Raw genomic sequence first — 127,306 nt, 5'->3', positions numbered from 1 at the left:
TCCAGGGCAAGGCCTGCTTCCCAAGGGCTCCCAGGGCCTCGTGCAACCCTAAGGCCATTCCGGGGGAGTTCCCCTCCTCCCTGGACTGCCTCCAGCCAGCCAGTTCCCCACTTCATCCAGGAAGTGAATGGAGCAGTGAGGTCACCTCCCATCCTCCACCCCTCCCCGCCCCCAGAGCCAGTCCTGCGTGGAGCCAGCCTCTGTCCCTGGCACCTGCCTAGAGGGTGGGGTGGAAACTCCATCCCCAACCAGGACGGGCTCATCTCTGCTGGTTCCCCTCTAAGCCCATGGCGCTGAACGTGACAGGGCTCCAGCTCCCCTGACCCCAGAGTTTCCTCTTTCCCTGTAGGGGCTGCACTGGGTGAGGCTGGGAGAACTCCTCATTGACGCTAGTTCTGCCCCTGATTGCTGTGGGCCGGGGCCAGCCACTTGCCCACCGTGTGCCTCTTAGGATGGCAGCAGGATTGGGTGTGGCAGTTTGTAGAGAGGGCTCGGATGCCGGCCACCATCTCTGGCACTGCCCCTCATCGAGGGCCATTGCTCCAGGCTCTTGCCAGGCCCACTCCAGAGCTTCTGTCTAGTTCCCACCTCAGGGATGGGCAGTGACCCAGCCAAAGGGCTGGCCTCTGCCCTCCTAGACTGTGGCTGGTTGTGCCAAGAGCCCCTGCTTGCCCTGGCACCCTCAGCCCCGTGCCTGGCCAGGTAGGCAGTGAACAGGACTCCAGACAGGTGTCCCGAGACGCCTGGCCTTGCTGGACATGCACCTCACTGCTGTCTGTGGGTGAGGAGGCCGGGCCCTGGAGGACAGTGACCTGCCTGGGCCAGCAGCAGGGCAGGTCTGGAATGGGGGTGTTAACCATGGCACAGCCGGGGTCCCACTGCCCTCCATGGAGCAGCCTCAACCATGGGCACAAGGCCAGGTTCACTGATGTCAGGGTCCTCAGCTTGGCTCCAGCTCTCCATGCGTGCTGGCTCTGGGACTTCTCCTTGCCTAGGTGCAGCCTTGAGGCACGGGGAGCTGGGCAGGCCTGCTGGGATTCACGGGGAGGGATGAGTGCATCGAGGGAAGGCACGGGTGGGGCACGGGTGAGGGGTGAATGCAGATACACAGGTCTCTGTGAGAGTCCCAAGGCCATGGTGAGCACTGGTCCCTAATGCCAGGGAAAGGTCACTGCAGGTAGGCTTACCTTTGGCCTGTGGAAGTCAGGGACAAAGTCACTGTCACTGCAAAGGTGTCCTGGTGCCTGACCAGATGGAACCTCCTGGCCCTGGGCTCCGCTAGAGGGTGGAAACCTGTGTGTGGTCAGAGTGCCTGCCTTGCCGGGGGAGTGTGACCTGATCTGGGAGGGGAGTGGCCTTGCTCCTTAGGCTGGGGTCTGGCTTAAGTTCTGATTGAATTCACCTTTTATTTTCAACAGCAAACAGCCGGCCAGCCTCCCTCCCCCAGCCCAGAAAGCGCAGGGCCAGGAAGGGAGGGGCAAGGCTGGCTAAGGCAGTTCTGCGGTAGGAATCCCCACGAGCTTCCTGCAGGCTGAGTGGAGAGGAAGGGCTGCCCAGTGAGGTGCTTTCCACTCCTGACCACCAGGCAGAGTCCTGCGGGAAGTCCCCTGGTTTCAGAGCCAGGCTTGACCTCACCCAGGATTCTGAGGGACTAACCTGGGACTCCCTCTCCAGCCTGCACCCATACCATGTGAGGAGCAGCCAGGCCCCTTTCTCTCCCAGGACAAGGACATCACCATTGCTGGGGGCCGTGGTTTTCACAAGTGATGCAGTTCCCCGTGGGAAAACGGGAGAGACAAGCAGAGAGGGAATAGCAGATGGCCTCCTGGAGCAGACCACAGTCAGCAGATCTGTCTGTCTCCTCTTCCGTCATTTTTAGGTGCATATAGAATAAATAAATGTATGGGCTGGGTGCAGTGGCTCATGCCTGTAGTCCTAGCGCTTTGGGAGGCAGAGGCGGGAGGATCACTTGAGGCCAGGAGTTCAAGACCAGCCTGGGCAACACAGCAAGACCTCATCTCTGAAAACAAAACAAAACAGAACAAAACAAAACAAAACAAAAAAACCATCTATAACAAACGTATAGATATTTATGCCTGACTGACCCTACTCTTTCTCTTGAACAATAATAACCATTACTAGATTGGTCGCAGGCAGAGCACAAATAGACATCAGTTCCTACAGTTTTCACAACATCTCTGCAGGAACAGAGAGGTGGAAATTGTTCCTAGGGAAAGGTCGAGGTGGCTCTCAGGTGTGAGGGACTCTGGGATACTGGGGGGCTCTCTGGGGAGCTGGTGGGTCCAGACCCGGCCAGCACTGACACTCCCCGTCCTCAACCCACAGACGCCAAGGCGCCCCGGGAGGCACTTCGCTTCCATGCCGAGACCAAGGGCACGCAGGTGCGTCTGGACACGCGTGGCTGCACCGCGCACAGGCGCGCCACGTTCCACGACGGCATCGTGTTCAGCCAGCGGCCCGTGCGCCTGGGCGAGCCCGTGGCGCTGCGCCTTCTGCGGGAGGAGAGCGGCTGGTGCGGCGGCCTCCGCGTGGGCTTCACGCGCCTGGACCCCGCGTGCGTGTCCGTGCCCAGCCTGCCGCCCTTCGTGTGCCCCGACCTGGAGGAGCAGAGCCCGACGTGGGCGGCCGTACTGCCTGAGGGCTGCGCGCTCGTGGGGGACGTGGTCCGCTTCTGGGTGGACCGCCGCGGCCGCCTCTTCGCCAAGGTCAACGCCGGCCGCAGGTTCCTGCTGCGCAAGGGTGTGCCCGTGGGCGCCCCGCTCTGGGCCGTGATGGACGTGTACGGGACCACCAAGGCCATCGAGCTGCTGGGTGAGGCGACCGTGGGGACCCCGCAGGGGAGGTGGGGCGATGGGGGCTCCAGGGGCACCCCACACCGATCCAGAGCCACAGGAAGAACGTTCACATTCAGTTATTCCGTGAGGCCCTGCCCAGTGTTAGCTGTGAAGATGGGCACTGGAGACACCAGATAGACAAGGCCCAGTGGTAGGGAGGGCAGTGTTGTCCCTAAAGAATGACAAGCAGATAGGCCCAGCATTCCCGCCATCCGTTAACCAAAACACCTGTTAGAGTGCCCACCTCCTTTGGCAAAGGAGGAAACATTTGGGCTGGGCTTCTCAGCCTAAATAGGAGTTCACTAGAGACAAAGGTGGCAAGCAAAGGGAACACACAGGTGAGGCTAGAGGTGTGCATGGAGAGTGCCCGCAGGGAGAAAGCTGAGTCTCTCAGTCAGTGGGTGGGGAAAGGAGAGCCATCCCTCTAGCCACCCAAGAAGAAAGTGGATTTCAGGGGAGCACAGAGAGGCAGTAATACCCATAACAAGAAACGTTGGCATTCCTGGGCTGGGCGGTGGTCCAATCCCCACTTCGCACCAGCAAATTTGTTAAAACCATTTGTCACAGCTGCCAGCGCCTCACACCTGAAGCGCGTGATTTGCTGGGTCTGGGGTGGAGCCCTGAACCCGTGTTTGTCCAGGCTCTTGGGAGATGTTGACGCCCATCTGGGTTGGGAATGTGGCTAGGCCAAGGGGCTCCACTCAGGTAGTGGCTGGAGGGCAAAGAAGAGGGGCCTGAAGGAAAGTGGCTCAGGAGGAAGAATCTCCAGCCCCAAGGATTCTCGGATTCTCAGCTGGGTTAAGCTGGGGAAGGGATGGCCAGGACAGGGTCTTAAACTTTGGGGATGGGGGCTCAGCATTGTAACCCAGGGAAGAAAGGAGACTGGACACTTTGCTGCGGGGCCAGGAGCAGGGATGGGGGCACCTGGGCTTGCCGTCCTGGGCCTGAGTTTCTCTCTCTCCCTCAGATCCCACAGCCAGCCGGCTCCCAACAGCCATGCCGTGGGACCTCAGCAACAAGGCTGTGGCTGAGCCCAAAGGTGAGTGCCTTCCCAAGCAGCAGGGACTCCCCAGGAATCCAGCACCTGGGAGAGGAGGGAGAAGGCCCATGTCCTGGTTGTTCATTCAAGTCTCTCTCAGGCTTTGGGCCAAAAGATTTGGCTCTGCCTACTGGAAACCTAAAAGCAACCTGGCATCTCTGCCTTTGAGAGCGTTGGCCTACTCTGTGAGCTAGAAGAGCACTTTTATGAACAGACAGCGTTATTCTTGCTTTAAAAAGTCATCCACATTCATTGTAAATACTTTGCCGATGGAAATAAAGATGAAAGGATAGGTGGGGTGCAGTGGCTCACACCTGTAATCCCTATACTTTGGGAGGCCGAGGCAGGAGGATCGCTTGAGCCCAGGAGTTTGAGACCAGCCTGGGCAACATGGCGAAACCCTGTCTCTACAAAAAGTACAAAAATTAGCCGAATGTGGTGGGGCATGCCTGTGGTCCCAGCTACTCGGGAGGCTGAGGTGGAAGGATCGCTTGAGCCCAGCTGACTGAGGCTGCAGCGAGCTGTGATCACACCACTGCACTCCAGCCTGAGTGACAGTCTCCTGTCTCTAAAAAGTAAAAAAGATTAAAGGATAAAGAGGAAAGTTAAAAAAAAAATCACCCATTACCTCTTGGGTGGATTTTCTTCCAGTATTTTCGGTCATCGATATAGACGTGTATATACAGGGACTTGTCTGTGCTTTGTTTTCCTTCTCTAAATTGGAATTTGATTATGTATGTGTGTGTGTGTGTGTGTATATATATATATATATATGTTTTTTTTCTTCCCCCTTTTTTTCACTTCATCACACTGTACGCATTTCCTCACGAGGTAACATTCTTCAAAATACAGCTACATGTTTCTCTGTCATTCTCTGTGGTCACATTGTGAGTGGGTTGCCCGCCCCTTCCCCCATGTGCCCTGACCTGTGTTGTTCCCTCTTCCAGCCACACCAGGAGAAGAGTGTGCCATCTGCTTCTATCACGCTGCCAACACCTGCCTTGTGCCCTGCGGCCACACATACTTCTGCAGATGCTGTGCCTGGCGAGTCTTCAGGGATACGGCCAAGTGCCCTGTGTGCCGCTGGCAGATCGAGGCGGTAGCCCCCGCGCAGGGCCCTCCTGCTCTGAGGACTGAGGAAGGCTCATGAGAGGAGGCTTCCCAGTATGAGTGGCAGCCCAGGCCTAGATCTGAGTCCGGTTCCTGCAGAGGAAGGAGGCGCAGCCCTACCTTCTTTCTAGGGAAGAGTCAGAAGGGCTGATTAGCAAGAGGTGTGGCAGAGAGAGGAAGTCAGGGAGGTGCTGTCTGCTCCCTCCACCTGTTTCACAACAGGGGAGCAAGGAAAAACCCCTTTCTGTCCATGCCAGAGCTATCCTTCTGATGGGTTGCTTTGTTTAGAGACAGGGTGGCGCAATCCCGTGTTTTATAGCTGAGGGAGTTCAGGTATCTGTCGTGTCTGGTGAAGCCCTGTACCTCCTGGGTACTGAAGAACCTGGACTTGAAGCAGGAGGTATCTACATGGAATGCGTCAAGTTCCACGTGGAAGCTGGGTTGCCTCCCACAAGTCCCCGGTAGAGTGGATCTGTAGTTACCTGCCCTGCCTCCCTTTGAGGGTGGGCGCGAGGTCCCAGCGAGACCAGGCATCTGAAGATGATTTATAACGTGAACGTGTATTGTTGTCACTGTGGTAATTTCCTTGCCAGTTTCTGAGATATCAAAATAAAGTTTGTGTTTCCTGAATGATTTTGTAGTGCCTGTGTCCTCTTGCTTGCAGTCTGGGAGTGGGGTGGGAGCTGAGGGCTGTTCAGGATGATGCGGCATTTGGGGACATGCCATTCTGTCTTCCCCACAATCTGGGCTTGTGGGTGGCCTGGGTGGGCCTCTGGGCACTCGGGCCCATGGACTGAGCACATGAAGGGGGTAATCTTGTAATTCCAGTCCTCAAGTCCCAACCAGACTTTTTGCCCTTGCCACCCTTGATTTTGGGGCACTGCCTTGAGGCTCTGGCCCCTGACTGCAGGCAGGAGTTGGCCTGGGAGCCCACCTCAGCAGGTATCTGGCAGGGGCAAGCTGTGCCTGTGACTTTACTGTTGTTCCCTGCTCTGTGGCTGCTGGGGAGGCCACTCCAGGGGGAGAGGGCTACATGAAGGGAATCTGAACCTGTTGTGCCCAAAATGGAAAGTAGAGGCGCCTCCACACACTGCCTTTCTGCCCACCGCATAGCCAAACAGAGGGTCAGGACGCTGGGTTTGATGACACCTGAGTACCTTTCACTCTGGAGTGGGATCCCCTCACTGCCACCCATGAGTTATCTGACCTGGGGCATGTGAGTTGACCTCCATGAGCCTCAGTTTCATCATCTGTAAAATGGAAATAGGATAATTTTCTCGTTAGTAAGTTGTGAGGAGTGTGAATATGCAACTTCTAACTGAGAAGAAGGACTCAAAAATGGCAGCTCCCTTTCCCTGGAAAAGGCATCTCCCAGGGGAAGGTCCCAAGAGTGCACTGGAATGGTTATCAGGGGCCCTGTGTGAGTCCCAGTAGCCCACGGACTTTCACCAAGGGCCTCCAGTCATCCCAATACTTTGGAATGATTTCTATGGATCCTAAAGCAAGTATTTTCATGCTTTTAAGTGTCTTATTTTCCCCTTCTCTGCCCAGAGAGCTTCAGGGTGAAGGCAGTACTTTAATTCTAATTCCAGTGAACACTACCTTATTAGGTAACATCTAGAAAGCCTGATTTTAGAAAAGATCTCTAACCAGAGGTGACCCTTCTGGAATGGTGGAGTGAGGACCTCTGTAAACCCATTCTTCCAGAAAAACAGTAAAAATACTGGCAAAATTACCAAAATCAACCTTTTCAGAACTCTAGAAATTAACCAGAGGCTAACAATAATCTGAAGAATGAGATAAACTGCTATACTTTGCTAAGAGCAGTGGGGGTGTGTGGTGTTAACTCCTCCCACCCCTCTGCCTCTAGCTCCACAGTAGTCTTGAAAACCAGCAGCCTTGAAGCCACTCAGGGTGGAGGGACAGACTCAGCTGGGAGCTCCTCGGGAAACTCCATCCCTAGACTATTGTCACTATCTGACCTACATCTTCATTCTCTGGAAAAGCTTCATTCACAGGGCGTTGTCATTCTTTAACCCTACTTGGGGCCCTCTCCATGGGAAACCCCTATCCCTGGGATATTTGCCAAACATAATCAGCTTCAATTGTTTAACATTACAGCTGCCTAAGTCTGTGATACTAGCTGAGGCAAACAAGAGCCTGGCCAGAGATTTAAAAGGAAGATCTGTGAAATGAGATGTCCGTAGAGAACTTTGAAAAGTTACGATAAATGCCTGGGGATCTACAAGGCTGTATACACACTCAGGAAAGACTTAGAGGGCCCCAGTCTCTCACTTTGGCTGACCTTGAGGCCTTGTGAAAGTAGGAAGCGAAGGGTAAGACAGAGTTAGAAACTACCTGAGCATTGAAGGTGTGCCCCAACCCACACACGGAGCTCCTTGCCAAAAGGTGGAAGATATACTAGCTCAAGGCATTTAAGGAAATCTCTGTCTGATCATTAGCTGACCACTAATCTAACTGAGCAGAGACTTCAGTTGGCTACACATTACAAGGAATGTAGACTTTACAGAATTAGTCCAGGAAAGTGAACAAAAAACAACAGAAAAACAACAACAACAAAAGCCCCACAGAAACAGCAGCAACAGACTGGCTACGACAACAAACCCTGGAAGGGTGAGTGTCTGATTTTCAGGACTTCCAAATTATATTACCTAAAAAGCTCTAGTTTTTTAAGAAAAATTATGAGATCTGCAAAGAAATATGAAAGTATGAAAGTATGGCCTATGCACAGGAAAAAATCAGTCACTAAAAACTGCCCCTGAGAGAGTCTCGATGTTAGATTTACTAGACAAAACCTTTAAATCAGCTATTATGAATATGTTCTGTGAACTACAGAAAGCCATGTCTAAAAAATTTTTTTAAAGTGTGTCAATGATGTATCACCAAATACATAATATCAATCTATCAGAAAGATAAAAATTATTAAAAAAAACAACCAAATAGAAATTCTGGAGTTGGAAAGTACAATACTTGAAGAAAAATTCACTAATACTAGTGGGGTCCAATAGCATATTTAGGCTGGCAGGAGAAAGGATCAATGAACTTGAAGATAGGTTAACAGAGATGATTATGATTTAGTCTGAGGTATAGAAGGAAAAAAGAAGAATGAACAAAGCCCCAGAGACCTATGAGACACTGTCAAATACATGCACCAACATACATGTAAAGGGAGTACCAGAAGGAGAACAGGAAGATAAGGGGGAAGAAAGAAATTATAGAAGTAAAGTCCAGCCGGGCATGGTGGCTCAAGCCTGTAATCCCAGCACTTTGGGAGGCCGAGACGGGCGGATCACGAGGTCAGGAGATCGAGACCATGCTGGTTAACACGGTGAAACCCCGTCTCTACTAAAAAATACAAAAAACTAGCCGGCCGAGGTGGCGGACGCCTGTAGTCCCAGCTACTCGGGAGGCGGAGGCAGGAGAATGGCGTGAACCCAGGAGGCGGAGCTTGCAGTGAGCTGAGATCCGGCCACTGCACTCCAGCCTGGGTGACAGTGCGAGACTCCGTCTCAAAAAAAAAAAAAAAAAAAAAAAAGAAGTAAAGTCCAAAGAGTTTTCAAATTTTCTAGAAAAAAAAGAAAAATATATATATATATATTTGAGACAGAATCTCACTCTGTCACCCAAGTGGGAGTGCAGTGGTAAGAGCTCAGCTTATTGCATCCTCTGCCTCCTGGGTTCAAGCAATTCTCCTGCCTCAGCCTCCTAAGTAGCTGGGATTATAGTGTGCACCACAAGGCTCAGCTAATTTTTGTATTTTTAGTAGAGACGGCATTTCACCATGTTGGCCCAGCTGGTCTTGAACTCCTGACCTTAGGTAATTCACCAACCTCAGCCTCCCAAAGTGTTGGAATTGCAGGCGTGAGCCACTGTTCCTGGCCAATTTTCTGAAAATATTAATCTATATATCCAAGAAGCTCAATGAATTGCAAGTTGGATTACTTAAAGGCTGGTCCTCACTCTATGTGCTCCTCTACCTCCACCCTCAGAAGGATAAACTGAAAGAGATCCACACCGAGGTATATCGTAGTCAAATTGTCAAAAACCAAAGACAATGGGATCTTTAAAGTAGCAAACAAAAACAAAAACAAACAAACAAACAAAACCACTTAAGTGCATACAACTTATCCTCAATAATAACTAACTTCTCATCAGAAATCATGGGGACCAGAAGATAGTGGAATGATATAAGTACTGGAGGAAAAGGACTGTGAATCAAAAATTCTGTATCCAGCAAAACTGTCTTCAAAAGTGAAGAAGAAATTAAGATATTCCCAGATAAACAAAAACATAGAATTCATTACCAGCACATGTGCTCTACAAGAAATATGGGATTCCTTAAGACTGAAATGAAAGCAATGATCTCTAACATTTCTTTAATTTTATAGATAGGAAGACTGACGGGCAGGTAGAAGGAATTATCTTATAAATGATGGGATAAGAATTAGATCCTCGTTATAACCACACTGATGCAATCATTCCTTCATTCATCAAATTAATTCCAAGAACAATGAAACGTCTGACTCTAGAAGGCATCTTAGCATGAGCACAGACTTGCCTATGTCCTTGGGAGCAACATTGGGGAATAAATAATTATATTCAATGTGGTAAGGGTTAGAATAGCCTATATAATCCCAGCAGTTTGGGAAGCTGAGGTGGGCAGATCACAAGGTCAGGAGTGTGAAACCAGCCTGGCCAATACGGTGAAACGCCATCCCTACTAAAAATACAAAAATTAGCCAGGCGTGGTGGCATGCGCCTGTAGTCCCAGCTACTCAGGAAGCTGAGGCAGACGACTCGTTTGAACCTGGGAGGCAGAGGTTGCAGTGAACCGAGATCATGTCACTGCACTCCAGCCTGGGCGACAGAGCGAGACTCTGTCAAAAAAAAAAAAAAAAAAAAGAATAGCCTGTACTAAGAGCTTTTCAACTTCCATTTCAAGATGATAGACTGAGCACATGTAGTTGTCTCCTTTTATTCCAAGTCTCTATAAATTGCTCAGAATCATTTAAACAAATATATTTCTTCCCTATAAAACAACATAGGGAAAACCTGGTGAATCAAAACCACAATAAAAGGTGGAAAACAGGCCGGGCGCGGTGGCTCAAGCCTGTAATCCCAGCACTTTGGGAGGCCGAGGCGGGCGGATCACAAGGTCAGGAGATCGAGACCACAGTGAAACCCCGTCTCTACTAAAAATACAAAAAATTAGCCGGGCGCGGTGGCGGGCGCCTGTAGTCCCAGCTACTCAGGAGGCTGAGGCAGGAGAATGGCGGGAACCCGGGAGGCGGAGCTTGCAGTGAGCCGAGATCGCGCCACTGCACTCCAGCCTGGGCAACAGCGTGAGACTCCGTCTCAAAAAAAAAAAAAAAAAAAAAAAAAACAAAAGGTGGAAAACAGGTGGGATCAGAATAAATATGGAAACCGAGCCAGAGGAGAGGACGGCCGCCAAAGGTGAGAGCAGCTCTAGGAATGCTTCAAACTCAGAACTTGTGAGCTGGGAACAGGAGGCGGTCCATGATTGCTGACCATGACCCGTAGAGGCTCACAGAGTGGACAGCCAGGGATGTTCACCGGAGGCCACACTGTGAGTCACAGAGGTGTCTTCCCGTGGGCGGGAGCAGTGAGAGGTGAACACCTGGGTGTGAGGCAAGACAAAGCCCCAGAGATTAACAACTCCCATGGATGACAGGAAGCTTCCACATCAGAAGGTTCACCATTGGCTCATCCTGCCCAGCAGCACATCCCGTCCCTTCATTCCACTTTACACAGGTGCACCGAGACATGGCTGCGTGTCCCACCCCTTTCTGCAAGCAGGCCACTTAGGCTAATAAGGAATTTCAGAGCCAAAGGTGAACTCACAGCCAAGAAAAGCCAAATATTTGAAAACAGTGAGTATCATGAGGGAAATGACTGACAAAAAAAAGACTTCATACCTGAAAAAACAGAGTTAATAAAGCACGCAAACGGGGCTTTAGGATAACTATAATCAGATGTGAAAGGATATTGCATTGAAAAATCTAGATACCTTTGGAATTAGAAGCTTGACTATTAAAATTAAAAAAAAATATTAGATAGAGTGAGTAGCAGAAAGTATGTAGCTGAAAAATGTATTAATGATCTGGAATCAACCGGAATGCATTCCAAAATTAACAAGAGATGAAATATATAAAACGAGAATAAACAGAATAGATGAAGTTCAAATAACCATTCGATACGAATTCCAGAAGAAGAAAACAGAGAAAATGGACAAAAGAGAATACTCAAGGAAAGATTAGAGCTGGGCATGGTGGCTCATGCCTATAATCCCAGCACTTTGGGAGGCCAAGGTGGGAGGATTGCTTGTGGCCAGGAGTTCAAGACCAGCCTGGCCAAGATAGAAGACTCCCATCTCTACCAAAAATAAAAATAAGAGAACAATTTCTCAGAATTGAAGAAAGACACAGGTTTTCAGGTTGAAAAAGCCCACCAGTTGCCAAACAGAGTAAGTGAAAAAGAAGACTTTCATTTTGACACATACTGGTGACATTTCAGAGTACCAGGGATAAACAGAAAACCCAAAAAGAAAAAAAAACACCCCAAAACAGATCACACACAAAAGAATTAGAATCATGTTATCGGTAGGCTGTTTCTCAGCAATACTTGGTACAGAATGACATTAGAACAATACCTTCAAAGTTCAGGGGGATTTTCTTTAATTGAAGCATATTTACTACAATAATACGCACATATCTTTTTTTGTTTGTTTTTTTCTTTTTGAGACAGGGTCTCACTCTGTCATCCAGGCTGGAGTGCAGTGGCGCGATCATGGCTCACTGCAGCCTCCGCCTTCCTGGCCTCAGGTGATCCTCTCACCTCAGCCTTCAGAGTAAGCTGGGACTACAGGCACATGCTGTCACACCTGACTAATTTTTCAATATTTAGTACAGATGAGATCTTGCAATCTTGCCCAGGCTGGTCTTGAACTCCTGGGTCCAAGTGATACACTTGTGTTGGCTTCCTAAAGTACTGAGATTATAGGCATGAGCCACTGTGCCTGGCCTATGCACAGGTCTTAAGTCTCCATTTTGACAAGGAAATAATTTTGAAATCTAAAATTCTACAGGCAGCGACTCCCTCATTCAAATCTGAGAGTAAAATGAAGAAATGTTCAGATATAAAAAGACTCAAAGTTTATCATTTAGCAGATACTTTATAAACAAATGATTAGAAGAATCACTTCAGAAAAAAGAGAAAAACAAGAAAAATTAGTATGATTGTAACCATTAAAAGCAAAAAAAGTTGAATCTAAGTAAACGTTAATTGTAAAAAATTAATAATAATTTGAAATGAAAACCACAGATGGTATCAACATGGGTGGAGTGGCAAAAAATAAAAAGCATGCTAAGGTTCTTTTCTCATCAGGGAGAGTGTTTTTAAAATTTTTGAAATTTTTTTGAGACAGAGTCTTGCTCTTGCTGCCAAGGTTGGAGTGTAATGTTACGATCTTGGCTCACTGCAACCTCTGCCTCCCGGGTTCAAGCGATTCTCCTGCCTCAGCCTCCCTAGTAGCTAGGATTACAGGTGCCTGCCACCATGCCTGGCTAATTTTTGTATTTTTAGTAGACAAGGTTTCACCATGTTGGCCAGGCTGTCTTGAACTCCTGACCTCAGATGATTTGCCTACCTCGGCCTCCCAAAGTACTAGGATTACAGGTGTGAGCTACCACGCCCAGCCAGGAAGAAGTTATTTTTAACAATAGAAATGAAAAAAAAAAAAGTTTAATTTGTATGGTAAAGAACATACAAACAAAATATAGAGCTACAAACAAAATATATAAATTCCAAATCATGCGAAAAATAATAGAACTTCAACTCCTGCAGCCCAATAAAAGTCAGGAAAGAGGGTAAAAGGATTTTTAAAAATGTATATAGTCTAGCCCTGTCCTCCAGGCTGGCACAATCATAGCTCATTGCAACCTCAAATTCCTGGGCTTGAGCTATCCTCTTGCTTCAGTCTCCCAAGTAGCTGGTACTCCAGGCATGTGCTACCATGCTTGGCTTTTTTTTTTTTTTGAGACGGAGTCTTGCTCTGTCGCCGGGGCTGGAGTACAGTGGCCGGATCTCAGCTCACTGCAAGCTCCGCCTCCCGGGTTTACGCCATTCTCCTGCCTCAGCCTCCCAAGTAGCTGGGACTACAGGCGCCCGTCACCTCGCCCGGCTAGTTTTTTGTATTTTTTTAGTAGAGACGGGGTTTCACCGTGTTAGCCAGGATGGTCTCGATCTCCTGACCTCATGATCCGCCCGTCTCGGCCTCCCAAAGTGCTGGGATTACAGGCTTGAGCCACCGCGCCTGGCCCATGCTTGGCTTTCTATTTTATTTTATTTTATTTTTTTATTTGTAGAGACTGAGTCTCAGTATGTTGCCTAGGCTGGTCTCAAACTCTTAACCTCAAGTGATTCTCTGACTTCAGCCTCCCAAATAGCTGGGATTACAGGTGTAAGCCACTGCACCTGCTGAGGGAACACACTTTCTGATTTTGAATTATACTACAAAGCTATAGTAATCAATACAGTATGGTACTGGCATAAAAACAGAAAAATAGATCCATAAAACAGAATTAGGATCCCAGAAATAAACCCATGCATATATGATCAACTTATCTTCAACATAGCACCAAGAATACACAATAGGGAAATGGCAGTCTCTTCAATCAATGGTATGGAGAAAACTGGATATCCACATGAAAAAGAAAAAAATTGGACCCTATCTTACACTATGCACAAAAGTCAACTGAAAATGGATTAGACTTAAATGTAAGACCTGAAACTGTAAAACTCCTAGAAGAATGATTTTTTGGATATAACATCCAAAGCATGGGTAACAAAAGCAAAAACAAGTGGGACTGCATCAAACTAAAAAGCTTCTGCATAGCAAAGGAAATAATCAACAAAATGAAAAAGCAACAGTAGAAAATATTTGCAAACCATATATTCAATAAGGGTAAGTTAATATCCAAAATATATAAAGGACTCATACAACTCAATATTAGAAAAACAAATAACCTGATTTAAAACTGGGCAAAAGACCTGAATAGACATTTCTCCAAAGAAGACATAACAATGGCCAATGCATATATTAAAAGGTGCTCAATATCACTAATCATCAGGAAAACTGCAAATAAAAACCATAACGAGATATCACCTCACACCTGTTAGAATGTCTAATGTCAGAAAGTCAAAAGGTAACAAGTGGTTGTGAGGATATGAAGAAACAGGAACCCTTATATACTGCTGGTGGGCATACAGACTGGTACAGTCATTACGAAAAACAGTGCGTTTCCAATTGCAGGGCTTAAAAAAATAGGAAAACAATATGCAGGTTCCTCAAAAAATTAAGAATAGAACTATCATATGATCTAACAGTCTCACTTCTGAGTATGTATCTAAAGGAAATAGAAGCAGGATCTTGAAGAGATGGCTGCCCTGCTATGTTCACTCCAGCATTATTCACAATAGTCGAGATATGGAAACAACATAAGTGTCCACTGATAGATGAATGGATAAAGAAAATGTCATATGTGGCCGGGCGCGGTGGCTCAAGCCTGTAATCCCAGCACTTTGGGAGGCCGAGACGGGCAGATCACGAGTTCAGGAGATCGAGACCATCCTGGCTAACACAGTGAAACCCCGTCTCTACTAAAATACAAAAAAAATTAGCCGGGCGAGGTGGCGGGCGCCTGTAGTCCCAGCTACTCGGGAGGCTGAGGCAGGAGAATGGCGTGAACCTGGGAGGCGGGGCTTGCAGTGAGCTGAGATCCGGCCACTGCACTCCAGCCTGGGCAACAGAGCTAGACTCCGTCTCAAAAAAAAAAAAAAAAAAAAAAAAAGAAAATGTCATATGTATGTATTTATTTTTCAGCCTTAAAAAAAGAAAATCCCATCATTTACAACAACATGGTTGAACCCGGAGGACATTATGCTAAGTGAAATAAGCCAGACACAGAAAAAGCTGAACTCATAGAAACAGAGTAGAAAGGTGGTTAAGAGGAGATGGGGGTGGGGAAAATGGGGAGATGGCTGGTCAAAGGGCACAAACTTTCAGTTATAAGATGAATAAGTTCTGAAGACCTAAATGTATAACATGGCCACCATAGTTAACAATGATAAGGTATTGTATACTTGAAATTTGCTAGGATAGTGGACTTAAATGTTCTCACCAGACTCCCAAAATGGCAACTATATGACATGATGGATATGTTAATTAGCTTGATTATGGTAATCACATCACAATATATACATATATCATGTATGCATATATCAAAACATTATATTGTATACCTTAAGTATATATAATTTTATCTGTCAATCACAGCTCAATAGAGTAGAATGAAGTAAAGACACACACATATATATACACACACATATATACACATATATATACACACACATATGCACATATACATACACATATACACACACACACACACATATATATATATATATTTTTTTGAGTCAGAGTCTTGCTCTGTTGCCTAGGCTGGAGTGCAGTGGCATGATCTCGGCTCACTGCAACCTCTGTCTCCTGGTTCAAGCGATTCTCCTGCCTCAGTCTCCTGAGTAGCTGGGATTACAGGTGCCCACCACCACATCCGGCTAACTTTTGCATTTTTAGTAGAGACAAGGTTTCATCATGTTGGCCAGGCTGGTCTCGAACTCCTGACCTCAGGTGATCCTCCTGCCTCGGCCTCCTGAAGTCCTAGAATTACAGGTGTGAGCCACCGCACCTGGCCACATGTATTTTTTAAAGCCATAAAGGAGAGATTGATAAATTTGATTACTCAGAATTTTTTAAAAAGCTTCTGTGTGACAAAAGATACCATGAATAGAACTAAGAAGCAAGATAATAGAGGGCAAGTAGAGACTTTCACCACATATAACAGAATGGAGTGATGTTGAAACTTACAAAACACTTACTCCTACAATCAATAAGAAAAGCACAGATAGCTGGCAGTGAGTGTTCAAGATCACATATGGAGAAATCAATCCAATCACTTATGGGGTCAATAAACATGAGAATAAACTTTGCAAGAGCCCAGGAAGTGCAAATTAGGACAGCGACAAGATACCAACACAATAGAACTTGCTTGTATGGTGAAATGGTGAAAGGGTACAACATTTCAGTTAGAAAACTTTTCCACTGCCAGGCAAGGTGGCACAGGCCTGTAATCCCAGCACTTTGGGAGGCTGAGAGAGGAGGATCACTTAAGCCCAGGAGTTCAAGTCCAGTCTGGGCAACACAGGGAGACTTTGTCTCTACAAAAAAATTTAAAAATTGGCCAGGTGTGGTGGCCTGTGCCTGCTGTCCCAGCTCCTTGGGAGGCTGAGGTGGGAGGATCGCCTGAGCCCAGGAGATTGAGGCTGCAGAGAGCTATGATCATGCCGCTGTATTCCAGCCTGGATGGCAGACTGAGACCCTGTCCAAAACAAAACCAAAAACAAACAAAAAAGAAATCGATTACACAAAACATTGGAGGCATTATCTACTAAAATTTAAACTATTCATACGCTATTGCCCACCAGTGTCTACTCCAGAAAGTCGCTCACTGCTTGCAAGAATGACCTGGCAGCGATTCTTGTGACAGGAAAACACTTGGAAACAAACTTTATGTATTTACCAGTAGGAAAGTGGTTATATCAACCATGGTTTATCCATATTATAGAACATTGTGATGTGGTTCCAAGGAATAAGTTTTTATTTTTTGATTTTTTTACTTTATTTTGTTTGGAACTAGGGTCTCACTCTGTCATCCAGACTGGAGTGCAGTGGCGTGATTATAGTTCACTACAGCCTCCACCTCCTGGGCTCATGCAATCCTCCCACCTCAGCCTCCCGAGTAGCTGGGACCACAGGTGGGCACCACCACACCCGGCTAATTTTTAAAATTATTTTGTAGAGACAGAGTCTTGCTGTGTTGCCCAGGCTGGTTCTGAACTCCTTGGGCTCAAGCACTCCTAATTCAGCCTCCCAAAGTGCTGGGATGACAGGTGTGAGCCACTGCATGCAGCCCAAGGAATATGTTATCACTATGTTTCTGACATACAGAATGTAGCATAGAGTAAACGCCATGAATATAAAAGTGCATAAAATAATGCGTGTGTGTGTTGGTATATGAAGAGCAAAGGGTCCAGGAGGGTAAGAGAAGTGACCCTGGGAAAGGACTGGGATGGGGGTGTGATTGAGAGGACTTACACATTTCACTGGCATGTGGGGATTTTTTGTTTGCTTGTTTGTTTTTTGACAATGAGAATGAGTTTATATATTGGTTAAAAAGCCAAAAACAGTTGCTTTGGAAAACAGTGGTGACTCCTCAAAAACTTAAACACAGAAGGACTATATGAGCCAGCAATTCCACTCCTACGTATATACCCAAGGGAACTGAAAACACTTCCACACACAATTTGCACACAAATGTTGATAGGAGAAGTATTCATAATGGCCCCAAGGTGGAAATTAATATTATTTAGTCCTTAAAAAGGAATGAAATACTGATTCAGGCTACATCATGATGAGCCTTGAAAACATTATGCTAAGAGAAGGAAAGCAGTCACCAAAGGCCATATACGCATGATTCCATCCATACGAAGTGTCCACAATAGGCAAATCCAGAAACAGAAAGTAGATTAGTGGCTTCCAGGGGCCGGGGAGAGGCAGAAATGGGGAGTGACAACTAAGGGATAAGGAGTTTCTTTTTAGGGTGAGGAAAATATCCTAAAATTAATTGCGCTGTCGGTTGCACAACTTTGTGAATAGAGTACAAGAAACTATTGAACTGTGCATTTTAAAAAGATGAATATTACGATAACGTGAGTTACATCTCAATTAAAAAGTTATCCAAAACAAAACCTCTCCAAAACAGACAAAGAAGCGCTAGTGGGGGAGAAAGAGGAAGACGATATTAGTGATATTAGTCCCGGGAGCAGGAACAGCTGAAGAAGAGATGCCTTTTGAGCTGGTCCTACAGGGAAAGTTTGGAAAGCAGAGGGGGATGGATGCGGGTCTTGCAGATAGCAGGCGCCGCACATGCAGAGATGGCAAAGGCAGGGTGCGCTGGGGGGCCTATGGGGAGGTCAGACTGGTCCAAGCACAAGGAGAGGGGAGAGGCGAGGCGAAGCGAGGTGGGCCTGCCCCAGGAGCACTCTGCGGGCCGGGTGGGAGGCGGTGCCCGTAAGGCTGGGAGGGAGGCGGGCTGCAACTAAGTTTCGCTTTCCTAGAAGCCTGAGACTCATGGGTTCCCTTGACGCGAGGTCACTGGAGTGAAACAGTGGAGGAAGCGTGTCATGCATCATTATCACAAGGGCACAATACGCGCAGTAAAAGGAAAGTAAAACTGCAACCAGAGATCTTCAGCCTCTGTAAGCGGAGGCCTGCCCGGGCTGGCTCCAGGCACCTGCCCCGGCCCCTTCCTGGAGATATGGGAAAATTCCCTCTTCCAGACTTTCACATCAGGCTTCCTGTTAGAGCAGCTGGAGGGGGAGGGAGAGACCGGGTCCACCACGTCACCTGCCCCCGGCCCGCAGCGCACACAGGGCCCCAGCGTGCTGTGCTCAGGAGGCCTCGGCGTTACTCCCTGATGGCACTGCGCTCGCAGCCCCCACCCCTGCGCCTGCACTGCACGCCCTGATCCTGTCTGCTGATGGGCTGTTGAAGAAATTCCACTTGAAAGACGTCTACAGTGGGGCCTGCGGGTCCCCCGCGTTGGGGATGACTCCTAAGCCTGGAGGCAGAGGGAAGAGAACCGCGCACGGTCCCTTCCTCCGTCCGACCTGCACAGGGGATTAGCTGCCAGCTGCCCTGCTCCCCAGTCCCTTCCTTTGAAGGAATGGGTGGCAGGGTCCCCACGTGAATCTGGAGCTGGTGCCTCTGGTTTGCTGGCACAGCCAGCCTGTTTCTCTCAGATCTGCCTGAAGTGGGAGGGGCACAGTCGGGGGTGACATTCTCATTTTATAGCCAGGAAACTGGTGCAGAGACTTTGTGAGACTTGCCCGCAGCTGCACAGCAGCCCATGGTATGGTCGGGACCAGATCTGGAATCGCTGAGTCCCAGCCAAGACTCCCTTCCGCCTCAAGCAGAGCCATTTACGGCTTGACATGGAGGCAGATCACCTGAATGGTCCCCATTCCCCACAAAGTTCCCAACAAAAAAAGGGCCAACTTGGACCCAAACAGTGATTGAGATGGAGACTGACCACGAGAGGAGGGCACTTCCTAATCCTCGTTTCTGGCCCTAAACATCTTCCTGGCTTTCTGTTCAGGACCGCTCTGACTCCCCCAGATGCCCTTGGATTCCACTGACTTAAAGGATCAAATACATTTTGGCTCCTTCCCTGTCTCCCCCACAGGAGCATGTGCAGTCCTGGGGCTGACAGGGACTTGGAAGGAGGAGCCCAAGGGTCTTACTCGTTTTTTTTTTTTTTTTTTTTTTTCTTTTTTGCTGTTAGAACACCACAGACTGGGCAATTTATAAAGAAAAGGGTTTCAGCCGGGCACGGTGGCTCAAGCCTGTAATCCCAGCACTTTGGGAGGCTGAGACGGGTGGATCACAAGGTCAGGAGATCGAGACCATCCTGGCTAACACGGTGAAACCCCGTCTCTACTAAAAAATACAAAAAACTAGCCGGGCGAGGTGGCGGGCGCCTGTGGTCCCAGCTACTCCGGAGGCTGAGGCAGGAGAATGGCGTAAACCCGGGAGGCAGAGCTTGCAGTGAGCTGAGATCCGGCCACTGCACTACAGCCTGGGCAACAGAGCCAGACTCAGTCTCAAAAAAAAAAAAAAAAAAAAAAAAAAAAAGGGTTTCTTTGGTTCACAGTTCTGTGAAGTCCAAGGGCATGGCACCTGCGTCTAGCGAGGGCCTTCATATTGAGTTATCCCAAGGTGGAAGGCAGAGGGTAGGAGGGAAGATGGGGACTGAACTTCACCCTTTTATCAGGAACCCACTCCCTCAGTGGCTAGTCCACTCCTGCAATAATAATAGTATTTCACTCATGAGGGCAGAGCCTTCATGGCCTCATCACCCACCTCTTAAGGTCTTCACAATGGTAATAAAACTTCAACACAAATTTTGGAGGGGACATTCAACCATAACACTAAGTGTTATATTGGAGGAAACAGACTGCCCGTCCTTTCCCTAAATGGAGACTAAGAGGATATGACCATTGGCTAAAACGGGGGGAGGCAGGCCCTTGGGTTACCCTAAGGTAGAACCCTTTTAAAATATTTGTGAGGACGGAGGGTCCCATACCCGTGTAGGAAATGTGTGTTCTCCCAGCCACAAGGAGATGTCAGGAAGTGTGTATCCTCTTAGGGGGATGGGCTGTGGGCTGGCCTCTGAGAGGCCCGAGGCTGGTTTTTTCAGCCACAGTGAACGTATGAGGCCCAGAAATTCGATTTCTGTCAGCACGCAGTGAGAGCAGCTGTCACCCCTACTTCTTGGGGTAAAGCTGAGAGAAGTGTGAAATAGCCCACACGCCCATGGCAGCTGTAGAAAGGCCCTGCTCAGACTCCTGTTGTGCGGAGCGCAGTTGACAGACCCAGCCCGTCACGAGCTTCCCTCCGCCTCATCCTTCCTGACGCCATGCTTCCCAGCGCTGCTTCCAGTCTTTGACGTGGGAGCACCAGGCAGAAGTAGCAAGTACAGGGCGGCAGTATCTGGGCATCCCCTTTCCTGGGGGATGTGGGATGCCCGTTATGGTGACATTGTCTAGAGGACTCCTTATCAGCCTGGCCCAACAATTCCCAGAATAGCCCCGCAGCCCTAGACTCTTCCTGTCCACCCTCTTTCCTTTCCCCCTCCTTTCCCAGGCATCTGAGTGCAGCATTTGCCAGCTCACCCCCCTGTATCCTTCACAGGCATTTCCCCCAGTCACTGTCTCATATGTTCAACTTTGTCTTGGTATCTGCTTCTGGGAAGACCCAACTTCTACAGTGTACAACAAGAGAATGGGTGAACTGCCGTGTGGTCACACAGCGAATGAGCTAGCGCTATGCGTGTCACGTAGACGAATCTCAAAAATACCATGTTAACTGGAAAAACCACATTGCAGAACGGTGCTTCAGATAGATCCCTGCTCCCAGCCCACCAGCTGCTCTAGGCACTTTACACGTAGTTATGCATTTGATGCTCACACCAACACTCAGCATCATCCCCACTTTGCAGATGAGGTAAATTGCCTCACTGCGCCTTGATTTCCTCATCTGTAAGATGGGGATGACAATAATGCCTCCTTCATCAGATGACACTGAGAGTATTAAACAAGTGCAAAACATTGAGTGTCACTCCTGCTGTGTCGCTAGCTTCTTTCATGGCCATTATTTGTATCTCCTGATTGATTCTATTTTCCTGTCTGGAAGGCCACGTCTTCCTTAGATATTTAATTGCTACTGTTGTAGCGTCTGTGTCTTGCTCATGGTCTTCTCTGGCTTTAAGGTCCTTCATACCAACAAAAGCTGGGAAAGGGTTATGGGAGGAGATGGAGTGTCTGGGAGGGGGATGACCTGGTCACGAATTCTTTAGCTGAATTACATCAGAGGCACCAGGCCTCACAGTGGCCAGGTGGGCTTGTTCGTGTGCTTTCTGGGTGGGGAAAGAAGGGGCTGCCCAGGGCCAGGAAGCGAGGCTGCCAGGTGGGCTGAGGCCACCCGTGCCTGTCCCCGAGGCTGGTAGCCAACAGGAAGGAAGAAATAGCAACACAGCACCTAACCATATGCTGGACCCTGTCCATTCGAGCGCTGGTTTCATCCACACAACTGTCCCCTTTTCTGGTGGAAAACGGAGGTTACTGGAAGAGAAGGAGCCACCACGGAACTCAGGTCCACCTGGCTCTAGGTGAAAAGCTTTTTTTTTTTTGAGATGGAGTCTGGCTCTGTCACCCAGGCTGGAGTGCAGTGGCCGGATCTGGGCTCACTGCAAGCTCCGCCTCCCGGGTTCATGCCATTCTCCTGCCTCAGCCTCCCGAGTAGCTGGGACTACAGGCGCCCGCCACCACGCCTGGCTCATTTTTTTTTAGTATTTTTAGTAGAGACAGGGTTTCACCATGTTCGCGAGGATGGTCTCGATCTCCTGACCTCGTGATCCGCCCGTCTTGGCCTCCCAAAGTGCTGGGATTACAGGCTTGAGCCACCGCGCCTGGCCAGTTTTTTTTTTTTTTTCCTTTGAGACTGAATCTCACTCTGTCACTCAGGCTGGAGTGCAGTGGTGCAATCTCGGCTCACTGCAACCTCTGCCTCCCAGGTTCAAGCGATTCTTGTGCCTCAGCCACCTGCTGAGTAGGTGGGACTACAGTTGCAAGCCACCACGACTGGCTAATTTTTGTATTTTTAGTAGAGGTGGGTTTCTTTTTTTATTTCGAGACCAAATCTCACTGTGTTGCCCAGACTGGAGTACAGTGGTGTGATCTCGGCTCACTGCAGCCTCTGCCTTTTGGGTTCAAGCAATTCTCCTGCCTCAGCCTCCCGAGTAGCTGGAATTACAGGCATGCACCGTCATGCCCAGCTAATTTTTGTATCTTTTGTAGAGTCAGAGTTTCACCATGTTAACCAGGCTGGTTTCAAACTCCTGACCTCAAGTGATCCACCCGCCTCGGCCTCCAGAAGTGCTGGGATTACAGGTGTGAGCCACGGCACCTGGCCTAGAGACGGGGTTTCACCGTGTTGGCCAGGCTGGTCTCGAACTCCTGGCCTCTCATCTTGGCCTCCCAAAGTGCTGGGATCACAGGTGGGAGCCAGTGGGCCCAGCCTTCCAGATGAAATTTTGATTCCTGTCTGGTAACTAGAAACCAGCCCATCTGTCTTTGGGGCACTCCCTGGGGATGTTCACGACAGTCCTTCATGATCAAACCCACTGCACTGACCGGAAGGACCAAGAAGAAGGCTATCTTCTGGAAATCAGCAGGGCCACTTCCGTAAGGCTTCCTGGGTCTGTTTGTTCACTCTGGAATAGCAGAAATTTAGCATGTTACTTTAGAGCAAAAATGTTATTTGCTTTATGTCCTTATCTCTTTTTTTTTTTTTTTTTTTGAGACGGAGTCTCGCTCTGTCGCCCAGGCTGGAGTGCAGTGGCGCCATCTCAGCTCACTGCAAGCTCCGCCTCCCAGGTTCACGCCATTTTCCTGCCTCAGCCTCCCGAGTAGCTGGGACTACAGGCGCCCACCACCGCACCCGGCTCATTTTTTTGTATTTTTAGTAGAGACGGGGTTTCACCGTGTTAGCCAGGATGGTCTTGATCTCCTGACCTTGTGATCCGCCCATCTCGGCCTCCCAAAGTGCTGGGATTACAGGCGTGAGCCACCGCGCCCGGCTATGTCCTTATCTCTAGGAATTCCCAGAGCCAAACTTACCCAAGTTCTGATAAAATATAAACAAAGCCCAGGTGGAAGCTCAGCGTGGAGGCAGGTGAGACGCTTTCTCCTGAGTGGCCACACACATCTGTATTGGGTGCTGTTTCACTTAAAACACTTGTGAGGAAGGAGAGTCCCATACCTGTGAAACAAGTGGGTGTCCCTCAGGTAACCTCTGTTTTTATGCCACGTCTACTGTGAAGCAGGATTCATCACTTTTTCTTATTCTTCCAGAAGAAAATCTGTCCCCAGAGCATTGGTGAGAGGAGCACATGTGATTGGAGAGGCCGGTGCCTGTGGAGTGCTCTGCACGCCCTCCACTTCACCCCACGGCGCTGCCATGTCCCTCTGCTTGGCTGTGCCGCCCTCTAGGGGATCTATTCCTTCCCTTTTCCCCTGGCATCCATCACTGTTGCTGGCTCCAGGCTGCGGCACCATGGTTTTCCCTCCACAACCTCAGTATCCCTTCTTTCTCATGCACAGTTTTGTCACCACATCCATCTCCCTACCAAACAAACAAGGATGTCCGGTTACCTAGAGCAACACTTTCATAAGCAGCAGTGGTCATCTCAATACATGCACAAAACATGCTTCACAAATTTCAATACACGTTCGTAATTTTTTATTTTTATTTTTTGGAGACAGAATCTCGCTCTGTCGCCCAGACTGGAGTGCAGTGGCATGATCTCAGCTCACTGCAACCTCTGCTTCCTAGGTTCAAGAGATTCTCCTGCCTCAGCCTCCCAAGTAGCTGGGATTACAGGCACATGCCACCAAGCCCGGCTAATTTTTGTATTTTTAGTAGAGACAGGGTTTCACCATGTTGGCTACTCTAATCTTGAACTCCTGACCTCAAGCGATCTGCCCTCCTCAGCCTCCCAAAGTGCTAGGATTACAGGCATGACCCACCGTGCCCAGCCACGTACAAAATTAAAAAAAAAACCTCTCAGAATATTAGAAAGAGAAACTTCAATTGGATAACGATATCTCTGAAAAAAATCTATAGCTAACATCACAGTGAATAAAGATTAAAAGATCACTTCCATTCAACATTGTGCTGGGAGAGTCCTAACTTATGCAAGAAGGCCCACCAGAAAAGGAAAAAGAGAAAAAGAAAAAAGAAAGAGAAAACAAAGGAAAAGCAGAGATACTGGAAAGAAATAACAAAACTGTCTTTTTTCCTCAGAAAACCTGATTATGTATAAAATCCTAAGGAATCTACCAAAAAAAGCTCTTTTTTTTTTTTTTTTTTTTTTTTTTTTTTTTGAGACGGAGTCTCGCTCTGTCGCCCAGGCTGGAGTGCAGTGGCGCTATCTCGGCTCACCGCAAGCTCCGCCTCCCGGGTTTACGCCATTCTCCTGCCTCAGCCTCCCGAGTAGCTGGGACTACAGGCGCCCGCCACCTCGCCCGGCTAATTTTTTTGTATTTTTAGTAGAGACGGGGTTTCATTGTGTTAGCCAGGATGGTCTCGATCTCCTGACCTCGTGATCCGCCCGTCTCGGCCTCCCAAAGTGCTGGGATTACAGGCTTGAGCCACCGCGCCCGGCCCAAAAAAAGCTCTTAAAAACTAATATGGGAATTCAGCAAAGTCACAAGATACAAGTTCAATATAAAAAATTGGTTGTAATAAAAATCATTTGTATTTATATACACTAGCAGTGAACTATCTGAAAATGATATTAAATAATTCAATTTATAATAGCATCAAAAGAATAAAATATTTAGAAATAAATTTAACAAAAAAAGTGCAATAATTGTACTCTTTTTTTTTTTTTTTTTTTTCGAGACGGAGTCTCACTCTGTCGCCCAGGCTGGAGTGCAGTGGCCGGATCTCAGCTCACTGCAAGCTCCACCTCCCGGGTTCACGCCATTCTCCTGCCTCAGCCTCCCAGGTAGCTGGGACTACAGGTGTCCGCCACCTCGCCCGGCTAGTTTTTTGTATTTTTTAGTAGAGACGGGGTTTCACCATGTTAGCCAGGATGGTCTCGATCTCCTGACCTCGTGATCCACCCGTCTCGGCCTCCCAAAGTGCTGGGATTACAGGCTTGAGCCACTGCGCCCGGCCGCAATAATTGTACTCTAAAAACTACCCCAAAAAATCACTAAAATAAATTAAAGAAAAGCTAAATAAGTGGAGAGACATCTGTGTTTATGAACTGGAAAGCCTAATATTGCTATGATGGCAATATTCCCCAAAATTGATTTACAGATTCATCAAATTTCCCACCTATTTTGCAGAAATCAAGAAGTTGATTCTAAAATTCAAATAGAAATTCAAGTGACCCAAAATAGCTGAAATAATCTTGAGAAAAAAAAACTAAGTTACAGTACTCACACTTCTTGATTTCAAAACTTATTTTAAAGCTACAGTAATCAAAACTGAGTGGTAATGGCACAAGGATGGTCATATCGTTTAATGGAATAAAATTGAGAATCCAGAAATAAGCTGTTACATTTATGATCAATTAATTTTTGGCAAGGCTGCCAAAACAATTCAACAGAGAAAAGAATGGTCTCTTCAAATGGTGCTGGGACAACTGGATAGCCACATACAAAAGAATGAAGTCGGAGCCCTACATATGCAAAAACATACAAAAATTACCTCAAAATAAATCAAAGACTTCAATGTAAGAGCTAAAACTATGAAACTCTTAGAAAAAGCATGGGGGTAAATCTTCATGACTTGGATTAGGGAATGGTTTCTTAGATATGACACAAAATTAGCTGGGTGTGGTGGCCCGTGCCTGTAGTCCCAGCTACTTGGGAGGCTGAGGCAGGAGAACGGTTTGAACGCAGGAAGCGGAGGTTGCAGCGAGCCTGAGATTGCACCACTGCACTCCAGCCTGGGGTGACAGAGCGAGACCTTGTCTCAGGATTAAAAAAATATATATATATATATGTGTGTGTGTGTGTGTCTATATATATGACAACAAAAGCACAAACAACAGAAAAAAAAAAGACAAGATAAACTGGATTCCATCAAAATTAAACATTTTTGTTTACGAAAAGACACTACCCATATAGTAAAGAGATAAACCCACAAAATGAGGGAAAGTATTTGCAAATTATATATCTGATAAGGGTCTAGTGTCAATAATATATTAAGAACTCCTACAACTCAATTAAAAAAAAAAGAAGCCAAACAGCCCAGTTTTAAAATGGGCAAAGGAAGCTGGTCTTGATGGTGTGTCCCTGCAGTTCTAGCTACTCACAAGACTGTGGGGGACGATTGCTTGAGCTCAGGAGTTCTAGGCCACAGTGAGCTATGATGACATTACTGTACACCAGCCTGGGCGACAGAGCAAGACTCCGTCTCAAAAAAAAAAAAAAAAAAAAAAAATGGGTGCAGGGCGTGGTGGCTCATGCCTGTAATCCCAGCGCTTTGGGAGGCTGAGGTGGGCAGATCACCTGAGGTCAGGAGTTCGAGATCAGCCTGGCCAACATGGTGAAACTCTGTCTCTACTAAAAATACAAAAATTAGCTGGGCGTGTTGGCAGGCGCCTATAATCCCAGCTACTTGGGAGGCTGAGACAGGAGAATCACTTGAATCTGGGAGGCAGAGGTTGCAGTGAGCCGAGATTGTGCCACTGCACTCCAGCCTGGGCAACAAAGAGCGAAATTCCATCTCAAAAAAAAAAAAAAAAAAGGCAAAGGACATGAAAAGATGCTCAACATCATTAGTCATTAGAGAAAATCAAAGCCACAATGAGATATCATTTTATATACACTAGCTTGGCCATAACAAAACAAAACAAAAATGAAATAACAAGTGTTGATGAGGATGTGGAGAAACTGGAGCCCTTGTGCATTACTGGTGGAAATGTAAAATGTCACAGCCATTATGGAAAATAGTATGATGGTTCCTCAAAAATTAACAATTACCCAACGACCCGGCAATTCTACTCCTAGATGTGTACCTCAAGGAACTGGAAACAGAAATTGGAAACAGATACTCAAACTAATACTTGTAGATGGATGTTCATAGCAGCACCACCCACAGCAGCCAAAAGATGGACACAACACAAATGTCCGTCAACTGATGAATGGATCAAGAAGATGTGGTATAGACAGACAATGGAATACAATTCATCCAGAAAAAGGAATGATGAACTATAAACAACACAATTAAAACAAAAAGACATGAAAATTTGGAAGTAAAATGGTAGAAAAACATACACCAGATAAGTAAGAAGCTGAGGTAGCCATCTTAATATATAATAAAATAGAATTTGAGGCAAATAAGGAAGTTATATCATCGTAGAAAATAAAAGCAATAGAACAAGAAGCTAAACTGTTATAAACCTAAATACACCTAAGAACATACTTTTAAAATATACCAAGCAGCAACAAGTGAAAGAACCATAGGAAGGAGATCAGAATCTATGATTAGAGATTTTAACACATCCCTCTTAAAAACGGACAGAGCAAATGAACAAAAATCAAAGAACACAAGATTGAAACAATTTTACTATTAAGCTCACACTATCATGTGTAGGTAACCCTTACTATTCAACAGCCACTAAGAAAATTTACATTCTTTCAAGCATTTGTAGAACATTTACAAGAATAGACTGTGTTAAGCCATAAATGAAGGTTCAATAAATTCCAAAAGATCAATACCCTTCAGAACTGTGCCATCCACTAGAGTAGCCACTAGCTGCATGGTGTTGTCTAAATTAAATTAAAATGAATTAAAAATCACAATCCAGTTCCTGGGTGACACTAGTTGAATTTTACGTGCTCAATAACTATTTGTGCCTACCAGCTACCATATTAGGTAGTGAAGAGCATTTTCATCATTGCAGACATTTCCATCAGATAGAAGGATACCTGATTTAGAGGATAGCACACAGCTAGTCTGCAATGTAATCGGGGAGAAAGGTTAGCTTTAAACATTCCTAAATGAATATCCTTATTCTTAGGAGATTCATGCCAGTATATTTTGGGGTGAAATGTCATCATGTCTGCAATGAACCTTTAAAGGCTCACTAACAAACGAAGGATAGAAAGTGGGAGGGAGATAACATAAGAGATGAAGGAAAGGGAAGGGAAATGAAGAGAGAGAGAGGAATAGCGATAAAGTAAAAGTGGGAAAATACGGACAATTTTTAAAATGAAGTGTAAGCTCTATAAGCATTCATTGCCCTATTGTTTCAACTTTTCTGCATGTTTGAAAATTTTCAAAATAGTTATGGTGGGATCTCTCTATTTAGAAACTAAACAACGTATTTCTAAGTAACCTTTAGGTTAGAAAGGAAATTACAAAAGAAGTATTAGAACTGAATGAAAAGAATGGAAAGAAATCATACGCTGTGTTTCAAAGTTTATGGGACACAGCTAAAGTGGTGCACAGAAGGAAATTGTAACTTTAAAATATGTTCATTAGGAAGCAGGAAAGGTTTCAAAAAGTGAGCTATATGTTCAATTCAATAAATTGGAAAAGAACTTCAAAGCATACCAAAGAAAGAAAAATGATGCAAATAATGAGAATAGGAGCTGAAAACAATGAAATACAGAAGGTTAATACAAATTTAAAACTGATTCTTTGGAAAGACTAATAATGTTTTTGGCAAGACTAATCAAGAAAAACAGAAGATATAAATAAAATATAGGAAGAAAGGTAGAAATAACAAGACATAGACTAGAGATGTAAAAATAATAAAAGGATGATACAAATTACTATATACTAATACACTAGGTGAAAGTGGATATATTTTAGAAAAAAATAAAACTACAAAATGACACAAAAAGAAATAGAGAGCTTGAATAGAACACTAAGTCTTTTAAAAATAGAAGTAGTAGGCAAAAATCCCCGCTTCTAAAAAGGCCCAGTTGATTTTATTGTTGAGTGCTTCCAAAATTTCAAGAGACATTAAAATTTTCTTATTAAGTAGCTCCAGAAAACAGAAAAAGAGCCAAACCTTACCAGTTAATTTTATCATAATATAACCCTGTTTCTAAAACTAAATAAGGACAACACAAGAAAACTATGTAATTATTTCTCTTAAAAATGTAAATGTAAAAATATAAAATAAAATATTGGCCCAGGCGTGGTGGCTCACGTCTGTAATTCCAGCACTTTGGGAGGCCGAGGCAGGTGGATCACAAGGTCAAGAGTTTGAGACAAGCCTGACCAACATGGTGAAAGTCCGTCTCTACTAAAAATACAAAAATTAGCCGGGCGGGGTGGTGTGCGCCTGTAATCCCAGCTACTAATCCTAGCTACTCAGGAGGCTGAGGCAGGAGAATCGCTTGAACGCAGGAGGTGGAAGTTGCAGTGAGCTGAGACCATGCCATTGCACTCCAGCCTGGGCAACAGAGCGAGACTCCATCTAAAATAAATAAATAAATAAATATAAATATAAATATAAATAAATAAATAAATAAATAAATAAATAAAATATTATTTAACTGAATCTCCCAGTGCATTTTTAACAAGGTGCATGATTGACCCAGTAGCGTTTACCCAGAAATGCAAGGATGGTTCAACATCAGAAAATACACCAGTGTATTTCACCATATTAATAAACTACAGTAGAGAGGCCGGGTACAGTGATTTATACCTGTAATCCCAGCACTTTAGGAGGTCCTGAGGAGGTGGATCACTTGAGGTCAAGAGTTCAAGATCAGACTGGTGAACATGGCAAAACCCCATCTCCACTAAAAATACAAAAATTAGCTGGGTGTGGTGGCAGATGTCTGTGATTCCAGCTACTGGGGTTGCTGAGGCAGGAGAATCACTTGAATCTGGGAGGTGGAGGTTACAGTGAGCCAAGTTTGCACCACTGACAGAGTGAGACTCTATCTCAAAATATATAAAATAAAATAAAATAAAATAAAGTAGAAAGTGATAATATTATCTCAGTGTAGAAAAATCATTTAATAAAGTTCAACACAATTTATTATTAAAAACTGAGCAAACTAGGAATAAAAAAAGAACTACCTAAACTTTACAAAAGTTACAATGTCAAAACCTACAGCACATAATATACTTAGTAGAGAAATTTTACATGGATTTTCATAAAGATCAGAAAAAATTTTGACCAACAGCATTAATAAGAAAAGTAAAATATTGAAATTGATAAGAATTGAAAGGAAAGAGAATAAACTATCGTTATTTGTAAATGATATGACATCTCCCTAGGGGAGACTTTAACACCCCACTCTCAATATTAGACAGATCAACAAGACAGAAAATTAACAAAGATATTCAGAACTTGAACTCAGCTCTAGACCAAGCAGACCTAATAGATATCTACAGAGCTCTCCACCCCAAATCAACAGAATATACATTCTTCTCAGCACCACATCACACTTATTCTAAAATTGACCACATAATTGGAAATGCAAATTGGAAATGCAAAAGAATGGAAATCATAACAAGCAACCTCTCACACCACAGTGCAATCAAATTAGAACTCATGATTAAGAAATTCACTCAAAACCTCACAACTACATGGAAACTGAACAACCTGCTCCTGAATGACTACTGGGTAAATAACAAAATCAAGGCAGAAATAAACAAGTTCTTTGAAACCAAGGAGAGCAAAAAGACAACATACCAGAATCTCTGGGACACATCTAAAGAAGTGTTTAGAGGGAAATGTATAGCACTAACTGCCCACAGCAGAAAGTAGGAAAGATCTAAAATTGACACCCTAAAATCACAATTAAAAGAACTAGAGAAGCAAGAGCAAACAAATTCAAAAGCTAGCAGAGGACAAGAAATAACTAAGATCAGAGCAAAACTGAGAGAGATATAGAAATGAAAAACCCTTCAAAAAAATCAATGAATCCAGGAGGTTGTTTTTTGAAAAGATTAACAAAATAGATAGACCACCAGCCAGACTAATAAAGAAGAAAAGAGAAGAATCAAATAGACACAAGAAAAAATGATAAAGGGGAGATCACTACTGACCCCACAAAAATGCAAACTACCATCAGAGAATACTTATGAACACCTCTACAAAAATAAGCTAGAAAATCTAGAAGAAATGGATGAATCCCTGGACATACATACCCTCTAAGACTAAACCAGAAAGAAGTCGAATCCCTGAATAGACCAATAACAAGTTCTGAAATTGAGACAGTAATTAATGCTTACCAACCAAAAAAAAAGCCCGGGAGTAGATGGATTCACAGCCAGATCCTACCAGAGGTACAAAGGGAAGCTGGTACCATTCCATCTGAAACTACTCCAAACAACAGAAAAAAAGGGGACTCCTCCCTAAGTCATTTTAGGAAGTCAGCATCATCCTGATTCCAAAACCTGGCAGAGAAACAACTAAAAAGGAAAATTTCAGGCCAATATCCCTGAGGAACATTGATGTGAAAATCCTCAATAAAATACTGGCAAACTGAATCCACCAGCACATCAAAATGCTTATCCACCACGATCAAGTTGGCTTCATCCCTGGGATGCAAGACTGGTTCAACACGTGAAAATCAATTAGCGTAATCCATCACATAAACAGAACCAATGACAAAAACCACATAATTATCTCAATAGATGCAGAGAAGGCCTTTGATGAAATTCAGCATGCTAAAAACTCTCAATAAACTCGGCATTATTGGAACATATCTCAAAAAAATAAGAACTATTTATGACAAATCCATAGCCAACATCATACCGAAAGGGCAAAACTGGAAGCATTCCCTCTGAAAACTGGCAGAAGACAAGGATGCCCTCTCTCACCACTCCTATTCAACATAGTATTGGAAGTTCTGGCCAGGGCAATCAGGCAAGAGAAAGAAGTAAAGGGTATTTAAATAGGAAGAGAGGAAGTCAAATTGTCTCTGTTTGCAGATGACATAATTGTATATTTAGAAAACCCCATTGTCTCAACCCCAAAACTCCTTAAGCTGATAAATAACTTCAGCAAATTCTCAGAATACAAAATCAATGTGCAAAAATCACAAGCATTTCTATACACCAGTAATCGACAGGCAGAGAGCCAAATCATGCATGAACTCCCATTCACAACTGCTGCAAAGGAAATAAAACACCTAGGAATACAACTTACAAGGGATGTGAAGGAACTCTTCAAGGAGAACTACAAATCACTGCTCAAGGAAATAAGAGAACATACAAACAAATGGAAAAAATTCCATGCTCATGAATAGGAAGAATCAATATCGTGAAAAATGGCTATACTTTCCAAAGTAATTTATAGATTCAATGCTATTCCCATCAAGCTACCATTGACTTTCTTCACAGAACTAGAAAAATTACTTTAAATTGCATATGGAACCAAAACAGAGCCTGTGTAGCCAAGACAATACTAAGCAAAAACAACAAAACTGGAGGCATCATGCTACTTGGCCTCAAACTATATTAGAAGGTTACAGTAATCAAAACAGCATGACACTGGTACCAAAACAGATATATAGACCAATGGAGCAGAACAGAGGCCTCAGAAATAACACCACACATCTACAACCACCTCATCTTCGACAAACCTGACAAAAACGAGCAATCGGGAAAGGATTCCCTATTTAATAAATGGTGCTGGGAAAACTGGATAGCCATATACAGAAAACAGAAACTGGACTCCTTCCTTACATGTTATACAAGATTGTATACACTTTATACAATCTTTCTTATACTCCTTCCTTACACCTTATATAAGATTGTATACACCTTATACAAAAATTAACTCAAGATGGATTAAAAACTTAAATGTAAAACCTAAAACCATAAAAACCCTAGAAGAAAACCTAGGCCATGATATGCAGGGCATAGTCATGGGCAAAGATGACGTGAATAAAACACCAAAAGCAACTGCAACAAAAGCCAAAATTGACAAATGGGATCTAATTAAACTAAAGAGCTTCCGCTCAGCAAAAGAAACTATCATCAGAGTGAACAGGTAACCTACAGAATGGGAGAAAATTTTTGCAATCTTTCCATCTGACAAAGGTGTAATAACCAGAATCTACAAGGAGCTTAAACAAATTTACAAGAAAAAAACAAACAACCCTATCAAAAAGTAGCCGAAGTATATGAACAGACACTTCTCAAAAGAAGACATTCATGCGGCCAACAAACATGAAAAAAGCTCATCATCACTGGTCATTAGAGAAATGCAAATCAAAATCACAATGAGATACCATCTCATACCAGTTAGAATGGCAGTTATTAAGTTTGGAAACAACAGATGCTGGTAAGGATGCAGAGAAATAGGAACACTTTTACATTGTTGATGGGAGTGTAAATTAGTTCAACCACTGTGGAAGACAGTGTGGCAATTCCTCAAGGATCTAGAACCAGAAATACTATTTGACTCAGCAATCCCACTACTGGATATATACCCAAAGGATTATAAATCATTCTACTATAAAGACACATGCACACATATGTTTATTGCAGCACTATTTACAATAGCAAAGGCTTGGAACCAACCCAAATGTCCATCAATAATAGATAGACTGGATAAAGAAAATGTGGCACATACACACCATGGAATACTATGCAGCCATAAAAAAGAATGAGTTCATGTCCTTTGCAGGGACGTGGATGAAGCTGGAAATCATCATCCTCAGCAAACTAACACAGCAACAGAAAACCAAACACTGCATATTCTCACTCATAAGTGGGAACTGAACAATGAGAGCACGTGGACACAGGGAGGGGAACACCACACACCGGGGCCTGTTGTGGGGTGGGGGACATGGGGAGGGAGAGCATTAGGACAAATACCTAATGCATGCAGGGCTTAAAATCTAGATGATGGGTTGATGGGTGCAGCAAACCACCATGGCACATGTATACCTATGTAACAAACCTGCATGTTCAGCACATGTATCCCAGAACTTAAAGAAGAAAAAAAAAAGAAATGATTAAAAAATAAAAGAAAAAAAAAGGAATCTGTGCTCACCAACTTCGACAGTCAGTTGACTGGAGCAATGGTTCAGGAGTCTGACTCACCAGTGGATCCCAAATCAGTCAGGAGTGAAGACTAAAGGCTTCAGTGATGCACACTTAGGATGCTGGATGGGAAGCCCGGGAGTCCAACGATGAATCTGATTGATACGGGTTGGCTGTGTCCCCACCCAAATCTCATCTTCAGCTGTAGTTCCTGTAATCCCCTAGTGTGATGGGAGGGACCCGGTGGGAGGTAATTGAATCATGGGGGTGGTTACTTCTGTGCTGCTGTTCTGATGATAGTGAGTGAGTCCTCATGAGATCTGATGGTTTTATAAGGGGCTTTCCCCCAACTTTGCTCTGCGCTTCTCCTTGCTGCTGTCATGTGAAGAAGGACGTGTGTTTGCTTACCCTTCCATCATGACCGTAAATTTCCTGAGACCTCCCTGTGGAACTGCGAATCAATTAAACCATTTTCCTTTATAAATTACCCAATCTTGGGCAGTTCTTTATCACAGTGTGAGAACGGACTTATACACTGATCCTATCTGAGTCACAGCACCTTAATTGTTAAAGAAAAATTAATAAATGGTACCTGTTCAAGGCAGGAAGGCAGACTTTATTCAAGACTTGTTTATTTTACTCAGGCTATAGGTTTAGGCTCTACTGCAACGGGCCTCTGCAGCAGGGATGACAGAGTGGGCCTGATTCCAAATGTAACAAGGAAAAGGGAAATGCATAGCTACCCGGGGCAGATGGGGTTCAGTGGCTGGAAAACTACTAAGAGGAAGCCTCAGGAGTCAGAGGGCTTCTGTCTAAACCCACCTCACAGGCCAGGGTGTTGGGACATCGCCTTGGGGGTGGGGAAGATGAGGAACCTGATCTGATATCAAGGGTGATCAGATAATGAGGGTGGTGGTTCTGGCTAAACCAACTTAGCAGGGTTCTTGCTAAAATTGGACAATGCAGAGATGAACACAGAAACCTAAAAGGCAAGGCCTAGTTGAGAAGATGGTTCTGAAGAAAATAAATTTCTGTTTTTGTTCGTTTGTTTGTTTGTTTGAGACAGAGTCTCACTCTGTCGCTCAGGCTAGGGTGCAGTGTTGCTATCTCAGCTCGCTGCAACTTCCACCTCCGGGTTCAAGCAATTCTCTTGTCTCAGCCTCCCGAGTAGCTGGGACTACAGGCGTCCACCACTACACCTGGCTAATTTTTGTAGTTTTAGTAGAGAAGGGGTTTCACCATATTGGTCAGGCTGGTCTCAAACTCCTGACCTCAGGTGATCCACCCTCCTCGGCCTCCCAAAGTGCTGGGATTACAGGCGTGAGCCGCTGCGCCCAGCCAATTTCTTTTGTTTAAGCCACCCAATCTGTGATGTTTATTATGGCAGCCTGAGAAGATTAACACATTTTCCTAGACTCAGGCACTAGCTCGATTCTAACTTCTCTTTACAAAGAGTACCTTTCTGAAAAGAATTCTTTCCCTTTGTGTTATTTCCCCGAGTATATTTGTGGTGATGACATTTTCTCAGACTCTAGAATAGTAACTACTGGGGAGAAGACAATTTTCCTCCTACTCTTTGAAGATTTGATATTTGAGTCTCTGAGAAAAATAAAAACACCTGACAGTACACAGTTTAACGGGAGGAAAAGCATACAAATGTATTACATGCATACACACGGGAGTCTCACAAAATGTTAAGACTCAAAGAAAGGCCAGAAGATTGAAGTTTTTGTTTGTTTTTTTGAGATGGAGTTTCGCTCTTATTGCCCAGCTGGAGTGCAATGGCATGATCTCGGCTCACTGCAACCTCCGCCTCCCGGGTTCAAGCGATTCTCCCGTCTCAGCCTCCCGAGTAGCTAGGATTACAGGCATCCACCACCACGCCCGGCTAATTTTTGTATTTTTAGTAAAGATGGTGTTTCACCATGTTGGCCAGGCTGGTCTCGAACTGCTGACCTCAGGTGATCCACCCGCCTCGGCCTCCCAAAGTGTTGGGATTACAGGCGTGAGCCACTGCACCCGGCCTGAAGTTTTTATAGCATTGGAATAGGGTTTTGAACTTCTGGCTGCAGTGAGTTATGACACCAGATGGTGGCAGATGGTGAAGGTAGTGACAAGCTGTGAGAGGGTGGGGGAAGCAATGCATAGTGAATAAAATATCGTATGGGCGCGGTGGCTCACGCCTGTAGTCCCAGCACTTTGGGAGGCCAAGGCAGGAGGATCGCTTGAGTCTAGGTGTTCAAGACCAGCCTGGGCAACATGGTGAGACCCCCATCTCTAAAATTTTTTTTTAGTTAGCAGGCATGATGGTGCATGCTGCTAGTTCCGGCTACTCAGGAGGCTGAGGTAGGAGGATCGATTACCTGAATCCAGGAGTTCAGGAGTTCAAGGCTGCAGTGAGCTATGAGCTATGATCATGCCTCTGCACTCCAGCCTAGGTGACAGAGCAAGATCCTGTCTCAAAAAAAAAAAAAAAAAAAAGTCTTATTATGCAGCTAAAGTCTCAGGTAATCTCGAACTGCCTGCGGAGTAGTGATGGCTTGTGACAGTCTCTGTCTGGGCAGGTGCCTAGTCTCTTTCTGTGACATGATCCTTCCTAGCTCCGACTTTCGACACCTAAGGGGTCCTAGAGAAAGCTTCTGCTTGCATCCACTGTTGATTAATGTAGATTTCCTTTATGGATGTAAATTTCTTTTACGAAAGGACAGCTTTTCAGGGCTACCCCTGTGCCTGCGGGCTCTCTGAATAGCCATCTTGAAATACGTCAAAGAAGTCTATTTTGGGATGGCGTACCTTAGTCTCTAATCCAATACACGTGTTATAACCACTCTACAAGTTCTTATGGGGCCACAGGAAGAGAATGCTAAGATGGGGCTGCTCTGACCAGTCCCAGGGGAACAATCAACAGGCCTACAGTTGCAGCAGTGGAATGCCACGCCTGGTCCCCAGCCCTGGACATTGCCCCATTCTCCTGACCCCTCGCTTCTCTAAACCTCCCTGTAACTCTGTCTTCTGGACCCATGTGTCTGCTGGGTGTACAGCACCCAGCACTTGGAACCAGTGAGTATCATATGTTAAGGAAAAATTGTCGGGCTTGGACCAACCACCCACCCCGTTCCAGCCAGAGCCTGTCTCTTGTTTGTTCACCGACTACACGCCCTATCCAAACCAAGCTTCTGGCTCTTGTCCTCTAAGTGGCACTGTTACAGCGGAAACACAACAAGGAATAAAGGAGCTTTTTCTTTTTTCCTTCTTACTTATTTATTTAGAGACAGGGTCTTGCTCCATCACCCAGGCTTGAGTATGGTTGTTACAGGAAAGGGGTCCCAATCCAGACCCCAAAAGAAGGTTCTTGGATCTCCTGCAAGAAAGAATTCAGGGTGAGTCTTCAGTGCAAAGTGAAAGCAAGTTTATTAAGAAAGTAATGGAATAGGCCGGGCACCTGTAATCCCAGCACTTTGGGAGGCCGAGGCCGGCGGATCACAAGGTCAGGAGATCGAGACCATCCTGACTAACACGGTGAAACCCCGTCTCTACCAAAAATACAAAAAATTAGCCAGGCGTGGTGGCGGCGCCTGTAGTCCCAGCTACTCGGGAGGCTGAGGCAGGAGAATGGTGTGAACCCGGGAGGCGGAGCTTGCAGTGAGCCGAGATGGCGCCACTGCACTCCAGCCTGGGTGACAGCGAGACTCCAAGACTCTGTCTCCAAAAAATAAAAAAAAAAAGAAAGTACAGGAATAAAAGAATGGCTACTCCATAGACAGAGCAGCCCCGAGGGCTGCTGGTTGCCTATTTTTATGGTTATTTCTTGATGATACGCTAAACAAAGGGTGGATTATTCATGCCCGTCTTTATTAGATCATATAGGGTAACTTCCTGATGTTGCCATGGCATCTGTAAACTGTCATGGCGCTGGTGGGAGTGTAGCAGTGAGGAAGACCATCACTTTTGTGGCCATCTTCGTTTTGGTAGGATTCGGCCAGCTTCTTTACTGCAACCTATTTTATTGGCAAGGTCTTTATGACCTGTATCTTGTGAGGACCTCCTGTCTCATCCTGTGACTTGGAATATGCCTTAACTGCCTGGGAAAGCAGCCTAGTAGGGTTCCACCTCATCTTACCCAGCTCTTAGTCAAGATGGAGTTGCTCCGGTTAACACACCTCGGACACAGTGATGCGATCTCAGCTCACTGCAGTCTCTGCCTCCCGGGTTCAAGCGATACTCACGCCTCAGACTCCCGAGTGGCTGGGGTTACAGGTGCGTGCCACCACACCCAGCTAATTTGTGTACTTTTTTGTAGAGATGGCGTTTCAGCATGTTGCCCAGGCTTGTCTCAAACTCCTGGACTCAAGCAATCATCCTCCCTTGGCCTCCCCAAGTGTTGGAATAAAGGCGTGAGCCACCGTGCCCAGCCGTGGTGTCTCTTCTTACAAGGTCACTCAGCCTGCAAAGCACGGTCCCACCCTCATGACTTCACCTCGTTTAACCCTGATTGCTTCCTTATAGGCCCTGTCTACCAATATAGCCACACTGGTGGTAAGGACATCAACATAGGAATTTGCATGTGAAGGGGAGAAAAAAATGTATAATTTATTTTCTCAACCCTCATAAGTTCCTAGCTGGGACAACTCTGTAACAAAAGACAGATCAATAGGAAAAAAGGGTCGGGTGTGGTGGCTCCCACCTGTAATCCCAACACTTTGGGAGGCCGAGGAGGGCAGATCACTTGAGGTCGGGAGTTCAAGACCAGTCTGGCCAACATGGTGAAACCCCATCTTTACTATAAATACAAAAATTGGCCGGGCGCGGTGGCTCAAGCCTGTAATCCCAGCACTTTGGGAGGCCAAGATGGGCGGATCACGAGGTCAGGAGATCGAGACCATCCTGGCTAACACAGTGAAACCCCGTCTCTACTAAAAATACAAAAACTTAGCCGGGCGAGGTGGCAGGCGCCTGTAGTCCCAGCTACTCGGGAGGCTGAGGCAGGAGAATGGCGTAAACCCGGGAGGCGGAGCTTGCAGTGAGCTGAGATCCGGCCACTGCACTCCAGCCTGGGTGACAGAGCCAGACTCCGTCTCAAAAAAAAAAAAAAAAAAAAAAAAAAATACAAAAATTAGCTGGGTGTGTAATCCTAGCTACTAGGGAGGTTGAGGTAGGAGAAAAAAAAAAAACAGGAAAAAGAAATATAATTTTTTTTGGTGTGGATGTACAAATTTATTGACATGAATATGAACACAAGAGACATACAAAATATAAGACTCAAAGGAGGAGTCAAGCCACTGAAGTTTTTACATCATCTTGAGGTTACAGAGGTGGAGACACAGGTTACGGGAAAGTGTGCCTAACAAAAGCTGTCTTGTGGTTCAGATGAACATATCCCTCAGCCGGACATTGTGGCTAATGCCTGTAATCCCAGCACTTTGGGAGGCCGAGGCAGGAGAATCGCTTGAGCCCAGGAGTTTGAGACCAGCCCTGGCAACATAGCGAGATTCCATCTCTGAAAATAATTTTTAAAAATTAGCTGGGCATGGTGGTGCGCACCTGTAGTTCCAGCTACTCGGGAGGCTAAGGTGGGAAGATCCTTAGAGCCTGGCAGTTTGAGGCTGCAGTGAGCTTTCATTGCACTACTGCCCTCCAGCCTGGGCAACAGAGCAAGACCCTGTCTCAAAAAAGAAAAATAAAAAAAATAAAGAAAGTATCCCAGGTAATCTTAGAACTGCCCTCAGAAAGAATAGATGGGCCGGGCGCGGTGGCTCACGCCTGTAATCCCAGCACTTTGGGAGGCCGAGGCGGGTGGATCACCTGAGGTTAGGAGTTCAAGACCAGCCTGACCAACATGAAGAAACCCCGTCTGTACTGAAAAAAAAAAAAAAAATAGATGGCGGCCTTTGGTAAAAAGATTCTCTCTGAGACCTTTAAAAACGTCAGACTTTAGTGTTTTTTTTCCTGAGTTAATCTTTCCTAGATTCAGATAAGGGAGGCATTACCCCCAAAACCAGGTTTGTTTGCCTGGCGAGTAACAAACGACGCTCCATGAGGATGGAGGTTTTGATCAATAAAAGTTTTTTTTTTTTTAATTTTTTAATTTTTTTGAGATGGAGTCTGGCTCTGTCGCCCAGGCTGGAGTGCGGTGGCCGGATCTCAGCTCACTGCAAGCTCCGCCTCCCGGGTTTACGCCATTCTCCTGCCTCAGCCTCCCGAGTAGCTGGGACTACAGGCGCCCGTCACCTCGCCCGGCTAGTTTTTTGTATTTTTTAGTAGAGACGGGGTTTCACCGTGTTAGCCAGGATGGCCTCGATCTCCTGACCTCGTGATCCGCCCGTCTCGGCCTCCCAAAGTGCTGGGATTACAGGTTTGAGCCACCGCGCCCGGCCATTGATCAATGAAAGTTTTATTACCTGGTCCAAGTAGGGAGGACCCTGGGCGTTTTCTCCAACGCAGTGTCCCCCGAGGGAGAGTGACAGGAGGGTTTCACAGGGCGATGGAGGGGAGAGGATGCGTCCTCACGTGTGGAGGAGGGATCCCAGAGGTCCAGGCGCAGTAACAAGAAAGGTCACTTGGGTTCATCTGTAAGTTGCTAGGGTCTGTTGGGAGCTGGTTTGAACCAAGTGGGTGACTGCATTCTAAACAGGGCTTGGAAGAAACAGGCTGCAGGGCAGGAGGCTGTAAAACAGGCTGATAGTCTGGGCGTGGTGGTTCATGCCTGTAATCCAGCACTTTGGGAGGCCAAGGTGGGTGGATCACCTGAGGTCAGGAGTTGAAGACCAGCCTGGTCAACATGGTGAAGCCCTGTCTCTACTAAAAATGCAAAAATTAGCCGGGCGTGGTGGCGGGAGCCTGTAGTCCCAGCTACTCCGGACGCTGAGGCAGGAGAATTCCTTGAACCCAGGAGGTGGAGGTTTCAGCGAGCCGAGATCACACCCGGCTCCAGCCTCGCACTCCAGCCTGGGTGAAAGAGTGAGACTCTGTCTCAAAAAAACAAAAAACAAAACAAAACAAAAACCCCCAAAACAGGCTGATTGCTTCAGTTGATTAAATTCCTATAATCCTTGGGATGCCCCAATCCCCATACCCCACTTGCTTACAGAGACCTCAGAGAAAGCCTGGGTGTTGATTTCACTAATGTAGATTTGCTCTCCAGGTGCACCTCTCCCTCACAGAAGGCAGCTTTTCAAAGCCCTTCTTGTGTTTGCGGCCTCTCTGAAGAGCCATCTCAAAATAAGCCAAAGAGGTATATTTTGGGGTGAACTATTCTCGTTTCCTTTAGGGGGAACACAGCCATTCAACCCGTAACAGAGACAGTCCCTGTCAATGTCGTGTGTGAACAATTGGGAACAAGCGGGCGGTGGGAGGCAGCCCAGCGGGGAGCGGCAGGCTGGAGACCCAGGATTGCTGGGCTGAGATCCAGCTGGGGCATCCCTGGGAGCAGAAGGCGGCTGGACCGCAGGAGGTCAGTGCCTGCCTGGCGGGGAGCCCCAAGGACACCTGTCCGGGCTAGCTGAGTGGAGAGCATACGCCCCGGGAGGAGTGCAGGCAGGACTCCCGCTGACAGGGCCTGCTTGGTAGGTGCTGGGCAAATAATTAGAGAAGGAATGATTACCCACCACAGGTTGTTGGGCTCTCCATGCAAGAGAAATTGACATGAGGCCAAAACAGTTTTCCCAGACGAGGCTTCATTAGAGCTCACACCCGGACATAAGGGAGGCAGCACTAGAGAGGAGAGAGAGAGAGAGAGAGTGACAGAGAGACAGAGAGAGCAAGAGACAGAGAGACAGAGAAAGAGACAGAGATAGAGAGAGAGAGACAGAGACAGAGAGAGACAAAGAGAGAGAAAGAGACAGAAGAACAGAGACAGACAGTGACAGAAAGGCAGAGAGAGCGATAAAAAGAGAGAGAGACAGAGAGAGAGAGAGAGAGAGAGAGAGAGAGAGAATTTCCTGACTGACTCTCCAAAAAGAGCCAGTAGAGATGTTCTTATTAGACAAAGCGTAGGAATTGACATCAGGGGTAGGGCGAGCAGGCTGAGCCGGGCGGACCTCATGAGGGGTAGGGTGTTCAGGTCAGCATATTTGATTGCCATGGTTATCATGGTCAGGATAACTGTGACCCCTTAATAATAATGGGCCACCTGGTGGTCTGGCTGGCAGCAACAAAGCTTTAAATCAATTGTTCAGAATTCCTTCCTGGGATGGGGACACTGTGCAACCTTGGTTATCTCCTAAGGCCAGTTCCTGGATTTTTTTTTTTTTTTTTTTTGAGATAAGGTCTTGCTCTATTGCCCAGGCTGGAGTGCAGCGGCACCATCATGACTCACTGCAGACTTGACCTCCCTGGGCTCAAGTGATCCTCCCACCTCGGACTCCTGCGTAGCTGGGACTACACGTGTTTGTCACTATGCTCAGCTAATTTTTGTATTTTTTTGGAGAGACAGGGTTTTGTTATGTTGCCCAAGCTGGTCTAAAACTTACGGACTCAAGCGATCTGCCTGCCTCGGCCTCCCAAAATGCTAGCATTACACATGTGAGCCACTGCGCCTGGCCAGAGTTCTTTAAGTAAACGGCATGGTTAAACATGATGGCATGCGTGGAGTAGTGGTGTGGGTTCTGCGATCCGTGGGAATGCTGCAGTGGGGTTGAGTTGAAGCCAAGTCTTATCTTTGTCTCAGTACTCTCACTCCAGCTATTACCGAGCAAATGGGCTTGTTGCCTGACCGCACAGAAGCCAACATTCCCGCTCCAGCTTTGACAAAAGAAAAGCTTCATTGTGAGGCGGACCAGCAAGGAGACAGGAAGCACAGCTCAAATCTCTCTCTCCAATTTGGGGTGTGGGGCGCTTTTTAAGGGGTCAGAGGGCAAAGGGAAGTATTTAGGAATGTTGGCTTGGCAGGGTCTGATCGGAGGGCTTCAAATTTAACCATTTATGGTAAGGTATGTTGAGGCAGATTTTAGCCCCAGATCTTCCAGGCCCGCGGACCCCTTGCTTTTGAAAGGGTTTCAGCGTTCAGGTTCTGGTCACGTCCCAGTCCTGTTATCTCTGCAGGAAGAAATCATTGATTCCAGTGCTGTTAGAGGTCAAAGCTTTTTCTATTGTGCCCAGACTACATGACTTGCAGTTTTGGCTCGGTTATACCTACCAGATAACTTGACATTCTCTTATCAACAGAGTAGGCTCAGTTTGGTCTGGTTCTGTGATTACGCCACTTCTCGTATCCTTTCAAATAACCATTTCAGGCCGGGCACAGTGGCTCACACCTGTAACCCCAGCACTTTGGGAGGCCGAGGCAGGAGGATCACTTGAGGTCAGGAGATCAAGACCAGCCTGGCTAACATGGTGAAACCCCGTCTCTATTAAAAATACAAAAACTAGCCAGTCAAGGTTGCAGGAGCCTGTAATCCCAGTTACTCAGGAGGGTCAGGCAAGAGAATCATTTGAGCCCGGAAGGCAGAGATTGCAGTGAGCTGAGATTGCGCCATTGCACTCCAGCCTGGACAGTGGAGCAAGACTCTGTCTCAAACAAACAAACAAACAAACAAACAAACAAAAACAAAACAAAAAACCTCCAGCCATTTCGTTACAGTTTGAGAGAGTCTGAGAGGCTGAAAGGACTGGGTCCTTTCTGTGTGGGTGTTGATTCAGAGTTGACTTCATTGTCCTGGGCCACTCTGGGGGAGCTGGCCCCTGCAGTCCCTGAGGCTGAGTCTGGGCGTGAAAGGCTTGCTCTTGGCTGGCACACTGGGACCATTGTTCTCAGCCAACAGATGAAACCCAGCCAGTTGGAAGAGGCCCGTTCAACCCCAGTGTTTACACATGAGGAGCTGGGGGCCAGGGCGACAGGAAGTGACTTGCCCATGTCACCGGAACTGGTGGCAGAGCCAGTGCTTGGCGGGGGATGGCAGCCCACAGCCCCAGGCGATGGAGGCACCCCATTTCCAGTGTGCCTGCTGTTGACTTGCCGTTTGGAACCTTCATTCTCAGGACAGAAGCTAAATCTGCGCCATCTGCCGTCCTCTCCGAGGAAGTGCCTGTATTTGGTGAGAACTGGGGTGAGAGAGGCTCCAAGATGCTCCTTGGCAAGTTTCCAGTAATTGGCTGGGAGGAGGCTCACTCCACCTGAGCAGAAGCAGGCGGGGGTAGGGAACACAGCGTGAACGAAATAGCAAATGCAAACTGATTACTGAGAAGAAAGGAGGGGGGTGGATTTGGTGAGCTGGAGGTGGTCTCCTCGCATATCTGTTAGGATGTCTGCAGCCACGAGCAACAGGAAACCTAATTCCAGTGACCTAACCAAGGAGGCTTTGTCAACCCACATCGCAGGCAGCCCCGAGGCAGGGCAACTCCGGGTCGGCTAGTTTAGTAGCTCAATTTGGTACCATCAAGAATCATAAATCATGGATGGGCACGGAGGCTCATGCCTGTAATCCCGGCACTTTGTGGGGCTGAAGCGGGAAGTTCACTTGCAGCCAGAAGTTGGAGACCAGCCTGGGCAACATGCAAGACCCTATCTCTAAAAAAAAAAAAAAGTATAAAAAATTAGCCAGGTGTGGTGGCACATGCCTATACTCCCAGCTACTTGAGAGGCTGAGGCAAGAAGTTCGCTTAAGGCCAGGAGTTTGAGGCTGCAGTGAGCTATGATCATGGCACTGAAATCCAGCCTGGGTAACCGAGCAAGACCCCCACACTCTAAAAAAAGAATCATAAGTCATACCATCACTTTGTACTCCAACAATTTATACAACTATAAATTATCGATGTACAATTTAAAAAAAACAGGAGGGAAAAGAGCGTCCTTACCCCTCGGCCATTCTCAGGAAGCAGCCTGGCCCCATCTCCCATGCCTGCCAGGTGGCAGCTGCAGGCCCAGCAGACAGCCAGCTCTGCGGGGAAGATTCGCTGTGAGTTTCTTTAAGAAACTATCCCCCATCGACCGGGTGCCGTGGCTCACACCTCTAATCCCAGCACTTTGGGAGGCCGAGGCGGGCAGATCACGAGGTCAGGAGATGGAGACCATCCTGGTCAACATGGTGAAACCCCGTCTCTACTAAAAATACAAACAATTAGCCGGGTGAGGTGGCGGGCACCTGTAGTCCCAGCTACTCGGGAGGCTGAGGCAGGAGAATGGCGTGAACCCGGGAGGCGGAGCTTGCAGCGAACCGAGATCGCACCACTGCACTCCAGCCTGGGTGACAGAGCGAGACTCCGTTTCAAAAAAAAAAAAATAGCTTCATGGACCCATGGCTCAGTTTATACCAATGATTATAATTATTTTCCATGCATTGTCTGCAATTCACTCTAGCAATGGGAGTCTTCTATTTGTGGCTTCTTCGCATCCCTTTCCAACATTACCTGAGACAAGGAGATAGCTCCCCTTCTTTCTAACACCAGCAGCATGTTCCAGGCTTACCTTACTTCTTGGGTGTCCTGACATCTTGTGTTGACACCTTCCAACAAGCTCTGATTTCCTTTAGAGGAGAACAGCATAGTGGGCCCAAATCTATGTGAGAAGATAAGTGTTCCTCCCCTCTGGAGGATACAGCATTCAAGACATCGTTGTGGAAACACAGACCAGACCCTCACCAGATACCAAAGCCGCTTGGACCTACCTGCCTCCAGAACCGTGAGAAATACATATCCATTTATGATAAATGACTCAGCCTCAGGTACGCTGTCACAGCAGCACAAAGGTAAACCAATATAAGTAAATACTGTTTCAGAAACAGTAAAAAGCAGGAAGACTCCTGGAAGCCCAAAGCGGGTGGGCAGCCTTACAGATGGGCCCTCCCTGGTGCCAGCTATTAAGTCACGGTCTCTCAGCTCCAAACCCACCTACTCTTCTCCACTGGGCAATGCAGGGTCTGGCTTTGCAAACCATACTTCTGCTTTGCCGGACGCTCCCTGTTAGGCTATCCCAAGAGGCATTTGAGGGAGACTGTGGGGCAGGAGGAAAAGGGACTGGATCCTTCCTGTCTGCTTCCCACCCCTGAGAGCGTGTCCTTGTAACACTTCCTCGCCCTGGCATTGCCAGTTCCTTCCCGCCGCAGCCGTTCGCAGATTTCCCGACACTCGCAGAACCCCCCTCATTGTGCTCCTTGAAGACACCAGCACCAGCGGAGCAGCAGGGTCAGAGTTTTAGCTCTTCGAAGTCTCTAGATCTTTCTCTTTCATCTCTGAGTTTCCCAGCCCTAGAGGTGGTGCTTGCTTCCAGCCACTGCTACTTCCCTGATACCTTAGACTTCCCGTTTTGTCCTTTCGGTGGTCAAAAACTCTATACCTGTAAACAAGTCTTTTTTATTATTATTACGCTTTATGTTCCAGGGTACATGTGCACAACGTGCAGGTTTGTTACGTATGTATGCGTGTGCCATGTTGGTGTGCTGCACCCATTAACTCGTCATTTTATAGTTAATTCTCTGTTCAAATCACAGGTTCCTGTCACCTGGATACAACACCCATCCCTATTTTTGATAGGAGATGACTGAGACCAGAGGGAATCTTTTACGGCAATGTCATTAATTCAGTACTTTCATTTATCTGTCAGAACAGGGAGATAGACGATTCCCCTAACTGGGCTTGCATTTTCTCATGTGTTTTGCCAGAGACACCCACTGGGTAGCCGAGTGTCTCAGCCTCAGCAGATTCGATTCCTCCTCCACAGTGGCCGCATTTCCTCTGGGCGCCATGAGATTCTCACTGTCTTTCCTCCTGATTACTCCTTCAGCTAGAAGACGGAGGTCAGCTCTGTTCCTTCACCTTTCTCTTCTAGGACAGTCTGTTTTCTGGTTCTGAAATTTTTTTTTTTTTTTTTGAGACAGAGTCTCACTCTGTTACCCAGGCTGGAGTGCAGTGGCACGATCTCATCTCACCGCAACCTTGACGTCCCGGGTTCAAGTGATTCTCCTTTCTCAGTCCCGCAGGTAGCTGGGATTACAGGTGCCTGCCACTGCGCCCGGCTAAATTTTATATTTTTAGTAGAGACAGGGTTTCACCATGTTGGTCAGGCTGGTCTTGAACTGCTGACCTCAGATGATCCGCCTGCTGCCTTGGCCTCCCAAAAGTGCTGGGATTATAGGCGTGAACCACCGCACCTGACCCTGCAATATTTTTATTTCTGAGGAAGTGTCATTAGATCTCACTTGAGGAACCCAGTTGTAAATGAATCCTGCTCATCCCCATTCAGGGAAAACCATCTCTGATGGTAACAAAAAGATTTTGGCTGGGCACAGTGGCTCACAACTGTAACCCCAGCACTTCAGGAGGCCGAGGCGGGTGGATCGCTTGAGCCCAGGAGTTTGAGACCAGCCTGGGCAACATGGCAAAACAAAACCCCATGTCTACAAAAAATTAAAATATTAGCCTGGTGTGATGACACACGCCTGTAGTCGTAGCTACTCGGGAGGCTGAGGTGGGAGGACCGCCTGAGCCCAGGAGGCTGAGGCTACAGTGAGCAATGATTGTGCCACTGCACTCCAGCCTGGGTGACAGGGCAGGACCCTGACTCAAAATAAATACATAAATGCATAAATTCTGTTTGGAAAGGCTGCTGCAAACTTGGGATCAGAACACCTTGAAAAACTTGCCCCCAAGCCTCCTGAAAAGCAGGGAAATCTGGGAGACCGTTCTATTTCCTTCCTGAGGAAATAAAATCGGCTTGTTTAGCAGCGCCTCCGAAGGAAACTTTCCAGCCACCATCCCTACGGAACAAAGGACGTTTATGTTCATTGGAAATGTGACGGTCACTGCCCACTGCCACTCCGCACAAAGTCTGAATTGTCACAGCAGAGATGTGGGGGAACGTCATAAATGAGAAGAGACACTGAGTCTAGAATGAACAGAGTGTTGAGATATCAACCCATTGACAGAGTCACTGCCTGGCAGTTCCACCAGAGAGACACAAATACGATACTGTTCCGTTTAATCTGATAAAGGTTTTCCCCCGCTGATTTGAGGATTTACTCGTGTGAGAAATCTTACAAAGATATACAAATGAAAAATCGCAACCTTTTATTTCATAAGTCATTTTTATGGAAAATATAAAATTCAATGAACTCAAGACTGTTGGAAGAATCCAAGGAGAAGAGTTCTGGGGACAGTCCATCCCAAAGGGGAGCACTTCGTGTCTAGTCAGACGTCCACAGTGCATCCAGCACACATGACATGCAGCTGAGCAGACAGTCTCTGCTTTGCTTAATAAACAGAATCATTGCTGAGACACAGGACTCTGATCTTTAATCAGAGGGTCTTGGATCCTGGGGTCTTGGTCTTACAGAAAAACAAATGTGTAGCAAATTCTAGTAGGAAGCAATGAACTTCTGATTTGCTTCAGCAGGGGATTAAGAAAAAGCATAATACGTCTGCAGAATTATGGGAGCAGCTCTTCTAGAAGACATTCTTTGATACCTGTACAGTTTCAACTTTCTCCAAAGCACTCCAGTCCACATTAGGCCTGTGAAGCAAGCAAGGCAGGGATGATTATGCCTGTCTGGTGACGAGGAAGCTGAGGCATACACAGGCTAGGGGTCTGGTCCAGCACTGCACTGCTAGGCACTTTTAAGAGTACCTAGCCCTATGGCCGGGCGCGGTGCTCAAGCCTGTAATCCCAGCACTTTAGGAGGCCGAGACGGGCGGATCATGAGGTCAGGAGATCAAGACCATCCTGGCTAACACGGTGAAACCCTGTCTCTACTAAAATATACAAAAAACTAGCTGGGCGAGGTGGCGGGTGCCTGTAGTCCCAGCTACTCGGGAGGCTGAGGCAGGAGAATGGCGTGAACCCAGGAGGCGGAGCTTGCAGTGAGCCGAGATCGCGCCACTGCACTCCAGCCTGGGCGACAGAGCGAGACTCCGTCTCAAAAAAAAAAAAGAAGACCTAGCCCGCACCTCCAACCTTGTGTCCTGTGGTTGCTCACTGATTAATTGTCATAGTTTGTCTTTCGTTCTAAAAGAGATCTGGCCAGGTGTGGTGGCTCACACCTGTAATCCTAGCACTTTGGGAGGCTGAGGCGGGTGGATTGTCTGAGCTCAGGAGTTCAAGACCAGCCTGGGCAATACGGTGAAACCCCATCTCTACTAAAATACAAAAAAATTAGCCGGGTGTGGCAGCATGCACCTGTAGTCCCAGCTACCTGGGAGGCTGAGGCAGGAGAATCACTTGAACCCAGGAGGCGGAGGTTGCAGTGAGCCGAGATCATGCTATTGTACTCCAGCCTGGGTGATAGAGCGAGACTCCATTAAAAAAGAAAAAGAAAAAAAAAAAAAGGATCACTTACTCATGCAGTACATGTTTATTGAGTACCTACTATATATTGCTTTAGAGACTAGAGATCTGGTCGGTACGGAAGGCAAGGTCCCTCCCCAAGGGAGCTGCCATTTTGGAATTAACAACTGAGATCATTTTCGAAAGCAATAGGGCCGTGGAGACAGTAAAAGACCCTGAAGTGAGAGGGACATGGGGGATATGCCGGGAGGTCAGGAAAGGACACACGGAAGTCACATGGAAGGTGAATATTTAAGATCCCTCTTTCTCAGAGTGGCCTTTTCTCCCAGAGTCAACAAATGGAGACCTGGGAACACAGCATTCCACGCAGAGGGAACAGCAGGTGGAAATGGGCTTGGTTTGCTCCAGGGACAGATATAAAAGGTCAGTGTGCAGGGGAAGGATGAAGAGCTGGGAGGCTCAGTGGACAGGAGGGGAGAGGGCTGCAGAGGGGGAGAGGGCTGCAGGAGGGGAGAGGGCTGCAGGAGGGGAGAGGCCTGCAGGAGGGGAGAGGGCTGGCAGCAGCCACCTGACGGTATGGGGTCAATGACACATGACTGGATTCTGAGTGCAGTGGGAAACACACACAATCACACACCGACACAATTTCAACACATGACCCCACCTACTCTCAGGTGGATTTGTAATCCCCAGTATTGAAGATGGGGCCTGATGAAAGGTGGTCGGAACATGGGGTGGAATTCTCATGAATGGTTTAGCGCCGTGTTCTTGGTGCTGTCATTGCAATCGTAACTGAGTTCACACGAGATCTGGTCATTTTAAAGTGTGTGGCGTCTGCCTCACTGAGCTCTCTTTCTCTCTCTCTTTTTTTTTTTAAGACAGGGTCTCGCTCTGTTACCCAGGCTGCAGTGCAGTGGCACAACCTTGGCTCACTGCAACCCCCGCCTTCCGGGTTCAAGTGATTCTCGGGCCTCAGCCTCCTAAATAGCTGGGATCACAGGTGTGCACCATCACGCCCAGCTAATTTTTGTGTTTTTTTGTAGTGACAGGGTTTAACCATGTTGGCCAGGCTGTTCTCAAACTCCTGACCTCAAGTGATCTGCCACCTTGGCCTCCCAAAGTGCTGGGATTCCCGGTATGAGCCACTGCGCCTGTCCCCCTACGCTCTTTCTCTTTCTCTTGCTCCTGCTCTGCTATGTGAGATGTCTGCTCCTGCTTCATTTTCCACTGTGAGAAAAAGCTCCCTGAGGTCCCCCCAGAAGCCGAGCCGATGCCTCTGCCATGCTCCCTACAGGCTGCAGAACCAGGAGCCAATTAAACCTCTATAAATTACCCAGTCTCAGGTATTACTTTTCAGCAACGCAAGATAATACACACACATGCAAGGGCTAATACACTCACAAACACACACACACACACACAGAGCTGGTGGAGAGTGACCATTTGGTAGAGGCAGGAGTGAAGTCAGCAGGCAAACCCCAAAACAACAGTGATAAATGTCATGGGAATGACACAGCAAAGGTTGCTGCCTAGACAGTAGAAGCAGCACAACACACCCAAATGGTTCAAGCGGGTGACCAGCGGTAAGAACTTAGAAGCAGTTCTCTCGCCTCGCAGCTCCCACTTTTCCTGCTGTTTCTGCTTAATGGAACATTCCGGCATTTGTGCATGAACTTAAGGTGACCCACATCCTATTTCCTTATCTATACTCCTGGGCTCTGGTGAGCCTCCTTATACATACTGTCAGTTGCTGCCTCTCTCTCTCTCTCTCTCTCTCTCTCTCTCTCTCTCTGACTGACCCTTTGTTCCTGCTTCGTGTGAGCCTGGGACAGGAGACATCCTCCTGACTCACTGTGCCTTCCCTGCCCAGGATCTGAAAGTAACAAATCTTCGAGCTTGTTTCTGATTATGGTGTACTGCGCCCTCCATCTGAAGAACCAGGGGGTACGCCAGGCCGAATTTTCCCTGGGATGCCAGGGAGAACACAAGGCCAGGCTCCTGGCACCAGAGCAATGGGCGGGCAGGCAGGCATAAACTGGACATGGGTCAGACAAGAGCGACAAGGGTGTCTGCCAGTCTAAACAAGTTTCCCAGAGAGGGACACCTGGCCATGGGTCAGACAACCGGGCAGCAGGCTCTCCACAGTTAGAAGTAATGAAAGGCACAGTGTAAACACCCACATCCTGCTCCTGTTTATTTCGTGTTAGGGCAGTGTTGCTAGGCCCTGTGGTACCGGACCCCCAGTTTAGCTGGGGGCTTTCAAAACAGTAAAATACTGGATTTAAAAAAAGACTTAAAGGCCCGGTATGGTGGCTCACACCTGTAATCCCAACACTTTAGGAGGCCGAGGTAGAAGGATTCCTTGATGCTGGGAATTCAAGACCAGTCTGGCCAACACAGACTCCATCTCTACAAAACTTCCTTTTTTTTATTAGCTGGGCATAGTGGCCTGTGCCTGTTGTCCTAGCTACTCCAGAGGCTGAGGAAGGAGAATCACTTGAGCCCAGAGGTTCAAGATTACAATGAGCTATGATCATGCCACTGCACTCCAGCCTGGGCAACAGAGTGAGACTCTGTGTATTTAAAAAAAAAAAAAAAATCAAAACAAAACAAAAGCCCCAAACTTAAAGATACTGGAAATCAGACAGAAACCAGAAGAGTTTTATTTATTTTTTATTTTTTCAAGACAGGATCTTGCTCTGTAGCCCAGGCTGGAATGAACTGGTGCAATCACGGCTCACTGCAGCTTCGACCTCTTGGGCTTAGGTGATCCTCCCACCTCAGCCTCCTGAGTAGCTGGGACTACAGGGCCATGCCACCACGCCTGGCTAATTTTTGTATTTTTTGTAGAGCTGAGGTCTCACCACAATGCCCAGGCTGGTCTCGAACTTTTGGGCTAAAGTGATCCTCTGGCCTCAAGTTCCCGAAGTGCTGGGATTACAGGCATAAAAGCCACTGCACTCAGCCATTGTTGTTTTTTGTTTTTTGAGACAGGGTCTGGCTCTTGTTGCCCAGGCTGAAGTGCAGTGGCATAATCGCAACTCACTGCAGCCTTGACCTCCTGGGCTCAAGCCATCCTTCCACCTCAGCCTCCCAAGTAACTAGGACCACAGGCGTGTGACACCTCGCCTGGCTAATTTTTTTGGTTTTTGAGACAGCGTCTGACTGTTGCCTAGGCTGATCTCAAACTCTTGGGCTTAAGTGATCCTACTGCCTCGGTCTCCCGAAGTGCTGGGATTATAGGCCTGAGCCACCACACCCTGCCTCAGAAGAGTTTTAAACTAAAACTAAACACAAGCAAACAACAAGACCGTTCTGGGCATGAGCTGCTTTGCTCCACTGACAGTTCAGCTGTGCGGATGTGAAGCAAACCCCTCAGGGCCTGGTGAGAGGGTCTTCCCTTGAAACAGAGCTACGCGGAACAAGAGCTGCGGGTCTGATGGGGGTCCTTGCCTCAAACACAGGCATCTTGGGTTTCAAAAAGGTGAAGCTAAGGACACAGCACACAGCAGGCAGAGTGGCTGGAAATTGGGGGAACCCCTAGAAGCAAGGAAGTCACAGCCACGATGAACCCCATGTCTGCCCAGATACTTGGCTAACCTCCAAATTTGGCAGGCAGAGGGAAGACCTGTGGGATCAGGCTTAAAGCAATAGTGGGTCACTCAAAGAACAGATATCAGTGACTACACTGTGAGGGATATGAAGGATGCCACATGGGGCCAGATGTTTGATTTAGCAAAGATTTCCGAGTGGCTATTACGAATACGTTTAAATAATTGAAGGAAAATATACAATAAGTGAGGAAATGGAGAATCTCAAAATAAAAATAAAAACAATAAAAATATAATCCCGGCACTTTGGGAGGCTGAGGTGAGCAGATCGTCTGAGGTTGGGAGTTTGAGACCAGCCTGGCCGACATGGCAAAATCCCATCTCTACTAAAAATACAAAAACTAGCCAGGTGTGGTGGTGCACACCCGTAATCCCAGCTTCTTAGGAGGCTGAGGCAGGAGAATCGCTTGAACCTGGGAGGCAGAGGTTGCAGTGAGTCAAGATCATGCCGCTGCACTCTGACCTGGGTGACAGAACCAGAATCTGTCTCAGAAAAATAAATAGCTAGCTAGCTAGCTAGATAGACAGACAGACAGACAGACAGATACATATCCTAGGCTGGGCAGGGTGGCTCATGCCTGTAATTCCAGGGCTTTGGGAGGCCAAGGCAGGAGGATCCCTTGAGCCTAGGAGTTCAAGACCAGCCTGGGCAACATACTGAAACCCTGTTTCTACAAAAAAGAATTAGCCAGGTGTGATGGCTTATGCCTGTAGTCCTACTTCCTGTCGCTCCTAGGGAGACTGAGGCAGGAGTATCGCTGGGGCCCAGGAGTTGGATGAGCTATGGTCACACCATTGCACTCCAACATGGCTGACAGAGCAAGACCCTGTCTCTAAATTAAAAAAAAAAAAAAAAAAAAAAGGCTGGGTGCTGTGGCTCATGCCTGTAATCCCAGCACTTTTGGGAGGCCGGGGCGGGCAGACCACCTGAGGTCAGGAGTTTGAGACCAGCCTGGCCAACATGGCAAAACGTTGTCTCTACTAAAAATACAAAAATTAGCCGGGCGTGATGGTGCATACCTGTAATCCCAGCTACTGTAATCCCAGCTGAGGCAGGAGAATCGCTTGAAACCAGGAGGTGGAGGTTGCAGTGAGCTGAGATTGCACCACTGCACTCCAACCTGGGCAACAGAGCAAGACTGCAAAAAAAAAAAAAAAAAAAAAAAAAAAAAAAAAAAAAAAAGAAAGAAAGAAAAAGAAATCCTATAGCTGAAAACCATGTAATTGAAATAAAAATTGTGCTATATAGGCTTATCTAATTCTGCTTGGGTTGCTGTAACCCAGCTCTATAGACTGGATAAGCTTCTAGAGAACAGACACGTATTGCAGTGGAATGTATTGCAGTTCTAGAGGCTGGAAGTCTGAGAGCAAGGCACCAGCAGATCGGGTGTCTGGTGAGGGGCCACTCTCTGCTTCCCAGATTGTTCCTTCTTGCTGCAACCTCACAGGGTGGAAGGGGCAGACAAGCTCCCTCAGGCCTCTTTTATAAGGGCTTTGAACCCGTTCATGAGGGCTCTACCCTTATGACCTAATTACTGCTTAAAGCCCCCACATTTTTTTTTTTGAGACGGAGTCTCGCTCTGTCGCCCAGGCTGGAGTGCAGTGGCCTGATCTCGGCTCACTGCAAGCTCCGCCTCCCGGGTTCACGCCATTCTCCTGCCTCAGCCCCCCGAGTAGCTGGGACTACAGGCGCCTGCCACCTCGCCCGGCTAGTTTTTTTTTTTTTTTTTTTTTTTTTTTTGTATTTTTTAGTAGAGGTGGGGTTTCACCGTGTCAGGCAGGATGGTCTCGATCTCCTGACCTCATGATCTGCCCACCTCGGCCTCCCAAAGTGCTGGGATTATAGGCATGAGCCACCGCGCCCAGACAAGACCCCACCACTTAATGCTATTGTATTGGGGATTAGGTTTGAACATATGAATTTTGTTGGGGACACAAACATTCAAACAATATCAGAGCTCAAGAGCAGATTGAAGATGGCAGAGAAAGAAATCAGTGAACTTGAAGAGAAACTGATGGAAATTATCTAATCTGAACAACAGAAAGAAAAAGATTAAAGAAAAATGAGTGTATATTAGTCTTCAGGGAAATGCATATCAAAACCGTAATGAGATGCCACTTCACACTCACTAGGATGGCCATAAAAAAAAAAAAAGGAAAAAAATGTGGACAGTAGCAAGTATTGGCGAGGATGTGGAGACACTGGGAACTTCTGGTAGGAATGTAAAAGGGGGCAACTGCTTTCAAAAATAGCTTAACAATTCTTCAGAAGATTAAACTTAGTTACCATATGACCTGAACATTCCATTCCTAATGATGTATACAAAAGAATTGAAAAAAAAATCCACACAATTTGTACATTTTTTTTTTTTTTTTTAGACGGAGTCTCGCTCTGTCGCCCAGGCTGGAGTGCAGTGGCACGATCTCTGCTCACTGCAAGCTCCGCCTCCCGGGTTCACGCCATTCTCCTGCCTCAGCCTCACGAGTAGCTGGGACTACAGGCGCCCGCCACCTCGCCCGGCTAGTTTTTTTGTATTTTTTAGTAGAGACGGGGTTTCACCGTGTTCGCCAGGATGGTCTCGATCTCCTGACCTCGTGATCCGCCCGTCTCGGCCTCCCAAAGTGCTAGGATTACAGGCTTGAGCCACCGTGCCTGGCCTTGTGCATTAACTTTATAGCAGCATTATTGGCAATAGCCAAAAAGTAGAAACAACTCAACTTCAGCAACTAATGAACAGATAAACAAAATGTGGTCTATCTATATATATCAGTCATTTGTGTGCTATAAAGGAACACCTGAGTAATTTATAAAGGAAAGAGGTTTACTCGGCTCACATTTCTGCCAGCCGTGAAGGAAGCATGGTGCCAGCATCTGCTTCTGGTGAGGACTCAGGCTGCTTCCACTCATGGCGGAAGGTGAAGGGGAGCTGGTGTGTGCAGAGATCACATGGCACCAGCACAGAAGTAGCAGAGAGAGAAGGGAAGTGCTAGGCTCTTTCAACAACCAGCTCTCGTGGGAACTAACTCACTCATTACTGCAATGATGGCACCAAGCCATTCATGAAGAACCTGACCTCATAGCCCAAACACCTCCCACCAGGCCCCACCTCCAACACCGGGGATCAAATTTCAACATGGGGGGGATTCCAAGATGGCCGAATAGGAACAGCTCCAGTCTACAGCTCTCAGCGTGCGCGGCGCAGAAGACGGGTGATTTCTGCATTTGCAACTGAGGTACCGGTTTCATCTCACTGGGGCTTGTCGGACGGTGGGTGCAGGACAGTGGGTGCAGACCACCGAGCATGAGCTGAAGCAGGGCAAGGCCTTGCCTCACCCAGGAAGCGCAAGGGTTCAGGGAATTCCCTTTCCTAGCCAAGGGAATCTGTGACAGAAGGCACCTGGAAAATCGGGTCACTCCCACCCTAATACTGCACTTTTCCAAGGGTCTTAGCAAACGGCACACCAGGAGATTATATCCCGTGCCTGGCTCGGAGAGTCCCACGCCCATGGAGCTTCGCTCACTGCTAGCACAGCAGTCTGAACTGCAAGGTAACAGTGAGGCTGGGGCAGGGGCATCTGCCATTGCTAAGGCTTGTGTAGGTAAACAAAGCGGCTGGGAAGCTCAAACTAGGTGGAGCCCACCACAGCTCAAGGAGGCCTGCCTGCCTCTGTAGACTCCACCTCTGGGGGCAGGGCATAGCTGAACAAAAGGCAGCAGAAACCTCTGCGGACTTAAATGTCCCTGTCTGACAGCTTTGAAGAGAGTAGTGGTTCTTCCAGCAGGGAGTTTGAGATCTGAGAACAGACAGACTGCCTCCTCAAGTGGGTCCCTGACCCCCGAGTAGCCTAACTGGGAGGCACCCCCGAGTAGGGGCAGACTGACACCACACACGGCCGGGTACCCCTCTGAGATGAGGGGTACCTCATGTTGAAATTTCTCTTTTGAGACACTTCTCAAAAGAAGACATTTATGCAGCCAACAGACACATGAAAAAATGCTCATCATCACTCGCCATCAGAGAAATGCAAATCAAAACCACAATGAGATACCATCTCACACTAGTTAGAATGGTGATCATTAAAAAGTCAGGAAACAACAGGTGCTGGAGAGGATGTGGAGAAATAGGAACACTTTTACACTGTTGGTGGGACTGTAAACTAGTTCAACCATTGTGGAAGACAGTGTGGCGATTCCTCAAGGATCTAGAACTAGAAATACCATTTGACCCAGCCATCCTGTTACTGGGTATATACCAAAAGGATTATAAATCATGCTGCTATAAAGACACATGCACATGTATGTTTATTGCGGCACTATTCACAATAGCAAAGACTTGGAACCAACCCAAATGCCCATCAATGATAGACTGGATTAAGAAAATGTAGCACATATACACCATGGAATACTATGCAGCCATAAAAAAGGATGAGTTCATGTCCTTTGTAGGGACATAGGTGAAGTTGGAAACCATCATTCTCAGCAAACTATCGCAAGGGCAAAAAACCAAACACCGCATGTTCTCACTCATAGGTGGGAATTGAACAATGAGAACACTTGGGCACAGGAAGGGGAACATCACACATCGGGCCTATTGTGGGGTGGGGGGAGGGGGGAGGGATAGCATTAGGAGATATACCTAATGTAAATGACGAGTTAATGGGTTCAGCACACCAACATGGCACATGTATACACATGTAACAAACCTGCACGTTGTGCACATGTACCCTAGAACTTAAAGTATAATAAAAATAAATAAATAAAATAAAAGTCTTTTCGAAAGATTAAAAAAAAAAAGAAATTTCAACATGAGACACAGTGCAGCCAAACAATCTCTATCCAAACTACAGCACCATACAATGGTCATAAAAAGGAATGAAGTACCAAAACGTGCAACAACATGGATGAATCTTGAAAACCTTATGCTAAGTGACAGAAGCCAGCCACAAAATATCACATATCGTATTATGATTCCATTTAATGAAATGTCCAGATGAGGCAAATCTCTAGAGACAGAAAGTAGGTTAATGGTTGCCTATGTATGAGGAGAAGGGGGCCAGGGGACACAGAGTTTCTTGTAGGGGGGATGAACATGTTCTAAAATTGATTTGGGGCTGGGGGCATTGGCTCACACTTGTAATCCCAGCACTTTGGGAGGCTGAGGTGGGTGGATCATGAGCTCAAGAGATCAAGACCATCCTGGCCAACAGGGTGACACCCCATCTCTACAAAAAATACAAAAATTAGCTGGGTGTGGTGGCACGTGCCTGTAGTCCCAGCTACTTGGGAGGCTGAGGCAGAAGAATCGCTTGAACCTGGGAGGCGGAGGTTGCAGTGAGTTGAGATTGCACCACTGCACTCCAGACTGGCAACAGAGTGAGACTCTGTCCCAAAAGAAAAAGAAAAAAAGAAAAAAAAAATTGATTTGGTGGCCAGCCACAGTGGTTCACGTTTGGAATCCCCACATTTCAGGATTGAGCCCAGCCTGGGCAACATAGGGAGACCCCCCTTCTCTATAACAAAGATAAATTTTAAAAAATTTTGGTGATAGTTGGTGATAGTTGCATAACCCTGTGAATATACTAAAAACCACGGAATCATATACTTTAAATGGGTGAGTTGTATGCTATATGAATAATATCTCAATAAAGTCACATACATGCAAAAATAGAAACTCCAAGATCTGTGGGGTAATATGAAGTAGTCCAGGCCGGGAGCAGTGGCTCACGCTTATAATCCCAGAACTTTGGGAGGCCGAGGTGGGTAGATCACTTGAGGTCAGGAGTTTGAGACCAGCCTGACCAATATGGCGAAACCCCATCTGTACTAAAAATAGAAAAATTAGCTGTGTGTGGTAGAGCACACCTGTAATCCCAGCTACTCTGGAGGCTGAGGCAGGAGAGTCACTTGAACCCAGGAGGTGGAGGTTGCAGTGAGCCGAGATCGCACCACTGCACTCCAGCCTGGAGTGACAGAGTGAGACTGTCTTAAATTAAATTTAATTTTTAAAATGAAGTAGTACAGTATACATGTAACTGAACAGCAGGAGAGGGTAGAAAGAGGTAGAAAAAAATACTAATAATGGCTGAAATCTTCCAAAATTTGGTGGAAAATAGTTGATCCTCATTATTCATGGGTTCCATATTTGCAAATTCACCTATTTGCTAAAATTTGTAACCCCCAAATCAACTCACAGCCATTTCAGTTATTTGTGAATGTGCGTAGAGTGGCAAGAACTTTGAGTTGCCCAACACACATATTCCCATCTGAGGCTGAACAGGGAGACGCTTTGTCTTCTTGTTTCAGCTCTCACACTGTAAACAAGTGGCCTTTGGGGGTCTCTTTAGTGCCATCTTTTTCACATTTTGGTGTTTTTTTGTTTGAGATGAGTTCTTGCTCTGTCACCCAGGCTGAAGTGTAGTAGTGTGACCATGGCTCACTGCAGCCTTGACCTCCTGGGCTCAAATGATTATCCCACCTCAACCCTGTGAGTAGCTGGGACCACAGGCACACACCATCACACTCGGCAAACTTTTGTATTTTTTTGTAGAGACAGGGTTTTGCCATGTTGTCCGGGCTGGTCTGGAACTCCTGGGCTGAAGCTATCCGCTCGCCTCGGCCTCCGAAAGTGTTGGGATGACAGGCGTTTGAGTCGCCACGCCCGGCCATTCTGGTGCTTTTTGTTGGTAATTTTGCTGTTTGAAGTGGCTCCTAAGTGTACTGCTGAAGTGCTGCCTTTAAATGGGTGAATTGTATGCTACATGAATAATATCTCAATAAAGTTTTCACATACATGCAAAAATAGAAACTCCAAGATCTATGGGGTAATATGAAGTAGTCCAGGCCAGGAGCAGTGGCTCATGCCTGTAATCCCAGCACTTTGGGAGGCTGAGGTGGGTGGATCACCCATTTAAGTACTGCTAAGTGCAAGAAGGCTGTGATGAAATGTGTGTTATGTAAGCTTCATTCAGGCACGATTCATAGTGCTGTTAGCTATGAGTTCAAAGGTAACGAGCCAACAGTACAGTATATACAAAGGAGGAAATTCACCCGTCTATACTACATGAAGCCATTCTAGAAAATGCTAAAGTATTATGACATCTACAGTGTATGATGTAGCTATGGGATGGAATGAAAAAGCAGCTAAATATGTGGATTCATGAGATGACTTTTTTTTTTTTAAGTTGACAGTACTCTTGTGAGGATAGAAGCCAAACAAATGTACAGTCATGTTACCCATGGTCAGGAAAATGTTAAACCTTTCTTGGCTAGTGTTTTGTTTTAATAAATACTGCCTATAATTTGTAAGATATATTAAATGTCTTTAAATAGGAGCAGACATAAAACAAGGTTATGTGTTAACCAGTTGATGAAAATGTTTTGACCAGAGGCTCACAGGAAGCTAACCCTGTATCTCACCTAGGAGCAGTGGCTCAGCATTTGCAAATTCTGTGCTTGCGGAGACTTTATAGAACATGGCTACCATGAGAACTCACTGTATTAATTTTCTGATCTAAGAAGCTCAAGAAATCCTAAGTAAATAAACACAAAGAGAATTACTCCTAGATATGTGATAGTTAAACTGATAAACTGATGAAAGCCAAAGATATAGAAAAGATCTTGAAAGCAGTCTGAGGGAAACAAACAAACAAACAAACAGCAATTACATACAAAGGAATAGTAATAAGAGTATATGCCGACCTTTCTTCAGAAACTATGGAAGCCAGAAGACATTGGAAGACAGTCAAATGCCAAAGCAAAAAACTATCAACCAAGTACTCTACATCCAGTAAAGCTATCCTTCAAAGACGAAGGCAGCCTGTAATCCCAGCACTTTGGGAGGCTGAGGCGGGCAGATCACGAGGTCAGGAGATCAAGACCATCCTGGCTAACACGGTGAAACTCCATCTCCACTAAAAATACAAAAAAGAAAATACCCGGGTGTGGTGGCGGGTGCCTGTAGTCCCAGCTACTTGGGAGGCTGAGGCAGGACAATGGCGTGAACCCAGGAGGCGGAGCTTAGTGAGCCAAGATCACGCCACTGCACTCCAGCCTGGGCGACAGAGCGAGACTCTATCTCAAAAAAAATGGAAGGCAAAATAAAGACAATTTTTTTTCATTTTATTATTTTTTAAATTGTTATGGGTACATAGTAGATGCATATATTTGTGGGGTACATGAGATATTTTGACACAGGCATGCAATGTGAAATAAGCACATCACAGACAATGGGGTATCCATCCCCTCAGGCATTTACTCTTTCCAATTACATTCTCTGTTTTAAAATAGATGATTTTTATTATTGACTATAGTCACCCTATTGTGCTATCAAATAGTAGGTCTTATTCACTTTTTTTCTTTTGGTACCCATGAACGATCCCCACTTCCCCCCAAAAACATTTTTAAATGAACCTCAAAACTGAGAATTCTACTCGCAGACCTAGACGATGGCTTGCTGCCTCAGCACTGAGCAGGTTGGCTTCAGCCACCATCAACAGTTCCTTTCCTTGCTCCAGGACACCAAACTGGTTGCCACAGATGCTGCAAATCCTTGTGGTGTTGAAATGGCCCAGTGTCCTGTGCTAAGAAGGGGAACAACGGCCCACTCTGTCTGTGATCCACTAAAGTTGCACCACAGCAGAATTGCTAGGGCACCAAAGCGTTCCCTGCAGCCTCTTCCTCCCCAGGGGGATCATACAGTATAGGGTGGTCTGGCCAGGAAAGTGCACCTAGCTGTACCATACTTTACTGGGAACTACAAACCCCCTTCAGACATCTGTCCTCCTGGTTCAATTCAGTTTGTAATGCCTGGTTCCCTCTTCCTTTGGATGGATTCTCTCTCAGCGCCCCATAATTCTCTCTTGCAAATTCTCCTGCCCTTCAATTCGGTTCTGTTTGGCAGAGAATGTTAAAATTTCAGTTATGGACATGGTACATGCTCTTGTCTCAGGAGGCTTCTCAGCATCTGAGGCAGATACTGCTGGCTACCTCAAATTTTCTTTTAACCTTAACAGAACCCACATTTTTCGCTGGACACATTACCACTTGTATTAGTTTGTTTTCTGTTACCTACAACAGAATACCTGAAACTGGGTCATTGACAAAGGAATTTGTTAGTTATGGAGGCTGCAAAGTCCCAGGTTGAGTCCACATCTGGTGGGAGCCTTCTTGCTGGTGGGGACCTTTGTGGCATCCTGAGGTGGGAAATATTCATATCGACCCCCAGGAAACCGATTTAACAGGGGGCAGCAGTTCTCTTTCCCCCCAGTCCTTCATCCTGCTGCTTAGACTATGGATGTGATGGCTGGACTCCAGCAGCCACACTGAAACAGAAGGATGAGCTGGAAGGATCCCCAGTCTCTCATAATTTCATGGAACCGTCACACCAGTCCTGGAATACCTACTTCCCAAAGTATTTTATATAAAATAAACTTATCTTGCATACCCACTGTCTTAGTCAATTTGGGCTGCTATAACAAAATGACTTAGACTGCTTAATTTATAAACAGATTTATTGTTCACAGTTCTAGAGGCTGACAAGTCCAAGATCGAGGTGCCAGCAGGTCTGGTGTCTGGTGAGGAGCTCACTGCCCACAGATGGTACCTTCTCATGGCATCCTTACACGGCAGAAGGGCAAGAGGAGCAAACAAGCTTCCTCAGGCCTCTTTTATAAAAGCAAGCACTAATCCCATTCACAAGGGATTTGCCCTCATAACCTAATGACCTCCCAAAGGCCCCATCTCTTAATACCAAACATATTAGGGGATTTTAACACATGAATTTTAGACACAAACATTCAGACCACAGCACACATAGCCCACAGCAACTGTGTAATGAGGGAAACTTAGGAGAAGCCGGGGAAGGGGAGGGGATTTCATTGAAGAAGTTGGTATTGAACTCATCAGGTTTTTTTGAGAGACAGGATCTCACTCTGTTGTCCTGGCTGGAATACAGTGGTGTGATCATAGCTCACTGCAGCCTCAAACTCCTGGGCTCAAGGGATTATCCCACCTCAGCCTTCTGAGTAGCCGGGATTACAGGCACACACCTCCATGCCTGGCTAATTTTTAAACATTTTTTTTTAAAGATGGGGGTCTATTTTCCCAGGCTGGTCTCGAACTCCTGACTTCAAGCAATCCTCCTGCCTCTTTTCAAAGCACTAGGATTTACAGGTGTGGACAACTGCACTTGGTCTCAGTCTTTCTGGTTTTACTGGTAATTCAGCCCCCGCCCAGACCCCACTATAGAGAAGCGGGGCTGACTGAGGGAAGGAATGGGCTTAGCCAGGTCTACTCTCAGGGATAGAAGGAGAGCAAGAAGCCCAGCAATGACCTGGCCTGGGAAAGTGATGGAGGCTTCAGACCCAGCAAGACAGAGTGCGGATTCTCGCCTGCAGCACCACTGCTTTTTCTGAAGCAAGCTCTTTAGAGTTCCATGGTGTGACAGCTAAGTCTCTAACCCTCTCAATGCAACAGAGCAGGGAACGTTTTGGACACAATTTGGAAAGCATATTCCTGTGGGGAGGGGATTATTTTTGTTTTGTGTGGTTTTTGGCTAAGAAGCAAGTTATTATCAAGAGCAATTGCCAGTTATATACTTCACTGCTTCTGGCCTATATCCAGGATCTCTATTCGGCCAGTCAACGATGACTGGGGTTCTGGCAGAGATCCAAGACCAGCCAGTAACAGAACTACCTGGATCAACATCTATAATATCGTTTCAAATTGCAAGCAAAGTTAATTCCCGTTTCTCTGAGGTGAGGGGAAGAACTTGCACATTTGTGTGTGTGCCGCATTCTGTGGAGATGGACGAATCTCACTGAGTGCTGCTCTCCACCCACTGCTGAGCCTGTATGATCCACCCAGGTAGCACAGAGCACAGTGGCTGAGAGCAGACTCCGGAGGCAGATTACCAGGCTCAGCCCAGCCCTGACAGTTAGCCGGCTGCCCTTATGCAAGTTACTCTACCTTGGGCGTCTGTTTCCTCCTCTGCAACATGAGAGTCACAATAGTAAGTTCCTCCCAGGGATGCTGAGAACACTACACGAAGCAATGTACAGAAGGGACGAGTATCACTACCGGCTCCCTCCAGCAGAATCCTGGGGTTTAAGCAGGACCCAATCTTGCAATCTCAATGTCCAGCCAGTGATCTGTCTTCCATTCTCCTCCGAGGCAAACCATCTTGGCCCTTAGGCGTCTTCTGCCTTATACTGACGTGTGGGTATCCCGGGTAACTACCAGGACTGCATCCCCCTCAAGGGTAAGGACTAGGTCTGATACTCATCTAGTGGACACTCAAATATTTTGCCAGTTATATTATTAAGAATTTTATTTTTGAGCATTCTATATACATTTATAAGTGTACATATGGTGTATTTCATGTACATGGATTAGGAAGTTCTTCAAGGGCAACATTCAGTGCCCACTGGAAAATTTTCTACAAGAGTAGAGTTTGGAAAACAACAGATCAACTTAGGAGACTAAAACTATACACTGATACGAAGAATGGATATAGGTTTTCTCAATCCAGAACAGTACCCTCACCCCCTCTGCCCTCCCCTCTCCTAGAGGGTCACCATAGGGCAGTAAAGTTTAATCAGTCAAGCACAGAGTTTCAGGGCGCGGGCACCCAGACCGTGACGGAGAGAAGGAAAAAGCAACAAATAAACAGGCACACTGGTAGTTGGCTACAGCCTGGGTATAATCCCATGGCACCTTCTTCCACCCAGACTGGGGATGTCCCGGTAGCTGAGTAAGTGACGGGCCTCCTGACTTCTCCACAGTGAACTCAATCTCCTTGCCTCACAAGAACGTCAGAGAGGTCCTCTGTTCCTTCCAGCTTTAGATTCTGAGGGAAGACCAAAACATGCATGGACTTTGGTATACTGAGAATAAAAGAATCATCAATTCCAATCACAGTTACAAGATAGTGACTACAAAAAAGAAAGTTTGTCCCATGATTATAAGAAAAACTGTTTCATAGCAAGTATAACTTGCATGAAAAAACTGATTCCCAATCCTTGTTACAACAAAATGACTTAGGTAAAAAAGCAAAAAGCAAGCCTTCTCTGGCTCTGGTTCCTGCAACCCACCCCCTAAAAAGGGCCTAAGAGCTGAGCTGTCTGCCCTGAAGATGCTCATGGAGGCAGATGGGAGGTCATCAGGGGCCACAACACATACATATAGTCATTCATCCCCCCTCATCCTCAAGGGGTGTTCCAAGGCCTCTGGCAGATGCCTGAACCCATGTAGTACCAAATCAAATACAACACATGATTTTTATATATATGTATACACAAACATACCTCGTTTTTCCTATACACATACACTTATGATCAAGTTTAGTTTATAAATTAGGCACAGTAAGAGATTAACAATAACTAATAATAAAATAGAAAAATTAAGTCAAGTAAGAGGGAGTGGAACACAAGCACTGCAGTACCGCAACAGTTGACCTGGGAACTGAGATGGCTGCCAAGTGACTAATGGGAGAGCTGTGTCTGCAGTGTGGATCCGGTGGACACAGGGACAGTTCAGATCTGGGGCAGGATGGAGCGGGACACTGTGACATTTCATCATACTACTCAGAACAGTTGCAACTTAAAACTTATGAACTCTTTATTTCTGGATTTCCACTTAGTATTTTCAGACCATGGGTGACTGTGGGTAACTGAAACCATGGTAAGTGAAATTGTGGAAACAGGGGCACTACTGTATTAACCCCATCCATGCACACCTCCTCCAGGCACCCCCAACTGCCCCACTGCCCCATCCCTCCATTAGTTCCCGACAGCAGTGCCCTCCTGCCAGTCTCTGCGCAGGCCTTTCCCTACCTATCTCCCAGCTCCTCCCCAACCCCAGGCAGTGTTTCCCTCAGGACTAAGCAGCTGTGAGACGCCTTTCCTGACGAACTTCACCACAGCCAGCCTGCCCTGGCTCTGCACCGGAGGCAGATGGGATGTGCCAGGGCTCAAGAGCCACTCGCACCTTTCCTTGCCACTGAAGACGGAGCGCTCAAGTCACACCTCGCAGGTTTTCTGCAGCTCAGGGTCTGGAGGTGGCACACTGCTGGCACACAGAGCCATGAAGGCAGAGGGCCTCCCGTCCATCACCGGCTCCTAAGCCCCACACCTGCGTGGCTATGTGAGGGGAGATTGTTATCACAGTGGTGGGGGAACAGACTCCGGACAGGAGTGAAAGGAGGAGAGAAAGAAGTCCAAGAGGAGGTCAAGTTCTGCTGTGAAGTGTTGAGAATATTTCTCTTGGTGGCTCTAAGCTCCGAGTTATCACAGCTCCCTGTAGATCATCACAGTAACTGTTGTGGCCAATGTTCCAACCCCATTTTCTCAAACAGCCCAAAGCCAGGCCCCAGCAATGGCCTTGGCGCTCAGCCTCACAAGTCATTCTTCAAACCCCAAGAGCTCCGGGACTCTTAAAACAAGACTTGATCACGGCAAAATGAACGAGGCTGGACTGCTACTGAGGGCAGGGGTGCAGAGCTGGGGTCGGAGCAGCATGGGCTCAGTGAAAACGACCTCAGTGAAGCCGCAGAGTCACTAATGTATCTTAGCAGCGTTGTCCTGGCCTGCTCCTTAAGAAACAAGTGAGGGCCGGCCGGGCGTGGTGGCTCACGCCTGTAATCCCAGCACTTTGGGAGGCCGAGATGGGCAGATCACGAGGTCAGGAGATCGAGACCATCCTGACTAACACGGTGAAACCCCGTCTCTACTAAAAATACAAAACTTAGCTGGGCGCGGTGGCGGGCGCCTGTAGTCCCAGCTACTCGGGAGGCTGAGGCAGGAGAATGGCGTGAACCCGGGAGGCGGAGCTTGCAGTGAGCTGAGATCCGGCCACTGCACTCCAGCCTGGGCGACTGAGCGAGACTCCGTCTCAAAAAAAAAAAAAAAAAGAAACAAGTGAGGGCCATGAAGTCGCTCTCTCAAGGCAGGTTTCTGTGGAGACACACAGCCCAGAGAAGCACTCTGACCTTCAGGCTAGGGCTGATGAGCGAAGGCAGTAACACTCTTAAATTGGACTCAGAAGGGTTTCTGAGCTTTGGAGACCAGCCTAGGAGCCTGGTGTGCTAGGAGACCAGCACCCATGTGGGAGAGTCACCGGCACCTATTTCCACCAAGATGGTGTGTGAATGAGATTCCAGGCCTCCCCCGACACTTCTCAAGTCAGACAGATGGATGGCCTGCACACCACCCACCTCAGATGGTGTATCCTCAGCAGAGCCACTTGTGAATTTGTCGGAACAATGATAATAGTATATTTTTTAATTTTTTATTTTCTTAGTCATTCTCTCTTCACATAGTTTGCACGTGACATCGGATACCTTAGGATGTGTCAGGTATAGGAACTACCATCTCCTATAACCACGGGCATGTCTGCCTTCATAGGCTTGTGAACGGGGCACGTCCTCTCTCCACAGTCACCGGTCACCGTCTTACTGCCCCCCAACAGCAGCCATGCAAGTTCAGCATTCCTGGGTTAAAACCATTCCCACGGGCTCTGATGCACAATTGTTCCTTCTTGGGAACTAGGCTGGGCTCTTTTGTTTAGGCCTCAGGTTTGAGCACCCAGACTGGTGGTTACGAGCCCAGTGGTCAGCACAGTCGTCGGAGGCAGACAGCACTTGGTCCTGGCCCAGTGGCTCTTCTGTGCCTGTTCCCCACCCAGAATCAAAACTAGCTTCTGCTAACTGGACAGTTTCTTCTTCTTCAGGAGGTTGTGAGCTAAGCAAGGTATTGACAAGAGAAAAACTGGTCTCTGACTTCCAGTGGTAGGTCACTGGGACTGGCTGATGGCTGTGCCACACAGGCCAGGGCAATCTCTCTCTGAAGCAGAGTGAGACCTGGAAAATGGAGCTAGTCCTCACTGCTCGATTTCACTAGGAGGCCAGAGGTCACATGTTGGCACATAGGAAATCCTGGATGCTTCCACCAGCACCCCATTTTTGCTACCATTCCATTCCCATAATCACCCTCTGAAACCACACTTCGGCATTCAGACAGTACCTGCACACCAGTGCCCACCCCTCCTCCTGGGGAGCTGACAGTGACGGTGCACACCATGGCCACAGTGCCCCAGCCCCAGGGTGGCGCTTGCCGCACATGTCGTGGCCCAGCCCATAGCCTCTACTGCAGGTGCCAAAGGCTGCGCTGTCATCAGCTGGCTGGGGACCCTAATGGATACCAAGTGCTCAGTGAGCGACGCCCAAACGTACTCTTTCTGCAACTGTTTTCTTTCCATCCTCATCTCTCTCCTCTTTCCTCTGCCATGTCTCCCATATGTCTTGACTTTGGTACAACGAGGCTTTGGCCTTTATAGTCTTTGACACCCAGTGAAGTAAAAGCACATTGTGTTCTTAGGTTGGGGAACTCAGCAATCACAATTCCGTCATCTAAAATCTTACCATTTGGGTCCTCAGTGCTATTTTCATTGCTAATCGAACCTAATGGGTTTTTCCTAAGTTACTTCTAGGTGCCTGGCTAATCATTTGGGTTGAAGGTACTACACAAGTCACGGTATTTAAGAAATCCTATGGTAGCCCATGCAAGATCAAATAAAAAGCTAAATGACTTGACATAAACAGGGAATACTCTAATATTCCCATGCTTACCTTAATTACCTACCTTTTCATTGGCTAAATGTAGGAGACAGGCAAAAGCCAGAGGTATGGAGAGGTTCTGAGCCATGACAGGGGGCAGGCTGGAAAGAAAGGGGCAAGTGTTTAGGTCACTGCAACTGTTAGAACAAAGGTTCATTCATCAAGTATGAATAATTCACACAAACAATGACTAAACTAATGAGAAACAAATCTTTCAGATGCATTTTATAAGCAGATTTTTCTAGTTTCTTATTTGAGATAAAATATCTCCTGTTAGACTCTGACCACTGGCACCGAAAAACACCTTTTTTAAAGTTGGTCTGTATTAACTTATCTATTAACACAGAGAGAAAACAGAACAGCCACTACAAGGGTCATAGGAAACAGGTTGTGTGTGTGTGTGGGGGGGGGGGGCCCGCCACGCGGACAGCTCAGAGGAGAGCAGGTGAGCCCCCACAAAGCCCCACGCCTGCCAGCCCGCACCTTCTCTGCAGGTCCTTCGTGAGCCCGCTGAGCATCTTCTTGTCAGCCACTTCTGCCAGGGCCCCTTCTTTTCCAGCTTCCCTGTGGTTTGCCTAACAGAAGCACATTTACACGTCGGACAGTTAGGGCTAGTGCACTTTTGAAAGAGCAACAAAAGGCTGGGCGTGGTGGCTCACGCCTGTAATCCCAGCACTTCAAGTGGCCGAGGCGGGTGGATCACGAGGTCAGGAGATCGAGACCATCCTGGCTAACACAGTGAAACCCTGTCTCTATTAAAAATACAAAAAAATTAGCCGGGCGTTGTGGCGGGAGCCTGTAGTCCCAGCTAGTCGGGAGGCTGAGGCAGGAGTGAACCTGGGAGGCAGAGCTTGCAGTGGGCTGAGATAGCGCCACTGCACTCTAGCCTGGGCAACAGAGCAAGACTCCGTCTCAAAAAAAGAAAAAAAGAAAAAAAAAAAAAAAGCAACAAAAATAAAGTTGTATCACCAAAAAGTCTATACCTAAATGAAATGAAAACAAATTTCTTAGTTATTTTGAAGAAAAAGGATCTACAAAGGGAACCAGTGTCTCAGTCCTGCTCTAATGACATTGTGGTGAACATGGATGTCAATGGTCAGCATCACCCTGGTAAAGGAGACACCGTAAAGGTGTCCTAGGGTGCTCTGAAAACAAACAAGAAAAAAAAAGCAGTAATAAAAAGTCATGATTTTTTTGTTTTTTGAGACGGAGTCTCGCTCTGTCGCCAGACTAGAGTGCAGTGGCACGATCTCGGCTCACTGCAACCTCTGCCTCCTGGGTTCAGGTGATTCTCCTGTCTCAGCTTCCTGAGTAGCTGGGATTACAGATGCCCACCACCCACCACCATGCCTGACTTTTTTTTTTTTTTTTTTTTTAAGTAGAGACGGGGTTTCACCATGTTGGCCAGGCTGGTTTTGAACGCCTGACCTCATGATCCACCCACCTTGGCCTCACACCTGCTGGGATTACAGCTGTGAGCCACTGTGCCCAGCCAAAGCCATGATTACTTGTAGCTTCAACTGGACTGCACTGCTAAGGGCAGCACAAAATTCATACTGAAAAGTAAAGTCAAACTTTCCACTTAAGACAAAGACACATGCTTGCATCCTGTTCTAGTTGATAAAAGTTTATAAATATGACTGAAGCTTTCTCTGATATCCAGCTTAGGGCCCTCAATCAACTTATCAGTTTTCATTTCTCAGCTACAGAAGGTCTAAACTCAGAACATTACCTGAGAAGAAGGAGTCAGAAAGAAGGAAGGATTCTAATTAACTGATACTTCCTTTCATTGAGATGGACCAGGTTAATCAAGGTTTCAGCTTGTTCTGAAGGAGAAGCAGAATCTGACAGTATAATAATTACTTTTCCACTATCTTCCTACTGAGAATACATTCCTGAAATCAGAATTATTAGATCAAAGGGTTTAAACATTTCATAGCATATAGCAACTTAAACTGTACCAGCAGTGAATGAGGACTCCAAATTTCCCTCCTCACTAATGGAAAACAGTTGAATTACTGAACCTGCTGCTGTTTTACAGTAGCATCGAGATTGCTTCACTTGTCTTTTTTGATTACCAGCAAGGCTGAATCATGCCTTACACACTAGTCTGCTATTTGTATCACAGTCTGTGTGACCTGCCTCCTTGTACACTTGGTTCATTTCTCTCTTAGAGGCATGATGTCTTCCTTGTATTTTTGTTTTGTTTTTCAAGGATCTCTCTCTGTTGCCCAGACTGGAGTGAGTGGTACGATCGTATCATAGCTCACTGTAACCTCAAACTCCTGGGTTCAAGTGATCTTCCCACTTCAACCTCCCCAAGTGCTGGGATCACACGCGTGAGCCACCATGCCCAGCTTTCTGTATTTTTGAATGAACATTTCTGCCTTGGAGGCATTGCCCAAATCGAGGTGTCTTCAGCTGTAGACATCAACCACTCCCCTCCTGCATGCTGGGCACCTAGAGAACAGGCAGAGCATCTGACCTCTGCATCTGCCTCCTTTCCAGAGAGCGCTGTCAGCAGACTCCACATGCTCTGCTTCAACTTCTTCATGTCCATCTTTTTGGCAGTCTTGGCATAGTGAATTTCAATTTTATTTACCTGAAATAGGTATATGACAGAGTAAAACTAAGCAGAATAAAGAAACTTTTACCATTAACCCACTGTAAAAACAAAGGTCTGGAGTTCAACTAAAGAAGGAATCCAATTTCCACCAAGGAGCTACAGAGCTCTCTGTTGTTGGTTTTTTGTTTTGTTTTGTTTTAGTTTTTTTCCGAGACGGAGTTTTGCTCTTGTCACCCAGGCTGGATTGCAATGGTGCAACCTCCGCCTCCTGGGTGCAAGCGATTCTCCAGCCTCAGCCTCCCGAGGAGCTGGGATTACAGGTACCCACTAATTTTTGTATTTTTAGTAGAGATGGTGTTTCACCATTTTGGCCATGCTGGTCTCAAAGTCTTTTTTTTGTGGGAGGGGTGCGGGAAACGGAGTCTCACGCTGTTGCCCAAGTTGAAGTGCAGTGGCACGATCTTGGCCCACTGCAACCTCCGCCTCCCGGGTTCAAATGATTCTCCTGCCTCAGCCTCCAGAGTAGCTGGGATTACAGGCACCTGCCACCACACCCAGCTAATTTTTGTATTTTTATTAGAGATGGGGTTTCACCATGTTGGCCAGGCTGGTCTCGAACTCCTGACCTCGTGATCCACCTGCCTCGGCCTCCCAAAGTGCTGGGATTACAGGCGTGAGCCACCGCACCCGGCCCAGAGCTCTCTTTGGACACTAAAACAGAGTCCCTCATATCAAATCTAAATTTCTTTTCGATCAACTGCAGTCTACATTAAGGCTAACTGGAACGCCAGTGTAAAAGAGATAAGTGAATCAAATACTAAGGCAAGCATAAAGCCTTCCAGCTGGTATGGAAGAGATAAACGTTTAATGCATGATAATTTAATACAAACTGAATTGGGCCAAGATTTTTCAGAGCCACACAGCTAGCTAGCCTTGCTGAATTAGCATATAAATTTATACTCTCTGCCTGCAGCCTTCATTCATATGCCTTATTTGGGTGACCAGTTCCTCCCCAGTTGTCTTTTCAAGGTCTTTGGAGAGATGGTCAGTTCCACACAACCTAATTAGCATCAGCTCACTCTCACAACCTATTAAAACTCAGAACAACAGGTTAAAATTGAGAAGAAAACAAGCTCAGACTGACACGACTCGCATATAAGAGGCAATTACACAGACTTCAGGCAAACAATGTAATTCTCTGCTGTTTCATCCGTACCTTCTGAGGCTCGGCTACCAGGTTTGACTCCCCATATGTTGTGATGTCTAATCCTTGGGCTTCCGGAGTGTCGCCATTCTGTTGTGCTGTCTTAGGTGGATGGCAAGGATAAGGTGAGAGGTCAGAGTTCCCAACTGGTCCCACGAATAAGTCATCAGAATCTTCATCATCACTGTCGGCAGCCTGGGCAAGAAACAGCTCTTTGAGTTTGGTGGAAGCTGCCAGAGGAGCTTAGAAACACCCGTGAAACAGGCCGGGCGCGGTGGCTCAAGCCTGTAATCCCAGCACTTTGGGAGGCCGAGATGGGCGGATCACAAGGTCAGGAGATCGAGACCATCCTGGCTAACATGGTGAAACCCCATCTCTACTAAAAATACAAAAAACTAGCCGGGCGAGGTGGCGGGCGCCTGTAGTCCCAGCTACTCAGGAGGCTGAGGCAGGAGAATGGCGTGAACCCAGGAGGCGGAGCTTGCAGTGAGCTGAGACCCGGCCACTGCACTCCAGCCTGGGCGACAGAGCGAGACTCCGTCTCAAAAAAAAAAAAAAAAAAAAAAAAAGAAACACCCGTGAAACAGACTCCATGTTTACGAAGCAAGAAGAGACCATCTGATAGTTCACTGAGTGAGTTACACTGCGATGAACTTCTAGGTGCCCCTAATTGTCATCCTGTTTTACATAAACCCTATTAGAGAGGTGTCTGTTATCAACCTAAGACCCTTTGAGCAGGAGTTAAAAGAAATTCAATAATCATAATTGCCACTATGTCCCCCCTTCAGCTTCTAACTGATTTAGGATTTCATTTCACAGAAAACATTCCTCAAATACCAGAGATATGACCTGCACATATCACCCAAGGAAAGCACAGGAGATTCCTGGGGCCATCTGGTCAGTAGCAGGGGTACCACCCAGAAACCAGTGAGAAAGTCATTTTCGGGATCACATCCAGAGTGAATGTATCAGTATCTAGGGGCAGAGGTGGCGCTGGGGGACACAGGTCAGGAGTCAGTCTTTAAATAGGCTCCCTGGGTGATCTGTATAAAAGTTAAAGTTTGAGAAGCACTGGTCAAAAGGTCAGTCTGGATTTTCACTAAAATATAACAGCCTAACTCTCTTCCAAGTAAGAATATAAGGTGAATAAATTTTTTTTCCAGTTCTTTTCTCCCTTTCCACATACAGGGGCACAGATGAAGCCTATTTTTCCAGTTTCTGTTACCTGTATCAGCCATCTCATCAGTAGACTCAGAGAAGGGATATGGACATTCTTTAGTCTAAACCATGATCTAAAGATCGGGGATGGCTTGTACAAGTTCACAACAAGCTTGCAATATGAGAACTACATTCAGAGCTAGAAACCTGGTCATCGGAGATACACCCCGAAGACTTATTTTTTGCCACACCAGATCACACCACCTTCACATGTCTATGTGTTTTGTCTACCTGGCCAAAATACTAGCTCGTAAGAGGACAAAGTGTTTATATTCCTTTGAAATCCCACAACAGCCAATATTAGTACTTTGTAGCAGAGGCTAAACACTCATTCACATGCTGATGCATTCACTCCAGTGTGGCCATTTGCTTCCTGCATGTAGGATGTGAGGTAGGGCAGGCCGAGGGTGAGGCTGTTTCCTCGACACTGCTCAGCTCCCAGCACTGGGTGGACGGCAGACCCTTCACCCAGAAAACCTCTATTGGATTCAAAATTTCCAACAGTCTCCCGCCATATAAAGTGGGGACATGGGAAGCAGAGAAAAATGACTCCCTGGCTTAGAAGGGAGGACACAGCCCCTTTCCCCCTTCACCTGTAATCCAGGGCAGAAGTTGGAGGTGTCGTTAGGGTTGTTGTAATCATAGTCTTCAATTTCTTCATAATGCTCAGTCTCTGCCCTTCGGCCCTGGGCCATCTTAAGTAACTAAAGGAAAGAATAAACGCAGAAAGCAATTTTTTAAAAAGCTACTGAACAAGTTAGAGAAGTAAACCTTAATTCTTATGCCCAGTCTCCTCCTAGAATTACACAATTTTAGCGTCAGAAGGGCCCTCCCAAGTCATCCAAGTCTAACAGACTTTCCACTGCACAGTGCAAACCTGGAGTAGCAGGGCTCGGCGTCTCTACCAGTCCCAAACAAACCAGAGCAGCTCTACTTCTGTGGGACTGGCGCTTAGGCATTCTGCACAGTGTTACTTGAAAAAGAGTTCCTTCACTAAAAACAAAAGTTGGAAAATCTACCCTCCGGCTTTCTGAAAGTCAACTTGGTGCACTTGAACAATTTTGATAGAAAACCCATTACCTTGGATCGTGAGTAAGGCAACCTCACTGTATAAAGCAATTGGTGAGTAAATCCACAACTTCAACGAGAAAGCAAAGGAATCAGTCGGGCACGGTGGCTCACACCTATAATCCCAGCACTTTGGGAGGCTGAGGCAGGTGGATCACCTGAGGTCAGAAGTTCGAGACTAGCCTGGCCAACATGGTGAAACCCCATCCCTACTAAAAATACAGAAAATTCACCAGGCATGGTGGCAGGCATCTGTAATCCCAGTTACTTGGGAGGCTGAGGCAGGAGAACTGCTTGAACCCGGGAGAGGTTGCAGTGAGACAAGATCGCACCATTGCACTCTAGCCTGGGGCAACAAGAGTGAAATTCTGTCTCTCAATAAATAAATAAATAAATAAATGGAGAAAGCAAAGGAAACAAAAAACAACTAAAAAATTGTTGAAACTTCACCAAAAAACTATACCCACTGCCCCACTAAATTTCAGCATGGAGGCTTCAGTTTCCAGCATTCTTGCTAGGTAAAATATTTCTGAGTGTTTACTGTGTGTCCATCATACAAGCCTTTCCTTTTAGCTTTCTTTGCCTTATCTATCTGATTTCCTGGCAACACCCCCTGGCTAACACAACCCTCCTCACACTCTCCCGTCCTCAAAGGCACTGCCTAACGTCACACCCTAACACAACCCTCCTCACACTCCCCCCTTCCTCAAAGGCACTGCCTAACGTCACACCCTAACACAACCCTCCTCACACTCCCCCGTCCTCAAAGGCACTGCCTAACGTCACACTGTAACGCAACCCTCCTCACACTCCCCCCTTCCTCAAAGGCACTGCCTAACGTCACACCCTAACACAACCCTCCTCACACTCCCCCCTTCCTCAAAGGCACTGCCTAACGTCACACCCTAACACAGCCCCTCCTCACACTCCCCCCTTCCTCAAAGGCACTGCCTAACGTCACACTCTAACGCAACCCTCCTCACACTCCCCCCTTCCTCAAAGGCACTGCCTAACGTCACACCCCAACGCAACCCTCCTCACACTTCCCCTTCCTCAAAGGCACTGCCTAACGTCACACTCTAACGCAACCCTCCTCACACTCCCCCCTTCCTCAAAGGCACTGCCTAACGTCACACCCCAACACAACCCCTCCTCACACTCCCCCCTTCCTCAAAGGCACTGCCTAACGTCACACTGTAACGCAACCCTCCTCACACTCCCCCCTTCCTCAAAGGCACTGCCTAACGTCACACCCTAACACAGCCCTCCTCACACTCCCCCCTTCCTCAAAGGCACTGCCTAACGTCACACTGTAACGCAACCCTCCTCACACTCCCCCCTTCCTCAAAGGCACTGCCTAACGTCACACTCTAACACAACCCTCCTCACACTCCCGTCCTCAAAGGCACTGCCTAACGTCACACCCCAACACAACCCTCCTCACACTTCCCCTTCCTCAAAGGCACTGCCTAACGTCACACCCCAACACAACCCCTCCTCACACTCCCCCTTCCTCAAAGGCACTGCCTAACGTCACACTCTAACGCAACCCTCCTCACACTTCCCCTTCCTCAAAGGCACTGCCTAACGTCACACCCCAACACAACCCCTCCTCACACTCCCCCTTCCTCAAAGGCACTGCCTAACGTCACACCCTAACACAACCCTCCTCACGCTCCCCCCTTCCTCAAAGGCACTGCCTAACTTCACACCCCAACACAACCCCTCCTCACACTCCCCCCTTCCTCAAAGGCACTGCCTAACGTCACACCCTAACACAACCCTCCTCACACTCCCCCTTCCTCAAAGGCACTGCCTAACGTCACACCATCAGCCACTGATACCTTGCGTGCTTAAAGGAACCGAGAAACGGGCTTACCCTGGTGCCTGGTTTGAGGTGGAGCTGGACCAGGGTGTCGACGTCGTAGTGGAAATCCGTAGGAAGGGTGGTAGCTCTCCAGTTCTGGTTCTCCAAAGTGGACTTGGTCAGAATAGTAGCAGCCTATAATTTTTATTTTAAAAAGTGTTTTAGGCATTTTAACAATGGGCAAAACATCTTACTTTTTTAAAGCAGTTTGGGAAGGGTTTGGACAGCATGAGTCTACCATCACTCTCACAGTTCTATGTAAAAAAATGATTCTGCTAGCATTATTCTTTTTATTCTAAATTTGATTCTTTCTGCCACTGAGTTTAGGACTATTTCTCAATAGTGCCTTTAGGGAACAAGGAAGAATGAAACCATCTGTTTGCTCTAAGAGTTAAATTTGTATGGAATTTAAAAAAATCACATCTGAGGCCAGGCTCGGTGGCTCAAGCCTGTAATCCCAGCACTTTGGGAGGCCGAGGCAGGAGGATCACGAGGTCAGGAGATCAAGACCATCCTGGCTAACATGGTGAAACCCCGACTCTACTAAAAATACAAAAAAATTAGCCGGGCATGGTGGTGGCTAGGTGGCTAGGTGGTGGCGTTGCCCAGGCTGATCTCAAACTCCTGGCCTCAGGTCATCCTCCCTGCTTGGCTTCTTAAAGTGCTGGGATTCTATAATCCACTGCACCTGGCCCCATCCTTATCCTGAACCTTTTATATTTCAACGTTTTACATTTTCTTGCTCTTAAAACCATTACATATTTATTACAGGATATTTGGGAAATATACACAGTCATAAAATTATTTTTTCAAAGTACTTGTAATCTCAGCACTGAAAAAAATAACATCCTTTAATAGTCTTAGATTGTGTTAGTCCCAGCTACTCGGGAGGCTCAGGCAGGAGAATGGCGTGAACCCGGGAGGTGGAGCTTGCAGTGAGCCAAGATCGTGCCACTGCACTCCAGCCTGGGCGACAGAGCGAGACTCCATCTCAAAAAAAAAAAAAACAAAATCACATCTGAAAGGGAAAAACGAGTGTGAAGAGAACTTAAGAAAGTACAATCCTAATAAATCCAGTACAAACCTTTGTTTTTCTAAAATATACATCAAAGTCAATATCATCTTCAAAGTCAATTTCAAAATCTTTCTTTGTGCTCTTCTTTCTGTTTTCTGATTGGGAGGGAGCATCTTCTGTAGAGTGAACACAAATGTCAGCACTTCACTTCTGTGGCCTATTTACTCATTTCCCAAGATCTGCTGACAGCCTTATCAAGGCTTATCAAAACCACAAGGTGGCATCGTGTCTGAGCATCACAACGGTAGGAGTGCTCAATCACCACCCTCTTTTCACTCTAAACTTATCATTTGTGTTTTGGCTAAGAAAACACATCAGAAACATATGCTTGGCCAGGTGCAGTGGCTCATGCCTATAATTTCAACACTTTGGGAGGCCAAGGCAGGAGGATCGCTTGAGGCCAGGAGTCCAGACCAGCCTAGGCAACAAAGCGGGATCCCGTCACTACAGAAAATTTAAAAATTAACTGAGCATGCTGGCATGCCCCTGCAGTCCCAGCTATTCAGAAGGCTGAGGTGGGAGGATGCTTGAGCCTGGGAGGTCAAGGCTGCAGTGAGCCATGATTTACCACTGCACTTCAGCCTGGGTGACAGTGTGAGACCCTGTCTCAAAAGCAAAACAAAATATAAAACAACAGATGCTTATCCCTTTCTTTCAAAGAGACAATGCAAAACACATAAGGTCAGCACAGCCCTTCAGAGTTCTACAGAATGCCAGCATGTGCAGTAGCACCTGTATGCCCTCTAGTGCCCGGGGGTCATGCCCACCCATGGCCCCTGAGTTAAGTCATGTGGATACCAGGGAGCAGTGTGAGGCTGGGAGCCCCGTTCTCCTGACTCCATTACGCACTCTTCCCACTCAGAGGCTTCCATTTTCACTGTCCCTTCATCCCAGGCCAGGCAAACTGACGAACCAAGAGGCTGGCTCATCTGTATGCTTCTCTGACTTATTGAGAGACACAACAGGGCTGTGACTGGCATTTCTCTTCCTTGGCTAACTGCTGACTGGCTGGTCATGAACACTTCTTTTCTTAAAATTCCACCTAGAATTACATACGTTTGCGTCGAGGCCTAAAGCGCCAGTGATCCGGGCCAGCCCACATCGACATGGTCCGAGGACTGAAATAAGAATATTCTCCAGGTTTCATAGACAGAAGGGGGCACATGGTCCTGACGTCTCCATCCCCGAGGGAAATCGTTTCTTCCCTGTAACACACGTGAAATCATATTCGTACATGTACATTACATATTACAATGCTGCATTTACATATGAAGAAGCATGTCCACAAATGAGCTGCATTTCTAAGAGTGAGTCCAATACAAATACTTCATTATTAATAATTCCTTTTACTTCTCAAGTACTTTTGCTTCCCTTAATTTTATAACAATATAATCATATCTATACGAGTACTCTGGAAGTTTCAAAGTGCACCATAAAATGTTCGTCTACCTAATCTGAGAGACAAGATGACAAAAGTAAAGAGAATTCTTTTCGTGTAAGAATCCACAGCTAGTAAAATGCCAGAGCTGGGAGCTGGACACAATTCCCTTAATCCCAGCCTCAGGGTCCTTCCACACACAGGCTTCTTGCCACACAAGATGACAAACCCCATTCTTCACCATCCTTCCGTAAATGAGGGCTCCAAAAGATACCGCTATAGTTCCTATTAAAAGTGAAAAGAATGTTTGTCTAATTATTTAGTCCCTCTAATGCTTTGGGGGCCCCCCTTACAATCTGTTCGGTCATCCAGCTTTATTCTTTGCCATGTAGAGTGTCTAAGTGGTCAGTGCAGCATGGCAGCTTCGGTTGGGTTTTTCACTCTTTCTACATTTTTAGAAAATAGAGACGGGGTCTCACTATGTTGGTCAGGTTGGTCTTGAACTCCTAGCTTCAAACAGTCCTCCCGCCTCAGCCTCCCAAAGTGCTAGGATTACAGGCATGTCAGGATTACACCACGCCCAGCCATTTTTCACTCTTTCCACAGGGTACAAGCTTTCTCCTAAAGGGCTCCAACATGTCAGAAAGGACGCCGGTGCTGCTGTACTGCCCTCTGAAGGTAAGGTAACAAAGAAGTTTCAGAAGAGTGGCTCTGTATTTGAACTGAGCATACATATAGTTCCCGTTTATATAAGCCACATGGAATAAGCTAAAAAGGCTTTTAAAAGGGGATTTTGTCTTTATATACAGACTTTTAAAAAACAAAAACAGGAGATTATATTTGTGTATTTATCGTGTAATTAAAACCTAATTAAAACAATTAAAATACACAATAAAAAAATCACATTTCTAGTCTGCACGGCTATAACAGAATCTGACACCTAGCGCGTTATTAAGTAGTAAATGCACTGTGCTGTGAACTCCAGAGGGAGAAGGAAGACAGTTTCAACAGCATCCCCGCTTCATTCTGATGGATATTCTTCCATGAGGAAGAGTGACTCCCATTCCCGATTCTGGTGATGCAGCTGGACAGAGGCGCTGCAGGATTTTTGAACTGTAGTAATTCAATAATTCTTTTTTTGAAACAGAGTCTCGCCGGGCGCGGTGGCTCAAGCCTGTAATCCCAGCACTTTGGGAGGCCGAGACGGGCGGATCACGAGGTCAGGAGATCGAGACCATCCTGGCTAACACGGTGAAACCCCGTCTCTACTAAAAAATACAAAAAACTAGCCGGGCGAGGTGGCGGGCGCCTGTAGTCCCGGCTACTCGGGAGGCTGAGGCAGGAGAATGGCGGGAACCCGGGAGGCGGAGCTTGCAGTGAGCTGAGATCCGGCCACAGCACTCCAGCCTGGGTGACAGAGCGAGACTCCGTCTCAAAAAAAAAAAAAAAAAAAAGAAACAGTCTCGCTCTGTCGCCCAGGCTGGAGTGCAGTGGCGTGATCTCGGCTCACTGCAAGCTCCGCCTCCCGGGTTCACGCCATTCTCCTGCCTGAGCCTCCCGAGTAGCTGGGATACACGCGCCCGCCATTGTGCCCAGCCAATTTTTCGCATTTTTAGTACAGACGGGATTTCACCGTGTTACCCAGGATGGTCTCGATCTCCTGACCTCGTGATCCGCTTTACTCGGCCTCCCAAAGTGCTGGGATTACAGGCGTGAGCCACTGCGCCTGGCCGTAAATCAGTAATTCTTTCAACATACAATGCTATGTCACAGGCATCCTACCAGTCCCAATTTCACCACTCAACAACTAAATGAATCCACCTATAGTCCAAAATAGTCTATCCATTTTTCAAGGCTGCCCACTTCAAACATCTCTAGTCCCTCCAGGAAAACTCTTTATTTCTTCTGTCTCCTCCCCATAATATCACAGGGTCCCTCCTTCAATTTAGCCGTGGTTCAATCCATTGCCCTGACACTGGTAAGATAAGGTCTCCTCCCGGCTGGCTCAGCACGTCAGGCAGCATGCAGCCGAATGTTTCATTCTCGCATGCGTGGAGCAGGCTGTGTTCCGGGCTCTGACCCCTGACTAGGGCTTTAACCACAGTGACTGCCTTATATCAGCACGCTCACACTGCAGGAGGGTCGGCCAGAGAACAGAGAACACTGGGCTCCAAGTGTTCTTGGGCTGCAGCGGCTGCTCCTGCTGCTGCACAGAGAGAGGGAGCTCACTCTTAGGCACAAGCACTTTTGCAGACCAGTCCTTACCAAGGCACGTGCACAGAGAGCTCCACCTTTTATGCTATGCAGTTGTCAGTGTGCTGCCAAGCAAGGACCAATGACACGAGGCATCTACACAACACTGGTGTTTATCACTCAGCATTGTCCCACCCCACCTTCATCCAGAAGCCCCCGAAGACCTTTCAGTAGAGTCCAGTGGTTTTCAGCCCTGGGTGCAGAACACAATCGCGCGGGGATGGTATGTGATATCCGGCCCCCGCTACCCACTGAGGTGCTCAGCTGGTGTGGACTGGAGCCTGCCATCCAAAGCTCACTGCACGTGGCCAGGACTGATCGAAGGCGCTGGGTGGCACCAGCTCCACCCCATTCAACTCTCTGAGCCCGTTTCCTCATCTGTAAGATGGGGCTAATAGGACCTCATCATAGGGTTGCTGCAATAAAATAATTAATTTTAGGTATTATGTAAATTTGTGAAATAACACACATAAGGCACCTGGCACAGCATCTTGCACAAAGAAGAAGGAGCTCAATAAATATCAAATATTGTTATTATCACCTGGTCCCAACCTTGCATTTTCATGGATGAGAAAACAAAGACCGCAAAAGGGGGTAACATTGCCCCACATCTCACGGCAAGATCAGGTCTACTCAGATCACTCACTCACTGAACTCCCAGGAAAGGCCAGCGAGGTGGCAAGGGGAGGGGATTTAAGGATGGGTAAAACCCCAGACTAGAACCGCAGCCTCCCGCCCCAATGTACTAGGTAGGATAGAGTCTACGATTTTGTGCTATTTGGAATAGGGGAGAGAAGTGGAGACATTTGCTCAAAATAACCAGCAGAAATCATCTTCCAGGAACCAAATAAAAGTCTTGGAAGCTCTTTGTTATTGTCAGTCCCTCAGATGTCACTTCACTGTTTAAGAAAGTGATAGCTTTTCTCTGACATTTGAAAATGACATTTTTAAAAGAGTTCATCCCATTGACCTATCATTTCTCCCTTCTTAGAAGACAGGATGGCCGGGCGCGGTGGCTCATGCCTGTAATCCCAGGAATTTGGGAGGCCGGGATGGGCGGATCACGAGGTCAGGAGATCGTGACCATCCTGGCTAACAGGGTGAAACCCTATCTCTACTAAAAATACAAAAAATTAGCCGGGCATTGTGGTGGGCACCTGTAGTCCCAGTTACTCAGGAGGCTAAGGCAGGAGAATGGCGTGAACCCGGGAGATGGAGCTTGCAGTGAGTCGAGATCGTGCCACTGCACTCCAGCCTGGGCAACAAAGCAAGACTCTGTCTCAAAAAAAAAAAAAAAAAAAGACAGGATGAGAATGGGGCAAAATCACAGCCATGTGAATACTATAATTCTGGACAGCAGGGTGGCACTGGGCCTGGATGGGCAGTGGCACCTTGAGGTGCCAGATGCTCAGCGCTCCAGATTCCTACTCAGATTTTGAAAGACATTATCAGCCTAATCATTTCCCACAAGGGCAGACAAAAAATGAGCCTAGGAAAGACATCCAAGCAGGGCTCTTGAAGAGATTTTTGTCATGGTGGGAAATTACACTAAGCAACTTCTAAGGTTTTAGTCAAACAAAACCAGCTTGGCTGTCCCCAGTCCCAGGCCTGCAAAGCTCTGTTATAGACATAGGAGTTAACAGAGGCACTGTTCACTCTAATCTCATGAAATCTCCTACCCCCAGGCCCGTTCAAGACCTTTACACGACCGTGACACTAAAGGGTTGTGGGACCCTGCTTCCAAATCAAATTTAGAATTAAAACAGCACTAATCTATTAAATACATAAAGGTCAACCAAGTTCTGATGATTTTTATGTTTACTAGGATAATCAAATATTTAAATTACTAAACCAATTACCCTTCTCCTCCTCCAAATATGCTCAATTTTGTTGGTTGTTTTTGTTTTCGCTGCCTTGCTCATCCCCAGTCTGCCCATCTGGTAACCCAACACTGCCTAACCTCCTACTTGCTTACCTTTCTGATGGCAAATTGGTGGCTTAGAGTCACCAAGAGCCACACTATCAGCAGCGTGGACAAAGGGAGCGTGCTCTCTGCCACCAAAGCGCATGTGGTGACAGCAGCCACACTGACGCCATTACTAAAGGGAGCATGCTCTCTGCTGCCAAAGAGCACGTGGTGACAGCAGCCACACTGACGCCATTACTAGATCCCAGGCACTTTGCTCCAAACACTTCACATTGTTCCAATCCTTACAAACTCCTGCAATGTCAGTCGTATAACCAAAGTGGCTAAGCCTACATTCAAAGCCAGGTGTGACTCCTCTGAGTCAGAAAGACTCCGCTGAGAAGCTCAGCTGTCGGGTATGACACAGCACACCAGCCCAGCCAATCAGACATCAAATTCAATCACCCCAGCAGGAAATCTGTTAAGAACCGATAGAGCCCAGGCATGGTGGCTCACACCTGTAATCCTGGCACTCCGGGAGGCCAAAGCAGGAGGACTGCGAGCCCAAGAGTTCAAGACCAGCCTGGGCAATGCAGTGAGACGCCAGTCTCTATTTTTGAAAAAAAAAAGAAAAAAAAATTTTTTTTTTTTAATGAGAGAAAAAGAAAAAAGAACCAATGGAGAACTCCTATGGAAACACTTTCTGTGACTCTGGGAGCCTTACTGGCAGCTCTGAACCTGGCAGGGCTCCTTCCAGCTCCTGAACTCTTCATGATCCCCAACTGCAGTGCGGTCGGGTTCATCGTTGGCATCAAAGTCATCCCCCAGGGACCCATCAGGGACGTCTCCGCAGTCACTCTCAACTTCAGCGTTGATGTCAAACACCTGGTCATTCTTCTTAAACTTGTCTACCAGGGCCGACACAGACTGGAAGGACAAAAGAGGGTTCTCTAAGTCTCACTCCTGTAACCACCCCAAACCACCACGGGAGGGACAGCCTTCTCACCCTTAAATTTCAGTTTCCAGCCTCCTCCATCCCCGAGCCACCCTTCCCCATCCCCTGCCCGCCCAGACCAGGACTCTCCCGACAGCACCGTGAGGAGGAAGTTTGTATTGTGCAGCACAGGATGAGGCTGCATTGTTGTCAGGTACATTTTGTGAAACATGAGACAGGATTCTGTATCCATTAACTACATGTTTGCAGAAAACAGTTTTCCTTGGAGACCATTTATTTTGGAAATTGTAGTAAGTAGGCTAAAGGGGGCCATGCTAAAAATACACAGAGGAAAGCTCTACACATGACAATCTCTCAGGAAACTCTGTGCCAAGGGACTCAACCCCAAAGAGCAGGAAATTCCTCAAGCTTGACAGCAGCCTCAGAGATTCGAGGCCACTGGGATAACTACATTCAAGAGTAAATCTAACTATAAATGTTCACCCAGTAATGTCAGGGCTGCGTTACCCTAGGAGAGCAGAAGAGGGGACATGAAGTTGACCCCGCAACTCATTTACCTCTAGAATAGTCCTGCTGGGGTTCACAACCCTACCCCTCCTCCCTCAGGGTTTCTGTCCCTACGGAAGTGCCAAAGGAAATATTTTCTGTAGTCCTGGCTAAATAAAGATGATGCCACAGTTTTGGTTCCCACTGGGCAGCACCAATCTTGAGCCAACTAACTAAAACCACGAGCCACTAAAAGCTGACCACACCTCATTATGTGTTTCACTGTCCCACTGAGTAAACTGGAACCCGGCCAGGGAAGGGCAGATCTGGCGATCTTCCGCACACTGCTGCAAGGGCACTGGAGAGGATGGCAAGATCACAAAGAGAGATTAGAAGTGGGTCAAGTGCATTCCTTCCTCCCTTCAGAATGATACTGAGTAGCAAGAGAGACGAGAGGCACAGTTACCTCATTGTCCTCCAGCAAAGGCTCAAGTATCATCAGTGGCTGGCTGGCTGCCAATCTCTGTCCCTGCCTCTCCTGGGGGCCAGCGGATGCATGGGCCACACCCACACTGGAGTGAGGCTCTGCACTGCCATCGCACAGTTTAGTAAAATACTAGAGGAGAAACCTAAAGCACAGACATTTGATTCTGAAATGAATTTCGTGACCTATGCTATAGCTGGGAAATGAAATGCTTCGTCTTAAAAATACAATAAGTGCATAGGCAATCATGTAACGGTACTTTATTTTTTGTCCCACACTAACTAGAGAAGACCTACTTCAGAGGATTAGAGCCCCAAATGAGAGCATAAACTTGGAAAATAGATTGTTAGCACAAAAGTTATATTAAACAAAATTGAGGCAAGAATAGAAATGACAAGAATGGGAGCTGGAACAACTGCACAGCCTGGAGGAGGAGTATAAATTTCATTCACCATGTAAAAATGACCGCACTTGAGATGAAGCTCAGCGAGAGTACGAACACGGCAGTGGAAATCCGCAGAAGGGGGCAGCTCTTCTGGGAGCCCAAGTGTAGCTACTGCGCTGCACACACCTGGCCTCCCCACCTGCTGGTACCTCATTACGACATCCTGAGGAGAATCTCCAACTCAGGGGCGGAGGCATAAATGGGAAGGATGCTAAAATCTCTGTCAAGCCAGTATGGGGGACTGATAATAGGAGAGATCAGTTCTGAGACTGCTGCAGAGGAGTCTCAAAACAGTTCACAATGCTCTCTTCTCCTCAGGGCCCCCTGGATGGGGAGCAAATAAAAAAAAGCCTCTCTGGCTAGGCAAAGGTCTCTCTAAGTCCCCTTCCCAAGTACAAACTCTGACACTCCAGGAGGAATCCAGGGCTCCAAAATGTGACTTGGAGAGCTGACTGCAAACAGTGGACACCTAAGGTACGGGGCACATCAAGACCAAGAGGCAATGGTTTACTGTTTTAGACTCCATGTCGCAGACAAGACAAAAGTTAGTGGATTGCAAGGCACTCCCAAAAGAATACACAATTTGGCATTCCAGAGAAAATTTCTGGGTAATTCAAGCAACATAGGAGCATGACGGGCTTATGGTACCCCATGGTTATGTAAAAAATTCCTCAATGACTGAAATGTTCTCGTGAAAGGCATCACTTGTACTTACCTTTTAAATCTGTCATTTCTACACAACCTAACTCTGGCACCTCGAGAGGTTCTCCCGTGGAGAGCGTCTGGACATCAGAGGGAAACAGCAGCTCACTTCTGTAGTCCTGGCAGTGGAGCGTGGACAGAAACACCCCCGCGGTGCTGCACTCATCAAACGAGGCTGCCGTCTTCTGAAACATGGGATCAATCTGAACACAGGGAGAGAAGAAACTGAAGGTTTACGGCATGCAGCCAAGGGAAATATAAACTCTCACGCATTTGGCCCCGCTCATTAGCAGGTGTAGACAATGGACTGAAATATCTACACTCATGGTCAAAAGTGTGTTTTGTTTGTTTGTTTGTTTTTGAGACGGAGTCTTGCTCTGTCACCCAGGCTGGAATGTAGTGGCATGATCTTGGCTCACTGTCAACCTCTGCCTCCCAGGCTCAAGCGATTCTTGGGCCTCAGCCTCCCAAGTAGCTGGGACTACAAGTATGCGCCACTACACCTGGCTAACTTTTGCATTTTTAGGAGAGACGGGGTTTCACCATGTTGGCCAGGCTGGTCTTGAACTCCTGACCTCAAGTGATCCACCCACCTTGGCCTCCCAAAGTACTGGGACTGCAGGTGTGAGCCACCACACCCGACAAAAGTGGCTTTTCTAATTGATCAGATAAAATCCCGGTTCAAAACAAAGGTTGGTTATAGTCAGGGGATAAACATACACTGCTGCAGAAGACAGTACGTGGTAGCAAGTGTACACTGTGCCAATTGGCTTTTTTATAATACACCTGGACGTGTATCCTTGCAGCTGGTCTCCTTTTATAAGTCACTAACAAATTCCATTGGCTTAAAAAGCCTGTGTGACAGAGCTAGTCACAGGCTCTACTGTTCTCCAAACAGAAGTATCTTCTAAAGTTTGGAAGAACATACCCAAGATATCCAGGCAAAGGACAGACAGAGTCAGTAGGGCTAGCTGGCCGGGTAAAACCTGAGAGAGGTTTTAAGAAGGTCCCTAAGACTGGGTCAGGAGCAGGAGTGGCATGGCCATATGACACCAAGCCCAAAGGCAAAATAAGGCACTGGGCATAAGAATACGGGCAGGGCAAGCCACACACATGTGTAGCAAGAGGCTAGAAGCCCCCTGGGACTCTGCAGGTGACCCTGAGACAGGAGATATAGCGGGGGATTGGGTTCATGGGTCTCCCTGATGCCTCAGAACATGGCTGCTATCGAGCGAGGGGCTTGGATAGGACAACACAGATGTGGCTCCCTGGCTCTTCCCTGGCCCCCTTAGCTCAGAGTCCAAGCTCATCAGAACTGATGAGTCCAAGCTCAACAGAGCTGAACTCTACCATAAGCCCATCTCACCATTCTTCATCCCAGAGAAGCACATTCGTCATCGCCACGTTCTCCCGTCCCCTTAGCCCTCAGGCAGTCACACGTCCAGGTCAGTTACCTCCCAATGCATCTTTCCATCCCCACAGCCAGCAATATGACCCTTATCTCTGGCCCGTCCCAATTCCCATCCTAAAAATACCAGTGCCGTTACTCCTATTCTCTTCTCAAATGCTATCCAGAGTAACGGTTTCCCATCTGGAGGCTTGCATCCCTAGAAGTCTTAGGTATGTAGTTAATGGAACTATACTCAGCACTTCAGAGACAACATGGAAACTGTACCTTGACCCACATTAAAGCCGAAACACTGTGATAACGTTCCTCACTTGTGTCTAGAATTATATCATGTGTGAGAACAGAGGGATTTATATCCCTAAGCAATTCAATGGGACAGTAGATGAAGCCTTCTGAAACAAGGGTCCGCAGTAAGGAAGGACCACAATAAAAGGCCTTGGAATAGACCGAATGATAAAGTTCAAGATCTCTTTAGGTGATGTCTAAAAGCAAATCCTTGGCTCTAGCCAAACTCGTATACTCTCCAGCTTCCTAATCAGAACCTTCCTGTGCTGTGGCATTTGCTTACACCTCTACTTAAAACCACCTCCCTGGCAATGTCTACCTGACAGACACCTAGCCTCCCTTCAAGGCCCAGTTCAAGTCTTGCCTCTTCCATAAACTCTGAGCCCTACCAACTCTGGTTTCCTACAGTGTAAGCCTTGACCTTCCTTGCATGCATCTACCTGTATTATCCCGGTATGAAGAACTGAAGCACAATCATGTTTGAATCCTCTATGATGGCAAGTGTTCTGCACATACTGAAGAGCTGTGTCCAAAAGAGATTAGCTCATATATAAAAAAGTGTTCTCAACTGGTCTAGACACACCCACACATTTGCTTTCCGACCTCCAAGAAAATGAGAGTTTACACCTGTAATCCCAGCACTTTGGGAGGCCGAGGCAGGCAGATCACTTGAGGTCGGGAGTTCGAGACCAGCATGGCCAACATGGCAAAACCCTGTCTCTATCAAAAATTAAAAAATTAGCCGGGCGTGGTGATGCATGTCTGTAATCCAGCTACTTGGGTGGCTGAAGCAGGAGAATCGCTTGAACCCAGGAAATGGAAGTTGCAGTGAGCCAAGACTGAACCACTGCCCTCCAGCCTGGGCAACAGAGTGAGACTCTGTCTTAAAAAAACAGAAAAGAAAATGAGAGTTTAATAAACACTTGAAGCTTTAAATTCTGTTTGTGACAATCCATCCCTTTTTCTATCTTCCATACTCTTGGCGATTACAAGTTTACGGCAGCTTACAGAGCAAAAAAAGCTTTCCAGGATTGGAGTACTTGGCATTTCTTCATGACAGTATTCATTTCACTTGGCATAAACATACCACAGCCTGTCAGTATCAGGCTTAGAGGAGGCAGCCCTGCTTGCTGCTCTCTCCTTTTCTCTTATAATCATGGGAAAGGCCGATGCAGGCCTGGGAAACAGGCCGTTTTCCTCAGGCCCTCAGAATTGAGACTACCCGGTAAGAAAAAAGATGACTACAGGCCGGGCGCGGTGGCTCAAGCCTGTAATCCCAGCACTTTGGGAGGCCGAGACGGGCGGATCATGAGGTCAGGAGATCGAGACCATCCTGGCTAATACGGTGAAACCCCGTCTCTACTAAAAAATACAAAAAAAACTAGCCGGGCGAAGTGGCGGGTGCCTGTAGTCCCAGCTACTCGGGAGGCTGAGGCAGGAGAATGGCGTGAACCCGAGAGGAGGAGCTTGCAGTGAGCTGAGATCCGGCCACTGCACTCCAGCCTGGGTGACAGAGCAAGACTCCGTCTAAAAAAAAAAAAAAAAAAAAAAAAAGAAAAAAGATGACTACAAAACAGAATTTCGAAACATCCTATACTTAATAATCCCTGATTGATTTGAACATTTCACTATAGAACCAAAAGAAAGAATGACAGTAAGGGCCAGGAGCGGTGGCTCACGTCTGTAATCCCAGCACTTTGGGAACCCCAGGTGGGCGGATCACTTGAGATCAGGAGTTCGAGACTAGCCTGGTCAACATGGTGAAAACCCATCTCTACTAAAAATACAAAAAAATTAGCTGGGTGTGGTGGTGCGCGCCTGTAGTCCCAGCTACATGGGAGGTTGAGGCACGAGAATCGTTTGAACTGGGGAGACAGAGGTTGCAGTGAGCCAAGATCGTGCCACTGTACTCTAGCCTGGGCCACAGAGCAAGACTCCATCTCAAAAAAAAAAAGACTGACAGTAAGATAAATTCCAGATTACCTAGGAAGGGGAAAAAACAAGGAGAATTGGGGGAGGGAAGGGAATGTAGAAGGGCTTTCTGGATCCTATGACTAATAAGTAATACCGCTTCAGATGTGTGTAGCATATAACCACGTTTAAAGATCTTGACATAGGCCGGGTGTGGTGGCTCACGTCTGTAATCCCAGCACTTTGGGAGGCCAAGGCAGGGGGATCACGAGGTCAGGAGATCAAGACCATCCTGGCTAACACGGTGAAACCCCGTCTCTACTAAAAATACAAAAAATTAGCCAGGCGTGGTGGTGGTGCCTGTAGTCCCAGCTACTCGGGAGGCTGAGGCAGGAGAATGGCGTAAACCTGGGAGGCGGAGCTTGCAGTGAGCTGAGTTCCGGCCACTGCACTCCAGCCTGGGCAACAGAGTGAGACTCCGTCTCAAAAAAAAAAAAAAAAAAAAAAAAAAAAAAAGACCTTAACAGATTCACTACTATAAAACCCAGATGTGGGTGTGGCCAGCATTCCCTGTTTTTACAGTATACGACAGTGAGATTCGAATCTCTTCCCAGGTCACACAGCTAAGGATGGAGGAACCTAGATCTGAGCTTTACATCATCTGCCTGCACATCTGGCATCACCCATGGTTAATGCTGACACACATAGGAAAAAATACAACTCCTCTCCCCACAAGAGCCAGTCACTCTCGCCTCTCCCCTCCCTTTTAGGCCTCATTCTCAGTGACTCTCCTTCCTCTGGCCCCTCCCTGCCCGTGCACAGCAATGCCCCGCTCACCTCACCACTCAGAGTGGGCATGGCAAGGCCCATTTCCCTAGCCCCTGCACACTCAGTCTTACCACTATCATTGCTGTAAGAACACTGGCATTCATCTCACTGTTGCCCTTTATCTGGCTTATTTATTAATTACACAAAAAGACCCAAGACACCCACAGTTCTGCATTTCTTGGACTCTAAGATCTATCCCCACCACGGCCCCCATCTCCCACTCCTCCTCAAAAGCTGGTATTTCCTCAGTGCCCTCTAGACTCAGTGATCGGCAAAATTCTATCGCCCACTGAGTTCCTGAGGATTCTCTCCACCTACTTGTTCTCACTTAAGTCTTCTCAATGGGGTTCTCATTTCACTCTCAAGGGGTGAAAACTGTTTCCTAGAGGCAAGGTGGAAAACAATCTTAGATATTACAATAATGTTTGCCTATCCAAACTCTACCCTATCCGACAAAATCTTATTCCTTAATATTTCATTTCAAGGGGAAGGAGTAGGCACAAAATGTCTAAAAGGGTCTGAAGGGGCAAAAGTGATAAAAAACAGGCTGGGGGCACTGCTCCAACTGAGACATGGTGCCAGCCTGAGGATATGCTTCCCCTGCAGGCCTCCACAGTGGCTGCTTTCTCTTCACAGCCCTCAAACCAGTGGCCTACAGGTGGGTTAGGTGACTGCAGCATCCAACTCTCCCCCCTCCCAATTTCTGATGCCCCCAGCTCTGAGTACCACATCAGCCTTTGCCACTGTCTGCCCATCTGCGTTGCAGTCATCTTCCGACTCCCCCAGGTCACAACCTCCCCTTCTTCTCGGAAGATCTTAGTATTAGTTCATGGCTCATTACTATTCTCCAAATGTACTCCTGGTGTAGCTCTTACTGATTTCAATATTCATATGTTGATCCATCCAGTACACTACCTCTTGGTTGATATCCTCTCCTTCAATGGTCTCCTTCATCCTAAGCAACCCAGGACTCCAAGACAGCCTAGTAAGACCCCCACCCCGCCTCCGCCATTTGTTCCCTCGCCTGTTCTGAGTTGTCATTAACCATGACTGCAACCTCTCCATATGTTCAATTCTAAGGGCCCCTCTCTGACAACCACCTCCTACATTTCCAGCTCACCCCTTCTTGTCCCCAGCACCAAGAAGTCTTTGACCCCACCAGGCCTACAATCTACTGATTATATTACTTTCCACTGCCCCTCATTCCCCTCTCTTCCCAGGTAAAATTCCCTAAGCAGTGGCTGCGACCATGCCTTTACACATGCTCTCACCTCCAGTGCCCCTTTCCAGCTGTGTCCATTCACTCAGCTCAACAGGATCCCGTAATAAACCCAACTTTCTGCCTACTCCATGATTGTACCCACACAGGTATTCACGGCTGGAGAAACAAAATCATGCCTACGGACCTCACTTTAAATCCATCTGCTACCACCCTCAGGTAGACCCTAAGTTGTCTGACAGTCACACCATATCTCCTTAGTCCATTTACTCACCCACCTTCTAGAGGACTCTTTCCTACCCTTTCCCTCATACCCCTAGTGCCTTCTTCCCCCATCCTCACTGTAAGCTGATGACCTGGCTTCCTATTTTAAGACAGTATCCAGAAGGATCCGCCATGAGCGCACCCAAACAACACCCCTGTCAGTCAAGCCCAACCTGTGCTGTCCATTCCCTTCACTCTCACCTGAGCAAGGACATCACCCTGGCAATTCTCCTTTCTGCTGCATCATCAATAATCCCTTCTCCACTAGACTGCTGCCATCAACAGAACATGCTGTCATTTCTCCCATTCAAAAACAAGATCAAAACTCTTGGCTTTACCTTTCCCTCCATTTGCTATCCCAGTACTCTGCTCCAAATTACAGCAAAACTCTTCAAAACAACTGCCTATATTCAAGTGTTTTCAGTCCTTTTCTCCCATTTATCATAAAGAATTTCAAATCCATAAGAATGTTGAAACAGTCATGTAAATCTCTGTGAAACTTCAATTTAGATTGCCCCATGGGTGGCATTTTGCATATTTGTTTCCACTTTCCATACATATATCTCTCTCTCCCCCCACCCCAGAGTTTTTTGACAGTGATCCTCATGACACTTCACCATGTGGCATTTACTAAGCTACTGCCTCTCAGCTCTAAGCCTACCCTCTCTCCTCGGCTGTGATGCGGAAACTGGGACATTCAGCTTTGCCAGCTGCTGCCTGTTAGGCTCTGCCAAGAAGGGGCACTAGAGGGAGACTGCAGGCTCCGAGGGGAAGAAGGCACTTGCTCCTCTCTGTAGGTTGCATGTTAGGAGAGCGTCACCGAGCAGCGTTCCAGCCTGGCTGCAGCAGGGCCCACCTGTAGCAGCAGCTGAACCCCAGGTGCAGATTTTCACTCACAGAACCAGCCTTATTAAAACACCAGCACTAGCCAGCATGCCCCCGCTCCAGGGTCTGGGTCCTGGACACACAATCCCCTCCCCCAAACTCAGGGACACTAGCACCGGCCAAGCCCTTCCCTGGAGGTCTGAGCTTGAGGTCCAGAGGGGCCCCCTCCAAGCTCATTAGTGGCCTCAGGTTGCCACATTTGGCGTGGTTGATCATTCCCCTTCTCATTTGGACACCACGCTCTTCTGGTGTTCCTCCTACCTACTGGTGTTTCTTCAGCTCTCTGAACTCCTAACATTGGGGAAAAGGAACTCCCAGTCTTTTTCCCACATACACTCATGTCCTTGGTGACCAATTCCAGTTTTGTGACCTTAATTACCATTTATGAATGTTGTGGAGGTAAGAGAGAGAAGTAATCTAGTCTATTGCTAGTGGGAGAGTAAATGAGTACCTTTTTTTGAGGGCAACTTAAAATCCATGTCTCAGAATTTTCTTATATTCTCCCATACGAGTGCAAAGATAGTATTAGAATACTCACTGAAACAATGCTTTTAATGGCAGAATTAAAAAATAAAATTGTAGTAACACCTGTTTGCTTTCAATTAACTGTGCTAATTATAAATGAGGCCTCCAGTACCATTTGTTTAAGCAGATTCCTTAGGATTTGCTAGATAGATGATTTAAAGCTAGGATTCTGGAGTTAGACCACTTAGCTTCAACTCCTAGCTCACTCACTAGATGTGTCGTTTTGGGCAAGTCATTGTGCCTCAGTTACCCCTTCCTAAAATGATACAAGAATGTTGTGAGGATTAGATGAGTTAACACAGGTTACAGGTTTAAGGAAATATATGGTGCTCACCATGTGTACATTAAATGTTAGCTAACGTAACCACTGCTACATTTACTAGGATATAAAATTAATTTTTTATCAATTAGATTTCTCAGCAATTTGGAGTCTCTTCTCAATCATTCTGAAACACTGAGGGACTTACTTTTAGTCTTTACTGTCAAGCTAAAGGATGATAATGCAGAGATATCAGTTGAATGTTTTACTCCCTTGAGGCTTAAATGGGCACATACCAGCAAGGCAGCCTTAGCCCTGCCAAGTCTCGGCCCCTAAGGTTCTGAATTAGTCAGAAACCACACTGTGCACACAGTTCCTCACCTCACACTTCCGATCTGCTTCGGAGACATTGAGGTTGTTTATGTTCTGCTCGATGGTTCTGTGTAAGAGCTTCTTCTTTGGCTTTGGAGCCCTTTTGGTTGTTCCCATTTCAGTAGCACTTCCATCTAAAAGGAGAAACACAACTGTGTACTGCAAGGGCTGCTTTTTTTTTTTTTTGAGACGGAGTCTCGCTCTGTCATCCAGGCTGGAGTGCAGTGGCGCGATCTCAGCTCACTGCAAGCTCCGCCTCCCGGGTTCACGCCATTCTCCTGCCTCAGCCTCCCGAGTAGCTGGGACTACAGGCGCCCGCTACCGCGCCCGGCTACTTTTTTGTATTTTTTAGTAGAGACAGGGTTTCACCGTGTCAGCCAGGATGGTCTCGATCTCCTGACCTCGTGATCCGCCCGTCTCGGCCTCCCAAAGTGCTGGGATTACAGGCTTGAGCCACCGCGCCCGGCCCAAGGGCTGCTTTGAAGCATGTGATGAACTTAACTTACTCAAGTTCTTCAAAACCTGAAAGAACGGTCATAATTTAAACATGTGAGGCCGGGTGTGGTGGCCCACGCCTGTAATCCCAGCACTTCGGAGGCTCAGGCAGACAGATCGCTTGAGCTCAGGAGTTCGAGACCAGCCTGGCCAACAGGACGAAACCCCATCTCTACAAAACAGTACAAAAATTAGCCGGGCATGGAGACGCACACCTGTAGTCCGAGCTACTTGGGGATGCTGAGGCAGGAGGATCGCTTGAACTCAGGAGCCAGAGGCTGCCGTGAGCCAAGATCGCACCACTGCACACCAGCCTGGGTGACAAAGTGAGCCTCGTCTCAAAAAAAAAAAAAATTAGGCCGGGCGCGGTGGCTCAAGCCTGTAATCCCAGCACTTTGGGAGGCCGAGACGGGCGGATCACGAGGTCAGGAGATCGAAACCATCCTGGCTAACACGGTGAAACCCCATCTCTATTAAGAAATACAAAAAACTAGCCGGGCGAGGTGGCGGGCGCCTGTAGTCCCAGCTACTCGGGAGGCTGAGGCCGGAGAATGGCGTGAACCCGGGAGGCGGAGCTTGCAGTGAGCTGAGATCCGGCCACTGCACTCCAGCCTGGGCGACAGAGCGAGACTCCGTCTCAAAAAAAGAAAAAAATTAAATAAACAAATAAAAACAAAAAAAACCCCAACCAAACAAAAAAAACATGCAGTTCTCTCAAAACATCAGGCATATTTAATCTGCAACTTATGGAGAAACCAAACTATTAGATTTGGCTTCTCATGCAAGTCCATTTCCAAAGACTCCCAGATCAGAAGTTCCTTAGTTGGTGATGTTTACTCAACCTGGCATAAACAAAATATAAACGCTTTTATAAGGCCCTTCTCTTTTTCAAGGAAACATAACTTTAGTGTTTGAGTATCTTCTCATGTAAGACCATATATGGTTCTAAAAATGTCCTGTTTTCAATAAAATGAGATCACTGATTTTTGTGACCTTCTTCTAGTATATTACTCAAATAACTACCTGGTATGCCCTAAAAAAAAAAGCCACTTAAATCCAGATCCCTAGCCACCTACCTGCAACATGGCCTTCCACTTCTTCCAAAGACGGTGCATCTTTGCCCAGTCCCCCAAGGACTCTGTATACGTCGGCATGGACGGCGTCCACGCGTACGGCATAGATCTTAGTGCTGGCATCCAGAGTGCCTGCAGCCACCTGGTCAAACAATCAGAGTGCATTCACAAAGATGCACAAAAAAGAACTTCTGAACAGGTAAAACACAGCCAGCTTCACAAAATATTTACTTGCCCCAAGGAAACAATGACAAAGATCCCTCTATGACTGATAGGGAATAAACAGAATATATATTCTGTCTGTATTTCATCAGTTTAGGAAAAGAAAGTAAATTAACTAACATAACATCTAAATGAGAAGTCTCTCGTGTATTCGCAGAATTCAACTGTGTTATGCCAAATAGTAGAAATCATCATTTAATTCAGATGCAAGAGAAAGTGGACATCCTTCTTACTTTAAAGTTGGTTGGTTCGGTGTCTTTCTGTTTAAGAATCTCTGACATAAAATCAATCAAGTGCAAACCAAAAGCATTCTTGGTAGTGATTTTCTGAAAACAGAAAATTGCAGAAAGGATTGTTATTTATAGCCTAGGCTCATGTAAATAATGCTGCTTTGAACGGAGGAAGCTAAGTCTTTATACAGGAATACCCACATATTGTCACTGACCTCTTTTCCCAAAAACACCTGTCAAGAGCCAAATCCTCACAGGCATGTCCTCATGTTCAAGGCTAGGGAATGATGGCACAAAATTCCTGAATGCTCGGTGTGTGCAGGCCCTGCTCTAAGCACTGCACACAAAGGGACTCACACCCTCCAAACAACTTCATGAGGCAGGCACTACCCTCATTCTCCAGAGGACACGGAAGCAACATGGTTGGGTGGCTCCCACACAGCTTAGAGCATGTAGCCTCCAACTCAGGCTAGCTCCAGAACTCTACTATTCACTCATGTGCCATGCTGCCTTTCCAGATACACGGCAGATAGCAGGCAGCCTCTCAGGAGGTGCACCACGGGTCTAGAGGAAACAGTAAAACCACCAGCACTTCTGGTGGAAACCACCAGCACTAAGATGACTCACTGGAGAATCATCATCATTGATTGTGCATTCTCTACAGAAACAAGATAGCTGGATTGCCCCTGTGATCAAGGGATCACATCTTCAGTACTAAACCAGCAGATACTCACATTTTCAGTGGACAGTTTGATACAGGTGGAGTAATGTTCCGTAATCTGCGTGTTTGTAAACTTAGGCATAGTAGCTGAAACATCAATAATCCTAAATGGAAAACAAAAACAAACAACTCTGGCAAGAATCCATGATAGTTTAAATTTTCAAAACCTAGACCCATAAAGTTTTGTGGAAATCCCTGGACCTACGCAGCCCACATCAAGGTGGCTGCCTCAAGGAGAGCCAGCCCAGAAGCCCCTCACCTGCTGGAGGGGGAGGCCAACAAGCGAGGCGAGTCGGTGCTGAACTGCAGATCAAAGACCCTCGACCGCCTCCGCTGCAGCCGCTCCTTCTCATCGTCATTCTGAGGAAAGTCTTCGAGGACTGGGGTGCCGGGAATATTGAGAGGCGCCTTCCTGGGCAGGGGCATCGGGAACACCCGCTCTGAAGGGGAGGAGGCACTGTGGGGGTGTCCTCGGGTCTCCAAAGAAGAGTTATTCATTGTGGCTGGCAGTGCTGGAACAAAATTCTTGCTCAAGAAACCTTCAAGAGAACATTTCCTACATCCAAAGAAGACTTGAGCCTGTCACAGGAGGGGAGGTTCAGCACACACTCTCCACGAAGATCTTCTCCAACTCTAATACTTAATGGCTAGAACCTCTAGAGTTTGGGTTTCAGGGCGGTGCGGGGCGGGGGCCATAGGTTTCTGATGCTTCTTTGCTAATCGGGGACAAACAATCCACTCTGCAGCTGTTGTGAATGGAAGTACTGCACGGATATAAAGGTGGACGATAAGCTCACAAGCTGGACAACAGACACATATAACCCATCATCAGGTACGCGAGAGGCAGACGCTGAGATAAGGGTGAGGTATGGGCTACAGAGTCAGACAGGCTGGGCTCGGATCCCAGCTCCTCCACAGCTCGGCAAGCAGAAAAAAAACAACATAAACATGTAAAACAAACCGAACGTTCCAAAGAATCATCCAATTATTTGCTAACTACAAAGGGAAAAATGTCTTTTACAATAAAAACTCTACCAGTGACCACATTAACCAGTCAAATGTAGCCTCACTAAAAATCAATCCGAAAGTTACTCATCTCTTCACGTGACACAATGTGAAATTCACAGCATCACCCAGGAAATATTTCCACCGAACACGTTTAACCTAAATTTAACCAACAAACTTTAGATCTTTAACTTCTGGTTTACGAGAAATACAAGGGGTTGAGGAACAAGTTAAATGATATCACAAGGAAATACTCAGACAAATCTAGAATGCAGGACAGTTTTCAAGAAAACTGTCTTAGTCTCTTAATTTAAAAGATACCAACCAAAAAAAAAAAAAAAAAAAAGGCTGGACATGGTAGCTCATGCCTGTAATCCTAGCCCTTTGGGTGGCAGAGGTGGAAGGATCCCTTGAGGCCAGGAGTTAGGAAATGGCCTGGGCTACCGGGCACAGTGGCTCACACCTGTAATCCCAGCACTTTGGGAGGCTGAGGCAGGCAAATCACCTGAGGTCAGGAGTTAGAGACCAGCTGGCCAATATGGTGAAACCCCGTCTCTACTAAAAATACAAAAGTTAGCTGGGCGTGGCTATAATCCCAGCTACTCAGGAGGCTGAGGTGAGGTAATTGCTTGAACCCAAGGGAGGCAGAGGTTGCACTGAGCCAAGATTGTGCCATTGCACTCCAACCTGGGCAACAAGAACAAAACTCTGCCTCAAAAAAAAAAAAAAAAGATGCTTATTAGTGTTAGCCATCCAACTGAGTTAGACAGGTGGATATCTAATCCCAGAATTTAGGGAAAGTTCCAGGTGAGAGACACGCACTGGGAAGTCATCAGCATGTAGAGGGTATTCAGAGCCATAATACTAGATGAGATCACTAAATAACTGAGTAGAGAGAACACTTTAAAGGTTTAAAGAGCAGGAAAGCATTTTGGGAGGCCGAGGCAGGCGGATCACATGAGGTCAGGGGTTCGAGACCAGCCCGGCCAACATGGTGAAACCCCGTCTCTACTAAAAATACAAAAATTAGCTGAGTGTGATGGTGGGCACCTGTAATCTCAGCTACTCAGGAGGCTGAGGCAGGAAAATCGCTTGAACCTGGAAGGTGGTGGCTGTAGTGAATCCAGATCATGCAACTACACTCTAGCCTGGGCAACAGTGAGACTCTGTCACAAAAAATAAATAAAAATAAAGAGCAGGGAAGAAGGAGAAACCAGCAAAAGAGCTGGGAAATGCGCAACTAGTGAGGTGGGGAGAAAATCAGGAGAATGTGGCATTCTAAAAGCCAGGTGAAGAAAGTATTTTTAGCGGAGAAGGATGTGATAAACTATGTAGACAAGGACTGAGAACCCATCATTGGATTTAGAACCTAGGGTTACTGGTGATCTTGACAAAAACAGTTTTCCTAGAGTAGTAAGGGAGAAAGCTGAACTGGAGTGGTTCAAGAGAAGATGGGAGAAGAGAAACTGGAGACAGCAAACAGTGACAAGGCGTTCAAGGACTTCTTTTTTTTTGTTTTCCCCGAGACAGAGTCTTGCTTCGTCGCCCAGGCTGGAGTGCAGTGGCAGGATCTCAGCTCACTGTAACCTCCACCTCCAGGGTTCAAGAGATTCTCCTGCCTCAGCCTCCTGAGTAGCTGGGACTACAGGTACATGCCACCATGCCTGGCTAATTTTTTGTATTTTTAGTAGAGACGGGGTTTCACTGTGTTAGCCAGGATGGTCTTGATCTCCTGACCTTGTGATCTGCCCATCTCGGCCTCCCAAAGTGCTGGGATTACAGCGTGAGCCACCTCGCCCGGCCTATTATTTTTTAGAGACAGGATCTTGCTGTGTTGCTCAGGCTGGAGTGCATGGCTATTCACAGGTGCTGTCCTAGCTCACTGCAGCCTCACTGAGCACAAGCAAAGTCAGCCTCCTGAGTAGCTGGAACCACAGATGCCTGGCAAAGTACCCCACTTCTCAATACACCTATATCTTTCTAATTCACTCTCGCGTTCTCTGACTCCAGTGATCTTTTTGTTTTGTTTTGTTTTGTTTTTTGAGACAGTCTTGCTCTGTCTCCCAGGCTGGAGTGGAGTGGCTGGAGCTTGGCTTACTGCAACCTCTGCCTCCCAGGCTCAAGCAATTCTCTTGCCTCAGCCTCCAGAGTAGCTGGGACTACAGACATGCGCCACCACACCTGGCTAATTTTTGTATTTTTAGTGGAGACGGGGTTTTGCCATGTTGGCCAGGCTGGTTTCAAACTCCTGACCTCAAGTGATCCTCTCACCTTGGCCTCTAAAGCCTGTAGTCCCAGCTACTCGGGAGGCTGAGGCAGAATAGTGTGAACCTGGGAGGCAGAGCTTGCAGTGAGCCAAGATCACGCCACTGCACTCCAGCCTGGGCGACAGAGCAAGACTCCATACCAATATATATATATATAGATAGATAGATAGACAGATATAAAATTATTTTTATACTTTTTAAAGTGGAATACTTAAAATTAAGATGACAGAGTAGTGCACCTATCGGTAATGACAAGGTCTACGGTGTGGCTATGGTAGTGAGTGAGTGGTTATGGCCTACTTACTCTACTATGGTAGAGTAAGAAACAAGATCACTGAAACAGAGAGATGAACAAACTGAGAGACCTTAGGGAAAGTTTCCAGGTGTAAGAACCAGAAGGCCTGGCTTCAACTCCAGCTCTGCTGTTTACTAGCTAGTGAAATTTACGCAAGTAAATGCTCTAAGAATTTGTTTCATCCCCCAAATGGAAATAACAATTTAGACCACAACTGGTTCAGAATTGATGATACAAAGGAAAAAATAATGTACAACATATTTAATAGGAATATATTGAAAACAGTGATACACAATAAACACGAAATGGTTGCCCATGTGAGGGAAGACGGAGTGGTGAACAGGGATAAAAGGGAATAAATAAAATATAAAAACCTCATGTGTACCCTGATGGCTTCCCAAACGCTGAAGAGTATGATTAACATAACTCTCACCTGGGGTCAAAACAAACAAAGTGAAAACAGGAAGGGAGGAGGCAAGAGACATTTTTAGAAACAGAATCAAGAGGACTTGTGAGGACAGTATTTGAATGTGAGCACAGTAGGCTACAGGCTAAGGAAGGAAGCTGGACCTTGGGAGAGGATACCTTAACAGAAATAGGAAGCACTGAAGGAGAACCTTATCTAAGAGAGAAACTAAACTTGGAATTCGAGGCACGCTTTAATTCTCCAAATCATCTTCCCGTGGTTTCTCTCCTTGCCTTTCATATGCATCCATTCAACCGATGGTTACTGAGCTCAGACACTTCCTATGTTTACTTCCTCATTTCCCACTCATTTTTCAACCCACTCTGGTCTAGTTCCTATTCCAGCTTCCTAAAAACTATCTTTTCGTGATCTTCTACAACTTCCATGTTGCCAAACCCTATGGTCATTTTCTGGCCTTTCTCTTGGAATTCAGCAGCATTTGAAACAGCTGACAGTTCCTTCCTTGTTGAAACTCTCTTGGCTTCTTCCTATACCACTGTCTTTTGAGTTTTTCCAGCTCATCCTTCTCTATCCAGCTTCTAAATGTTGATCCTAGATGTGCATGGCCTTCCTAGTGTTCTCACCTGTTCCCATGGTTTTATGGTCTATATGATAATGGTATCCAAATTTATTTCTCAGTCCATGGGCCACTTCCCTGCGTGGTCCATGTTAACTCCCCCGAGAGCCAAATTCTCATCTAAGTGATTATAGACCCCTTCACCTGAGTCTCTCTCCCGTAAGTCAAATACCATGTCCAAAATGTACCTCAATTTCCCAGTCTCTTACCCAAGGCCTCCAGACCCTGCCTAGGTGTCAGGCCTCACTCAGCTTGGTCACAACGTTCTGGTCAGGTCCTAGGCTAGGCCAGCTCTTTTCTGCCTCATTTTTGTACTTGCTCCTTCTGCCTCCAACACGTTCCCTGGTACCTGCCTAAAGATCTTCCCTGAACTCCTAGCGGAGCCGCCCCCACTCTGCTATACTCAACCACAGCCCTCAGCCTCATCTGTAATGATTTCTTTTGTTTACTGTCTGTCTCCCCAACTCCAACAGTAAGTATAGAGATACGATCAGTTCTGTTCGCCCAAAGGGAGAGCTCAGTACTTTTGAACAGGTGCAAAAATAAACGCATGCATGCTAAGCATACGGCGGTAACCACACCGCTTCCAAGGCCCTGAAAATACCATCTATTCCAAGAAAACCACCATTTTAACGGAGAGACACCGAGCACGCCTTAGCAGGCCCGGGAGGAGGCCGCCCCACCCCCCGCCCGGGGACTGAGGGGCGTGGACCGGGCCCGCGCGCGCGCTGCGACGCCGGCCGAAGCCGCTTTCTGATTGGCTGAGCGCACAAGGTCAGCCCGCCCAGCGCCGGCCCTCCCCTCCCCCCGCACCTGCCTCTGCAGTCGGCCGCAGGGCCAAGCCCCGGGCTGAGCATATCCTCTCTCCCCGCCCAGGCGAGCCCGCCAGCCCTACCCGCCCGAAGGACTGCTTCGCTCGGGGCCCTTCCCGCCGCGCCTCCAGACGGCCCGGCCTCACCTGGGCCGGGAGGTCCCATCCTGCTTTGGCGTCTCCTGAGGTGGTTTTAAATCGCGCGCGTCGAGACGCTTGAGCGTCGTAACGGCCGCGTGACGTCACCGGAGGGCGGGGCCAGCAGCGCGCCTGCGCAGACCACCTCGGGCCTCCGAAAGCTGCGCCAAGGTGAGGCGTTCCGGGTAGAGGACCCGCTCTGATTGGGCTCTTGGGGTCTGTGGACCCCCTGAAATAGGATGAAAACCCATTCCTTTCGAGCACTAGGTGCAGGACTGGGCTTGGGGGCCCATCGTCGAGCAGGACGAGCAAAGCCCGTCTTTCGTGGAATATACTTTTTTTTTTTTTTTTTTTAAACAGTCTAGCTCTTGACCCCCAGGCTGGAGTCCAATGGCGCGATCTCGGCTCACTGCAACCTCCGCCAACCGGGTTCAAGCGATTCTCCTGCCTCATCCTCCCGAGTAGCTGGGATTACAGGCATGAGCCACCGCGCCCGGCTAATTTTTGTATTTTTAGTAGAGACGGGGTTTCACCGTGTTGGCCAGGATGGTCTCGAACTCCTGACCTCAGGTGATCCGCCCGCCTCGGCCTCCCGAAGTGCTGGGATTACAGGCGTGAGCCACCGCGCTCAGCCCGTGGACTTTACTTTCTAATGGGGAGGCAGATGATCGAGAAGACGAGACCTGTGCTGTGTAGGCAGCAAAACGCTGAAAACCTGGGAGGAAAGGGACGGAGGGGAGCTGGAGACTACATGGGAATGAGGAGCGGTCCAGGTGGGGAAGAACTGATGCAAAAATGCTATATATACATTTAATATAGTACAAAATGTACATTTAATATAGTATAAAATATAAGATGAAGGCCATCATTTTATTCAGATTCTTGTGAATAGATACTTGGAAACACCCTTCAAAAAAAATAAAGGTCGAAAAAGCAAAATAAACATAAAATGCCATCTGTCCTTTCAGTTTCATCTAACGCTAAGGATTGAATTATGGAAGTAAATTATGGAAGGGTCATTCCCTGGAATATCCCTAGCACATCCTAGAATTTCTTGTAACTCTCATCATATCTGGCATCTTTTATAGTGTTTCTCTTCAAGGGCACTATTGGCATTCAGGGTGAAACAATTCTTGGCATGATAGGATGTTTGCCCTCTTTGTGGGCTCTTAAGCCTCCCTGACACCATAAATGCCACCAATGCTCTCAGTCATTTTGGCAATCAAAAAGTGTCACCCTTTGTTGAAAACCAGTTTTTTTTTTTTTTTTTTTTTGAGACAGTGTCGCTCTGTCGCCCAGGCTGGAGTGCAATGGCATGATCTCAGCTCACTGCAACCTCCACCTCCCGGGTTCAAGCGATTCTCCTGTCTCAGCCTCCTGAATAGCTGGGATTACAGGCGCCCGCCACCACGCCCGACTAATTTTTCTATTTTTAGTAGAGACGGGGTTTCACCATGTTGGTCAGGCTGGTCTCGAACTCCTGGCCTAAGGTGATCCACCCGCCTTGGCCTCTCAAAGTGCTGGGATTACAGGCGTGAGCCACTGCGCCCGACTGAAAACCACTTTTTAAGCCTATCTGTTGTTATAAACTTGTTCTTCTAGTGAACACCTTCAGATCTTCAGTGTAAGGCTGTGTGGGTGAGACCAAACGGGTTGACACTGTTCATCTCAGCAAATGATACCATCAGCCATCCAAGAACCCAAATCAGCACCCAGGAGTCATCCTGGGGGGCCCCTCCCTGGGAGGGCCTCTCCCCATGCAATCTATTATCAAGCAAGCTATTTTCACCTCCTAAAAATCGCCAATCCTGCCTTTCTCCTTCCATCCACATTACCTTCTCACTGGCCTGCTCTGGCCCGCCCCCCAGGCCCTGAGTAGTGTATGAGGAGTCCAAATGTGAGCTGTCACTCCCACTTGTCCCCCCACCACTTCCTCCCGGAAGTATAACCCTTGAGGGGTTCCACTGCCCTGGGAACCTCTAAGCGTCCTACAAGGCCCTGGAAGGGTCTTCCTGCCCCCCTCCCCACCCCTGCAGCCTCTCCAGCCTCCTCAGGGACCTTGCTCCCCTTGCTCCCTGCCCTCCAGCTGCCCTGGCCTTTTTTCAGATTCCCCTCATCACGCCTGCTCCTATCCCCAGGCCTCTGCACACACACACTCCTCTAGCCAGGATCCTCTTCATCCCCATCTTCACCCCTGTAGCTCCAATCCGGTTTCCACTCCCCTCAGGTTCCTCAAGGAGGCCTTCCCTGATACACACAACTCTCCATACTGGAGGCTTCAAGAGAACTTGTCACAGGTGCAATTTTCCATGCACTTGGGTGACTATTTCATGTCTGTCTCCTACACAGACTGTCAGCTCCATGAAGATGAAGCCGTATCTGCTCACTGTGGTTTTCCCACGGCCTGGTGCTGGCCCTGGACACTGCAAGTACTTAAATCCATATTCAGTGAGTACAGCTGGAAGACAATTTTAAATCCTGGGTTGGGCACGTTAACCTCTCTGGACCCCATCTTCTTCCCCATCTATAAAATGGGGAAGGCAGTATCCCCTTCACTGGACTTGCTCAGTATATGCTAGGGTCCCTGTCATCTCCCTCACTTGTTCTCTCTGCTGAAAGGATCTGAGGGAGGACATTGGGACAAGTGTGATCCTCTGGATTCCATGTGTACACTAAGAGCAGCAAGGGTTGGGAGGTGAAGAACAGCTTGAAAGCCCTGGTGGAGGAAAGCTACCAGGTGACCCACTAGGTGAGCCTTGAGGCTGTTCTGTGGGGATAATGGAGCCGCCTGAGCCACTTCCAGCTTCATGTGCAGGAAGGCAAAGCCAGCTCCATGTCCAGCGTCTCTCTGGGCCAGGGCTGCCTCGTGCGGGCAGGTCTTTCACCTCCTGCTCTGCATGCCATCTTTGTTTTGTTTTTAGGGCTATCAAGGATGCCAAAAGAGTGAATGATTTGGCCGGGCGCGGTGGCTCAAGCCTGTAATTCCAGCACTTTGGGAGGCCGAGGCGGGCGGATCACGAGGTCAGGAGATCGAGACCATCCTGGCTAACACGGTGAAACCCCGTCTCTACTAAAAATACACACACACACACACAATAGCTGGGCATGGTGGCGGGCGCCTGTAGTCCCAGCTACTTGGGAGGCTGAGGCAGGAGAATGGCATGAACCTGGGAGGCGGAGCTTGCAGTGAGCTGAGATTGTGCCACTGCACTCCAGCCTGGGGGACAGAGCAAAACTCTGTCTAAAAAAAAAAAAAAAGAGTGAATGATTTATCACTGATATCAGTGGTATACAAATGTACAAAGCTCAATACCTCTGTTTGTGCAAAAGTAAAGTAGTTAAGTTCCTCCACTACTCCTAGGCTGCCAGGAAAGCAGAGCTAGTGTTGTCTCCCTTCCCCACCCCGTTTTACTCTTCATGGAGATTCTACTTCCCTCAAATAAATGGGAAACTGCCTTAGTTTAGGTGAGGAACAATAGTGTTATCCACTGGCTACCTGAACAAGCAATCTTTTGACTTCAAATGTGCCCTGACCTTCCAGCCTGCAGCTGGCTTATATAATGATGTAGTCTGTGATAGAAACCATCAAGTCACTGGGACTCAGTGGGCACATAGTTGAAATGGCTTTGCGTTCATTTTGGCCTCTAAAGCAAATGCTTTTTTTTTTTTTTTTTTTTTTTTTTTTGAGACGGAGTTTTGCTTTGTTGCCCAGGCTGGAGTGCAATGGCGCAATCTCAGCTCACTGCAGCCTCTGCCTCCTGGGTTGAAGTGATTCTCCTGCCTCAGTCTCCTGAATAGCTGGAATTACAGGCGCCTGCCACCACGCCCAGCTAATTTTGTATTTTTAGTAGAGACAGGGTTTCTCCATGTTGGTCAGGCTGGTCTCGAACTTCCGACCTCAGGTGATCCACCCGCCTCAGCCTCCCAAAGTGTTGGGATTACAGGTGTGAGCCACTGCGCCCAGCACAAATGCCTTTAATTTTTGCCTGTGATATGAAATTCTTGACCTCAAGATTGGGCTAAGAACCAACAATTTCTGTCTTCTAGAATTTCTAAACAGTAACATACCTAATCTTTTAAAATATAGTGCTTTTTGCTTCTCAAAGCCCTTTAACCCTTACATCTTGTTTTATTTCCAAGACCAAGCTGAAAGGTTGCGATGGCAGATAGTTTCTTCCTGGCTCTGCCACTTACTAGCTACGTGACCTTGGGGAAGTTGCATACCCTTTCTGCGCCTCAGTTTCCTCGCATGTAAAATGGAGAGGATGAAGGGCCCACTTCATGGGGTTACAGTGTAAAGATTAAATGAGTTACCAGATGTAAAGCCATCAGAACAGTGTCCTGAACACTGGCAAAGCTCAGTGAACAGTAAGCATTCCCATTACTATAACTGCGGTTGTATCCTGGGGGCTAGCCAGGTTTTGTTTTAGAATAAGGCTTAGCTTCCTAGCTGGAAAGGTTTCCCCTTTAATTGTAAGAGTATTCCCAGAGCACTACAGGTCTGTTCTTTCCATTACTACTTGTTTTTGTGTGTGTGTGTGTGTGTGTGTGTGTGTGTTTATTACTCTTTCTTGCACCCTCTGCTCCACCCAAGTTTTGCTGACTGCTCCCTTTATAGTCATCTGCCCACTATCGTAACTTTATGTTTTCTTTTTCTTTTTTTTTTTTTTTTGAGACAGAGTCTCGCTCTGTCGCCCAGGCTGGAGTGTGGTGGCATGATCTCAGCTCACTGCAACCTCCGCTTCCCGGGTTCAAGCGATTCTCCTGCCTCAACCTCCTGAGTAGCTGGGATTACAGGCGTGTGCCACTACGCCTGGCAAATGTCTTTAAATTTTTAGTAGAGACGGGGTTCTGCCATGTTGGCCAGGTGATTTGGAACTCTTGACCTCAAGTGATGAACCGCCCACCTCGGCCTCCCAAAGTGCTGGGATTACAGGCGTGAGCCACCACACCCGGCCTTTATTTTCTTTTTTATCTATTAGACTAGAAACAACCATGCACTCCTAGAAATGATACCACCTTCTTCCTACCTGAGAAGAGTTTTGTTAGAGTGCATGCTTGTTTGCAACCCCTAAGATCTTCTAATTTGGCTGATATTTTGGTTTGGGTGCCATGAAAATCAGTCACCTAGATGTTTCTTATTCTTTTCTGGCCACTGGCCATGCCACTGGGCAACCACAAGGCAGACTCGTTCCAAGTACATTGAGCAACACCAGGAGATACTGAACGGAGCTGTCAGGGTAACATGAACTTCTTGGGAACAGGCATGTGAGAATGCTGACCTGCCGAGTGTGTTACTGCAGAGATTCCCACGTATACAGAAAATAGCCTCCTTTATTGACTCTAACTTAAAACATCAGCACATAATTTTCTAAACAAAAAGTATATGGATGTTTCTAGAACACCAAAATCCCACCAGCAGGGAACCACCAGGATTGCATCTCGCCTTGAAAGCAGTACCAGACGGACGCGGGCAACGTGGGAACACAGTAGCTATTGTGCACTGGGAGCCCCAAATACTGACTGACATCAGCTTCTGGGACAATTTTTTTTTTTTTTTTTGAGACACATTCTCACTTTTTTGCCCTGAGTCACTGGAGCACAGTGACACTAACAGAGCTCACTACAGCCCTGACCTCCTGGGCTCAAGCAGTCTTTCAGCCTCAGCCTCCAGAGTAGCAGGGACCACAGGTGTATGCCACCATGCCCAGCTCATTTTTTGTAGAGACGGGATCGCGACAGGTTGCCCAGGCTGGTCTTGAACCCCTGGGCTCAAGTGATCTGCCACCTCAGCCCCCCAAAGTGCTGAGATTACAGGTGTGAGCCACCGCACCCGACTTTGGGACATTTTAAATTTATTTTTGCTGGAGGGGAGGGAGTGTATTCTATGACTGAAGCCCATAACAGCCAGCATCTGATCCTTGCTGAGGTCCAGTTCAGTGGGGACAGGTTACCCTCCCCAGCAGATCTTCTTGGCAGCGCAGACAGAACAGCATTGGCATTTCCAAAACAACCACACCCATAACTATAGCTGCATTTCTTAACACTCCTCCTCAGCATCCCATGGTTTTGAAAAAAGGGAAAAACACCAATCATATCTCTGGAATCACAACTTTAGAGTTGGACTGCTTCCCAATCCTTTCCTATACAAACCTGGCAGTGAGCCTGGATTGTGATGACCCCTCTTTCAAAACCACAAACACAGTTCAAGTAATCCCTTTGCCATTTTTGAAAAAAAAAAAAAAATACAAAGGAGGCATGACTAGACAGAAAAAACACAGCTAAACATGGCAGCCAAACCTTCTTTACACTTAACAAGTGGCTCCCCACAAAAAACAAAGCAATTCTTCATCTCAGAGCCCCCAAAAAGATTGTCCTTGTGAAGGCCTTTATAATGTTGCCTCCAGGCACTAAAAAGGTCATGAGATGTTAGCCATTTCATTGATTAAACACATTATCTCAATTATGAGACAGGTTACTACTGACTTAATATATGTGAATCAATGCGAATAAATTAGGTAGTTTTTTCAGATGGATAAAAACAACTCTCTTGTCATATGAAAATAGAGCTAAGTTAAGAAAATGGAATGTAAACATCTTGGTTATATTTTCTTTTTTTTTTTTTTTGAGACGGAGTCTCACTCTGTAGCCCAGGCTGAAGTGCAGTGGTGCGACCTCAGCTCACTGCAGCCTCCCCCACTGGAGCTTCAGTGATTCTCGTGCCTCAGCCTCCCAAGTAGCTGGGGCTACAGGCACGCGCCACCATGCCCAGCTAAGTTTTTGTATTTCAGCAGAGACGGGGTTTCACCATGTTGCCCGGGGTGGCCTTGAACTCCTGAGCTCAGGCGACCCACCCACCTCGGCCTCCCAAAGTGCTGGGATTAACAGGCGTGAGCCACTGCGCCCGGCCTTGGTTATATTTTCAACATAGTGAAGGTTTGAAAAATTAGATCCCACTTTGGGAGGCCGAGACGGGCGGATCACGAGGTCAGGAGATCGAGACCATCCTGGCTGACACGGTGAAACCCCGTCTCTACTAAAAAAAATACAAAAACTTAGCCGGGCGAGGTGGCGGGCGCCTGTAGTCCCAGCTACTCGGGAGACTGAGGCAGGAGAATGGCGTAAACCCGGGAGGCGGAGCTTGCAGTGAGCTGAGATCCGGCCAGTGCACTCCAGCCTCGGCGACAGAGCGAGACTCCGTCTCAAAAAAAAAAAAAAAAAGAAAAATTAGATCCTAAAATATGAGAAGTTGCCCATCACAGTATTTGGGATAAAATGGAGTGCCACCAGCTCGGATGAGAATTAAGCTAACCGCTCAACAAGGAAACCAATTCACAGAGAACACACTGGGAGTCAATCACGAAAAGGAATAAGCTGGAATGAAGCTATTCTCTGGTTCTCTCGCTTCCAGTGTTGATACAAAAACACAACTTCACCGTACCCCTCTGGATTTCACCTCCTTAGCAGCAAGATCCTCCCATAACATCCATTTCCCTCGGTCTTCTTTGGGTCATGATGAAAGTTAAGCAGAAGGAAATCTCAGATGACAGATGACCCACCCTTGATTAGGCCCCGCAGGGTCATTAGGCCCATCCTCATCACCACCTCACACTCTCCCTAAGGTGTCTTCTCACAGCCCCCACTGGCAAGGTGAAGGTCACATATACCACTGATACATCTGAAAAATAAACACTTTTGTAGCCCAAGGAATTAGAAATACCTTCATCTGTTTTTTTTTTTAAATGGTCTTTACATCAAGGTGCTGCAGCCAGTGGGGCACGAGGCAGAGTGTTCACCTGGGTCAGAAGGTTCTGGAACTCTTCCACTGCCTGTGAATGTGCCTTGGGGTTGAGCACCAGGTGCTGGAAGAGATTGACAGGCTCAGCACTCCTAAATGTCTTAGGGATCGGGATGGTCAGGGGCAGAGAAGTGTTACCAATGAGGAAATGATGGAGGGACCTTTGCTGGAGGCCACGGCCCAAGAACCAGAGAATGTCCTGGAGCCGCTGGGAGAGCATGTTGTGGGCCCAGTCCGTGAGGGGCAGCCGTAGCAGGAGGTGCATGAGAGCTGTTTTAAAGTGGTAAGATGTGAGGATGGGGCGGCATGCTCCGCGGGGTAAGCTCTGATGCTGCCGGAGACTTAAAATGATCTGGAGGCACTTGAGGTGACAGGTGTTCTCGGGGGCAAAGCGCCCCACCAGCTTCAGGAACAAGTGCTCACAGGCCACAAAGGACTCAGGCCAGTCCACACTGGTGAGCTGCTCCTGGTCAGGAGCCTGGCTCACCAGGTAGACCAAGGTGTCTTCGCGTTGCACCCCCAGGACCAAGTGGATTGAGAGAAAGCGGCCTGAGCGATAGTCTAGCCTGAGCTTGCAGGAGGTGGGAGACGGTGGGAGACTGAGTTTAAAGTCATACTTGTGGGCCACAAGGGCCCAGGCATTGCCCATCATGTTCCGGAACCACTGCACAGTCTTGCACACGTCTAGGTGAAAGCCAGTGCAGAGAGCTGCCTTGATGGAGCTACTACACTTCCCCAAGCCTGCCGAGGGGTCCCTGTGGTGGTGCACCAGGCACAGCACGTCCCCTAGGAGCTTCTCACGCTTGCACACACATTCTGACTCCACCAGCACACAGCCACAGCGGCGGCCCAGGGCTGGGTCCTTCATCTCCAGGACAAACATGGTGCCCTGTGGGGGGACGATGGGCACCAGGATATCAAATTTCTGGGTCTCATGGAGGGTTCCCCATTTCTCAAAGGCAGCCCCAATGCCCAGGCAGTCTTCCAATTGTGGGTGAGCCTCTTGGCGGCTGAGCACCCGACAGGCCTCAATGAGATCATCCACAAAACTCTCCACAAACTCACAGGTGCCAGGCAGGTCACGGATGGCGTTTTGGACATAGTGTTTGTAAAAGGAGTCCAGGGCCTCCTGGGAGGGGAAGTCAGTAAGCCAGTTGTAAGAGGTGACAGGGACAACATGGACTTCCTCCTCCTCCTCCTCACTGCTGGAATCAAAGGCCGGCTCTTGCTGCATGTTCTGTCGCAGGAGCTCAAAGACGAGAAAAAGGCAAAAGAGGCCAGTGTTCCACAGGTTTCCCAGCATCCAGCCCAGAGGCCCCTCCTGGCCATCGGCCTGGAACGGCCACCCCATGTCTTTCTTCCCTAGCACTAACTGGTCGCTGGACGTGTCTCCTCTCCAGAAGTTCTCTGCCTTCTGCTTCTGCTCAGCTGCTTGCTTTCTCTCTTCAAACTCCATCTCTAGCAGGCGCATCTCCTCGCTCATTCGCTTCTCCAGCTGCCGACTCCTGGCTAACGTGTCCAGGTCCATCCGGTCACTGACCATCAGGGGGTGGTGAACAACATACATCACTGCCAAGAACAGCAGGCTTATCACAGCCATGGAGGCCTCTGCATCTGGAGAAGTGGGAGACTAGGAGTCAGTGGTCATCTTCGAGACTCATCCGCTCTCTAGCTCACACTCCCCAGAGCCCTGGTACCCCAAATTCTGAAAATCAACTACTCAGGAGAAACAGAAAGCCCACAGAGCTTGGCTTGGACACAGCAAGGGTGGTCGGCCTGGGAGGAGGTTCGAGAGAAAAGAGGGCGGCAGCCTGTGCCCCTCAGTCTCTCTCCTGCTTTCCTTCCACACGGTGTGGGTGGTATTTAGGCTTCCAGAAAGTGGACATGGGACTGTTTTCATTCCTGTGTAGGATGGGGAGGGGGACCCTTGTGGTAGGGTGGCCTCACCCGACTCATCAGTCAACCATGGGCACCAGACATGCCCTGCTGACCCCAGAGACTCCTTTCACAGCCAGAAAGCCCCGAGCCTGCCTGGGTGACACCTTTCCTCTGCCCGGCAGCCAGCTGTAGCATTCCACTTCCTCTGTGACTTCACAGTCTCCATTCTGCTCACCCAAAATGCAGTGAGCCTCATCACTCAGCCTCTCCCTCTCTGCCAGGGAGGGCCAGGGAGGCACAGTGCCACCAGCTGCTTGCTACGGTACCCTCTGAGCTCCTAAGGGGCCAGTGGATACCCAGCGTGTGGGCAGGCTAGCTTCACGTCTTAGTCCAGAATGCAGAACCGGGTGCCCAAGGCCTACCTGACAGCCGCAGGGGTCAGTTCCGCTGCCTCCCCACCCACCCGTGAAGCCCGAGCTTCTGCCATTCACCCTCATTCACAAGCTACCGCGCTTACCCAGATTCATGAAGGACTGCACCGTGTGGACGCGGAAACCAGCTGGGACTCTCCTTCCTTTGGAACTTGGCCTTGCTTAGTCAGTCTCCTCGCCCTGTCCAGGAGCCCTGTGAAAATGCACAAGGTACCTGGGGGCTTTGGTTCAACTCCGAACCCGCCCCTCCCCCCATTCATAACTTCCCCAGATTCCACGCCCAGAGACTTGTACTCTCACCCGCCTACCCGTAGGAGGCCGAGGGCCCATCCCACCTCGGGCTGTCTCCCGGGACCCAGGGCCGGGTTCCTCACCTTCGGTGTTAGGAGGAACACGGTCTTAAAGAGACAGCGCGGCCTGACCGCCACTGCCTTTTTCCCGGCAGGGTGGGGGCGTCCGGTTCATCGCGGGGGCCGCGCGCGGGAGTGGCCCTGCTCCCCTTTCCTGGGTTACAGATCATGTTTGGCTGAGCGTCTGAACGTCTGGCTGGGCGCGGTGGGCCCCTAGGACCCCCAGCACGCGGCTCCGAGGGCGCCCGCGCGCCGCAGCCGCTCCCGCCGTCCGGGCTCCTCCCCGCCCACCCAGTACAAGCTCCGCCCCGCCCAAACCCCCGTGGCTCAGCTCGCAGGGGCCGCGGCCGCCGCACAGCCGGTCTCCGTCCGCACCCAGGTCCCTGTGGGTTTGCTGGGACGGTGGAGGGGCCGTGGCCACGCACCGTGGGTTTGCTGGGACAGTGGAGGGGCCGTGGCCACGCACCGTGGGTTTGCTGGGAGAGCGGAGGGGCCGTGGCCACGCACCGTGGGTTTGCTGGGAGAGCGGAGGGGCCGTGGCCACGCACCGTGGGTTTGCTGGGAGAGCGGAGGGGCCGTGGCCCATGCACCGTGGGTTTGCTGGGAGAGCCGAGGGGCCGTGGCCGCACACTCGCCGCTGCTCGGCCTCCCTGGGGTGGCAAATGGGGCACCGCGCGCCTGCAGTCAGCTGCACTCGGTTCAGTTCAGTGGAGAATAGACTTACTAGGATTCGGGTAAGGATGATGGTGGTAAAACTGGGAATTGACCGAGAAAAGCCATTCTCACTTCGGGCTGGCCCTGAGCAATATGGCACAAGAAATAGGATGTGGTTGCAGCACCCTAAATGTGCTTCTCTCCCAGACCACGCCCAGACGCAGGAGTCTTTCCCCAACCCCTTTCTCATATCAAAGTGACTCTCCTGAAAGAACAGACAGCACCCAAAGACCTTACTTGTGGCCTTGCTTTCTACTCATTAGCCACGTGGGAGTAAGAATCCTACCTACAGGGCAGCTCTGCTGATACATGGGTGTATAAAGGAGAACTTTCCACAGTGTGGAGGCTGGACAAGCTTTATCACACCTTAAGAAACACCAACAGAATGGGTTTCCTGAAAGGGATCTTAAGATATCAGAGCGCTTAGTCCTTCCTGTCCTGTGTCGGCTCTCCAAGGAGAAAAGGAAGTGATGACCCCTTGATACTAACTCACTAAAATCCCTCTGCTGAAAGACAGGTTTCAGGGTTTTTGTTTGTTTGTTCGTTTATTTTTGAGACAGAGTTTCGCTCTGTCACCCAGGCTGGAGTGCGGTGGCACCATCTCGGCTCACTGCAGCCTCCCCGCCCCAGGTTCCAGTGATTCTCCTGCCTCAGCCTACTGAGTACCTGGGACCACAGATATAAGCCACCATGGCCGGCTAATTTTTATATTTTTAGTAGAGACAGGGTTTCACCATGTTGGCCAGGCTGGTCTCGAACTACTGACCTCAGGTGATCCGCCCGCCTTGGCCTCCCAAAGTGCTGGGATTATATGTGTGAGCCACCACGCCCGGCTGGGTTTCAGGTCTTCTTATCCAGTGGCAACGTGTAGGGAGCTCTCAAACAACTTGTACAGTACTTCCAAAAATACTGACTTATTTAATTGTGGAGCAGGGAAAACTCTGCTGGCTGACAATGACTGAAGTTCTAAAGTTACTTTTTATAAACGTGAATTACGGAAAATAGATCACAGGTTATTGAGCATGCATGCATTTGGAGCAGTAATAATGAAAGTCACTTATCTTTTCACTTATGACATGATGTCAGGATGCAAAATATATGCTTCAGAGTATGCAAAATCATGTTTAAAACCATGTTTTTTTTTTTTTTTTTTTTTGAGACGGAGTCTGGCTCTGTCGCCTGGGGCTGGAGTGCAGTGGCCTGATCTCAGCTCACTGCAAGCTCCGCCCCCCGGGTTTATGCCATTCTCCTGCCTCAGCCTCCCGAGTAGCTGGGACTACAGGCGCCCGCCGCCTCGCCCGGCTAGTTTTTTGTATTTTTTAGTAGAGACGGGGTTTCACCGTGTTCGCCAGGATGGTCTCGATCTCCTGACCTCGTGATCCGCCCGTCTCGGCCTCCCAAAGTGCTGGGATTACAGGCTTGAGCCACCGCGCCCGGCCAAAACCATGTGTTTTTAAGTTTTATTATTTTAATTGACAAATAATAATTGTACATATTAATAGGGTGCACAGTCGTGTTTCATACGTATGATGTATAATGATTTCAGATTAGGGTAATCAGCATATCCATCATATCAAACATTTATTTCTTTGTGTTGGGAAGGTTCAATCCTCCCTCCAGCTATTTGAAACTATGTATTATTACTATTATTATTTTGTGTGTGTGTGATGGAGTCTTGCTCTGTCGCCCAGGCTGGAGTGCAATGGCGCCATCTCAGCTCACTGCAACCTCCACCTCCTGAGTCAAGCAATTCTGCCTCAGCCTCCCAAATAGCTGGGATTACAGGCGCACACCACCAAGCCCGGCAAAGTTTTTGTATTTTAGTAGAGTGGGGGTTTCACCATGTTGCCCAGGCTGGTCTCAAGCTCCTGAACTCAGGCAATCTGCCCACCTTGGCCTCCCAAAGTGCTGGGTTTACAGGCATGAGCCACCGTGCCTGGTCTATTATTGTTAACTATCGTCACCCTACAGCGGTGTGAAACCCTAGTACTTAGTCCTCCCATCTGACTATAATCTTGAATCCTTTAACAAATCCCTCCCTATCACCACCTTCCCCTCCCCTTCCCAGCTTCTGGCATCCTCTGTTCTACCTTTTACTTCTATTAGATCAACGTGTTCTAGGTCCCACATGTGACTGAGAACATGTGGTGTTTACCTTTCTGTGCCTGGCTTATTTCACTTAATATCCTCCAATTCCATCCAAGTTGCTGTGAATGACAGGATTTCATTGTGTTTTTTATGGCCGAATAGCATTCCCTTGTGTACATATACCACGTTTTCCTTATTCATTCGTCTATTGTTGGACACATAGGTCAGTTCCATATTGGCTATTCTGAATAGTGCGGCTATAAACATGAGGTGCAGCTGTCTCTTTGATATAGTGATTTCCTTTCCTTTGGATAGATTTTAAGTAATGGGATTGCTAGATCATGTGAGTAGTTCTACTTGTAGTTTTCTGAGGAACCTCCATGTTATTCTCCATGGCAGCTGTACTAGTTTACCCAACAGCATATCAGAATTCCCTTTTCTCCCCATTCTCACCAGCATCTGTAAAACCGTGTGCTTTAAAATGTGTGTTTACAGTTAAGGATTTGTTTTTTTTTTTTTTTTTTTTTTTTTTTTTTTTTTTTTTTGAGACGGAGTCTTGCTGTGTCGCCCAGGCTGGAGTGCAGTGGCCGGATCTCAGCTCATTGCAAGCTCCGCCTCCCGGGTTTTTACGCCATTCTCCTGCCTCAGCCTCCCGAGTAGCTGGGACTACAGGCGCCCGCCACCTCGCCCGGCTAGTTTTTTGTATTTTTTAGTAGAGACGGGGTTTCACCGTGTTAGCCAGGATGGTCTCGAACTCCTGACGTCGTGATCCGCCCGTCTCGGCCTCCCAAAGTGCTGGGATTACAGGCTTGAGCCACCGCGCCCGGCCAAGGATTTGTTTTAAAAGTGGTTGTTGGATGGGGGCAGTGGCTCACGCCTGTAATCCCAGCACTCTGGGAAGCCAAGGCAGGTGGATCACCTGAGGTCAGGAGTTCAAGACCAGCCTGGCCAACATGGTGAAACCCCGTCTCTACTAAAAATGAAAAAAAAAAAAAAAAATTAGCCAGGCATGGTGGTGCATGCCTGTGATCCCAGCTACTCATGAGGCTGAGGCAGAAGAATCGCTTGAACCCGGGAGGTGGAGATTGCAGTGAGCTGAGATCGCACCACTGCACTCCAGCCTGGGCAACAGAGCAAGCAAGACGCTGTCAAAAAAAAAAAAAAAAAAAATAGTGGTTGTTAGGTTGGATGGTTGTTAATTCATGGTCTGTACAGAAATGAAGTTGGTGGCCTGATACTGTTTCTTAATGAATTCAACCTAAAATTATGAGGCAAAATGGTGCTTATATGTGAAACTTACACTGTGATAAAGTCATTTCAACAACTAACTTTGACTCACAAGTGATATTGACCTGCTTAATACACTTCCTGTGCTGACAAAAGGTAAAACAAAAGCAAGATCTCTATTTTTACATACATTTGCAGCAGATGTATTTTCAGAGCTCAAATTACAGTTCCAGCAGACTTTGTCAGACATTAGTGCAAGTAAAAAGGACAGTTCTATATTTCAAAATTCATTTAACTTCGCAATTGAAGAGCTTCCCTCTAACCTTCAATTAGAAGTGATTAATGTAATGTAATGACATTAAAAGGCAAATATCAAGAGAAGATTCTAATCATATAAATGCCTTCGAAGATCAATTGAAATCATGTGCTTGGCCGGGCGCGGTGGCTCAAGCCTGTAATCCCAGCACTTTGGGAGGCCGAGACGGGCGGATCACGAGGTCAGGAGATTGAAACCATCCTGGCTAACACGGTGAAACCCCGTCTCTACTAAAAAATACAAAAAACTAGCCGGGCGAGGTGGCGGGCGCCTGTAGTCCCAGCTACTTGGGAGGCTGAGGCAGGAGAATGGTCTAAACCCGGGAGGCGGAGCTTGCAGTGAGCTGAGATCCGGCCACTGCACCCCAGCCTGGGCGACAGAGCAAGACTCTGTCTCAAAAAAAAAAAAAAATCATGTGCTCGTGGATTCATGTCAGTATTTGACAGTGCCCATCTACATTTTCAAAGAAGAAATATGTAAAATCTCATTACAGATCAATATTGATAGATGAATGTTTGCAATCAGTCTGGATGATAAGAAACACTAACATTAAGTGACATGTTATTTCCCAAAAAAGAATTATGTCATTCTCATTAGTAGACCCACATAAAAATTGTACTCGGCCAGGCATGGTGGCTCACACCTGTAATCCCAGCAGTTCAGGAGGCTGAGTCAGGAGAATCGTTTGAACCTGGGAGGCGGAGGTTGCAGTGAGCAGAGATCGCGCCACTTTTTGTAAACAAGAATGTGTGGAAATTTGTTTTCTCTCTTGTTATGTAAGTACCTACATGGTATCTTGAGTCCGTCTCTTGGCCTGCAAACACTCAAACATTTACTCTCTGGCCATTTACAGAAGTTAGCTGACCTTTGCTTTTAAGCATCAAAAAGTGCACATTTCCCTCAGAAATCTATTTGTAAAATTGTATATTTTTATGGCTGGATGTGGTGGCTCATACCTGTAATCCCAGCACTTTGGGACACTGAGGTGGGAAGATGGATTGCGACCAGGAGTTGGAGATCAGCCTGGGAAGCATAGTGAGACCATGTCTCTACAAAAAATAAAAAGTAAAATAAATTAGCCAGGCATGGTGGTACAAGGCTGTAGTCCCAGCTACTCAGGAGGCCGTGGCAGGAGGATCACTTGAGACCAGGAGTTTGCAGTTACAGTGAGTCATGATTGCACCACTACTCCAGCCTGAGCAGACTGAGCCCTAGCCCTAAAAAAAAAAAAAAAAAAAAAAAGGCCGGGCAGGGTGGCTCACGCCTGTAATCCCAGCACTTTGGGAGGCTGAGGCGGGTGGATCACGAGGTCAGGTGGATCACGAGGTCAGGAGATTGAGACGATCCTGGCTAACACAGTGAAACCCCGTCTCTACTAAAAATGCAAAAAAAAAAAGAATTAGCCGGGCGTGGCAGCAGGCACCTGTAGTCCCAGCTACTTGGGAGGCTGAGGCGGAGCTTGCAGAGAGCCAAGATCATGCCACTGCACTCCAGCCTGGACAACAGAGCGAGACTGTCTCAAAAAAAAAAAAAAAAAAAAAATGGGCGAGTGAGGAGGCTGATGGTTGCAATACCTTGAGAAGCTGAGGTTGACTGATCGCTTGAGACCAGGAGTTCAAGACTAGCCTGGGAAGTGTAGCAAAACCCCATCTCTACAAAAAATACACACAGACACACACACACACACACACGCAAAAGCCAGTTGTGGTGATGCACACCTGTAGGCCCAGCTACCTGGGGAGGCTGAGGAGCTGAGGTGGGAAGATCACCTGAGCCTGGGGAGATAGAGGCTACAGTGAGCTGAGATCACACCACTGCACTCCAACCTGACCAGTGAGATTGCATTTCAAAAAAAAAAAAAAAAAAGTTGTCTTTTTGTAAAAATGATACACATTCATTGTAAAAACGCATACTATATAGTAGTAATACAAGAAGGAAGCTACCTGATACCCCGCCACCCAGAGATAAGTGTTGCAAGTTTGGGGAGGTGCTCCTTCTAGACGTGATTTGTGCCACATTCCTAAAATGTGCCCCTTGGAACACGAGTTGCTCAGATGACTCTCAGCAAAAGGACTTTTCATAATGTTTCTTGATGACATTTTAAAAATTCATAAATGAAAAACATCATCATTGTGAAGGGCTTAGTAAATACAGAAAGCATTAAAAAAATCGGTTTAAAAAATCATCCTTAATCCTATGGTATCAGGATCCCGGCAGGATTTGATGGCATACTCAACCTGGATAATTGAGGAGAGTTTATTAAGGACAAAAGCGTTTCAGGGGTTAGGGACGACTACAAGGGATGGATGGATGTCCCTGGAGTCAGTACCAATTGGGAGCCCACCTCTGCTTGAGTATAAAGGGGAGGGAAGCTTGTTACCAGAATTCAAAGGGGGTGGCTACATAGAGAGGGTCTTCAGTGGAGAGAACGCAGTCAATCCTCTGGTACCCCATAGAAAGAGTGCTGGGTTCGCTTCCCACTGGCCAAAACTAACTAGAGGCCAGATCACCAGGGAGCCCCAGGGCACAGAGTAAGGAGGAGAAGCAGGAGAGAGGTCTCCAGGTGCAGAGAAGATGCAGCATAGTTACTGCCAAAGGTTACAAAGCTTGTCTCTAACAAGCACTAGTCTGTGAATTTATACTCCAAGACAATTCCATTTCCACTATACACAAAGACATTCAGATCCACAACTTTTTTTGTGTTTGTTTTTTTAAAGATGAGGTCTCTCCATGTTGCCCAAGCTGGTCTCCAGCACCTGGGCTCAAGTGATCCTCCCACCTCAGCCTCCCAAAGTGTTGGGATTAAAGACATGAGCTGCTTCACCCAGCCCAGATCCTCAGTCTTAAAACCAGATTTGGGTTCGTGACCAGCCTGGCCAACATGGTGAAACCCTGTCTCTACTGGAAAAAAAAAAAAATTAGCTGGGTGGGGTGGCGTGCACCTGTGATCCCAGCTACTCAGGAGGCTGAGGCAAGAGAATCACTTGAGCTTGGGAGGTGCAGGTTGCAGTAAGCCGAGATTGCACCACTGCACTCCAGCCTGGGTGACAAAGTTAGACTCTTGTCTCAAAAACAAACAAACAAAAAACCCAGATTTGGGCCCACTATGCTGTTCTCCTCTAAAGGAAATCAGAGCTTGTTGGAGGGTGTCAATACAAGATGTCAGGACACCCAAAAGTAAGGTAAGCCTGGAACATGCTGCTGGTGTTAGAAAGAAGGGGAGCTCTCTCCTTGTCTCAGGTAATGTTGGAAAGGGATGCGAAGAAACCACAGAAGACTCCCATTGCTAGAGTGAATTGCAGACTATGCATGGAAAAATAATTATGATCATTGGTATAAACTGAGCCATGGGTGCATGAAGGTTTTTTTTTTTTTTTTTTTTTTTTTTTTTTTTTTTTGAGACGGAGTCTTGCTCTGTCCCCCAGGCTGAAGTGCAGTGGCGCAATCTCGCTCACTGCAAACTCCGCCTCCCGGGTTCATGCCATTCTCCTCAGCATCGCCAGTAGCTGGGACTACAGGCGCCCACTACCACGCCCAGCTAATTATTTGTATTTTTAGTAGAGACGGGGTTTCACTGTGTTAGCCAGGATAGTCTCGATATCTTCTGACCTCGTGATCCGCCGCCCGCCTCGGCCTCCCAAAGTGCTGGGATTACAGGCGGGAGCCACCGCGCCCGGCCTCATGAAGGTATTTTTTAAATGATTCACAAACCATTAACTTTTTGTAAAAGATTCCTGTGGCACACCCATGAATTTCTGCTATCTTTACCAAGATTAAATCACTGCGTAAATCTCACACATATTTTCGTCATATGTGACGGTGAAACCCCTTTTCTACTAAAAATACAAAAAATTAGCCGGGTGTGGTGGCGGCGCCTGTAATCCCAGCTACTCGGGAGGCTGAGGCAGGAGAATGGCGTAAACCCGGGAGGCGGAGCTTGCAGTGAGCCGCGATCGCGCCACTCACTCCAGCCTGGGCGACAGAGCGAGACTCGTCTCAAAAAAACAACAACAAAAAAAACATGCTATGGCTTACTCCCATTATGTGTGTGTGTCTGTGCATCACATGCCTCGGAAAAGTTTCAAAGGGTGGATTCCTAAATGTTTACAGTGATCTTCTGGAAGTGGAGGGATTGATTGCAGGTGTCTAGCAATAACTAGGTATTATTTTCACACAAATAAACATGCAGTGTCCAGCGTATGAATGGGCCGTGTGCCCAAAGCCCTCCCTCTTGCGCCTCGTAAGCACAAAACACGTTTTCTACAGAAACAGGTGCACCTAGGACGGCTAGAGACGCTTTGCGCCGAGGCAGTGTCTTCACGGTTCGGAGAGCTGGGAGTGGAGGTCGGGGGAGGTTCCTCCTCCTCGCTAGCTTTCTGGGCCCCAGGAGCCGCCTCCCTTCGCCCCCGACCCCGCCTCTGTCCCCCAAGCCGCGCACGCGCCTCTTCCGCCGTCTCCAAGAGCAGCAGCAGGACCGCCCCGGGGACGCGTTGTTCGCTGCGGGAGTTTGGGGTGGCAAGGACCGGGCGCACGGCTGAGACGCGCGGCCGTTCGGAGCGCGAGCCCGTGCACGCGCCTGCGGAGCGGCCCCGCACCTTGCAGCCTCCGCGGGGCGCCGTTCCTGCTGGTGCTCGGCGCGCGCTCCCCTAGGCGCATCGGAGCTCTAGTGACCGCATTATGAATTCGTCCTTTGCTTTTCTCCTCCTGTGATGGCAGCCAGCGCTCGTCTTGTTTGTAAATCGTGCTGGCGAGGCCCATTTTAACCAACTACGAATTTCATTTCAGAATGAGAAAGGAGACGCAGTTTCGGACGTGGCAGCTGTTGCCGACGGTCGTTCCTCTGAGCTACCGGCCCTTACAAGGAAGACCTGCCTTGGGCGGATCTGGAAATGAGTCCCAGCCGCAAGCCCAGGGCGGCGGCAGCCCCATAGGCCGAACAGAGGAAAGACCAGGCAGGGGACGGCGAGCCTGGTGCCGCGTGCCGGGACCCACAACCCCTTTCCCCTGCGCGCTCTTCCCCGAGCGGACGGGGAAAAGCTCTCCTTGGCGGCTGCCCATCCCCAAGGCCCAAGCGATGCTTCCTAACTGCGTGGACGCAGCTGGATGGGGGAGAAAGAGGTATGGGAGCCGGGCTTTGAGCCCCGTCTCGCCTCCTGCCACCTCGGTCCTGCAAGGTTCCGAACCTCACTGAGCCTCAGCTTCCTCCTCTGGCAAACGTGATGATAAAAGTTCTTCTCTTGTAAGGTTGGTGCGAAGACTAAATGGCCCTTTACTGTATATTTAGAGCACCTGGCTCATGGATTGGTCACCTCGCTCCTGGACTCAACAGTGTTCACTGGGTCCTTACAGCATCACACTAGGATCCTTAAGGGCAAAGACCAAAATTAGACCTAGCTTAATTCGTGGTGTGCAACTGCTAAATGTTACGAAATGAGTGAGTGACAGGATGATCCAGCTATGAGAAATAGGAGACAGTTTACAGTGGGATAGAGACTGTACCTTCTTTTTGTATAAGATGTTTGGCAGTTGGGGATAACTTATGGGAAGCAAGTTTAAGATGCACACGAAATCTTGACCGAGAGGATGTAGAAATTAGATATATGGCCAATAATCAGATAAGCAAATAAACAGATCTCAAATAAAATGTTTAGTTTTGAGGTTAGAGGTGGGAGATCAGGGTAACCAGGCAAAATAACTGATACAATAAATAACGACATGACAAATCACTTCTCTCAACACATTTCAAAAAAGAATCACTTTATTTTATAACTGCAAGATTTTCTTCAAACCAGTTGCTTGCTATTACAAGCTCAAAAACTTATCCTGCTCTGGTGGCAAACATTTCGTGACTCATGCTGTGTAACAAAGACCTGTGTGGACGTTGAGTTGTATATTGCTGATGCTCCTGAACATAAAGGAAAAGTAGAAAATTGCCGCCTTTTTCCCAATGATTTGTGGAGAATTATTACTAGACTAGCTGCTACCTGTGCATGAAATGCACCACTATTGCTTAATAAATCTGGGCCGGGTGCGGTGGCTCATGCCTGTAATCCCAGCACTATGGGAGGCCGAGGCAGGCGGATTGCCTGAGCTCAGGAGTTCAAGACCAGCCTGGCCAACATGGTGAAACCCCATCTCTACTAAAATACAAAAATTAGCCGAGTGTAGTGGTGGGGGCCTGTAATCCCAGCTACTGGGGAGGCTGAGGCAGAAGAATCACTTGAACCCAGGAAGCAGAGGTCGCAGTGAGCTGAGATTGCACCACTGCACTCCAGTCTGGGCAAAAGAGCAAGACTTTGTCTCAGAAAAAAAAATAAAAGAAAAATGAATAGCACTGGGCACGGTGGCTCACACTGTAATCCCAACACTTAAGGAGGCAGAGGTGGGAGAATAGCTTGAGCTCAGGAGTTTCAGACCTGCCTGGGCAACGTAGCAAGACCCCATTCTCCAAAAAAGGGAAAAAATCTGAATAGTATATCAATGTGTATTATTTGCTTATCGTATATTTCTTTTTTGTTTTTCTCTTCTCAATGTAGCACTTGTACTGTTGGGAGGATAAAACAGGTGCTCTTGATTAAATAGGGATTTGAAGGATATGCGTAGATTCTGTCTACGATCTGTCCCAATCACTTGTTCATTCCATTCAACAAATATTTATTTATTTATTTGAAAAAGGGTCTGAGTCTGTCACCCATGCTGGAGTACAGTAGTGTGACTTCAGCTCACTGTAACTGCCACTTCCTGGGCTCAAGCCATCCTCCCACTTCAGCCTCCCAGGTAGCTGTGATTAAAGGTGCTTACCACCATGCAGCTAAGTTTTGTATTTTTGGTAGCAACAGGGTTTTGCCATATTGCCCAGGCTGGTCTCAAACTCCTAGGCTTAAGTAATCCTCCTGCCTCAGCCTCCCAAAGTGCTAGGATTACAGGTGTGGGCCACCATGCTCAGTCCCAACAAATATTTATTTGAACATTTTATAACTGTGAAAGATGTATTTGGACCCGATACAATGAGAGTCCAGAAAGAGTTCTTGGAAATGAAAAACTTGATAATAAATATGAAAAACTCCATATAGAAACTGAAAGTTAAAATCGAGGAAATCTCCCCAAATTAGAGTAAAAATGTAAAGAGCTAGAAAGAGTCAAGAAAATTGCCAAGCACCAACCCCGTAGGTCTAACATATGATGATTAGTGGCCCCAGAAGGAACACGGGAAATGGACAGGAAGAAATCTTGTCAAAGAAATAATTAAAAAGCATCCTACAAAGGGAAGATGTTTCCAGATTGAATCTAAGTGCCCAGCCCATGGATGAGTGAGTGTAAACTCACACTTAGTCACTTCATTATGAAATGTTAGAGCACTCAGGTCAAACAGGATTCCCCAAGTTTCTGGAGACAAAAAAACACAGATCACATACACAGGATCAGGACAAATGGTGTCAGATTTCTTTCTCTTTTTTTTTTTTTTTTTTTGTTTGAGACAGGGTCTTAAACAGGTCCAGCCTAGGCTGGAGTGCAGTGGCATGATCTTGGCTCACCGCAACCTGCTGGGATTACAGGCGTGCACCACCACGCCGAGCTAATTTTTGTAATTTTAGTAGAGACAGAGTTTCACCATCTTGGCCAGGCTGGTCTTGAACTCCTGAGCTCAAGCGATTCGCCAGCCTTGGCCTCCCAAAGTGGTGGGGTTACAGGTGTGAGCCACTGTGCCCTGCCAACCCAGATTTTTAAATACAGCACTAGAATAAGATGAAAGCAAAATGCTTGTAATCCCAGCACTTTGGGAGGCCGAGGCAGGCAGATCACCTGAGGCCAGGAGTTTGAGATCAGGCTGGGCAACATGGTGAAATCCTGTCTCTACTAAAAATTCAAAATTAGCTGGGTGTAGGGATGCATGCCTGTAGTCCCAGCTACTTGGAAGGCTGAGGCAGGAGACCTGCCTGAACCCGGGAGGCAGAGGTTGCAGTGAGCCGAGATCATACCATGCACTCCAGCCTGGGCAACAAGAGCAAAACTCCATCTCAAAAAAAAAAAAAAAAAAGAAAAAAAAAAAAGAAAAGAAAAGAAAGAAAAAAAAGATGAAAGAGAAATGCCTTTACAATTTTGAAGGAAAATGGTATCTAGTCCAGAATTTTATACTCAGCCAAAGTATCAAACACTTGTGAGAGTAGAATAAAGACAATTTGGGCCATGCCAGGTTTAAAAACAAATATCTGGCCGGGCGCAGTGGCTCACGCCTGTAATCCCCAGCACTTTGGGAGGCCAAGGTGGGTGGATCACCTGAGGTCAGGAGTTCAAGATCAGCCTGGCCAACATGGCGAAACCCTGTCTCTACTAAAAATATGAAAATTAGTCGGGTGTGGTGGTGGGTGCCTGTAATTGCAGCTACTCAGGAGGCTGAGGCAGGAGAATCATTTGAACCTGGGCGGCAGAGGTTTCAGTGAGCCAAGATCACACCACTGCACTCCAGTCTGGGTGACAAGAGCCAAACTCAGTCTCAAACAAAAGCAAGTATCTTCCTTGTGCCCCTTCCCAAAAAACTGTCCTGGTATATACCGCAATGCTGCCAGTGCCACACTGCCTTGACCTCTGTGCTTCCGGGAACTGCTTTGTGGCTTTGCCTTCTCACAGCCGGAGTGACCCCGATAGGCTCTCAGGGATGCTGAGGCCAGCTTCCGGTGCAGGACTCTGTGTCATCTCCTCTCCTGGGCCTCCATCTAATGGGGCCATAGAGCCCTTTTTTTGCTGGGTTTGTGCTTGCTACTAACTTTTTCAAAACTGAGCAATATATTGTTGAGATTTCTTTTTTTCTTTTTTTGAGACACAGTCTTACTCTGTCACCCAGGCTGGAGTGTAGTGGTGCCATCTCGGCTCACTGCAACCTCTGACTCCGGGTTCAAGTGATTCTTGTGCCTCAGTCTCCCAAGTAGCTGGGATTACAAGCGTGTGCCACCATGCCCAGCTAATTTTTGTGTTTTTTTGGTAGAGCTGGAGTTTCACCATGTTGGCCAGGCTTGTCTATTGTTCAGATTTCATACATAGATAGCAAAACCATAAAGCATGAGAATGACTAACATAAAAGTTAAGGAAGTGGTTGCCCCTGGTAGAGGGAGATGAGAGAGAGAAGCAATTGGGGAGCGCCCCCAGGAGTTTCATGAGGTCCTAGGGTAGTAGGCATCCTGCTGTTTGCTTGCTTTCCCTGTTTCTTTGCTGCATTGGTATTGCTTCCTATCTCCTTGGCTTTCCCATGAGATGTTGCCCAACTGTTTATGATGTGGGCTGGGGATGTTCTAGGATGGGGAAACTACATCACAGATTACACCTCAATGAAGGGCAACAACAGCAGTCACCATTGTAAGTGTTTTATTTGTATTAACTAATTTGGTCTTTTCAACATCATCCCTATTTATAGATAAAAGTACTGGAGACCCAAACAGTACCAAGCAATTCAGTGTTTTCTGAAGGAAGACAAGTCAGAAGAGTGGCTTGCACCTGCAATCCCATCACTTTGGGAGGCTGAGGCCAGAGGATAGTTTGAGCCCAGGAGTTCGAGACCAGCCTGGGCAACACAGCCAGACCACCCTCCCCCACATCTCTACAAAGATTAAAATTAAAAAAATTAACTGGACATGGTGGCGAGTGCCTGTGGTCCTAGCCACTTGAGAGGCTGAGGCAGGAGGCTCACCTGAGCCCGGGAGTTGAAGCTGGAGGTTGCAATGAGCTATGATCGCATCACTGCACTCCAGCCTGGGTCACAGAGTGAGAGTTGGTCTTAATAACAATGATAATAATAAAAAAAGGCAAACCAAATGTTCAATGCAACTGCATTTTAAGAACAAGTTTAGAAACCAAAACTTTACTCAATCAGTAACCCTGTAACTAATAACAATATATATTTTAGTCCCACGTTGAGACAGAGCATGCAGAATGGAGAAAAGACAAAG

At 47.3% G+C, this 127,306-nt stretch overlaps 3 protein-coding genes across 8 annotated transcripts in view; 1 reads left to right on the top strand and 2 right to left on the bottom strand.

Annotated features, from left to right (window-relative positions):
* NEURL3 (neuralized E3 ubiquitin protein ligase 3) overlaps positions 1-5,637 on the top strand; it is a 10,098-nt gene extending 4,461 nt beyond the window's left edge. For both annotated transcript variants that reach the window (XR_012421868.1, XM_005574988.5), the window contains exons 2-4: positions 2,347-2,832; positions 3,823-3,894; positions 4,842-5,637. Coding sequence is in view for 1 of the 2 variants with exons in the window: in XM_005574988.5 (XP_005575045.3) it covers positions 2,347-2,832; positions 3,823-3,894; positions 4,842-5,044 (761 nt within the window). In the remaining variant the exon portion in view is untranslated. The remainder of the gene's footprint in view (positions 1-2,346; positions 2,833-3,822; positions 3,895-4,841) is intronic.
* A 58,752-nt stretch (positions 5,638-64,389) lies between these two features.
* NCAPH (non-SMC condensin I complex subunit H) lies at positions 64,390-102,655 on the bottom strand. 5 transcript variants are annotated; one of them, XM_015433178.4, is made up of 18 exons: positions 102,510-102,655; positions 97,264-97,516; positions 97,018-97,108; positions 96,287-96,379; positions 95,835-95,973; positions 94,273-94,397; positions 86,321-86,510; positions 84,943-85,034; positions 83,960-84,162; positions 78,755-78,903; positions 77,708-77,814; positions 76,636-76,758; positions 74,282-74,392; positions 72,483-72,665; positions 71,186-71,302; positions 69,184-69,275; positions 68,713-68,801; positions 64,390-64,935 (listed from the first exon to the last, which is right to left on the bottom strand). In XM_015433178.4, exons 1-17 carry the CDS (start codon positions 102,589-102,591, stop codon positions 68,714-68,716), a joined length of 2,238 nt encoding a protein of 745 aa, XP_015288664.3. In that variant the 5' UTR covers positions 102,592-102,655; the 3' UTR covers positions 64,390-64,935; position 68,713. The 5 variants fall into 5 exon arrangements, with proteins under 5 accessions (XP_015288664.3, XP_015288663.3, XP_073867078.1 ...); XM_015433177.4 differs by having other exon boundaries at positions 68,726-68,801; XM_074010977.1 differs by having other exon boundaries at positions 97,264-97,768; positions 102,573-102,655.
* A 7,204-nt stretch (positions 102,656-109,859) lies between these two features.
* ITPRIPL1 (ITPRIP like 1) lies at positions 109,860-113,305 on the bottom strand. Its single transcript, XM_005574984.5, has 3 exons — positions 113,045-113,305; positions 112,757-112,863; positions 109,860-111,975 (listed from the first exon to the last, which is right to left on the bottom strand). The coding sequence occupies exons 2-3, from the start codon at positions 112,764-112,766 to the stop codon at positions 110,318-110,320; spliced, it is 1,668 nt and encodes a 555-aa protein (XP_005575041.3). The 5' UTR covers positions 112,767-112,863; positions 113,045-113,305; the 3' UTR covers positions 109,860-110,317.
* Between the last annotated feature and the right edge of the window lie 14,001 nt (positions 113,306-127,306).

Source organism: Macaca fascicularis, chromosome 13 (assembly GCF_037993035.2).
Source record: "Macaca fascicularis isolate 582-1 chromosome 13, T2T-MFA8v1.1".
Taxonomy (NCBI): Eukaryota; Metazoa; Chordata; class Mammalia; order Primates; family Cercopithecidae; genus Macaca; species Macaca fascicularis.
The sequence above is the reverse complement of the archived record's forward strand: the minus strand, read 5'-3'. Positions and strand labels throughout refer to the sequence as shown.

What these genes read in the sequence shown, in the direction of transcription:
- NCAPH (XM_015433177.4), bottom strand. Translation starts at nt 102,591, where the DNA reads ATGGGACCTCCCGGCCCAGGTGAGGCCGGGCCGTCTGGAGGCGCGGCG. An exon ending in ACTTCTGCCCTGGATTACAG is followed by an intron (nt 72,666 to 74,281) that starts GTGAAGGGGGAA and finishes TTTCTTGCCCAG; the next exon opens with GCTGCCGACAGTGATGATGA. An exon ending in TACATTTAGCCAATGAAAAG is followed by an intron (nt 64,936 to 68,725) that starts GTAGGTAATTAA and finishes GTCTTCCCTCAG; the next exon opens with AATCTAAAGCTGGAAGGAAC.